This window comes from Episyrphus balteatus, chromosome 3 (genome assembly GCF_945859705.1).
Source record: "Episyrphus balteatus chromosome 3, idEpiBalt1.1, whole genome shotgun sequence".
Lineage (NCBI taxonomy): Eukaryota > Metazoa > Arthropoda > Insecta > Diptera > Syrphidae > Episyrphus > Episyrphus balteatus.
In genome coordinates, this window is record NC_079136.1 from 29,635,864 (window position 1) to 29,748,913 (window position 113,050).

Consider the following 113,050-nt stretch of genomic DNA (forward strand, 5'->3'; position numbering starts at 1 on the left):
TGTCGTGACTATCGTTTACTTCAGTATCGTTGACTTGCCGCTCGTTTCGTATTACGTAATAGACCCCCAGAGACAAATCTGTGATCAAGTAACGGCTAAATGTTTTTCTAGTTGCATTATTTCCCGATTATAAAATCGGGATTTTGAAAAATCAGGATTAAAAAAGCGGGATTTTAATGACAGTAATTTAAAAACAGGATTATAAAAATCGGCATATCGAACCCAATCCGAAGATTTTACATCGAAATTAGCTTTTCATGATCGTTTAATTTCCGCATTCTTCTTTGCGATGTATTTCCAGTCAACATTTGAAACGTCAACATACGTCACAACAAATTACATTAAACGAAATAACAATTTAAAAAATACGTATACGCCATAGTGACCCTCTAAGTAAAACCGAAAAAAATAAGCAAAAATAGATGTTACCCAAAAATAGGCAAATGCAACTCTTTTAATGACGGGATATAATTTACAAATAATTGCAAGACATTGCGGTTAACTGACATAATATTATACGTACCTATTTATTTTAGAGGTTTTACTTAGTTATTGGAAAATCTATTTTGAAATTCTATCGGGTTCTTACATAATTTTAAAGATTAAAGCCCAAAGTGTTTTTGCAAAATTTCAACGAAATTTGTACAGTGTTTTGAAAAAACATAATATAACTATATAATTATATTCTGATCAATTTAATTACAAAAAAATGTATATATCATTGCTTACAAAAAATTATTTTGTTATAAACAAATACAAATTTAAAAAAACTTTCTTATATTTAGGCAAACAATAGCTTAAATAGCTTTGTAGATTCTTTTTTTAAACTGTCAACAAACCATAAGATTGGTGCTTTTTTGTTACTTTTCACAGCCAAACTGAAGAAAAAAATATTTTCAATTCAAAAGGGAAATCTTTTTCTTATAAATCTTAATATGTACCGTGTTTCATGTAGAATCCAAACTAAAACATATTGTTCTTACATTTTTTAGATAAGAAAATTGAAAAAAATATAAAAGACTGAAAATCGTTATTTTAAAAACATCAATTTTTCCACTTTGTTTTTTTTTTTTCTCCGCGTGCTTAATAATTTTATCAAAATAAAGTAAATAAGGTACATATTTTCAATTATTTTTTATGAGAATTGTTATTTTTTTTGGTAATTTGTTTAAATAAACTTTTGTAAAAATTGCATCTGTGATAAAAACGGGTTCGCAATGTATTTTATAGAAGAGATTTTGAAAATTTTTTAGGACCAAAACTAACGGTGTAATATAACGGGAATAGAAAAGTTCCTTTTTTTTAAATGGCTATTATTTTATATCATATTATTATATTATATCATATTACACATAAGATCCAACTTTAAAAAAAATATTTTTTGTACCTTGGGTACTAACATTAACGTTTTTTTTTATTTATGAATTTCTCGTAAGCAATATAGTGCATTTCAATCAAAATTTAAGTTATACAGGGTGATTCAGGAGTAATGTGCCAAAAAGCTAGAGCGGGTAGGTTAGGTCGAGACAAGAAAAAAAATCGTATGGGAGGGGGGTCTATTCTCCTTCATTTAGCGGGGAGGTGCAATTTAAAAAAAATTGACTTAATTTGGAAAAAAAATTATTAAAAATCAACGGTTATACTTACGATAACGTGCTATACCTTTTTGTAAAGCCAAAACATTAGTCTTTTACAAAATTTCTAATAATTTGTTTTCCAAATTTTTTAATAATTTGTTTTCCAAATTAAGTCAATTTTTTTTCAAATTGCCCCTCCAACTAAATTTTGATTTTCAAAAAAACACATTTTTGGATTGAAAAAAAAGTTCATTTTTATTTTGAAAAATCAATGCGTTTGATGAATTTTATCCAAATTTTTTTTTTTTTTGTTGAATAAAATTTTCTTAAAAATGGCATACTAACTTTGTTTTTGGAAAATGGTAGAAAATTTTTGTATAATTTACAAAATTATTTAAAAAAAAAACTGCTTTAACGATTTTAAAATTTTTTTTTCTAAAAATTTCTTTTTTCTTGAATAGAAATGATTTTTTTACAAAATTTAAAACAGTTAATTTTTTTTCGCAAAAATATTATTTTAATTCTAATAAACAAGAATTTTAATGGATAACGAGAAAGGAGATAACGACCCTTGTACAATTAATCAATCCTCTTATAATTAGTTAGGGTAGGTACTTGCAGGTTGCAGTGGAAGATTAAAATTAAGATGCTGATGCTGCACACAAGAATCTTTACTTTTTCAAATTGAAAAAACGCCATCTACTAAATAAATATGAAAAAAATACCCTTTTTTGAAACGTATTAATTGAACAAACATTAGCAGTTATAAAAAAAAACTTGCAGATTCCTAGTGTCATTAATATACTTTGACCACTCAACGGAACGTATTTTTAATTAATTAGAATACTCTCTAAAAAGCTGTTACCTACATACCCTAAGTAAAGTTCGTTGACAATCCATTTATTTACATAAAGATAAAACGTTTATCTACCTCTATCCCATTCAGTACAAAAGTACGCTCATTTGTAGATTTTTTGAGTATGATGTTTCTTTTGGTTGGCATTGTTTATTTTAGTGCATCGCATATCGGATCGATTTGTAATGATGCACCATTTTACATCATTTGATGAATGTCTCGTTAAATTCATCTCAAAAGTATCATCATTGAATAATGTTTGCATTTTTTTAAACAAACATCATCTAGGCTAGGAGCAAACTCTTGGGATGTGTTGTGTACACAAGAGCCTATTGACGAAACAGAAGCCGACTACCTTAACTTTAAACTGAATGTATGGCACGAGTCCGGCTTAGGGCGTTCGAATTAACAATAGAACAATATCGAGTTTCACTTTTATCCGCCGACAAAAATGTTTGAAAGATAAGAAAAGGTACAATATAAAAAAAAAACAACCACAAAATAAACTCTGTATGAGTCGGAGTTGGACATCATTTTTGGACACACATAATAGTGTGTGGTACATATTTGTATTTGGTATGAACATTAACTGATAAAAAGGGATTTTTTGTATTGAAGGCTTTAAAATGTTTTTTTAAATGTTAAACATTTTAAAGTATTTAGCCTATTATGCAACTTAAGTTAAATTTTAGTTCCCATACAAAATTACCTCCAAAATTTAGCCGAGCTAAAATCTATTCAAGAATTTAAGCCGAGTTACGCTTGGAGAGAATTCTGTATGGCAGCTAAAATTTGGCAAGATCTATGTACTAGGCTCATGAGAAGAAAAAAAACTAAACGTGGTACAAACCAGGGCTACCTTTGTAGATTTTCAATAAGAGGCCAAGAAAGAGGATTTTGATACAAAAAGAGGCCCCAATAAAAAAATGTGAAAATAGAAATATATAATAATAGTCGACAGTCACGCGAAATACCTCATTTGGGCCTTTCCCGAACCATAACACAAACCTTTTAACACAATTTCTTAAAATTAAAATTGTATGAAAATAATAAGAATAATACAAAAACATTACCTGTGCATAGTTTCTTAAAAAAATGTATCAAAAATAACCTTATAAAAATCAAATCAAATCAATATAAACAACAGTAACGTATATTTTTTTTGAGTAGTTATTATTGAAAGTGGTAGGTATAACGTATAATTCACTTTTTCCTTAATTTTCCAAAAAAAATGTCAGTTTTTTTGATCAACGTTCATAATTTAAAAAAAGAGGAACCAAAATATCAAAAAGAGGGATTTTTTGACAATTTTTAAAAAGTGGAGAGAAAGTGGATTTGGTGAAAAAAGAGGAATACCGTATCTTTAGAGGTGCAAAGGTAGCCCTGGTACAATCTTCTGTAGGTTAGTTTATTTAAAGATCTTAAATTCACAAACAAAAATGTATTTTTCAATGCTGTATCGATATTCTCCGGTCTTTGTGGTAAAACACTGAACATTTACTGCTTAGTACTTAAAACTATTATTTTATTGAAAATTAGTTCGAAACAGCTTTAAGTACTAAGCAGTAGATAAATCTTAACAAAGGAACGCAGCTATTATGTTTCTTTATTTCGTATGGCATTTTAAAAAATAAAGACATATCAGGACTAATTTATTAGTAACGGTTTCTATAAGATATCTCGGGCAAGAACACAGTTGACAGTTCTTATTGAAACCGTTGTTACTAAATTTTTCAATTGTTCAAACAATTTTCCTTATATAAAAGAATAAGGTCTAATCAGTCAACAAAACGTGTTTTGTATTTTCTATCGCTAATATTTCAAAAACGGGAGCTGATTAATTTTTTTTTGACCTTGGGTTCGAGTTCAGCACATCGAAAACTTTCAGAAAAGTATTTTTTTGTTTCGGCAACAAAACCCTTGTAAACTGTCTTATTATTTATATAGTGCCTGCAATTCAGAGGTGGTTTAATCTTTTGACCAACACTGTATCGTGATTAAAATTCACATTATTTTTGTTTTACAATCAGAGGTTTAACGATCCTTATAGAAATATGAGAATTTAACTAAATTTCCATTTAACCAGAACTCCAAAGTCGTTTTAAAATAATTTGTCATACCTACATGCTGGAAGATCTTAAATTGAATGTGTGTACGTACAATATTCCAAAGAGAGTTCAGACCTCTTTGTTTGTATCCCCTGAATTACAAATACTCATTAATACATTATTAGAAAACACTTGCGTCTTGCTCGATAAGCTGAGATAAAAATGAAAACAAAATACAATTAAAATTAAAGTATTTAGATCGTACTCATTTTTTGATATCCAAAACCAAACGCAAACGCAGAGTAAACGAGGAAGGTATAAGCCTTTGAGATACTTTTGCTCTAGTATTGTGACCAATAGTACTGTTTACTCGCGCGAGAGAACAAATCAATCAAGAGGCCGCCCCACATGTCCCGATAATATCACCGTCGGTATCGGTATAAGTAAGTCAATAAAGACAGGTATGCTATGTCACTTCGATCGGACGGCTACGGCTGATGCTGTATTTGTTATAGAAGTTGTAGGTGTTGAATGAGACTAATGTTCTTTGCCGTCAGTAGATGAGATCTACGTGGACAGATCAGTAACACAAGTGTGATCGGCTATCGTATAAGACGTTAACTTTAAAAAATAATAGAATTAGTCCTTCAAGTATATTATTATGAATTCGGAAGTGCAACGTGTTGAAAAAAGTTTTAATTCAGATGGTCCTTCGGAGGACGAACGTGGTGAGGACAATCGGGTTATATTGGAAATCGGCGTCAATACTCCCTACTCGTCTGCATCGCTTGCAGCTATCGCACAGCCTATACCGGGACCATATCCACCGGATATTCACTATGCACCGAGTAGCGCTTATCATTCATCCTATCCATACCTGCAATCACATCCTTGTGCAATGAGCATTCCACAAACTGTGTGTAATTGGTCGATACCAGAAGTGGTGAGACCACCTCTTTATACACATTATCCAAGTTTGCGGGAGCACACAATTGTTAAGGAAGAGAATCCTTCATGGAGGGAGAGAGCTTTGCAATTGGAGAAAGGTGAGGAAGGTTGTAATTTTGTTTTATATAGAAGTTTTTGACACTTATTGAAATTGAAAGAAAATATCTATTTTATTTTAGAAGTCGGTACTGTGTATGTATGTATTTTGTTTAAACAGCTGAATTTTGAGTTTTTTCGATGTTGAAACCGGCTAAAACAAATTTCATTTAAGAAACTATTATATGGCTTGATTAAACATAATCTAGATTATCTACATTCAAATATATACATCAAAATGTTATGATGAAGTGTCTCTATTTGATTTTTTTTTTTTGAAAGTCATTGATAGATATTTGTTCGATAAAATTGGAACACTCGAACAGCGGTTTTTTCTATTATAAAAACACTTTGTAGCAATATGTTACTTTGAGTTGTGAATTAAAATGCTGCAAAGTTAACGAAGCTTTATTTTATTTATAATTTCAAAATATTTATTTTCTGAAAAGCTGTTGTGAAGATTCAAGGTCGAAATTTCAAATTAATTAATGAAGGATTTTTTTCTGGATATTTTTGATGATTTCTGTGTTTATTTTACCTCATAATTCCCATCATATATGAAACTTCGCTTTCAAAGTTAGTCTTAGATGTTTTGTTGTTTCTAATACCAGATGTAGGTTGTTTTTTGACGCTAGGATGGATTTAGGGGGTTTTAAGAATTGCCATTTTTCCAATAATTGTGTAAAGGATAACCGAAAATGTATATAATTTATTATATTTTAAATAAATGCAATGGTGGTCTATTATATTTCATGAGTTTGAAAATCAGTCTTGAAGTTTTTTTTGTATAGGTTTTCAAGCGAATGTTAATACCTGTACACAGTCAAAAAAAAATAATTTTTCTTTTGGTTTTGAGACTGGATTATACTTTTTTAAAGGTTTTTGCGTACTGAACTCTATCGTGTCACATTTTTGAAATATTATCTCTAAAATTTTGCAAATAACGGGACGGGATATAGAATATTTCTGACTGATACGAGTTCAACACACCAAACACCTTTGCAAAAGTAGGTATACTTTAGTCTCAGAAGCAAAAACCTTGTTGTTTGAAGTCGGATCCTCGAGATTGGATTCTTCGCCGCCGTGTCTTATATTTAAAAGTAAATTCAATTTAATTTGATATTTCCAAAAGTATTTTTTAAAAGGATGATGGACAATTTTGTGTGAAACCTGGGAGTAACAAAAACTAAAATTCGTGATCTCCTACCGAGGAAATGATTGAGCCGGGGAAGACATTTATTTAAAGTTAAAAAGTTGTAATGTTGTTCATTTAAATTAAAATTACTTCAACCTGATATTGTATTGCAGTAAAGAGTTTAACTTTTATTTTCTTGACTAGTCACAAAGTGTGATCTCCTTCAAAGCAGATTACAAATTATAGCAATCATGTATGATTCGTTACAAGGCAAGGGGGAGAATCGAATATTATAGTTTCTAAGTTTCCAAAATAATATACCTAAATCAATTTGAACCAAAATTTATTTATCTTAAAGTTGCTTAGTGTCATTAATATTGATTTTCATGCAGTTGAGATACGAATACCTGTACATTAAAGTTTATTGTGTCGATAAAAAGCTTCAAATAGAGCCCTTAACCATAACAAACATTCTATGTATAAGGAGGTAATCATAAGAGTTGACAAATCTTAGAAAAAACTTTAGTCAAATTTAAATAAGGAGTAGCTGGAAAACTAAACATTTAAGAGAAAATCAAGTGAAATTAGCTTGATTAGCATTTTGTATTGCCCCCTTACCATTATTACAGGCTCTAATGCCTTTTTCATGGATTACTTTCTTGCCTGTATCTTGTAGTCTCCCTTCCCATTAAGGAATTCGGATATAACTTGAATCAAAGAGAAGATATGATCTTTAAAATAAAAACCTTGTATTTTATGTGTATACAGGGTGTCCCAAAAGTAATGGATCAAACGAAATATGCTGATAGGTCAACTTTGGGACTCTCAGAATTTGGTAACTTGTTCATCCCAAATCCTTACGGTTTTCGATTTAATGCAGTTTTTGTGAAATTTCGAAAAATCCCGACTTTGCAACAGTATTTTGCTTCCTCCGCTCATAATTGATTTTTGTTTTTTACAATTTTTTCACTTAAACATTGCCTAATAATAAGAAATAATTAATTTATCAAAATATTTTTTATTTCATATGCCATTTTTCTGCAAATTAATTAACAGTTTCATGTTTTATAAAAACTCAATTTCTTTCTTTTATTTCAGAGCAACACCCTGAAAATAATTTGTATGATGTGGCACTGGTTTATTATTTTGAAAACTTTCTGTGTTATTGCAGTTTTCAAAAATGTATAAAAGTTTCCAAAGTTGAAGATAGAACTGAAGATATTACAATTTAAAAGCAACAAAACAGGGCTTTTCAGAGAAAAATAACAAACAAAAATCGAGGCTTTTGTTCAAAAAGAAATAAACAAACAACAGTCGAGAAAATGTGTTTATTTTTTTAAGTTTTCAAAATAATAAACCAGTGCCACATCATACAAATTATTTTCAGGGTGTTGCTCTGAAATAAAAGAAAGAAATTGAGTTTTTATAAAACATGAAACTGTTAATTAATTTGCAGAAAAATGGCATATGAAATAAAAAATATTTTGATAAATTAATTATTTCTTATTATTAGGCAATGTTTTAGTGAAAAAATTGTAAAAAACAAAAATCAATTATGAGCGGAGGAAGCAAAATACTGTTGCAAAGTCGGGATTTTTCGAAATTTCACAAAAACTGCATTAAATCGAAAACCGTAAGGATTTGGGATGAACAAGTTACCAAATTCTGAGAGTCCCAAAGTTGACCTATCAGCATATTTCGTTTGATCCATTACTTTTGGGACACCCTGTATAATGTTAATAACATTTTTAAAAAAATGGTTCAGTATAAACTAATTAAAATTGTTTTCCATTTTCCGATTTATCTAAAAAAAACGAAAGTTTAGACTACAAAAAAACAGCATGTGATCGTGAGCGCACCAGAATGCGGGATATGAATAGAGCTTTTGACTTATTGCGACTTAAACTACCTATATCAAAACCAAGTGGAAAGAAATATTCTAAAATAGAAACATTAAGGTAATTTAATAAAATATCAAAAACACTGCTATAATAACATTGAATTTATCACTATAGAATTGCTATAGGATACATTCGTCATCTTCAAGAATATTTGAAAAATCCACCTGAGAAAATATCATCATCACCTGGGAATTTAACAATAACTGGATTTAGATACACTGAACCCATTGCAACATGTTCGTATGAATCCCAAGAATCTGCAAGACCATGGCAAGGAAACTCTTCGGCATATGAAGTAGATAATTCACCAGGATATAATCTAGAAAAATCATGGGATTAGATCAAGATGCACACAAATATATTGCAAAACAGAAAAATCTGAAGAATAGATGTAAAAATAAAAAAAAAAATAAGAGTTACCACTCTTCGAAAAACCATTGTGTTCTTGAATGTTTATAATGATTTATCTTTATTTACATAATTCCTTAACATCAGTGATTATTAAAAATCAAAGATTACGAAATAAATTTTGTACCTATAGGTTAGTTATTATTAAAAACAAACTGTTATTTTTAAATTAAACTGTATTATTATATTGCAATGGCTTTAATATTTTTTAAGCTGTAAAAGAGCTTCATTTTTTCTGGGGAAGTTAAACATGTTAAGCTCTTTGGCAGTCAGTCAGAAGTAACTTACTAATTTATCTACATTTAGCCCAGTAAGCATCAAAAACTTTCATCTATAAAACCGGAAGATCAGACTCAGAGCTTAAGTTTTTGACCTCTAGTGTCGAAGATAATAGAAGATAACAAAAGATAATCTGGGGTCTAAAAATGACTGTAAAGATGCCCCAAGGTATTGATACCTATTTTAAACTCGATAAGTTTCTTGAATGTCAACCTTGTAGCCTGCTTTGACTACAGCCTATATGGAAGAGATACTTTCGAAAATTATGTGAAATCGAATAATTTCCTATACGATTTGACATACGAAATGAGATAATTTTCGAAATAATCTCATTTAAGCCATATAACTACAATGACCTAAAATCTAGTGAAAAAGTGGGAAATTTACAAATTTAGGTACAAAGTTGCTTTCAACTATTTTTGCTCTATTGAAAAACTAGTTCAAAACAGCTTTAAGTACTAAGTAGTAGATAAATGTTCCCAGAGAAAACGCAATTATTTAGAATTGACAAAGTTGAAATGCACTACTGCAGTGATCAAAATTTATACTGAGCTACTAAAGGTTGAATAAACAAGCACTGCAATGTTGTAAGAAATCTCAAGTCCAAAAGCAATTCGACAAATTTTTTGTTTTTACAGAACGCGAAGTTCAAAACGGATGCACATTGAAATTTGTTTCGAACAGCGACACTGACCTCATTTTCGGAAATACTAAAAGTAAACAAAACTATTTCCAAATTGTGAAGTCTCGGAGGCGCTATATTTTCCACCTTGGAAACTCAGTTCAATTGTTTACCACTACGGCGGCGCTACTAGTATAGCCTCCAATCGCTAATTGCAAACAACATAAAACTCAGCTTGGAACTCGATGAGGAAAGAATTATGTATGATGGGATCCTATATACTAGCTGGATGTTATAGACTGTTTCGACAAGTGCAAAACGCAAAAGAGATTATTTTGATCAGAGATATACCCAGAAGGAGATCGGAAGCATTCATATGTATTACTCCCCAAAACCCATTTGTTTATTTCGTGTTGTTGTAATTTTGTTTGTATCCTAGAATAAATGTGAAATACACACACAGTGTAACCACAGTGTTTTCACGCATACTTAGCCAAAAGCGTCAATCTTTTCATGCATTCTTAGCCAAAAGCATCAATCCGAGCTTGTAGGCAAACCAGTATGACGTCAGAAGCCTCCCATCTCTTTCTGGGTATCTCTGATTTCGACGAAATGAGATTCGAATCAGTGTTGCCAGTAGGGATGCAACATCGTTAAAAAAAACATAAACAAATATACATTGTGGAAAAGTGGAAATAAAATATGAGGCGTTCAGAACAATAATGGGTGAAGTCCATTTGAAATTTGTGCAATCTTCTGAAATTAAAGAAGCTTTTTCTCAGAAACTGAAGGAACTTTTGAAATAAATGTTTCACAGATCGATATCTCCAAAATTTCTTTCTTTTATTTTATTTGACATAAAACGAAACCCTTAATTTTTAAGACCTTAAAACATCCAACCTAAAGAAAAGTGGACTTCACCCATTATAATTCTGAACGCCTCATATATGAATGAAAATGGAAGTAGGTACATTCACAATTGCGCTTTTCAGCATCAAGACGTGTCAGTTGTCAGATTCTACTTCGAAGACTTTTAAGGCGTGATCATAATAATCAAGTACTTTTATTATAAAAGTTTTTAATTTTGAAGGAGCCAAAAATCGCCAAATTGAAAACTTAAGGAGCCAAATTTTGATAAATCGGAAATCAGAATTTGAAGGAGCCAGAGAAAACTTGAAGGAGCCGGTTTGGCTATAAATAGCCGGTCCTGGCAACACTAGCCGTTTTTTATTATCACTTGATCCATATAGATCATTAATTAAAATGTATTACAACAACTACATGAGATCTTGCTTTTCATCAGGATCACGAATCGTGATCTTGCTTTTCATCAGGATCACGAATCGTGATCTTGCAAGATCTCATGTAGTTGTTGTAATACATTTTAATTAATGATCTATATGGATCAAGTGATAATAAAAAACGGCTACTGATTCGAATTTAAAAAATTTCCCATTCAAATTCCAAATTTGAAATGAGATGATTTTCCACCTCATTATCGAGAAATGAGTTAGAAATATCTACGAACACATCGAATTCATGTTTTACTTTTCATGTGGATCTGGATCAGGAACAATTTTACACATAAACCAAATACAACGCACCTAGTCCTGTATTGGCATCATTTTTAATGAACCAAAAATTGGTTCTTATTTTGATAAACAGATGGCATTTGTACATTTGTAAAAATATTAAATAGAGCATAATTTGGCGAATAAACAAATATAAGCGAAAAAGGGATGAAAATAAAAATTCGTTTCTACAGTCTGAGAACAAAATAGTTAATATCGGAATAAATATTAAAATAGTTAAAAAAATTGTTATTTGTGACTATTTTAATAGTCAATCGAAGTACTCGTATTCTCCAAATTTACTATTAAGTAGTCAATTTTAATATTAAAATAGATATAAGTGACTATAGTCAATAATGACAATTTAAATAGTCAATAATAGCCCCGTTCCATATTGGAGGTGGTAGTTTACTCATGAGTAGATGATCTAGTACATTTACTACTACAACTACTCATGCTCTTGTTCCCGAGTAGATACGATTTGTATTGAATTCGTTGAAAGTGCGTTCCATTTAAAATCGCTAGTAAACTACTAGTAGTACTTTGCCACCTCCCAAAAGGAACAGGGCTAATGACTCTTTAAAATAGTTATCCCGGTTTACACTATTAAAATAGTTATTTTTTTTCTCTGTGTATTTTGATGCAGATGGATTATTGGTCAAGGTCATAACAAAACTCTGCAGCTATTTTTCCATTTAACCCTTTGATAAATTATGAATTGAGACACCGCAATGCCGCCAATAAAAATCCGTTTTTATTTAAATTTATTATTTCTTAAAGGTTTTTTCTTCTAGTAGTGCCATCTATCATTCATATACAGAAACTTAAAATATGGCAGCCATTTTTATATTACCCACTGAACTGATTTTCCAACTTAACGAAAATGTTTCGTTATTTTATCTGTCACGTCAAGTGTCAAATAAACATCAAGCCGAAAAAGCAACAAAAAAATTAAACTACTCTCATCAAATCAATCGAATCGAATTTGTTAACAACAGTTTATTCGGCGGTTTATTTTTTATTGGCGCAACAAAAATAAGAAATAATATTAGCCTATAAAATATTAAAACATAAAAAGTAAGTGATTAAATAACAATTAGTATAGTTTTTCAGCTTGTAAATATCTTGAATCCAATTAGAAAAGTTAAAATAAAATTGGCTAAGAAAAAAACAAAGAAAAGTTTAATTATGTGAAATGTTTTCTTTTTCATTAAATATTGGCTTCTTTTCATTAAGTAATAGAATATAAACAATATAAGTAAACTTTTAAAAGTAAATCAATGCAATTAAGTGGAAAAAAAACCTGGACAATTTTAAGGTGTTGCCTTTTGTCTGTGATTCTGTGGTAAACGTCGACGGTGAGTGGTGTTCTTGTGCATTTCTTATTGAGTTCTTTCTTGTTGGCTTAGGTTTCTACGTATTTGCACTTGCTGTTGAACTTTTAACATAAATTTATCTATGCAATGGCGATGTAATTTCTTTCAAGAACTCACAAGTTCGTATATTATGAAATATGTTTTGGTGTCAAAGGTATTGTTTTCTTAAAGATTATTTTATTTTGATTTATTTTTTCCCGCTCGAAGCGGCTATGTTAAACTAGAAAACAATGAATTCTATTTCCATTCATCCTCATCGATTGATTTCATGGCGACTTAGCAAAGATACTTTTCTCTTGTTCTTGTCACTTTTGTTATGTCTATCTGCTACATATATAGATCAACACGATATCACCTAGGAATAACTTGATAGACAATTATATTAATTCTTGATTCAGATTTAATTATCAAATTCGAAAAAAAAACAAACTGGAACGAAATCGGCTAACGCGATAGTTAATAGTCAAAAAACAATAACTTTGCTCCAAAAATCGTCGGTTTTAATTATCGATTTCGCCCCTGAATTAAAGTACCTACATAATTTTGAAAATTGTTCAAATATTATGAGAACTTTGTGGAAAATTTAGGTTGCCTGATGCCCGTTTTTCCATTGCCTGATACAATTGAACTTACGTAAGGAATAAAACTCGCGGGGAAGTTGCTATAGCTTGATTGTCTTCAGGCCTTAACAAAATTTTTAGAAGATAATATTCGTAATCTTTTCGTGTTTTATTAAAAAATGTGAGGGAGTACTTCCTGCTGTTCCTGATATCTTATTTTTCAAGTTAAGTTAACAAAACCAAAAGAGACCAATACAATTAATGAACAATTTTTGAAATTTTACCTACCATGCATGATGAATGGAAATAGTTTTAAATTCAAAAAATGTATCTAGATTGAAAAAAATAGATACTAGCTTAACACTACCAAGGGACTGTTTCTCGACAAGCTAAATCGACTACATCTGCTACATTTACTACATCGACGACCCTAAAAACCAATAGTAAAGCTCCATTTTTTGTGGTTGGAGTAATTAAAGTAAATATACTTAAAATTTTATCCGTGAGTTCTGGTGGGACGGAGATATTGAAGTTTAGAGTCGTTGATGTAGCTGATGTAGTTGATGTAGTTCGACGCTAAATAGAGGAAGAGATTATCAGAACAATGAATATGTTCTTACTAGAGAAGTGGAGAAAATTCTGTTCTAAATTGTTCCAAATAGCGTTTTTGATCAGCTATGAGATAAATAAGATAGTTTAGAACAGAACAAATTCGTACTATACTCTTCTGAACAGCTATAAAACGTCACGTAACACAACTACTATCTATAAAATTGAGGTAGCTGATCTCAATAAAAACACAAATCGTGGTATCGGTCGTTTCCTAATGTCTTCAAGTTTGAATAACAAAAAAAAAAATAATCAATCAAACAAATCGATTGCTTATATCTCTTTTTATTCTGAATTCTATTGTAATATTCATTAAGAAGAAAATGCTAAAATAAACAAAAAATAAAAGAAACAGCTTAGTTTATTTTGTTTCCAGTTTTTAAAAATTAAATGCGCAATTAATGACTAGAATTTTAGCATTTAACAGGGTTTTAAGCTCTAAAATAATGTTTTTGGGTTTCAAAAAAAAAAAAGCTTTTTAAATTAAAGATTACCCTTTTAATCTTAACACTAAGGGAACAAGAATGGCAACTAAGTAAAAAAAAAATAGAAAATTGTTTTTATGATCTTTGAAAATGCACTCCTGTTTATCTTTTAATTTTTCAACCAATAGGATTACGAAAAAAACGTCGCCTAGCCTCCACGTTTAGAATTATTGTTCTATATCTAAGGCCAACTAAATTTTGGAGTTGCATATTAAACTGGTTTCTCAATGCAACTGTCCTGCAGATGATAGTTCCAGCCGCGTCGATCAAGATTTTTTTTTTCACTCCAGTGTTTTGTTTTTCCAAATTTCCAAATCCCAGTTCCAACGAGCTTAAGAATTCTTCAGTAACACCAAAAATTAATTTTCACAAAATACACCGTGAAATGCGAGGTTCGTAGTGTTATCTCGTTGGAAAGTGAACATTCTTTCTTGGGGCAACATTTTGGTGTTGTCAAACCTAACAATGATTAGACAGATTTAGAACAAGAAAAGAATTTCAGAAGAAGGAAGCCTGACTCATTTTCCTGAATATGAGCATATCTGGGGAAAAGTCAGCTGACAGAATAAGTTAATAAGTTAACTTATTTTTCCAGTCGATTGCAAAACAATAACAAAATTAGATATTTTATTTTTTTCCTAAATTCTTTAATTAGATGTTCTTTTTTTTATCTTGAATGTATGTATGTATTGTATTGGTTATAAAATAATAAATTAGATGTTATTCCAAATATAGTTTTTAATAATCAAGTTTTATATCAAACTTAATTTAGGAAGAGATACAAATTTCAAATTTTTCTCAAATTGTTATTATTCACGAGAGGTTTGTTATTTTTCTTTCGAAATCTTACATAATAGTTTCGTAAATATTATCAATTTTAATTTAAAAAATAATTTTTAAATCTAGTCAATCGCTGTAAATTAAAGAATTTCGTAAACATTTTAAATGATCGAACAGAGTGTTCTGAATTTGGTGTCGTATATAAATAGGATTATAAAGTTAATCTTGTAAGATTAACCACACAATCCATTCCTTAAAAAAAACTGAGTAAAAAGTTAAATCCCATTTTTTTTGCATACCTACCGACCGACCTTTAAAAACAGCGAGAGAAGAAGTGGATCGATTTTTTTTATCCCAGGGACTATTCTTTGCAAAGACATTTTATGTAAGGCAAGTAGAATTTCAAACAGGAATTCAACTTTAATTTTTGTTTGGCGCGAATGTTTGTCAAAAAATGCTTCCAAATTTGTTTGTTCATTTAAAGCCTTCAATATAAATTGATTTCACAGGCAGCATCACTGCGCGTATGAAAAAGCCATACACAAACACCTTCCAAAATTAGTTTTTCAGTTTTCCACTACGTTCTCATACACCAAACTCACCGCTTTTAAACCGTTGAAATGAGAATCTCACCCCATTTCCCGCAAATGACTATTTTTTCGGCAGAAAGCTTAACATCTTTGCAAACAAAATAATATGATGCTGATTCCTAGTCACGTTGTTCTGTTACCAGATTTACAGACTCAACTTCTGGCGGATCACCTTTTATTAATTTTAAGTTTTTTTTTTATATTAAATTAAAAATTGTATATAAAATAAATTGTTATTATATGAGTATCTTTTAAAAAGCTCGACTTAATTTGCTATTTAATAAAAACAAATTTTGTTTCATCACACTGTTGTTAATAACATGAAACTATCCATCCAATTCGCAAAAGATTCTGAAATTATTGTTCTGCAATATAATTTTTCCATTTTATGGAATGAGAAATTACACATTAAACAAGAAACAACCTAATATCTTAAAATCAAAACAAGAGCTCTTAACAAATCTATAAAGAACAAATGATTAACTTAATTAATTAATTAATTAATAAATGTATGGTATCAATAAATTCTTAATTGAAAAACAAAAAAATAAATAAAAATTTAATAAATTATTTCTCTTTTGTTATTTTCTCCAGACATTCATATATCAACGGCAACACTTACTATGTGCGCACAACCCACGTAATAAATCTACCAATACAAAACCACACCAGCAGAGCCAGCAGAGCTCCAACGATTACTGCCGAGAGTGTCTCTATCCCCAAATTGCAGCAGCAGTAGCGCGCAGTCGAATTTTGTTGTCTGCCATGAAGAGTGCACAGCACATCACACGACGAGACGAATAAAAGAAAAACCCGTTTCCACCATCGCCATTTATCAATGAAATTTAATAAAATTAAGTTTATAAATTGAAATTGTTTATCACAAATCGAGTGAGCAAAGAATCAACCAATCAATCGTTCATTATTAAATAATTAATTGTGCATTGGAAGAAGAATTGTAATCAATCGGCGCTTGGGGCCTGTCATAAGTGAGATTTAATTTGTGTTTATCTATCTATATTTTTCCCTGTTATCCAAACCCAGGGCTCCGCTTTTCGTTTCGTTGTCCCTTTACGTTTTTCCATACGAAAAAGAAAAAGGGCGGTGTCGTCGTCATTGTGTTCAGTTGAGTTTTTATTCTTTCTTTGTTATTAAATTTTTCTTCGGTGTACACAACAACAATCTTTTGTGCGGATTTTGTTTAAACAAAAAGAGAAAGAATAAAAGAGTGTCGTTTTTTTTCAAAATTGAGATTTTCCAAAAATTGAAAAATGCAATTTTCTTTGAAGAAAAAATCTAAAATCTCACAAAATCCCTTCCTCATCCCAAACAACAAAATCGTCAACGTCGTCCTCGTCGCCGCGTTTGTGTTGGTCTCTACCACTGTCGAAGTTTTATGTATTCAGTGAAGAAAATTCACTCTTCTCCTGATTCACAAAAATACAAAAAATTTGTTTATATTTATTTTTTAAAATATACCTTTTATTCGATTGTCCAATTATTAAAAATTTGAAAAATTGTAAATTATATTAAAATCAATTTTAAATGCGCCTCTCAACTAACACCACACCATCGAGCATGGCTGAGAAATCCAGTAAATTGGAAAAGCTATCGTCTTCGGGAAATATGAATGTCGGTGGCAGCAACACTGGCGGTGGGGGAGGTGGAGGCAGTGGTAGCGGTGGAAAACCGGTGCCAATGAAGCTGTTTGCTGCCTGGGAAGTAGATCGTACACCGCCAAATTGCATACCAAGGTGAGTTTTTTTTTTCTCAACAATCTTTTTTAATATTATAACGACGAGGAAAAGAATTAAAACAAAAAAAAAATATTTTTAATTATTGCTCTCTCATGTCTCCACACAATCATCAAGTTTGTGCCAAAAGAAATATAATCATAATGTGAACTTGATTTTATTTCGCACAAATAATGTGTAAAATGGGACTAGGATAGGACTGCTACAGAGCAGAAGGAGAATTAGGAGAGGGAGAGACGTTGGTTTGGTTCACTTTATGTCTCTTCATCTTCACCACGAGCCGAACATTAGGGATTTATTTTTAGAATCTTTCTGCATAAATTATTAATTTTTATTTTCTTCTTCTGTTTGTTTGTTGATTATTTTTTTTTACTTGATGCGAAAAATAAAAACAAATCTTTTATGAAAGCAGAAGAAGATACACATAATCGCCTTTAAAATTTAATAATTCAATTTAATTTGAAGAACATTTTCTTCTTTTTATTTATTTTTTCCTTTTTTTTTGTGAAATTACATCCTTAGAAGGGAATCAAAATATATACATAATTTGCATCTGCGCTTGCACATTGTAATTTTGTGAAGCAGAAAAAAACATTTACTGCGATTTTTTTGTTTTTGTGATGATGATCAACGTTTTGTGCATTGATTTTGCCCTTAAATTCATTGCAAAATTTGTTACTAAAAAACCACCACACCCCAAAATGGATGTACTTATACAAAAAGGACTATACTGTTGAATTTCTATGTGTAGTAGTTGAAGGACTATTGAGAAAAATGGGGAATTTGGTTTGAGTTTCCGGGAAATCAATCCCAAAAGGGTGAGTTTTAATATTGGTCAGTATACAATTGCGCAATAGGGAATTCTATGTATAAATAGATGCATTTGTAACATTTTTTTTTATCTAATTGCCATCTTTTTTATACACATTAAGCATCGCTATAATGTAGATTATGGTTGTAATTGTATGATATACGATAAGAGGTTGTATAGTAGGTTTACATACTTATATACCATTAATGAGCTAATAGGGTTTTACAGATTTGTTTTTGTGTTATTTTTTTTTTGCTTTTTTTTACGATTTGATTTTTTTTTTCATGGAGAGAGATTTTTATTGACTCTTTAGTACTTTATAAGACTATTTACCAATTGGTTTTTTGGTAGCATTTGATGATTTGTTGTATATACAATATGTTATATGGGAAGAATTTTATTACCATCCCACAACCAGTCCCACATTCAGTCGTTATTGATTAGTTGTATACAAAAAAGTACGTTTTTTGCATTTTTGTGTACAGTCAGAATTGAGTGTTAAGGAATTTTTATATCTTTTCTTATTTAATTTGTAAATAAGGCAACATATGAGGATACAGGAGTTTTATATCTAGCAAGTAAGGGAATTTTTTGGAAAAACTATATCGTATAAGGTAGCTGTTATTTTGTTATTAAGAGCCTGGAGATTGTTAAAATATTTATTAAATCTGACGTATAGGGTCATCTTATTTGAAATTGACAGCTGTATTGTATATGACTTCTTACCAGATTCTAGAATAAACCATGTCTACCTTAACTCTGTGAAAAGTCAATTGATTAGCAAACTTAAAAGCACCTCTCATTCAACAATTTGTTACATAACTGCTCAAATGCTATGAGTGTGTTCAATTTTCTTTACTGGTTTTTCCATGGTATTTCACAAAGTTAATCATAGTTAGTATTTCCAAGTATAAGGTGCTAAACTATTTCTGCTTTAGAACGCTGAAATATAAACTTATAGGATATACAAAAAACAAATATTCTGGTGGTAGATGTTCAGCTGTTGAATCTGTTGTGCAAGAAGTTCTATATAACAACTTAAACAGATTAAGATACCTACTAAGATAAGCGTGAAACACTGACTCCTCCACGGTAATTTATCCCGATAAAAGTAAAAAAAAATGTGGAGCATCAATTTGACCATTGGCTTAATTCTAATTAAGACACTTTTGATATAAGAATATCACTTGACTGCATAAAAAATGTCAAATCATTGATGGCAAGATTGAATAAAAATCATCCATGCAGCTTCTGCAGAAATCATTGGAATATATTCCGAGTAGTGTTGCGTGCTTGCCTTTTATACATTGTCTTGTTATGACACCCATAACGGAGCTGATTTGTGATCTGCTAAGGGATATTAAACAATTAGAGTGCTTCAGATCCAGTATATGCCAAATTTGTTTAGTCGCTATACATGTGGTGATATTATTCCACCTAAGGTTTGTTTTATTTGAAGCATCTTGTTTGAGCATTAGTTTATACGTAGCGATGGGGATACCTAGATGTTGACCAATGTACCTCATTTCTTTTTTTTTTAAGCATTTCTAAATAATAACTTATTTCAAAGAAATATTAAAAACATTTTAAGGATCTAGTCTGAGCTTGCATATAAGCCACTTAACATTAAGCTGTCACACGAAGAAAAAATAAAGCAGGGATAACTTTACTTCTGGTATATTAAGCTTTATTTCTGGTATATTTATCTAATTTCTGGTACATTCAACTATAATATGATTAAATACCATAATAGTAAAGTTATGGCGTTATTTTTTCTTCGCTCACGTAAATAGTTATTATTGTAGGTTACACCACCTTAATACAAAAATTTTGTATTTAAAATTTTAAACTGCCGAATAATTCCTTAAAAAATCATCACAAGCTCGTCTTTGTGTTTTATTTTTGTGTATTATGTCCAAAGCAAAAAATGTTTGAACAAATAGGAAAAAATGCCAAAATTTGGACAAAAATGTCAAGTAAAATCAGAGTCATTAGTACAGTAATTGCAAATCAAAACTGGCCTAACGACATCGTAAAAACTACAACTTTTGTTTAACTTGAAGCTAGACAACTAGTTTCCAAAAATTATTATGTTTATAACGTTTTTAAAATTATTACAGAATGTTAATTAAAAATACTATTCTAGTGGATTTTATTTATATCACTATCTACATAATTATCGTCAACTTACTGCCTTATAGCTAATATCGATAAAAATTCCTCTGTTGTCATTTATGAAATTCCACTCCCGCAATATAACTTACACAAACAAGTCAACATTATTTTTGAACTTATAACTTGCAATTAAGTTTTGTGCTTCGTATACATGTAAAACCTCTAAATTCGCACAATTCTAAACACTTTAATTTGACAATTAGTGTCGTCCAGCAAAAATGTAGCAGCGCATAATTATTGCTGGCTACAACTATCAACACTATATCGTCGACAATTAGCTATCTTATTAGCAAAGGAAACAACAACAACAATAAAAAAGTGTACCCAGTTAAACTCGATATTCACCATCTGTTGCTGCTGCTGTTTTTGTCATCGTTATAGTCAGTTGTAGTGGCAGTCGCGGACGTTGACATAATTATTGGTGATAAAAAGCGCAGAGAATTGCGATGTAAATTTATAATTACTTAGCATCCATAATTTAACACAATCATTACGTAAAGTTAATTTGGGTGAACGTTAATTATTTTCAATGCAATTAAGATTGTGCTTTTCACTTTCTTCTTCTTTTTCGTTCTTTGTTCAGATTCATTTCATTTAACTATAAAAGATGATAGAACTTCACTAATGAATCATCTTTGCCTAATTAGAGTAAGTGGGGGAGATATTGATTGTGACAGGGCAAAGACACGACGACGATCTTAGGCAAATTAAATTGAAAGATCGAGTGGGAGCAATTGTAGAAATGGAATGATGAGGTGTTCCCAATGAATTGGTACACGTTTGTGTTATTTCATGTGAAGTATGAGTAAGAAATTATTTCATTTTAAATGTTAGTTGATTTAATATATCTTTAAGCCAAAATGTGACACATCAATATGGATAATTCTTTTGTTATTTTGTTGTAATGATTTTAATAATCGAAATATATTCGATTAACTGGTATGGGTTCAACCGTCATGTACAGACAAATCTGCCTTATTATTGTTAATTTTTTTTAGACTATCTTATTTGAAGAAATTCTTATAGATTAGATTGTATTAATCGATTACATATTTCATTTTTGACGGACACAAAAAACAAAACCAAAGGAACGTAACGTACAGACAAGTAAATTCAACAAAAAAGTTTTGTTTAGAAGACGAGGAATTATTGTTATAACTATTGTAATAACTATTATATATTGTAATAACTATAACTATTGTAAACCTAATCTTATGAAATAAAATGAATAAAATAAAATGAATTGAAATAAAAAAAAAATTCATAAAACACATATGTATTAACATGTTAAAAAAATGGATGTCACATACAGAAAAACTTTGTGGAATCCAGCCTCTGCATTTTTGATCAAATGCAAACATATTATGTATAAAATATCTCTTGAATTTGTATGAAAGTCTTTCTATATCAATTTCAAACTAATCAATTCACCTGCATTTTTAGCGATTTCATGCCAAAATATAAACTACATTGTAATAAAATGAAAACATAAATCTTGTTTTGCAGAAAGCCTTGCCAAGAACCCTTGCATCATCACCACAACACAAATGATCAAATTATTTATTTATAATCCTTAGAGACAAACATAGCAAAACAAAAAAATAATAAAAATTAAGAATTTAAAATACTAAATAACTGCCAAAAATTGCGACTGCGACTCATTTCTTGTTTTGTACTAGGTCTATATGGCATTTCACCATGAACTAGCTGCTTGAAATATCAAGCCAATTTTTTTCCCTGATATGAATGTAATCGAAACGGTTTATACCACCTGTTCAATGTAATAAAATAAATTATTATAAATAGGTATTGGTATTAAGTTCATATTTACCGAAAATGTTTCTATCGATAAGAATACTAAGTATTTTGATTAAATTCTAAGCACATTTTGTATCTTTATTTTCAATAGATACTCGTACACTATTTTTGTTTACATAAAAAATAAAACACATGGTGAAGTTATTGAATTTGTTTACTTTTGTGGTATCTTTTTTTTGTTATCGAAAAGGTCTTGACATTTATAAAACAAAATACGCTCATTATTAGATTAAAATTATATTGACTTCGCAAAAGTTTCATCACATTAATCTAGTAGTACAATCTTGAGTACGTAGTAGATTTTTCAATTTATAAGTTGTTGTCACAAATTACTGAATACAAATTTGAAGTGATGTAGTTACCTATCTTGTTGTTTAAATAAGTAGATATCTACCATTAGCAAGGCTTAATACTTGGTAGGTATATACATTATTTGTGACAACTGAACTTAAAATATCACAGACATTCAGCTGTCAAAATTTTGCTATCTGATTGGCTTTTTTTTAATTAAAAAGATCACAACACACCGAATATCGCAGTGTCTTGTACGTATTTTTTTTAGTTAATTATTAAGTTCTATGAAGTTACTACCATACAGTAATGTGAACAACATAAATGAAACGGTGTGACAAAAACAAATTAAATAAACGTTTCGTCAGGACCTAGTACGTTTTGTAGGGTTTTTGAATAGGCATATTTTAATTTTTTTCAACACACATCTGGACTATCTATCGATTAACGATTTTTTGAAATTTCAGCCAAAAGTTTTACAAAAATTCTAGCTTTGCAATATTTCAACCGGTTTAAGTTTTTTTTAATCTATTTTAGAGAAAAAAAACAAAAAAAAAAAACATTCCGATTTTTCCAACGATGTAAAAAATAAGTGGTTCTATAAGATACTGGTTAAGCATTTTTTTATTTTAAAAGTACCAAGAAATGTATGTCTTATGTGTGACAGTGGCTGCACAAATAATTTTTTCATCAAAATTAGAGCAGTTTTAGATAAAAAAGAGCTTTTTAAAATGATTACAAGCTGAGTTGACATGACGTTTAAAGCTAAATTGGCCGGCTTCAACGCATATCCTCTTAGCTTATAAAGGCCCAATTCCAACTCATAGATTCCATAAAATGCGTTGCGGCAATCAATCCGTCGATGTTAAATATATTGCATGATGGATTGATTTTTGATAGCTCAAATCAAATTCGTAATAATGTTCCTTGTATTAAATTTTTTTTTACTAATGAACAATGAAAGTTCAAAATTTATAAAATTAGAGAAGAAATGAAAGCACAGATTTGAGTTTTTGAGATTTTGAGTAGCACCCGAAACGGGCTCCTATCTTTCATGTTGACATGTTAAAGTCATTGTTTTGGCAATGATAAAATAAAATGAAAAGTGTTTAAAAAGTCATGGATAATCATAAATTACAAAAAATATTAATGTGTAACAATGTCACACCCGAAACGTTAGAATAGCCCTTAATAAAATAAGCTTTCAGGTTTATTGTAGCTAAGTTTCGGTGTTATTATAAAAGCACAATATTTTAACCCAAATATTGTAAAATACTAAAACATTTTGAAAAGTGCAATGTGATAGCTATAGCATTAGCATACGCTTTAAAATCATTTTTGTTCGTTTTCATTGTGACACTCTGCATTAAAGTATCAACTAACACACCTTCGGTATACATACGTATGTATGTTTGTATGAGTGACGTTTAACAACCACTTCATCTGAGTCATCTAATACTCTGCTTCTGTAAAACTGACTGTCTTGAAAAGTAGACTTAACTTTCCGTTGAAATGCTTTGAAATCGAAAGAAAAAAAGGAGTAAACTGGCAAATAATAATATAATCCATCCGTTTATACCGCATAGATAGTTATATAGGTATATCGTATATGCCAGAGGTTATGTTTAAAACTCACGAACACCATCATCGCCGCAGCCGCTACCATGCGTCGTCGTGTTATCGTTGCCGTTCATCGGTTTACGGAATAGAAATGGAAATGGAAGGTAAATATGAAGGAGAAACAGTAAGTGTTATGTGGAGTGAAATCGAGCCATTTAACACCCACTGGCCATTGGCCACGACAAAACCAGTGACAGTGACAGCGACAGCCTTCAGCTCAGCCACCGTCCGTCCATAACCATAGCAGTTTTTTTTTTTATTTATTTATTTTCTTTTTTTCATATTGCGCTTCGGGTGGCTTATTTGGTTCATAAATTTGATACAAATTGTAAGACAAGTCAACGAATGCCGGTCGAGTAAGTTTATTTAGTTTATTTATAGAATTATGTATTTTTTTTTTTTTGATTTTTTTTGTTCTTGTGAACAACACTCACTTGTGAGTGACTCATGTCTGTGCTGCGTTGTGTTACCATGTTTCACTGTATAAATGTGTGTGTTATTTGTTTCTTGTTTTTATTTTTTTTTAACAAGATTCAATTCATACCTGATAGATACTTGTGGCATTATTTTACTGACGCAATTGGATATCATTCTATCTTGAAAGACATTCTAGACTTATTTTAATAATTGTGAAAATGAGGAATCAGAAGATGAATGAACTGTAAAACATTCTTGAATCTAAAATTGTTTTATTTATGAGAAATTATATAAAACAAGATTATTAGAACAGATTGAAGAAAAGAACAGAAAAACCAGTAAAAATATGCTCTGACAGAGTACACGTATGTTTTTATTTTTTAATTTTTTATTTTAATTACGTGCATATGTATAATCGCATCAACGCGCTTCGTTAACTTACCACTCGGCACTCATGTCACTAAGAAATGGTTGATTAGCTAAACACGCACGCTCTTATTGGCACGCGTTGGTTGGTAGTGCTATGCAAGCTTAAACCCACTGGCAACTGTTAACTCTTGCTTTCGTACATTTTTAATAAAGAAGTATTGTAGTACCAACTTTTTGTAGAGCAATTTTGCACTTGCGATATACCTTGGTACGTAGGAACTACATACTACTCAGTTATGTTAAGTAATGCACTTGTAGACCAATATGAGCTCAACATTTTGGCCAAATATGGTAACACAATAAATCGAGATATTATTCGCAGAATTTGTCTTTATAGATTGAAGTTTTAGTGTAATATACGTTAACGTAGAAGATAGGTGTAGTTTTTTTTTGGAATAAGGCACAATATTGAACCATTTTTCTGTTTGTGTGCCGTAGTCGTGGTTTGAGCTAGAGGTTTTGCAAACATGATAAATTTTGTTAATTTATAAATAAATCTATAAAAAGCTGAAATGGAAAATGACATTTTTTGATTGTACTGAAAATTTCATTTGTATTGTACCTACTGAAATGGCTCCAATTGTATTGAAATATATTTTTTCACACGAGAAATTAATATAAAATTTACTCAAAATGCAAAAAGTCTTAAATTTTCCATATACCTTTTATTATTTTCGGCGTAAAAGAGTAATTTGTTTTTATTTTCGGTACCTATGAAATAAATATGAAAAAAAAAAATACATATTCACAGGAGAGTACAAGTATTAAAAAATTGAAAAAAAAAAAAAAAAATGCAAAAATCGTGGGGACCCTAAAATAAGAGTGCAATTTTAACAGGTTTTTAGAATTGATTGGTTAAAGCAATCAATTTGATTCCAAGGATTTTTTTATAGAACGTTTAAGCCTCTACAAGAATATATCTTGCTAATTTGAAAATAATGAATTTTCAGTGAATTAGAAAATTTTGAAAAGTAAAAAATGTTTTTATAATTTTTTTAACTTTGACCTCGAATATCTTTAGAATGGTTAGATTAATGAAAAAAGTTAACAAGACATTTTTTGTGGAACAATCTATTTCCTACAAGATTATTATAATTTTTCAATTTGTTACAAAATTAAGAACAAAAAACGAATTTTTAAAGATTTTCTCGATTTTTGGACCTCAAATATCTATTAAACGGTTAGATTAACAAAAAAAGTGTACAAGGCCTTTTTTGTAGAGCGTTCAATTTCCTACAAGAATATGTAAAGAAATTTGCTAAAAAATCGATTTAAAAATATGATTTTTTTTAGTGTAAAAATGGAAAATTGCGAAGCGGAGGACCTTCCCATTAATATTAAGAACTCATATTTGGTGTGTATATTCTAGAGGTGTCTAGCAATCGATTTTTCGGAGTACCAAATAAAAAAAAAGAATTTCAATTTTTTTTGACCCACCCTAATGTACATATGTATATTCTTTTTTGCCTTATTTCCTCGTATTTTTAAAACAACTTGTTTAAAAAACTTTTGCATATTCATTAAATCCATTTTACACTGTCAAATTAATTTCAAAGGGAATTGATTAGACATCGAATGCTTAAAAATAAATTAAATCAGTCAATCAATATTTCTTTTAGATCTTTGATTCTTTTTGACAGTTCATTTTAAAATCACCTACGAACATCGATATGTCATCATCTGTCAGAACGAAAGCCTCATCAAAAAAACAAAAAATACATACATACAACCGGCATACAAAATAGATATTAAAATCTAAATCAAAAACCAAAACAATTGAAAAAAAACTTTCTCAGTGATTTCCAAAAATAAGTATTCGTCAATTTTCCTTTGTATCGTCACATTCAAAAGTCATTGTCCGGGCAAAAGCTCTCATCATCATCATCATCAACGTTGGCTCATGGCCATTCTGTGCTTTCTGCAATATTGGAAAAACTGATTTGAAAAGCCTACACTAGTTACCTCTGCTTGTCCTTCTCTTGTTATTTGCATAACAACCTACTAATCATGATTCTGTTTTTTATTTATTTTTTGTTGTTACCTCAATACTACGATGCAAAAATGGAAATTTCAATATTTTGACGTTGGTTGGTAGGTTCAATCCCCTTTTTTCCTATTCAAGCGCGTGTACCATATAGCAACACTTTCTTCTTTTCCTTTCCTTTTATTTTATCAGATCTCATCAATTTTATAATTTGCATATGAATTGGAACATCTTCCGGATTTTTGGCATTCACTTTGAATACTTTGATGGATGTGTTACGTGAGCATGTCATTTTGACGTCTATCTGTGTGCTGCCAATCAAAAAACGACTTTAATCTATGTTGTTGGTAATCAAAGTTGATAGCTTATGTTTTTTTTCCTTTTTTTTTGGATAAAAAAGTACCTACTACATACCGGCAATGTTGAAAAGAGAAAGACAAGACAAACACAGCGGGAGAAATTTCCGTCACAAACTCACTCAAGTCCATTCTTATTCATTGCCGTCATTCGTGTTATAGTTTTGATGGTAAAGTTGCATTTTAACAAATAATTTCAGGAAATATAAACTGTTAGTACTAATGTAACAAAAATTGTAAACATCTATTTTACATAGAGATGGCGCTATAAACTGTGTTTCAGTTATGTTGGTAAATTGACTGCGGTCGCATAATTACTTTTCTCGATGAATTAATAAGAATGGAAGGAACGTTTCAGGTCATTTCGGGAACACCAAAAAGCTTAAAATTTAAATTTTTTTTGTTAATGTTTACATAAAATTTACAGCCATTACACCATAACATCAAAATTATTTTTTTTTTTACCTTATAAGGAATAAATAAGCCAGAATTATGTCATTTCTGGAACGCTTTTGACAAAATTAGACATTTTATTGAAAATTTTCATTAAACCAATTGAATAAGTATTTTAGAGAAAAAAGGATGATAAATATACTACACTAGTACATTTTTACAGAATCAAGTCAAAAACATTCGTCATAGCCGAAGAGCGTTCCAGAAATGACAATCTCAACGTAAAATATTTAAAATGTTCGTAATATTCGTAACACAACATTTTGGACTATGAATTTTAGTGAAGAAAGTGAAAGACCTTTTCGCGTAAACTTTTTTGTACTATAATTATTTTTTTTGTTATTTTTGTTGCTTATAGCAGACATTGCTGATTGAAGCACGTATTTTAATGCTCAATGGATTCGTTCGATGATATCGAGGGAGACTGTTGAAAATTCAGCGTGCTAGGTAATTACACGGTGCGGTGCATAAGATTGTTTATTACGTACATTAGTGTGGTCCACGTTATAAGGCAAAAAAATAAACCATATAATTCATTAGTTCCCCACGCATTATTTTGCTTCAGACATCAATACCAACACATGCTGAAAGTTTTAGCCCTCAAAAGTAAAAGGAAGAGGGCGCTCATCAGCCTTGGAATATTAGACTTTGTTACCCTTACCTTACCCCTAATATCTGATTATATTGTATTAGGACTTGGCTTGAGGTTGGAATTTGGCTTAAACATGATAAGCACGCATGTTAACGACAACCATGTAAATGATTTTCATGTTTCTTTGGTTTTGAGTCACTAGCTCGTATTTCACTAATTAATTCTGTTTTGTTAACTTTAAGCAAAAAATACTTACAGACAAATTTAAATGAACAAAAATTATTATCTGTGAAAATATCACTTAACTATTGGTTTTTTATGAAAAACTTTACCACATCATAACTTAATCCACTTGATAAATCAAAACAAGAGTTAATTACTAGGCATGAGGACCCAGCTATAACAGCATGTGAGCAAAAACTTTGAGCTTGTTGAGCGCCCACTTACACTTCACCTAAAAAGCTGAAATTTCACGTGTGTACCTAATACAAAACACATATGCAACCAATTTTTGAGTGGGTAACAACGGAAATGTAAAAACCAAAAAATTGGACCACCCTAACGTACATGTAGCTGCTGCTAGCTTTGGTGGGTCTAGTTCAATATAAAATAAATTTGAAAGAAGAAAAAACAAAAATTATCAAGAAATATTTTTTTCTACTATTATGCATTAAAATTTTTCGATTACGTCTGTGTGTTGAGCGAAAATCTGAATCCATATTTGTTGATGCTGAAAATAATTACTTATTATTTGTTTATTGCTATTTTGGGTGATTATTATAGATTATTTGGAAAGTAAAAAAAAGTAGAAATTGAAAAATTATTTAATAGGATAATAAGATTTAATTGTTACTGATCAAATTGCTGCAGTTTAATGAACTTGAAATTAAAAAAAAAAATTTTTTAATTTATGAAAAAGTGAAAGGTTTCAACTAGGATATTAAAATATAAAATAAAAACCATTTTTTTTGATTAATAAGGCAATTTTCTTCTTTTAAACTGATTTTAACACAATGTTTTCAAATGAGAGTTCTACTTTCTAATTTATTTAAATTAATTAATTAAAACTCCAAAGCTTTCAAAAATCTTTCAAAACATTAAAATACCGAACAACATAAGGTTGAGAATTATGTCGTAGTTTTCAAGACGACCTTGTAAGACCTTTTTCATTATAAAGAACAATTGTCCATTAATTTAAATTTTTTTTTCTAATTAAAAACCTTATTTTGAATAAAAAAAAAACATAAAAATGTAATCAAAAGTATTAAAATATAAAAAAAAAAATGTACCTACTTTAAACTTATTTAAAAGCTCCTTAATTACAATTTTATCTTGGTAAGAATTGAAATTAAATACTCGTCTTCTTTTTTTAAATACAAAAATATTATATTTTATAATTTAATTTAGTAACTCTTTTTCTGATAAAAAAATTTAAAAAAAATCTTAATGCTAGAAAATATTACGCTAGAATTTCTTTTTGCAAAATAGCTAGAAAAAATTTGTTTTAAAAAATAGGAAAAAAACAGAATATACATAATTTGACAAAATAAGTCAGACAGCTAATGAAAAAGATTCGGAAAACAAAATTATCACGGCTGTTCTAATTTCCGTTCGAATTCTATTTTCTCCTGTTTTCAAATTTTAGCTGCTCCGAATTCCGTATTCGAACACATTTTGCGGATTCATAGGTGTTTCGAAAAACGAACGGATCTACAATCCGATAAATTTTTGCCGGTTTCAATACGGATACCAATTTGCTACCGCGGAAAAAATATTCTCCAACAAAAAAGTCGAATGGAAATCAGAACAACAGTTTTCAATCCTTACGGATTCAATTTTCTTTTCCGTTTTCAAATTCGAACGAATATAAGAATAGCCGTGTATAATAAAAATGATAAATTAGGGCCTAGTTTCCAAACTTCATTTTGGAAAAAGGGTTCTGGCCCTTTTGTTTTAAGATTTTACTAAAATTATTCAATGTAACATTTTTTTTATTACATTTCGTTAATTTTTGTAGGAAAAAGACCAAGTAAATTTCAAATGGATCTTTTTTTTATTCATACATATTTTAACAACAATGAGCCAGTTTGCGAATTTCATTGAGAAATAGTGTTTAACTATTTTTATAAACAAACATAAATAAACTATAAAAGCTTAAAAAAACAACGAAGAAACAAGTTATTAAAATAATAAGAATAAAAAAATGGAATTTCAATTTTTCACATAAGTATGCAATTTTGTTTAAACTTTAAATAAGGTATATAACTTTGCAAGTTTGGAGTGCTGTAATTTCTAATCGGTGAGTGATTCAAGAAAACTTTCATGGACAACTCATTGTGGAGTTAGCTCAGCTACAAGTTTTTAGAACCTTTGTTTTTTTTTTTCAAATCCATCGTAAAACTTGCAGATTAAAAAAAATTCTATTATTATTATCTACGTTCTATTATGTATGTAGGTATGTGAAGTACAAAGCAACAAAAGAAAAACGAAATTCAATACTTTCAATTTTTTTTTGCAAAAGGTCCAGTAGTCGTATTGCGTGTAGACTTTATGAAGACAGCCCAATCATTTTAATATTCTTTAACTTGTGTTTTATTTCGAGCTATTACAAAAATACATTGCCCTTTAGAAAACAAAGCCCTGCACAGTGCATTCTACCTTTTTTATCAGTATTTAGACATAAGAACTATTGTTCTGACAAAATCGAATGAATATTTAATATTGATAAAATGATTTTGTCAATAAAAGTTGAGGAAATGCTTTGAAAAAAAAAATATTCAAGTCACTAAATTCTAATGTTTTCTATTCTAATATTTAAAACCATATTGATATGCCAAACTTTTGAAAGTCTGGCAAATTTAAATTTATGTTCCTTCATATAACCAAAACACAGATGACATGACAAGGCGAATAAGAAGTCAACTTGTTGACTAAATATTTTTTGTTTGTATTTGTTAAAAAGTTTTATTTGATTTGCTCGTTAGTTGACAGCAAAAAGATTTGTCTTGATTATTATTCAAAAGTATTTAAGTGGGCCACTCAGAATGAATGGTTTAAAGATAAATAAACTCAAAATGTCCAAGCCCATAGTCTCATATAGGATTAAAATTTATAATATTTGTTGCGGTTCGTGTTTATCACTTCAAGAAAAGCAAATATACGATAAATAAAAACACATGTGGGATTATTATATTTTCGAAGCAATAGTAAAATAAATCGCCCAAGTGAATGAATTCCATAGAAAAAAATTAAAAAAATAAGCGAAAGCTCTATGTCTAGCAATTTTTTGATAGTACATAGATAAAATGTGCGACGCTATTTTGTTTTTTTGTTCAAATATATGTATTTGACTAAACTTCGTTTATGCATTTGGTTTTCCTAAATTTTGACTAAACTTTTCATTTGTCTTAGGGAGTTTTTTGGCAAGAGTTCTTGCTAAAAAAATTTATAAAAAACACAGAACAGAAGGGAAGCTTTGCTGTACATCAATTTCAAAAAGCCGTTCTAATCGTAAATATATTATTAACAGAAAAAAGTAGTATTTTAGAACCTCGTAGCGAAATGGCTAGTGCGAAAGACAGTCAAGCCAAGGTTCTAAGCTCAAATACTACCTCCGACCTCTTGACATGTTTTGCAATTGACAAAACCACAAGAGTAAAATTCACATTGACATTCAGACCAGGCAGAACATTGTAGGCCTCTTCCAATTCTTTCAAATTATATAACTAGGCATACAGCAATGGTTGGGAGTTGGTAAGTCACTTAGCATTACTTCTTCATAGAGTCGTCGCGTTGTGCCCAAAATATAATAATTTTTACTAACCATATATTCGTGATTGCCCGAAACTGATTTTTTGTATGCATTAAGTGTTTTTCACATTTCGCAGCAAACTTCCTAGTAGCCGAAGAATGATTTTTCGTATAACTCGAAGCAATTTTTGGGGATGTCAGAGGACTCTGAAATTTTCAGTGCAATTTTTGATTTTAAAAATCTTCTAAACGTAGGGTGGACAGTTGACACACGATAATTTATGTTTTGTTTCGATTTCTCGAAGTGGACAAATGATAGCTGTTTCAAGTTAAAAAAAAAAAAAAAAAATGGGGATCTTAAAAACAAATGATAATATTTGATGTATATAGAACTCAAGATGGATAAAATTTGGTTTTATACGCCTATTTAAGCGTTTCAGACGAGTTTTCGTTTTGCAGACTTCCTATAAATAAAAAAGTAATTGGCTCTAATTTTTTTTTTGACGTGTGGACAAAAGAAACTTTTGGGTAGACAAACATGGAAAAACGAATTAGACAGGTTTCGTTAAAAAATTTTGAGGTCGCAGTTCTGGCTTCTCGAAGCTGATCTACTCGTATATCCAATTCGCCGTGGAGGGAAAAACGAAATTGTACAAAAACTTTTCAACAACCCGTACCTGGACGGCATCTCCGACAATCCTTAACAGAGAAGGAACCTTTTGTCACTCTTTCTCTTACCATTGAACTTGCAATTTTTTTGGAGGCTTTATCATTCTGTAACTTATTGCACTTAAAAGCCTTATATTCAACAATTTTGCCAACATATTTCAGGTATTTAATCCTTAAAATCCTAAATAATAATATAATATGCTTAGTCGGATCTTTATAGACCTTAGCGGTTTCTGCAATTTTAGCAATCTTGCTGATTGCATTTGTCTTTCTTTAAAAGGTCAGCTAAGTTCAATAGTACGGCGTTATCATTCCCAAAAAACATTTCAGCTTATATACCTAAAGTTTTACTTCTAGAAGCTATTGTAAAACTTTTAGAAACAATCTGTTATTGAAAATATGAAAATATCATTAATTGATGACGTGGCACGATTCCACCGATTAAAAAGTTTATTCTGATTTTTGAAGGGATCATGATCAATTTTTTCAAAAGGGAAGATGGATCAGGTGGAATTAAACCAACTATTTATTGAAAAAAAAAAAAAAAAAACATCCTGGTAAATAATCCAACCGAGATACAAAACAGAGCAAGTACAAATCTTTCTCTCAAATCTTTGACAAAAATGGTATGATAAAGGTGCATAAAGTTAAAAATTTGTAGACGAAAATCAAAGATACGAAAAGCAAATAGATCCACCCATATTTCAGCTTAAGTTAAAATACCTATAAATTCATACAATTTATCTTCTTGAACAATGTAAACCTGCAAGAAGATACATAATGACAACAGAAAAGACCTTAGTCATGTTTCTAATCTTCTAAATTTATAAATCCGACAACTTTCCTTCAGTCATTGCACACACACATACAAACATTTTGACATGCATCAAGTCTCCATACATATACACACAACAAAATAGAACGACGACAACGACGGACGTGCCCCCTTTGGATATATTGCTTGCAAATTGAAATGACTGAAAAACTATCTAGCACGGGCCACAAGCATTGGATATACAAAACACAATGCAATCAGCGCTGTTGGACACACACAATAAAAATTTTTTTTTTTTTTTGAAAAAAAAAAAAAATAAAAGTACAAACAGCTCTGAATACTTAAATATATATCTTTTGTCATCTGTATAAAGGTTATAAAATGAAAGAGGGAAAAATGTCATTTAATGGAATTACGTTCATTGTTGTCTGTATTTATACTTAGGAAGAGGTAAGGTATATCTGACTTCTGACTGAGTTGTAGTCTGTCCGTTCTCCATTTGTTGAAGGAATATTATTTGCTCAACGGACTGAAAATTTTAAATTCGTCGGGGTCATAATCAGTGTGGAGAGGGTGGTGCTATGGAGAACGAAAGATACATATAAAATAGTTGTAGTAATTTTATATTTGTTTATTTAATGAGATGCTAGAAGTGTGTATTTCTTGTTTTTTTTTGTTTTGTTTTGTTTTCAGTAATAAAGGAAGGGAGGAAAAAAAAGTTTTAAGTAATAAAATACATCGAATTTTCTACCCCTCCAGTAGTCTTGAAATAGTTTTTAAATGACTACTTATAGAAAATTTAAGATTGAAACGACAAACTTGACCCGTTTTTTTTCACTTAAAGTTTACAACTAAAAGTTTCATTTATTTTGTTTTGAATGAAGAAAAAAACTAAAACATATTCAACAAGAAAAAAGGACAAACATCTGCGTGGTTCTTTTGTGTCAAGTTGTTTTTTTTTTTTTTCTTTCACTTGTTCTAAATGATTTCTGTTTTTTAGTTTTATTTTCTTGTGATTTTCATCTCAAAACGTTTAATTTGTTTTTTGTGTTTTAAAACTCCAAACTTTCTGCAAATTTATATTTTCTGTTATTCCCAAATGTTGGTCTCATTTTAAGTTTAATTTTTTAAAAAGTATAAAATATAGGTCAGTAGTTTTTTTCTAATTTTCTTTTGTTAAATTAATTGTAGGTAACTGACACAGAGATGTATAATTATAGCTTTTTCAGTGGCTATGTGTATATTTAAATAATTTAACCACACGAATCCTCACTCATGCGTTCAAAAAAAAAAAAACTTAATATAATATGTCAAAACGAAATGCTGATTTTTTTCTATGCGACGCATTCATTTTTTTCTCCATAAATTAGTTTGGTCAAAAAAGACATTTAACCTAGAAAAAAACCACAGAGATATCGAGTAAAAAAGTCTTCAAAAATCTCACCTACTTATGCATGTTATTCAAGGTTAAATGTCGAAAATGTTAGTTTTTCATATATGTATAACTCTGAAACGGTAGGAAATTATTCAAATTATATCGACATTTGACTTAGCCAGGAAAAAAATTAAACCTTACATCTTTTAATAAATCACATCCAAGCATATGAAGTGAATTGATGTAATTGATTCCGATCTCATCAGCCAAGTAGGCAAGATGTTTCTTCTTTTAAGACAAAACAAATGCCGCAGCAGATATGAATTCGGACATTGTTCTGTTAAGTATAAGGCTTATTTTACAAGCAAGGAAAAGAATTGAAATGCTAAAAAAAAGTCATGCAAAAGTACTTTTGTTCAGCTTATCCACATCTTCCCTAAATTATCAACCAATTGTACTAACTCCATACTTTTCAAGGTCATGGAAATATTGGCTAATTGTCAGATTATGAAATATTTTGGAGAACTAAAAATTTTACACGACCGTTATGTCAGATGTCCACAAGGGATCTGATGTTTTCTCTTTTCGAAAAGTGAAACCAATCTTTGCACTGTTTCAGCGAAAAATTTTTGACCTTGATATTTTTAAGGCATTTAATAGAACTTCGCATTTTCAATTTTCAATAATGTCAAATATAAAAAATCAAATTATCTTTCGAACCGTTTACTACAAAGTTAAATGACGAAATTTATGCTGAAGTTTCACAAAGTTCCATCTTTCCTTTTTTCTTGTTTTCATCAATGATTTTTAAGGAATATCTTCTATCCATCTTCATTGTTTTATTGAAGACAGCACTCTTAGTTTCTTATACGCATTTCCTAGTTCTTCACTCGATTATAACGATCCATATGACCAACTTATTAGGTTTTCTTGACAGGATTGTTCAATTGGTCATTATTAACTGCGTGGAATTCCAAAACTCACTGCTGCTTCGTGTCACTTAAACGCAGCATACCCACAAAGCCCATATGAATGTGGGGAATTTCCATAAAAGAAAAGAAAAAGCTTTAAGTGCTCAATATGTGCTGCAAATGCTGCAAAGTGCTTAGGATTCTTCGTTCGTTGTAGGAATTTCTTACATCCGTTGATTTAACTACAAAGCTTATATTCCAAAGCTTCAAAATCTAAAACCTGGGTTGGAGCTACTGAAACACAATAATTGTATTTACTTAATCGGATCAAAAATAAGCGTTAAGATTAATAAAGAATTCTTCTATTTGTGACCCATTTCCCATTTCCTATTTTTCTTCACCATCATTGTTGGCTTTCTTTCGAAATTTTTCCTCCTGCTTTCATAATGTTAAAACATAAGGGTAGCAAAAATTCAAGTCCCTTGATTGCGCGTCCATTATGAAAAAAAAAAAAAACACAATATTGGACCTAGAACACTACCTTGCCTTACGCCACCTACTATTTCGGCCATTCCAAAGTAACTTAGAGAAAATTTTAACGCTTGTTATCCAGTTTATCACGTTGAAAAAGCAATCTTTTTTCTTGAAACTTGATGAATCTTAAGGGCTCATGATAAAGTTGATGTTCTAGCAGTTTCACGAAAAACTAACAGACAAAGACGGTAACGGAGAAGAGGAGTACGTGTTTTCTCCGTTACAATCGGAGAATAATTTGGCTATACGTTAAATTAGTTTTTCGTGAAACTTCAACAACATCGACTTTATGATGAGCCCTTTAGTCTCACCAAGTTTTAAGAAAATAGATCGATTCTCCAACGAGATAAACTGGAAACAAGCGTCCATATTTGCTTTCTTAATTTAATTTTAACTCGTTTATTTTGCACTCGCTAAAAACGTTTTGTGTAAAAAAAACAGAGATTTTTACATTATTTCAACATTTTCATAGAAGTTTGAATTTTCGGTACTGATTTTCGGTACTGATTGTCCTTCGGGAGATAACCAGCCTTATTTTGAGACTCGAACGAATAGCTAATTCGATAGAATGGATCTATTCATTCGAATGAAATTAGTATATTTGGACATTCGAACGAATAATGTTCATTTTCGAATGTTTCATAAAATGAACCTTAATGAATTTCATTTTCGAAATCAGCTGTTTTTGACATTTATATTAGGGTTAGTGTGACAAAACTAATTTTTTCAAAGGTGGGTTGGAAAATAAATACTTTATTAGAAAAAAAGATAATAATATAAATAATATAAATAATATTGTGTTAAAGTGCTTGTAAATTTAATTATTTGAAGACAAAAATAACTTAAATAATTAAAAAAAAAAATTAAATTTGTAAAACGGATGGACAAGTTTATTGACATGAAAAAGTAACAAAATGAATTCAAAAGTTTTGAATAGATGAGTACTAGTTTTTTTGAACATTCATGTCAATTTTAGTGTGATCAAAAAAAAAAAGAATGCAACTTCAAAGTTTCGCTTTACTTATTACACACCTGGTCACACTTTTCAGTTCTGAACAAAAAAAAAAAACAATTAAAATCAATTGCCGGTATTTTTTCTTTTGTTAGAGTTTTAAGTTTTAATTTTCAATAAATGGCAATTGTTTTTTTTTTATGGGAAGAGAAGAGTGCGGCGAAGAGCAGATATGAAGGAAAAGGATAATGGATGCATCAAATCAATTCGAGCTGGAAAGTTCAAAGTAAAAACTGATTCCTTCCAAGCGTATTTAAAAGACCTTAGGTCTTACACGTATATGTAAATTATTAAAAAAAAAATTATTAAAGCGCCTAACCCATATATATATCTTTTTTCTTTGAAGATAAAAGTGTCTTTATTAAGTACGTGTTGGACGAGCTAACCATTGAAGTTCAAAGACGCACATTTTTGTCTATTCCTCCCATCATAATTCTAGCGACAACTTTGCGGTTTGTTCCAGATGGTGGATATCAGTTTGGGGTAGGCAAAGATCGCAATTAAACTGTCCCAATCATCTGTGTCAAGCTGCATACAAAAAGTGACATCTGTTTTGGAAGCAAACCTTAAATTAATACGCCAACAAATAAAAGTAAATTTATTTTCGTTATTTTTCAACAAAAATATCTGAACTTACATGTGTTTTCGTTTTTATTCGACTCAAAAATTTTAACGCCAATAAATGACATTTGATTCGAATGATTAGAAAGTCAAAATTTGCTTGATTTTCAAAAGATAAATGAACTTTCGAATCGTTCGAAACTGAAAATGCGAATCTTTCGAAATCGAACAACTTTCGCACGAAAGCGAATGTCAAAATAAGGCTGAACAAGTAGTAGTTTTGTTTTAAAAAATAATCCTTTAAAACTTTCTTCATTTTGCTTTATTTTAAACTTTGATTTTATATACCAGAGTTTTTTTTGTTGATATCAAGATTAAAAAGAAAATACATACCTTCAAAAAGGATATTGTTTATCACTCTGATAAGCCATAAGGTTTTACCTTTCCTTTATCATTGTCTCTTTTGTTTTTGTCTTTCTACTTCCTTATTAGAGAGACTAAATTAAAAAAAAAAAATACACAACAAAACACCATCTGGTTCTTGAATATTACCCTGATCCTATGATAACAAAAAGAGTCTTTTTAATTTTCATAATTAACATCCATAAAAATAAAACTCCAAGCGCATATGCAACGACAAACGGACGACGACCGACGGATGTGCTTCAATTTTATACTGACACTTCCGCCAACGATAAACAAAATGACATAAAAAAAAGTTCATCAGAGTTTAAAACTCTTTATGATGATGTATTTTTTTCTTGTGTTATATAGTTTTCGTATTTGCCATCGAATATGTATATTTTTTGTTTCCTGATGATTTTCTCATAATAATTTTTTTTTTTCAAAGTTGCTTCTCTATTTCCTATATATTAAAGCTGCTCTATTGCAGTAGTATATTGTGTGTCAAACAATTTAATTTAAAATGCATGACTATTAAATTGGCACTATAGGTTTTTGAAAAATTCAATCATTAAATTAACTTGATGGCGTTGAATAGAAATTATAAACAAATCAAACAATTAATCAAGTTCTTAATTGTTAGGTGAATATAGTGTTTGTTTTTTTTTTTTTTTTTAATTTAATTAGTGTTGAATTAATTTTAATTGTAATTTATTTAAAGACAACGTGTCGTGAGGTGAATAGACATTTAATTTTTTCATCATTGTGTCAAATAACTTGACTTTTTGCAATTTTTAATGCAGATTGGAGGTTCAATGCGTTCTTGCGTTACTGTTTTGACATTTAAATTCACCTCTGAGTTGTCAAAAATGAAATTAGGTAAACCAAAATTTTGCTAAATTGCCATGAAATGTCTAAGTGTCATTGACTTGATTTTAAATGACACATAAGATGGAATTAACATACTTTTATTAATATCCATCATTTGTTTTATGGACTAATTAATATAATAAACGGTTTTTTAGAAAAGAATTTTTAAATTTCTGAATCCGTAGCAAAAGAAAGAAATAAATAATTTTCTATTCGCATTCTTTAACGAATTAATATCTTTATCAAATAAACCGCTAAAATTTTCTGACTTGTTTTTTATTATTGTATTTTTTTGTTCTGTTTCTTTCTTTAATTAATAAGCGCACAATATTTACTATCTTGGCAAATGAACAAACAATTTAATTAAAACACAAAAATCGAGTATTATTTATGATTGTTTGTTAGTGTCAGTCAGTCACAGTCATAGAGAGAGAGTTGAGTTGTTTTTGTTGTTCGTGTTGAACACAAAAAAAAAAAAAATGTGGTGACATACACAAAAATATTATTTGACTGATGGTGTTAAATGGTTGATTAGCGTGACGTGATGAAACGAAATTTTGAAAGATTGTTTGTTGTATGAATGTAGGTAATGTAGCTTTCATTTTTTTGAGAGTACTTTTTTAATTGTGATGTTATGGAAAATTTACAACACATGCAACATGTTGAAAATATCACTTACAAATGTTAACTACGGTTGAAGGACACAATAGTAATATAATAAGGGATTTTCGTTGAACTTACGTATTTTAAATTTTATGGAGCAAAACTTTTTAACAACACAAAGAAAAAATGTTGGTGCAATATAAAAGTATGGCAGTTACCCAAACAAAGTCAGTACCAAACAAACTATGACACAAATGGTACCCCAATCCACAATGCAATCTAGAAACCACTCTTAGCTGTATATTAAAAAGGTGTTTTTTTTTGCTTGAAATCTGAAAATCTGTGAATCCCAGTAATCAATGGTTTAAATAATACGCTACGAACTTTATTGAAAAGTATTGCCTTTGCAATGTTTTTTTTTTTTTTTTGTCGAAAGGGTGTTTTTGTTAGGCCGAAAAAATCTGTGATTATTGTAAAAACTCAGTTGGAATAAATGTAGCCGTTTGAAAATTAACATTTAGAATAAAAATCATGAAGCTAAAAAATTCATGAGAATATGTTTTTATACAAAACACTTTGAAAAATCATGTCTCCAAAAATCTATGAGCATTTTTTGATACAATTTTTGAGTTTTCTGGGTAAAATCTGTAGGAAAAGTTTAATGGTGTTAAAAAATTATTCATTTTTTGTAAACTAGTCTTCCTTTTGACTAATTTATCAATCTGATTTAATTAATAAATTATATTTATGTATTTTAACATAAAATTTATACATTAGGTATACATACAAAATTTTTAAAATTTCTCTTTCTTTCTGTTTCAGGTAAACATCATTTTATTTTTCTATTGTTAACTTTAAATTGAGTCCAAGAATCGTAACATTAAACAAAAGAAGTAAGAAACATTGCAATTAAATAATTATTCATTTAATTTTAAGAAATAATTCACGAAAGTTGTACAAAATCATTTTTTTTTATAAAATCTTATTAAATGTTAACCTTTCGTTCTATTTGATACAGTTTTTAATTCTCTTAATAATTTATTTTGTTTTTTTTTTCACGATTTTTGTTTAATCTGTTTAAAATAAAATACATTCTCAACAAAAAACCCATGCATTAATCAACACTCGGGGTTTTCCTGCTCTCTGCCAAAAATAAACATTTGAAAAACATAAAGAAAATATTCAAGAAATAATGAATGGTATTTAATTAATTAAATTATTTCATATTTTTTTTCAACACACATTTGTTTTTAATATCAATGCTTTGTGTTTCAAGTTTAAGGTTGTTCTAAAGGGCAAATAAAATCCCTGAAATGCGAAAATGATTTTGAAGATATTTAATAAAAATAATTACAATTTAAATGTTATTTTAATGCAAACTGTAGCCAATTAATTTATCTTGTTTACATTGCAGCCGTTTAAGATAATAATAATATTAATCTATCTGTTATTGTTATAATTTTGTACCTATTAAAGATAACAAAGATTCATTTTGAACTCCTAAACAAAAGTTTAAATAATGATAAGAAAACAAATCATTTTTTATTGCGATGTTTTTTTTTGTATATATATAAATAAAACAACATTTTTAAGATTTAAAGACATACAGAAAAAATTATGGCGTAGTAACATTAGACTGAAATAATTCTATGTAGGTAGTTGAATTTGTATTTTTTTATTTGAATTTAAACTAATAAAATTGAAAATACTTAAGATGCATTTTATGGCGACATACAAACTTAATATTTTGCAAATATTTTCAAACTGCCTCATTTTAAGTAGTTGCTAAAGATTGTATTTGTCAAAGAAGTCGTTCATATTCGACGAACACATAAAATTGAATTCTTACTGTTGTAAGTAGAAATTTAAATAAAAAAAGAACGTCACGTACCTACAAACAAAACTATTTTATAATTCCAAGGACTAAATATTATGGAAGGTTAAAGCGTCTTGAAAAGATACATGAACAAAATGTAGGCGCCTGTGTCTGTCAGTTTAAAGACATACACTATTTGATTTTTTATTCTAAACATTTAATGATATCGTCGGTGAAACCAGAAAAGTGTGTAACTCCAAATTTTCTGAAAATTAGATTTGAATGCCATCTATTAGCCAAACCTAATATCTACCGTTCCTTAAAGTCAGAATCCCCTTAAAGTTCATAGTTTTTATTTTATAAGCAAATTAGAAAATGAAAACTCATACAAATGCCTTCAAAACGATTTTGTTTTTTTGCTCTCCTATAAAATTTGCTTAAATGGAGTAACACACTTTTCTCGTTTCACCGACGATATAAGTTTACTGTACGTGACACGTTTTTTTTAAACAGTGAATTGGCTCTCAATTTTGAACTAATAAACGAGTTTATAAAATTTATTGAAAGGCTTGTTCTAAACATTAAAAAAAGTTAAATTAACTAAAGTATGTAAGCGCTTTGCGAAATCAGCTGGTGTGCTCAAAATCGTTTGTTTCTATTTTGCTTAATCCAATCTCCTTGTTTGTTGTCAGATTTAGGTGTATTTTTATCACGAGCTTACCGTTCCAATACAAGAATTTCCTATTAAGAATCAACTAAATTAGTTTTGATTGTTGTATTTTGTGTGGTTTGATTTTTTTCTTATAGGTTATTTCTCTAATAAATCGTAAAATTCGTGAATTGTTTTTGTGCTAGGCGTTTCCAATTCCAACCTAAGTAGGAAATACTGAGAACAAACAGGAACCGTTAAAACTTATTTAGCCATATAAACTTAAATAAAAAGATATATATTTCTCGAACTTCATGGCCCTCAAAGCCAGTACTTCTGAAGTCCTGAATTTTCCAAAAGATAAACCATCACAAAATGTTTAAAAAAAAAATGTTGCGCATACGCCACAGTGACCTTTTAAGTTAAAACTTTTAAAATTGATACAGTTGAGTGTTCTGTGCTCTTTTACAATGAAAGGTGTTTCCATGACAAAAATGTTAAACAAATTAATTAGAATTTAAAATTTGTATTTCTTTAAAACAAACCAAAAAGTGCGGAGCTGTCGAACTGATAGCTATGAAATGTTGAACTAATACCTTGCCAGAAAAAAAGCTACATATTTTCTGCTAATAAATAACTATAAAAGCATGTCTAGCACGTGGCGTTATTTGTCTGTAAGTGACAGAAAAATAAAAAAGACGCAACAAAATAATCATACATTTTTCCATATTTTTTTAATCAATTTTTTTTACAAATTTTATTTAAGTTTTCAAAAAAAAAAAAAAAACATCTACATTATAATAATTGCTTACAAAAAAATTCGTTGTTGACCTCTCGAAAATCCAAACCGAAATGTTAAATTCAAAATAAAAAAAAATAACCTCCTTCGTCAGAGTACAAATGTAATTGCCTGTTAAGTAATTAGCACCAACAGTTTTGCTATATTGTCGTGCTTTGTGCATCTAAATTAAATTAATGCAGCAGTCGACTAAATGCCTCCACTCTTAAATAGTCTAAAAAAGTTTTAATTTCACATCATAAGCACCGCAAGCAAATCTTTGTCATTGATTTTAGCAGGCTTTTGTCCAGGTCTTTTATCAATGGAAAAATCCATTAAAAAATTAGTAAAATTTTCGAACTTCAATATACTTTACTTACTTTTTTTTAAACATTCGTTATTCTTTTGATTGGAGATAACTGTGTTATTTAATTTTTTAATCTATGATTTTGCCATTTTAAAAATTAGCATGCATTAACGTTATTTATAACTACAACTTTCCAAATTAATATTAATCTTATTCGTAATTGTTTTGACATCTTCAATGGCATTCAAGGATAATGGTAATAAACGATTATAAAATATGATACTATAATTGAAATAAAACCATGAAAGTAATTATTTTGTCTCGTTTGTTTTTTTTTTTTTTAATTTATAATGGTAAATGTCTTTGAATTATTAACAGCTGCAAAAAAGTGTTAAAGGTGCGGTATATAAAGACTAGGGAACGGCCAATGTCGGCCATCGTCGAATGTACAAAAAGGGCCCGGCAAAGAAAATTACTATCAACACCCTTAAATTCATACAGAACAGTAATATTATCCAAGGTTATAACAAGCCTACAATCAAGTACTCATGTTTCTTCAAATCCCCATTTCCATTCCCACTTGGAAAAGAAAGCCTCCCCCTATGGCCTTCAATTCATGTAAAATAGCCAGAAAGAATTTTGTATATTCCTTTCGTTTGCTAACAAAAAAATTTGTGTTGCTTTTTTAAGTTAAGTCTCATTATTATGTACATCTTTTTTTCGCCTCTTAAAGTACCTACGTACGTATACTTCTTTTGATGAGAAAACTCTAAGTGAAAAATCAATTTTTTCCGCGTCTGTTTTCTTGCAATAGCTCTTCGTTTTTATTTATTTTTCCCACCAAACACCATCGCACCCCTACCGTGCTGCTGCCGGCTTGTTTCTGAAGAAGAGAGAAAAAAAAAAACAAATCTATAAAAGTGAAATTCTTTTGCCAACAACATGCATTGCATATCTATATCTTTAAACCTACATGTCTATATTAGTGTTCTTATAAAAAAAAACCTTACCCAAGAATGACAATAGCAAGTGGTTAATTACACTAAGCTTTTCTATATTTAGATTTTAATTTTAACTTTTTCGTATTCTCGTATAAAATAAATATAAAAAAAAAATTTAAATATCCAAGTTCAACCCTCGTGTCTGATGCGCTGCTTCTGGGCCAACATACTGCATGCATAAATGGTTGCTCGTTATTCTTCGTCTCGCTATGTTGCAGCGTCATTATTGAAATGCCTCATGCCTGGGAGAATTTCACCAGGGAAAATTTTTATCTTTGCAAAGTTACAAATAGAAAAAAAAAAAAAATAATAGAGAGGGTTCTTGCATGTTACATTGTACAGCAAGAGGTGATAATGTTATACTAAGAGCTGGGAAAGTTGAAGAAAATTATGTTTTGTTTCTTTTATTTCTTTTTTTTTTTACCGAAGATGGCCTTTTTGTCTACAAACTTATGACCATCTTAGCATATTACTTGAGTTTTGTCATGGCAACATCATCGTGACGTGAAAACTGAGAAGTTCTGTCTGTGAACTTCTCAAGGAAATATTTGAGACTGGCTCAGTGTTCATCAATCAGGATGATATGATTGATAACGGCCGGCAGTCAGAAAGAGAATATATCAAATCATGCAAACAACGAAAGAAAGCAAGATTTCAAAAGCCAGTAAAACAAATTGAACAGTTAATGATTGCAAACACTGTTAAGGTGCTCTTGTTTAGTAAGTCATGTGTCATGAAGTTAATTTGATAGGGAAAACACAGTACAAAATTGTCTTAATCCTGTGGATGGTGATCTCCTGGGGTCGACCCAGCCCATCATGGACCAAGTAATCATAAGACAACTCATCATGTCCAACTCATTATGACGGACCTATCACAACGAACAAGTCATCAAACAGAAATTCATCACGATCATACAATTTGATTTAAACAAATTCATTGTGACTCCTCCTCTTTAGCAAATATCTCTATTTGGTGGTTGTTTTTATTTTGTTTTATTGTTTTTAATTTTTTGAGATAAAAGATCTAAAACAAATCTATGTCCCAACTTACTTTTTATTCCCTTCATAAGAAAAAACTTGCAAAAACCAAACTTATATTCGCACATATTTTCCCAAGAATTTAAATAATCACACACGCCACCATCATTCAACACATAAATCCGTTTTAAAAAATCCTAAACCTCAAAATAAATTACCAAACAACAAAATACCACACCACAACAAAAGTACCTTCTTAAAAGTCATCTCCTCTTTTTTAGAATGAACTCAAAATGAATTTTTTGATGCAATCGAAGGCATTTTTTTTTCAATTTTGTATACTAACTTTTATTTTTTGTCAAAAAATTCAACTAACAAAAAAATGATTTATCGTAAATATAAAATGTCCGACTGGGTCGTACGTACTTGCTTCTATGGTAAAAGTTGCTTAAAATGTAAAACTTTGTAAAAATTTGAATTTAATTTCCTCATTTATTTTTAAAAATTGTTTTTAAAATAACGAAAACACCTTTTTAAAATATCTTAATCTCCAAATATTGTATGTCATCTAATTTCTTGTATTATAAAAATTTTTAGATTTTTTTTCAACTAATCTTTTTTTTTTTAATAAAAATTTTCAAAAATGTTTCAAACAAAATTTCAAAAAAATGTATCCACCCGTTTTCAAAGATTTGTTTGATATTTTTTTTTATACATTTTAATATTACGGCTACCCAGACGCTTTTGCATAAAAATTTTCGTCTAAATTGGTTCAAGCATTAAAGAGAAAGTCAGAAATTAAGAAAACGGTTTATGACAGGAACCATTAATAATAACTAGGTAATACTAATATTTTTTTATATTAAAAGTAAGACATATTTGCCACATCAAAAATCGAAATCGTTACAGTCGTTTTTGAGAAAAGAAACTTTTTTCATATTTGTTGAAATATCATTCAGGGCGAAGGTAAGATATTGAAAAGAAAAATACACTCCTCCATGCAACTTCGGTTCTGTAAGATCTTTACAAACTCTCATATTCTTAATGCAATTTATAAAATATGAGTCTTGTCAATAGAAACAGAGTCAATATTACTGCTGAAGAAATCTATATTTTTTATTTTGTTTACGGCTTGCTATTACGTTTCTGCAAAGACTTTGAAAATTTCTAATGTCATTGTGTCGGCATAATAAACTATGGTCACATGCATGAAAAATATTTGGTTTTTTTTTTTTTTTTTTGTGCAAAAAAATGTATGTAGTATTAGATAGATAGTAGATATTGTATACGACTATAATGCACATATAAAGAGCTTCGCATTTAAGCTATTTTTTTTTCTGTTTTCCTTGTACGAGTATCATGGGAACATTGCCAAAGTTTGCATTGGTAACATTTTTTTGTACATTTTATGGGTAGGTATAAAGAATATAAATAAGGATATCAATGTTGCAAATTGTTCTTCTATACAAATATGTCTACGTACAACAATATAGTTCATCCTATTTGAAATGAATTTATAAGTTACATTAAAAATCAGAAAAGTCAAGCCAAACACAGGTGATATGTTTTTGAAAATCAAGTTTAAAAGAATTTTATACTTGGCAACGAGTCATGTTCTGTCGCAATATATTGTTTTGATATAGAAAAATGTACGATGGAAATCATTGCTATGCGAAAACCCTTAAAACTTATTTTTGAAATTCATGAAAAAAACATTGTAGGTACAGCAAAAAAACATAAACATAGGTAGAAAAGGAAAAAATGACCTTGAATTTCTAATTGTTTGTTTAAATAAGTGTTTTGAATCATTGCATTCCTTCAATGCACAATTATATTTATATCCACTTGGTCTAATATACATTGTACTACTTGTTTAATTTCTCTTTCAATTTTTGTTTTGAAGTTGTAGGAACTTTTATATTTTAAAACTTTCTTAAAAAGAGAGAACATTTTTTGAAGGGTGGACAAACTAATATTTTCTGCTCACACTGGGCAATCTTGTATGTTCAGAAAAGTCTTTGAAACTTATAACACGTCCGTCCGTTTCAATTTTTTTTACACAAATTATAAAATATTTGGTGAGTTTATTCCAGAGTTGTCTAGCAATCGATTTTTCGGAAAATAAAATAAAAAAAAAAAAGATCGAGTTTTTTGACCCACCCTAATGTACATGTACATTTATACAGTGTAGATGCTCTTAGACGATATGATATTATTACTGATTTAAAAAATCGTAGTCCATAAATAAAAATTTCTTTCTTTTTTTCTTTTTTTCAATATAAACAAAATATTACGCATACGCCACAGTGACCGGTTAGTTTTAAACTGAAGAAGTAATTTTTGTTTTAATGCTGAACTATCTTTGTATAAACTTGACATGCAAATCTAATAAGCCCAAAGTTAACTTAGTAGTTAATGTTCCAAAGGATTAAATAAATTAGTTTTTGTGACGTCAAAATGCATTTAAAATTTTGAAGGTGAAAATGATTTGTTGATTCTAATTTTAAATGCGTTTCTTTCATTGTGTCATTCGCAACAACATATTCTATTGGAATTATATTGAATCGAATTCATCCACAATTTTAATGCATAGTATACCAAGTTCTACAAAAATTACGACCATTGAAGAAAGCATCCTTAAAGTTGTCACAACGACAAAAAAATATTGATATTGATTGTTAAAAGTTCTTTTGTGAAATTCTCCGCACTAAACTTGTAAACCGTTAACCAAGAATGACATTTTGACATTGACATAAGTTTGACGTAAGACTTCTTGACTACGCCCTTATTTCGAAGTAATTTTATTCAAAACAAGGCAACAAAATGCAAACACATTTTACACCTTTATGTAATTTAAATCGCCACAAATCCGCCACAAAATTATGTTATTTTCTTTTTTTTTGTGTTCCCTACTTTCTTATCGACATTTCTTACTAAACTCTTTTGTATGCGAGTTGCAATCATTGTGATGCAACCATTCCTTTCTGCTACAACTTATCTTACTAAAAATAAAATGCAATAGGATTGAAATTTGTTTTGAAAATGTCACAACAACGTTTTATCGTGTCCTTGAAATGAATTTTATTAAAAAGGGAATTCCATTGAAGGATAAACGTTAAAAAAAAGTGTCACACCATTTACTAAGTTGTGTCGGTTGTTTTTTGTCAACCAAGAATTTATGTCAATAGTGTACACAATTAAATCATGAAATAAAAAGTAAAATAGTATTACGTTAAATACAACACCGCACCTTAAGTTTTATTTTTTTTTATTTGTATTATTATTTTTTTTTTGTAACTAAACGCTTTTGCAGTAAACAAAACAAAACCACATAAACACTTCAGGGTGGTACTTCTTGCTATTTAACAGTTTATTTTTTTTAGGTCAGTACGTTTATGGCAAACAAAAGTGGCATTTTCTATAATACTTAAAAGCACCTAAACATAGGTATCTACCACTGAGAAAGCATTTATGAGGATAATGTATACGAGACCTTGTCGCCAACAATAAAACTTAATTTTTTTTTCTCTTGTTTTGTTGCAAAAGTGAGAACTATAAAATAATAACAGGGTGTCTCATAAATTCTCTATTGTTGTAAATTCATGACTAAAAATATACTTGCAACGCAGTAAATCCCTTTTTAAACAATAAATTAGAGACATTCAAGTAAAAATTATTTACATTTTTCCCTACTTAGACACGAGCTGGAGTTTCAGCTAGTATACCTAACCATGTTTCAAGGATACCCTGTTATTGTGTTGTATAATATATTTCGGATGTATTTTTATTTGTATTATATTCTTGAAGTAAATTGTGAATGCACGTTCTGCTGCTTGTTGGAATTTTGTTTATTTTGGCTTTCATTTCGAAGTACCCAGAATGGTTTTTGCAGCGCGCGTGGGATATAAAAATGTCTCTGCTCTGGGAGTGGAAACAAATTGCAAAGTAATCTGCTGCTGTTGATGGCATAAAGAAGGAAATCGCATTTTCAGTAAATATCATTTTTCTTTGGATGACTTTGTATACTTTTTAAAGGTTATGTATTGTATTGATTTTTTTTTGTGAATAAAATAATTTATTTTGAGAATAAATTGAAATTATTATTTGAACGAAAAACGGGTTTTCACAAGAATGTACATTAATAGAATAGGTATTTCTTTATCGAGAAGAGAGATTTTACCTAAAATACAGAACTTTATAAATTTTATAATCAACCATTCAAGCTTATCGAAAGATTGAAAAGTTGACTATTTGACTAAATCAATTAGTTCGATAAGATGCTTGAGCTCGAGGACTATCCTATCTCACGACTTTTTTGTTGCCAAAAAAAAAGAAGGTTTCATAATTCATACACAAATAACCTGATAGCTGTATCAACTAAATTAGTGACTTGAAAATTCAAATGAAATTGAAATTTTCTAAAATTAACGGTAGGTACTTGTCTCATAACTTAAATAAAAGAAATATATTATTCTTAAAAAAAGTGACGTACGTTATTCATAAACGTTTTAGTTTCCTTGAAGGAAAAATTTTCAACAAAAAAATTTTTGAATCTCTTAAGAATATTTAATTATTGTTTGAAAAAATCAATTTTTGAAAAACGAATCATTAAATTTTTTTGAAACATTTTGTTGTCATATGTCGGTTAATATTTACTTTTTGTTGGCAAGAGATGTTTTTGTTATTTAAATAATAATTTTAAATTATTAAATTTCTTATGAGTAAAATTAAATGGTTCGCACGAACTTGCTCTTTATATAAATTTGCTAACAATTTTAAAGTTTTTTATATAACAAAGTAATAATTTTTGTTTAATTTTATCATTTTTTTTTAAGAAATCTTAAAAAAGTAAGTTGTTTTTCAAAGTAAGAAAAGACGTTTTCAAATGGTCTAAATTTCCGAATAAAGTATTTCATTTGATTTCTTGTACATATAACAAAGAATTTTTGGAATTTTTTTTTGAAAATTGTAAATTTTTTTTTTTTTATATAATTTTTTAAAAATGTTCATACATTTTTCAAAAAAAAAATTGGTAGATATGCTATTCTAAAGAAATAATTAATCCACACACAAAAAAGAAAACTCGTTTTGTAAATATTTATTTTTCAAAAAATGAAAAAAAAAAAAAAATCAAAATCCAAATTTTTACTTGCGATATAGGTACTATAGGGCAAGTTTAGGATTCGTAAAAAAAATCGAACTCGAGATAACAATTTTACATGACATTACGATGATGGAGAATGCCAAAAAAGTGGGTCCGGCAATTCTGTCTGTCTGTCTGTCTGTCTGTCTGTCTGTCCGTCTGTCTCTATCTGGAGCTGCAGTCTAAACGAGTGAAGTGATTTTCTTCAAACTTGGTAGTTAGCAGTTTTTGGTGATTCCCTAGAGGGGAAATTGAAAATTTTTTTTTATGACCAAAACTAACGGTACCTGCCATATAACGGAAATAGAAAAGTTAATTTTTTTCAAAAACGGCTCTAACGATTTTGATTAAAATTTTTGTGTGTAATACTACACATAAGAGCCAACTTTTTAAATAAAAAAAATATTTTTTGTACCGTCATTAACGGTACCTGTCATAGAACGGTTTTTTTCGTTTCTGAATATCTCGTACAAAATTAACCCGATTTAAATGAAAATTTTTATACAAAAGTGTGTAAGTAAAGATAATATTAAAATTTTAGAAAATTTTCAAAAAACGCATTTTTGGTTTTTTAAAAAATATTTCAAAATTTTTTTTTGAAAAATCAATTTTTTGAAAACGGATCAATGAAAAATTTTGAAATTTAGTTTTTATGTGTAAATTAATTATTTCTTCAAAATGGCATACCAACTTTTTTTTTGAAAAATGTTAAAAAAATTTTATATATAAAAAATTATTTTTTTAAAAAACGGCTCCTACAATTTTCAAAATTTTTTTTCTAAAAATACCTTTTTATACGAGAAATAAAATGGCATATTTGTTTTTTTTTTTAAGATATTTTAAAACGGAGTTTTATTAATTATAAAAACAGATTTAATTTTTTATACTACTTATGAAATTTCTTCAAAATATCGAATTTTAAATTTCTTGAATAAAAAGCTTTAACATTATAGTTACTTTAAGCATAAGAGCAAGTACGTGCGACCCCAGTCGTGCAATTTATTTAAAATTATTTTGAAACTTAAAGTACCAAAACGCTTTATTATAAACATTTTCGTTGAATTTAGTTAAGTCAATTGAGAAAAAGTCAGTAATCAAGAAAACGGTTCTGTCGCACGAACCGTTATCTCGTTGTTATCTCCAGCTCGGTACAGTTTTTTACGAATCCTAAATTTTCCCTTTAGTACCTACATCGCAAGTCGACTATTGTCATAAAATTTGAGATTCCTGGATCAGAGGATTCTTGTAGGATGTTGGAAGCTGAAGTCTGCGAAATGCTGACTTTTTGTGCATGGCGTTTAAATTAACGGCCTATAATTATACTGCATACTTTCAACAGTAAAAAAGTGCATATTTTATATTTTTTTTTTTCGAAAAAAAAAACTTAGCACAAGCAGAACATTGACCTACGAATGCCTTGAAGCTTAATTCAAAAGTTATCAGCTTTGTAGATAAAGTCGAAAACGTTGACAAAATTGAATGGAATGAACTCTTTTATTTCATTACGAAATAAGAACACTGACTCATATATGCTCGGTACATTTTCTAGAGATCTATATCAAGAAAATGAAATAGATCTCAAGAAAATGTACTGAACAGTAAGATAGGAGCTTAAGCTCATTTTTATTGCATAGGACCCCATGTTTATACTCAAAAATAAAGTAAAAACTAAACTTGTATATTAAATGGTAATTGTTATAAGGTCATTCATAGCTATATATTAATTGAATTTACTTTCTTAGATAAAATAATTTAAAATTTATCTTTCTCTGTTGTAAATTGATCATAATACTCAGCTACAAGGTAAACAAAGCCAATGCAATGTGAGTATAACGAACTCCAATCCAATGGAATGCATTGCGACGATAAATTGTTTAGAATAAACAACAAAACACTTGCACACCGATAATCTTACAAATACCTATTTAAAAAGAATATATTTTAGTCTTGCTCCAAAAATGCTCCCACTATAAAACAATTCATCAAGCTAAATTTCAAACAAACAAAATCGAGTTGCAATGGAAATGGGTGTGGGGCAAAAAATAACCTGCCGCCGGTTTCTAATTTTCAAAAAAACAAACAAAAGTTTTAGAAAGATAAACACTTGTTACTAGCTGGTGACCGGGCATTCGAATTAATTGTTTGCCAAGAATTGTTTGTAAACAACCAACAAAATACCAGAAATAGGGGGTGTACTACGCAGTCACGAGTCACAGCAGTCTTACAGCTGTCTCGCGGACAAACTATACAAGAGAGGTAAACTTATAGTACCTATAAAGACTCTGTTTTCGGATCCTATTTTTAGACTAAAACTGAATAAACTGCCAGAAGCAGAAGTAGCAGCAGAAACAGCAGAGGCAAAAGCAAAAGCAGCAGCAATGAAGACAAAATATAACGAAGCACGAGATAATTATTTGGAATGTAAACAAAAGCCAGAGCAGAAGCGCACATTTTAATGATTATTTTCTGGGGTCGTGCTGGGGGCTTTTTTTGATGTATGTTGGTGTGAATGGAAGCACGACGTGCTTCCCAATGGATGTCTGCAAAGTGCGATTCCCACTAACTACTTTGATGGAGAACGCTTAAGGAAACATAAATCGGTGGAAAAGTATTAATTGCCAATGAATTATTGTCAGTTTTATTTTTAGATTGTTTTATTGGTCGCTGAGTAGGTATCATCTATTTATTTAAGGAAATATTGTCGGATGAAAATTTTTTTTTTGTTTTCTTTCTGTTATTGGTTTTTTGTAAGATATGCACTTAATAATTGAATAAATATTTCAGTCATAGTATGGATAGATATCGCTTCACAAGGTTTTAATTGTTTTTTTTTTTTTAAAGGGGATTTTTTAACAGGTGTTAAATGCCACATGATTCGTAGAAAGAGGAAAAGAGATTCGAACTGCTCGTAATATCAAAACTTGAGGGCCTCTTGGGTTTTACTTTGTTATCCGTGTAAGAAATTTGAACCCATTAGTTATGACAAACAAAACTAGCAGTGCCTTCTTTGACGAATTCAAAGTACGGTATTGGCGAGCTTGATGTTTACTTCTATAAAGTTGCTCTGGAAGAGTCTAGTTGTTGAAGATGATAGTGCCTTGGTATTCATGAATTTTTGTTCACGACTTGTTCCGAAACGTGCGAATTAGAGTTATCTAAAACGTCCAAGGCCTAAGAGACTTTTTTCGTTTATCTAACCGTTTAAAAGAAATTCGAGGTCCAAAGTTTGACAAAAGCATTACAAATTCGTTTTTTTTTCTTAATTTTGTAACAAATTGAAAAATCAAACTTGTAAAACATATTCTTGTAGAAAACAGATTGCTCCACGAATAAGGTCCCATATACGTTTTTAATAAATCTTGTCATTTGAAAGATATTCGAGATCAAAATTTAAAAAATTTTTAATTATGTATATACTTTCTTATTTTGTTTTGCTAAATTTTGATATTCATACTCTGTAATTGTATTGCTTCCTTAAAATTCAATTGCAAACGCCATTTTTTTTTTTACTATTTTGAGATTTGTGTACATATATCAACTCGAAATATATATTGGCAAAATAATAAAAAAAAAATTCAATTGAATTTTAAGGAAGCAATACAATTACAGAATTTAAAAATTTTTTACTTTTTCAAATTTTTTTAATTCACTGAAAAGTCTTAATTAGAAAAATTATAGAGGCTAAAACGTTCTACACAAAAAGTTCCTTGGTATTAAATCGATTGCTTTAAATGTTTAGTATCCAAATCCAATGCATACTGGTCATAAAAAATACTATTGAAATCAGTGGGCATTAGGGTTCGGATAAGAACGGTTAAAGCAATGAATTTAATTTCAAGGACCTTTTTTGTAAAACCTAGAAAAATACTTACCGTAAAACCGGGTGACTTTGGCACGTTTTCAAACTCAAATGTGAATAACTTCTGCAAAATATGGGTGGCCAAAGTCACCCTCCATTCCGGGTGACTTTGGCCGGTAGGACGTTTGCTATATTTCCAGTTCAACTACAAGTAGCACATCAGTCTAACCCAGCCCAAATAAAAGAGCAGATTTTTTTTAAACATGTGGGTATTGTTTTTATTTTCGTACACAGAATTGTCGGTTTTTATTTGATTAAAAAAACAAAAAACAAAACCTTAAAATTAGCATAAATTTTGATATCCTTCAAAGGATATGGAATTAAATATGGAAAAAAAATAGTCTCTCTCTGCAATCAACCGTTGGAAGAGGAAGTTTCTTCTCCAGATCACTTTTGGTGACTTGGGCAACGTCTTTTTTCTCTGGGTATATGAAGCTGTACCCAGCACCTCTTCGCAGGAATGACACTGTAACCTCATCGTTATCAACATTTAAGATGCAGCCGACGTAAAATGTTATTTTTTTCTTCACTGTCTTGGCTTCCGGCTGTGACTTATTTTTGAGGGGCCGGGCTGATCCGTGGACATTTCTTCAGTGGCATCATCGGGTGCATCTACATTGGGAGAATGTGTTAAAACGCTCGACGATAATGTGAAGTCCGCCATAGTGACACTAGCACCTGGTTCAGTGTTAACTTTTTTCTTTCTTGAGGTATCCGGGGTCCGAAGGCTCTTCATATAGTCCAATACTGAATCGCTAAGGTTCATCATGTTGCTGGAAGTATTATCTGTTCTTGATTCAGTTTTGTCGAGGTTTTTTTTTTTTTTTTTTTTTTTTTTATAATTAACGCGCACTAAAGGGAGTTAAATACCCTTAATATGTTAAACACAGTGCGAGCTTCAGGAAAATAGGGAGGGATTTAAAAGGAGAAACCGATGCACATTAGTTTTAAAGCTCTGGACATTAAAATGGCAGGGAAAAACAGAGGCGGGTAATATATTCCACATTCGTGTGGTGCGGCTAAAGAAAGAATCTCTGTATTTGACGGTACGTCCGAAGTTGGGCTCAAGGGTAAACTGATGAGCATTCCTAGAAGCGCGAGTATTACGGTTAAATTTTTTCAGGGGAGGAATGCAACTAGCTATTTCATCTGAACATTGTTTATAAAAATAGCGATAAAACAAAGAGAGACATGACACATTACGTCGGTGGTCTAGGGACGCAATTGTCTCAGTTATCGATCTATCATCTATCATTTTGAAAGCACGTTTTTGTATTCTGTCCAAGAAACTCAAATACGTTATCGGAGCACCTGCCCAGATGTGACAATTGTATTCAAGTTTTGGTCGAATGTAAGCTTTATAGATTACAGCTAGATCAGAAGATGAGAAGAATTTCTTGCATCTTCGGAGAAAACCTAAACATTTCGCAGCGTTTTTGGCGACATCGAATATGTGTTCGTTCCACAGAAGGTGGTTTGTTACACTCATACCGAGAATGGAAAGTTTCTCAGTTTCCTCGATGCAAGTGCCACTCATTGATAGTGGCATAGGTGGAAGGTTCCGTTTTAATGATAGTAAGCAGCATTGTGTTTTTGATGCATTAAATTCTACACGATTTCTTATTCCCCATTGAACAATGCTGTCAAGATCAGAATTTAATGAGCTTATCATATTTTGTCGTTGAAGTACCACATCCGAAGGACATGGGTGTGAATCTTCAAACGAATATGAAAAGCTGAGGGTACTATCATCTGCGAAACAATTTAATGGATTAGAAGTTTCAGAGAGCAAATCATTAATGAAAATGAGAAAGAGAGTCGGAGACAAAACGGAGCCCTGGGGCACACCAGCGTTTATTTTGTGGGTTTCAGACTTGAAACCATCCAATACGACTTGTATTGAACGGCCCGAAAGGTTATTTCTAATCCAATGAAGAAGAGAATCATCGATACCGAATGCATGCATTTTCGATTAGAGAGCTTGATGCCAAACTCTATCAAATGCCTTTGAAATATCAAGCGCAATAATCTTGCTTTCTCCAAAACGATGCAAAGAGGTTACTTAAAACTTGTTGCCTATCGCATGGATAAATTGCATTTTCCCTTGCCTTGTCGTTCTCATATAAGCTGTCCCAGACTTTTTTTAGAAGCCTACGAAACACATCTTTCGGCACTGTTTTGTTTTTCCAGTGTGCCATCTTATACGCTGTTAAGGTTTTCCTCCCTAATATTTTAAAAGGTCGAAAGAAGGCTACGTCTAGTGGTTGAGCTGCCAAATGTTGATATGTATGATCTGATAACATTTTAATTATATTGCCAAATATCAGTTTTGTCAATATATACCAATATATAAAAACAAAGTCTAGTGCAAAAATTAAGAGGGTGACTTTGGCCACCCGGCCAAAGTCACCCGATATACCGGTCAAAGTCACCCTACCATATGGCATTTTTTATAAAAAAATTAAAATTAATTTATATGAAATGGTTACAAGGGTAGAATGAAAGTAATTCAACTTGCAAAACAATACACATAACGGAGTTAAAGTCATTTTGCAATCCTATTTCTGCAACATGTTCAAACCATCCAACATTTTCAGGTAATTTTTTTTTTAGCATTTTTAAGAAAACTAAATTTTAGTATAAATGAATATCTAATTTTAATTAAATAAAGCTAGTATGATCACTTTTTAATTCATCAAATTATACGAATTTACAAAGAAACTTGGAAAAAATCAGATAAGTCCTTCATATATTAACAATTTTTTAAAAAAGTGTCCATGTCAAAGTCAAAGTCACCCGCCAGGCCAAAATCACCCGGTTCTACGGTACTGTACAGCAAAATGTAAACTCGATGAAAATATAATTCACATTTGGCTATGGCGAAAATACTTCTAATACATAGCTCGAAAAATTTCAATTTACAAATTTCCCAACATTTTCAACGGTTAAGAATAGTGGAATTCCAGTCTCGGAAATAATTAGTCAGTGTGCTATCTTAGACTCTGCTTTATCACCCTTATTGCGATTGTCAACTATCAATTGATGATTGATAAATACTGGAATTCGATGTCTTACAACTCAATTATTTAATATTTTGATCATTTCTATTAATGCTAACCATCAAGAATTGAAATAAAATTGATAAATCTTATTGATAAGTTGACTGATTTAGATACAAATTAGGTTTTAAAATACTAAATTTTAATATATTTATCAACTACCGATTGATAGTTGACAATCGCAATAGGGGTGTATATTAACTTTTGGTATCTAGGACTGTGGACAAAAGTGACGTCTGCTAAATCCGATTGTGTCTTATATAGACGTTTGCCATCCAAACTAACATTTCAGCTCCTATAAGTTCGTATAAAGCCTTTTGAAAGCTTACATTCGCTTTTTTTAAATACACAAAAATTGTTTTTTTTTTTTAAATATTGTTTTGAAAACTTTTGTATTAAAAAAAAACCCATTGAAATCGGACAAGCTGTACGAAGTATACCTAGCTCTATGTCCATGTCCATCTTTAATACCACAGGCTTGTCCGAAACCTATGACAAAAGCCTTCCTTCAGAATATACATATTTTTGTTCATAATTATTGCATTTTTTAATGCATTTTCGAATATCACTATTTGTTTTATTTTATGTTAACCCATTACCGGCTAACGTTGCGTTTTCGCAACGTCATGTTTGAAAGCTTCTGAAACCTAACTTATTATAATTAAAAATAAAATAAAAATAAGTGTTGAAAGATAGTTCAATTATCTAATCGACCTGTTTTTGGATTTTTTTGTGAAAAAATTTTTTCGTGCTTTTTTAGGACTTTTAAAATTCGAGCTCTTGAAAAATTTGAGGTAAAATTTTTGAACGCAATTTGTCATTTTGTTGTCAACAATTTTTTAATACTCAGTGTAGGTATTTATATCTAGTTCATTTCTTCATAAAAGTATTTAAATAAAACTGATTTATATTCTATGTAAGAAATTTTTTGAAAAATAATTTTGATAAGGTCCATTTTCGGCAAGCGTTCCGAAAACGCGACGTGAGTTTTCTGGAAAACCAGAAGCTTTACCAAATTTTTTTTTCACATTTCTTCTAATTAGATCAAAAACAATAAGTGTGTAAAATTTCAAGTTTCTAAGTCAACTGGAACTGGTAGCCGCCGGAAATGGGTTAAATTCCTTTTTTTTTAAGTTTTCCATTAAAACCCAGTTTCGCTGTGAAATTGTACAAGCAAAAGTTGTAAAAAAAATTCATATCGTTCTGTAACACCCTGTAAAATATTAGTTTATTGTTAAGAATCAGGATTGAAATTAATTAAAAAAATCTAATTCCTACACAAAATTTCATCCAATAACCAATAAAGATTTTAATCTTTATATGCCTCGTCTTCAAAATATGTACATAAAAAAACCTTAATCCGATACTTTTAATGCAAATTCTTCAAATCTTCTTAACAAATCTCAAGCCATTAAACTTCGTGTTTAATTTTTCAGAAAAAAAAACAACATCTATTATACCAACATTTATTGCCATTTATCTGAACCAGCAGCAGTCCTCTTTACGTTCTCTATAATAGACACCATTTCCAAGTTTTTATGTAACCATCTCATCCGTAGAATAGTTTGCTGATGGAAATCGTTAGTGTAATCAAATAAAATTCTTTGAAAAAGAGTTCCATTTCAGATCGAATTACCTCAGTAAGAGGTCCTTCCGATTATACGATGATGACTAAAACAAAAACGAATAATAAATGAAAGAACGTAGGTTGGTATATAGATAAATACTCATCACAACAAGAAGGAAAAGAAGGTGGCAAAAAAAATCCTTAACCATCTCACAGGGTTAGCTTAAGTACTTTAAGTATTCGTATCGTATCGTATCGATTCTATATAGACTTCCTTCTATAATGATGAGTTCCTGAGACAGAAAGTCTGAAGGCAAGTTGTTAACGTGTGGGTTCACAAGGGAGCGTTTATCACCGTTATTCGACTTAATGTCTTAAAGGTAAGGCAGCTTAAGTGACAAGCGAATAAGGTATAAAAGGTGATTCTCTACAACAAAGAGTATTAAGTAAAAAGAAGAACGGAAAATGACGAACTACATTTACTGCTGCTGCCCACCCATGAGTTTGAGTTTTGCTGACACAATAAATGAGAAGTGATGTGCTGTTTGTCTAAGGGTCGCAACCTTTATAAACACTGTGTAATGACGTTAGGATTTAAAGTACCTACTTTATAGGGGAAAGATTTTAAGTTTTTTATTTAAACACAAAATGAACTTTAAAATGATTTTTTGTCAGGGATAATAGTTTAAGTTGAGGTTTAACAAATCTACCATTAATAAGAAACTTATGTAAGCAAGCACAAAAAATGTAAGTTCATATAAATTATTCGTGTATTTATTTTCACTTGAATGGCTTCAGTAGAATTTAACACCCAAAGTTATTTTTCTTCGTTAAGTTTTAAGACAGAGAAATTTCGTTAAAAATAAAAACAAATATCCAAGTTAATTTGTTTTTTTATTTGTTTGTTTAAGAATTAGGGAAATAACTGAAACTTAATAAACTATGTTACTATTAATTATATATAAGTTTGTACATATGTACATTCACCATGGATTCTAATGGATTTGGTTTTTTCTTTCGTTACAGGTAATATGAGAATGATAATGAGTTCTTAGAAGAACGTGAGTATAAAGTGTTAATACTTTTTTTTATTGGAAAACTAATTAAGCTTAACTTTCCTACCATTGAGTTGGCGGATAATCAAGCATTGGTGCTCTTCGGAAACAGTGTTAACGTATGGGAAAACCATTCCATCATTCACGGCATAGCTTTTTCTGTTAAATTTTTGGAAAAATTTAGAGGATACTGTTTTTAAAGGAAGTTTATTGTATTCTAAATCTAAAAACGATAGTATTGCGCAATCTAATATGAAAGTAATCCAATATACGAGTTCAGAAGGTCAAGATCTACATACGTACCAACCCGAATATAAGCAAAACTCGCCCCTAGTGAGCAGAAGTCTCGCATCATTAAATTCATTTATTTTATATGTAAATTTAGTTTTATGATTTTATTTTTTTAACTTTTCCTGAACTGAAAAATCGTGTTTTGTGAGTTGTGAAACTATCCGTCTCAACGTGCAATATGATCTCTCAAAGTTGAAAGATTAATGCATACAAATATTCACCCCTATAACGATTTTCAATTGATAGTTGATAAAAAATAAATTTCAATCTCTTATTATCTAATTTGCAAAAAATTTGAAAACAAAGAATAATGCCAAACGTTTTTATTTAAAATGTAATTGAAAAATTCCATTAAACAAAATAACCAGTTTTCCCCCGAATGAGATTTAAAAACACCAAATTTAAGTATTTATCAACTATCAATTGATAGTTCACAATCGTAATAGGGGTGAATATTTGTATGCATTAATCTTTCAACATTATAAGATCGTTTCACATCAAAAATAATAAACTCATTCAACTCACGTAAGATAAAAAATCAATACAAAAAGATTCAAAATAAAAACAGAAGTGGCCGAGCTAGTTTTTTTTCCAATTTTAATTTTTATTTTTTGCATTTTTTTTTTCAACTAAACTCTTTCCAATCTCTCATCGCTATTCAATCTTCGTTATCTAAATTCCTAATATCGAATCTAAAAATCATTTTTAATTCCCATCGGTTGCGATATCAAAAAGAGCCGCATGCCTTACGTCTCATATTTTTCTATTTAATCTTTTAACGTTCAATCAATTTGTGATAAGTTTTCTCATACAAATCAAAGAAATAAAACTGCATTTAAACTGTGTGTAATTAACAAAAAACATAAATGTCGGCCCGGTCGGTTTTGATGTTACTTTTTATTTCAACAGAAATGCATTGAATTGCATCTGCCGACGACGGACGAACGACACGGTCAAGTATCGAATAACCTGCTTTTATATTTGATCAATGCTTCTGATAAGAACTCATTAAGTTGTCCGTTTAAATTCACTTCATTCCACAATAAAACGTCTGACTGCCAACTTTTAACTACTAGCTTTATGTACCGTTGTATTTGCTTAAAAGACACTGCGAAACAATTGGTTTGATCTAAAATGCATCTTAATTTCAATTTCTTGTTTTAAATTTTTGCAATACTTGAACTTCTCTCAATGAAATGTCACATCGTCAAGCAGGCCCCTATTTCGTTCAGTTCAAGGCCGGATCAACCTTATTTTACGCTATCACAAAGAAAGATAACCTTGCGTTGAGCTGTAACCTTGCATTGAAATTAAAGACTTGAATCTAGGTAGTCTAATTCTTAAAAACTGATTAAATTGTAATAACTTTCAGTCAAATCAACTAATAATTTATTTTATTTACAATTTTTTCTCTCTAATGTATCTAATCAATGAAACCGCACTGTATGTCTGGTATACAAACCAAAATTAGTGCATTTATGATTTATTTTTGAGCTGTTGCAGTTTTTATAGATTGCGCCCTGCCCCTGTTTAGAAGCAAATTAATGAAGCTTGACTTAGCAGTCACGTTTAGTTTTTTTTGTCTGTTTTGTTTATTTATCAGCTCGTTTGTTAAAGAAAATAAAAAAAAAAATAGAAACAGAAATAAAAAAACCTCCCATAATCGAATAGCATGACAGGGCATGTCCACTACAACTACAGTGTCCAGCAGCAATGTGGTGTAATTGAGTTGATAATTCGTTATAATTAAGCGATGCATTTCGAATTTTATTACGCTCAACAATTATCGGCGCTAAGTGCTTGAATGTCAATTGAATGATTAAGCACAATCTTTTGAGGTGCGTTGACATTTTTGTTTGGTAAATTATTGCGTAGTTTTTGATGCTCCAAAATGACGATTGGAAAACATAGTTTTTCACAAAAATAACCTTCGTCAAAAAAATTTATATAAATTCTAGCTTATCAATGGCATTAATTTTATAGTAGCGAATGTTTGATTTATATCTTTTTTGTGTTTCCTTCGAAGCAATGAGGTTTTTAGAATGAATTTTTATTTTTATAGCTTTAGGATTGGTTTGACTTTTATGTTTCATTTTTCATTTTTATTAACTTTTTATAGGTTTATTTATACTTTTTGTTATGGTTCATAGCTTAATCAAGTTTATTAGTTAAGGAAAAAATATGATGTGGGAAAACAATGCCATTTACATTGAGGATTGGTTTTTGTATTTTTGGTTTTATTTTTATGATAAAGATGGTATCATTTACTACCAGCAAGTATACATGAGGTGTGTAATTAGCTTACAAATATTTAAACGAGGCAAGACCTCTTGGACTAAGTTTTTGGCTGTTTTCTAATAAAGGTTGAATAAAGAAATACTCAAGCATATACTTCAGGAATCTGTGTGTTTTTCTGTTTCTATCTCGAGGTATAGCCCAAACCACTGAAGCCATAGTCTTAAAAGAATTCGAATAAACGTTGTCATGAGCTTAAAACAAAAATTCCTCTTTTTAGGGACACTTTTTTTTGGTAGTAAAGTGGAATGCCAAAAAAAAACCAGTATCGATACGAATGAGACCTATATGGCTTGAAAGGGCATCAATAGTAGATAACAAATATGAATTTTTTTTTTCAAAAAACCATCTCCGGAACTTGCTATGACAATTTCTTATTTTCAAGCTATAAAGTGTTTTTTTTTTGCCAAAATTTTTTTCAGGGAAGTCCGATTATCTTTGTTTTAGTTCCATGCGATTCAGCATCGAAAAATACTCCAAGATCATGTGCCATAAGCTAAGGTTGATTTTCAAATGGCGCTGTTAGCTTTTTTTTGTTGGTTAAAATGCACATGTTACAGTTTACAGTTTTATGACTGGTCTACAGAAGATGCCGTTTTAAAACTCTGTAAACAATTTTATAACAACTTGAACATTTCTGAGGTACCTTAATCTCTGTTCATTGATAAAACTAAAGCGTGATACGCTGGATCATGTTTTGTTGCTAGATAAATTGTATAGCCGTCTTCAGATATAGCATTTATGATTGGTTAGAATCTTATTCAATGAGAAAAAATCAAAGGGTAAACTATTAACCTTCTAGGCTCAGAGAAGGTTATTAATACGGTTGTTCCGCAAGGATCGGTTTTTGGCCCTATTCTTTAACTTTTATGATCTTTAACATAAAAGGTAATTATGTGCGAAGATTCACCTTTCGGTCTTCAATATTGGGTAAATAATGATTACTTGCATGAGTCCACTACTTAATATAATAGAATTCTGTAGTGCTCTGATGATTGTTTTAAATTTGAACGCGTTGAGATTTTCATATAGCTACGTATACTGATCGATTTTCGGATGAGTTGGATAACCACACATCTAAATTGAAAGTTTTTATTTAAACAAAGTTGTTAGGCTAATCTACCAAATCAGCCTGTCAATTCTGGTATTGTTTATTTAAATCTAAGCTTTAATATGTTAATTCTTATAGAGGCGGAACTCGTAGTAACAAAATTGAACCTACACTTATTTTTTAAGCAAAAACATACTATAAGAATTCTTTGAATGTTAAATTCTTGAATGTTATAAAACCATTAAAAAAGGTGTACTCCTAACTTTAAAAAAAAACTTTTAATAAATTAATAAATTAAATATTTTTTTACATTGTGCGCTAATTCATTACTTGAAAGCGATATTTAAGTGCGAATTTTAAAACTGATACAAATTTGTATAGCATCCCTACAAAAAGTATTTAAGGATATCGTTGTAAGATAGGTTGCTGTATTCACTTAATATAAAAGAGACGGCACGTGAGACCCAGTTATTTTTAAAACTCATCTTTGTTATTAGTTTCTTCAATTACTGGTGGTTTGCATCAATTTATCGTAATATTTGTATTAGTATTGTTGCCAAGAGAAAATTAATTATTGTATTTATAATAAATGTTATGTAAATACACTGAGGGAAAAGCCACCATAAAACACCTTAAAATCAATGAAAACCACATTGATTTAACTATTATTCGGAATGATTTTGCGTTGAAGATGAACATTTTAAAACCCACGTGGAAAAAAGGTTAATTTTTGATGGTTTGTATCTTAAAGTCACATAAATCAAAGTAGTTCATCTTTGAAACAACGGCGTTTCAACTTTAATTTATTTTTTTCATCAGTGTACACCGAAAAAAAAATTTGATAATAACAGCTATCAAATTAACATTTTTCAGTGACAAAAGTCGTCCAACAATTAAAATATCAATTTTGATATTTTATCATATCATTTTGACATTTTTTAATTTCAGGTGGGATAGTGAAAATTTCACTTTGACAATTAAAATATCATTTTAACATTTTTTTAAGTTAAAGTGGATAGTGAAAATTTCACTTTTACAATTAAAATATCAATGTTGACTCGATTTTACGTTTTAGTTTATTATAATGAAACCTATTTCTTTCCTTTTCATTTTAATGAAACCTATTTCTTTCCTTTTCATTTTTATTATTTTTATTATTTTAAGAATTTTCTTTCTTTTTTCAAAACAATTCTGAAAGGGAATATTCTTTACAAATAATGGTGATATTATTTTTCCTATTATAGGTGATATAATTGTTTTGTTACTTTCTCCCAAACTATGTGAAGTAAAATTTTAGTGCCGATCAAATTTTCTCAGTAAATCATATATTTTACTTCGAAAAAACACAAAGCGCCTTTAAATTAGTACACATTAAAAATTTTTTATTTAATTTTTTTCAATAATTTGGAATGAGAAATTGATATGAAAAAATGATAATAAAATATCAAAAAAAATTTCCAAAATGTGACATTTAAATATCATCCTGATAATAAAAATGTTGTTTTAACATTTTAAATATCATAAAACACATTTTATAGAGCATTTTTGGCTGATATTTAAAAAATGGTAATTTGATATTTAAAAAATGTTAAATTGATATTGGTTTTTTTTTTCGGTGTACACTCTCAGGAAATCCTCAAAGCTTTCAACTTTATGTAAAATTGATCAATCGTAATTGGTAAAACCATTGCATGTACATTTTCCGGATACAGATGTCACATAACATATAATTCGTAAATCGAGTAACATTACTGAAAAGTCCTGTTAATATTTCTTTAGAATCTTCATTTAATTTCCGCTTTTTTTATACTCGAAGGCAGATTTAATTTTGCTCATATACATTACCTATGTATTAATATTGATATATTTGTAACCACTAGATGAAAACACGTGCTTTCTATTTTTGTCGTGCATATTTTTCTAATAAACCCGCAAAAAAAGAATTTTCCCAAGAAATGCTAAAATGTCATCTCATATTAATTCTCTCGTCATAAAAATCTGTATAGTTATATAAAAACAACAATAACAAAATATCTACATCCCAACCAAAGGAGTATTGTTTACACGAGCAGTGTGTGTTGTGTGGTTTACCTGTTTGCGGATGACAGGTGACATTGCCGGTATTTCATTAAGTTATAGAGTAGAGGTTCCTTCCCCCTCTAATTCCCTTCGTTTTGTGTGGTTTTTTATGACAATCTATAGTCATTCACGTCATATTCGCGTGTTAATGGGTTTCATTTTGCTGATTTACGAAATCAGAAATTGATATCAAAAACACACACGTGGCATAGCAGGAGTATTAGATATGGGTTTGTCCGAAAAGTCGTTCAAAGATTAATATTGAATTAGCTGTTTGCCAATCCTTAAGACTCTTTTCTATATAAACAATACATACATCCCACCATGAAGAAGCTTATTAAGGTGTTTCAAAACCTCTACTCTTTCGTGAATACTTTGTATCTAAAATTCAATTTTATTTCGTTGTCTTCTTGTTTTCTTGAGGGAGCTGAACAAAAATTCCTTTTAAAATTTATTTATTTTAATTTTCAAATTGCAAAACTTCTTAGAACTCTTCTAAAAGAAGATAAAAATAACAATCGTTGTCGGCGTCGTTGGCCATTTGTTATCCTGAAAAGTCGTTTTCTTGTTTATTGATGTTACATTTTCAACACTAAAATGTCTTTTCATATACATAGCTTCAGCCTGGCTGGAAAGGATATTACCTGAAAAAAAAAAAACAATAATCAAATAAGCACTTTCGTAATTAGTTTTCAAGAAAAAAGATGAAACATTTTAAAATGAAAGGGTAAAAGATAAAAGGTTTCCAATGTAATTTAACCTCTCGTTCTACGGAGTCCGAAGAAGCAGTTTTTAAGTTGTTAAACTTTTGAGAGTGGGTGCTTGATGTTTGGAAACGCTAAGGAGTTCAAAAGAGTTAAAGAAAAGAAATTAAATATTAAAATTGCAAATTATACTTAAAATCAAGGTGTGGAGGAGGTAAATGTAGGTACTTCATATTTTCCCATTAGTAAAAGGCTAAATTTCTTTTTGACAAAAGGGTAAGAAAAAAAATTTATTGACACAAATATTGGTGTTATATTAACAACTTTCCCACTCCACTGATGGTTAACCTAAGATATGAAGTTCGACGTGTTGAACTAAGAAAACGTACGAAAAAGTTCCGGGTTTTGAATTATTGTTCTATGCCTGCATGACGCAAACTGAATACAGATATCGTTGTATTTGTTTATTACAGGAGTTATAAAGCCAGCTTCTACCTGGCTTCTTCTTCGCGAGTTTTGAAACGAAGGATGCCATTGGATTCATTGTACTAGACGGTATTTTTGACAAAATGCTTTCTGACCTTTTCTTGCTGCAAAACTACGTAAAGATCATAAAAAACGGTTTCGGTTATGTCCCGTCAAAGATGACAAGTCGGCAATCTCCAAAACGAAAAAGTTTCATTGAAGTGAGAACTTTGATTTAAAATACGACAGGTTTTTTAAGAAATTTCTGTTATATAAGATTCAAATCTGCACGAAGAAAAAGATATGCTAAAAACTAAGAGAATATGTATTAAATTAAAAAGATTCCTGCAAGATTTTTTGATAAGAAGTCTTCTATTTAGCGGACAAATCTTCTTAATTTCTTGAATGTTTTCATTTAAAAAAAATCTATTTAATTTAATAAATGTTTTTATTTTTAAGGGAAGACATTTTAATTTAAAGTGGATTTCCATTAAAAATAATGTGTAAGACACTTTAATTTAATACGTTTTCCTATTGAATTTACTTAAATCGTTCCTGTTAAACCCTTTCGAACCCAAGCTATGAAAATCAATATTAAAAAATGTTTTTTCAGTATTATCGTAGGGAAAACATCACAACTAAGAAATATGAATAGCAAAAAGTTATTTTCCAAAATAAAAAATAGCAAAACTAATGTGTTACTCTGATTTTACATGTAAGTAACATGCACTGCCTATGACCAACAAAATAATCGGAGAACTGAGAAAATAACTTTTTATGAAACTATAATGTATGCTTCTTCTTCTAAGCCAAAAAAACTAAACATTTTCTGCATTAACATTTTTTAAATCTTTTTTTCAAAATTATGACTATATATAAAAAAATTAAAAAAAAAAAAAAAAATTTAAGGTATGATATTTGACTAACTTTTTGTAATAATCCAGTAACTAGGCATTATTATCTTTCATATCAGCCATCGAAACCTAAAAAATTATTTAATTTAATATTTTTTACGAATTTTTAAAAATATGTTACATGAGAGTAACGCTGGGTCCGAAAGGGTTAAGGATCCTATGAATCCTAAAAGGTTAATTAAATATTAGTTACTTCCAAAATAACGAAACTGGGGATACCATGTACCTAATGATGGAAAAAATCTAGAAAAAAAACAATAACAAGCAATAGAATTAATGTTTTAAGCAAAATTGCATATTATTTAAAAATGATTCCCTTTTTTTAAAGAAAATCTTTTAATATCAATTGTATACACACAGAATTGATATGAAATCTTTTCATTTTTAGAAGACTTTTTCATTTTTTTTTTTTCAAAGTACTCATTAAAATGAAAAGAAGTTCATTATTATAATTAAAAATCTTACTGTTTTAAGCAGATAGGATTTAAAGTAGGCATCATCTTATTTTAAAGTGCCTTTTTTTTCTCCGTGTACAGAAGAGTTTAAAAAAGTAAAGCTACCGATTCGACATTATTTTACTTTGCTATGGTGAAATAAAGCAGAACGTCAAAATTTGGGCCTAGTTTCTCTTTCGTAAATTGAAATAAGGCCGAATTTCGAGATTTAACATCTACCTGTAAACTACATAGATTAAAACTATATTTTTGCTTTTAATGAAATTTTGACCTATCTTTTACTCCAAAACCAATTACATCAAACCTTTAACTTGCGATAGTGACCCAAATAAAAAGTGTTTTTTGTGCGCTCAACAAATCCAATATCGGTTATAAAATAAACTTAATTTCACTTTCTAGAACAATTGTCACTTCATGTGTGATGTCACAAATTGTAATGACTATTTGAATTCGTTCAATAAATTATACTAAACTCCCTTTGTGTCACCGAATATATCATCATCACCATAAATTTATATAAAGACAATTAATACAAGTTCATTGATCTTTTGTCAAATATATTTGATATTCAATTTGAATAAAAAGGAATTACAAGAAAAATGACCATTTTCTCATTTCACCACATTTGGTCATTGACAGCAACGTTCACAATGCCATCATCAGGGGCAAAAGAAAATAAAGCTGAGAAAACTCATTTCGTTTAATTCCTTGATGTTCCACAACAAGCAAAATGACACATAATATAAATATGGGGTCTCAAGACTTCAAATCCTCCTACCGACCCCCGCAAACCTAATGAAAGAAAGGCAGAAAAAAAAACATCTTCCATAAAGAGAAGAAAAATCAATTGAAATCGTGAATATTTTATTTTATAAAAAAAAGATTCTCCCTCCGCTATAGAAAGAGCTTCACGTTTCTAGAAAAAAGGAGAACTGACATTAATTGAGTTGACTTGGCCAAAGTGAATGAACCGCTACTGCTGGCTTCGCTGCCGCCACAACAGTATACAATCGACAGTAATTGGCATTCGACTTTAATCAAAAATTACTTAGCTCTCCAACAACCATTTAGTTGATCCAATAATAGCTTATGTCCTCAGTTATTGTTTGAATTATATATATGTATGTATTTAGAAGAAGAAGAAAAAAATAATATTATATTCTGGTGCAGTTAATACCAGTCATGTCAGGAAAGGATTGGTTTCTGCCTTTCAGTATGGATAAGCTGGAGTTTGAGAAGTTAATTTTTTTGATCAATTATTTAGTAATACCAAACATGTGTCCTTAAGGGCATTAAATTTGACATTAATGTATTTTTTTTTTTAGGGGGAGGGTGGGGGTTGGATTAAAAAATAATTACGCATTTGAAATATTTTGGTGAACAAAAAAATGTTTTGTACTAAAAAGTTGTGTCTTATACATCGAAGTCGATAGTTTTGAATGTTTTTATTCAATTTTTGAGGAAATTTTCGTGACAAGCCATTTAAGTAATTTCAATTTCTAATTCCCAACATTATGGTTATAAGTTATTTATGTGAAGACATGAACTGAATATGGGTAATGGGAACTTTTGGGTTTATTTTTTTTTCCGTTTCGATATTTTATTTATCTTGTTCATAGAAATTTAAAAAAAATGTATTTTTGCTGCATTATTAGGAATTAACTTCACTATATTCGAATCCGAAATCAAAATAAAATGCACGTACTTGCTCTTATGGTAAAAGTAACTCTTATAATAAAGCTTTTTACTGAACAAAATTAGGCAAAATTTAAAATTTGTTATTTTTAAGAAATTTCATAAGTAGTATAAAAAATAAAATCTGTTTTTATAATTAATTAAACACCGTTTTAAATGATCTTTTACAAGAAACCAAGTATGCTTTTTGATTTCTTGCATAAAAAGGAATTTTTCAAAAAAAAAAATCGAAAATCGTCAGAGCCGTTTTTATAAAAAATAATTTTTTATAATTTTAAAGTTCAAGTGACCTCAACTCCAAATTTATAAAGCGTTTTCACTTAAAATAAAAATAATTTTAATAATTTTTTATTATTTTTGTTATTTTTTCTTCGTTATAATTTTTTATATGTATATAAAAATTTTCTACCATAAAAACGAAATTTCGATAAAATTCATCCACCCTTTTTCAAAAAATCGATTTTTCAAAAAAAAAGTTTTTAAATATTTTTTAAAATTCTAAAAATGTTTTTTTTTTTAAATTTAATAAAAATTTATATAATGATTGTTCAAAGTTTCTCTATAAAAATTTTGGTCGAAATTTGCTTTTTCGTTTTCGAGAGACTCGTAAATAAAAAAAAAACATTCTATGGCAGGTACCGTTAATAACGGTACAATTCCAAAGGAAGCTTTTATGTCTAACACTACACACAAAAATTTATATCAAAATTGTTAGAGCCGTTTTTGAAAAAAAATTTGGAATTTTATAATGGTAGGTAATATTTCGAAAACGGAGGTCAATCAAATTTTTCTGATTTCGGATTCGAACCCCAGAACCCCAAAAACCTTCAGAAAGTATATTTTGGTTTTGTGGCAAAAAAGTTCAACTTTGTTGACTAGTGATTATTAGATAAATCTTTAAATACAGCGCTGATTTCGGATTGTGTAGGTACTTTTTTGGTAAGCTATTAAACCGTGTTGTCTATAAAGAACTTTGTAAAGAAGTTTTTTTTTTTTTTTTTAAAGAAAAACATGTACAATCTCAAGTACAATGAACTTTTCCAAACCATTTAACTCTAGGTTTTCATGAAACAAAACATTTTCCCCACTGAATTACAAAACAAAAAAATAACTCAAATAATTTAATATGCATCGCAGCAATTGTAAAATGAACAATAACTATGGCTTTTCCGGTGTTAATATGCATTCCATATGCATGTCATAGCTTGTGCTCCATATCAAATTATTTATACTCTTGTGGGGCAGTAAGTAAGCGCATTTAGACCCTCATTACCCATATTGCTCTATACTTGGTAAATCGTGATACATACTCCACATACTCGTACTTGACATACGACAAATAAAAACATTCCAATCTTCTTGAATTTCAATTTAATCCACAGTTAAAAGTCGCACATTATCCGTATATGAATAAAATTATTATGGTTTTGCGTTTATTTGTATATGCAAAGTGTTAAAACCAAAATGAATCTACATAACGCTTTGGGTGGTTTCCTGGCTAAGCACTTGTTATTGTGTTGCACCGATCTCCATTTAAATACGAGCATGTTGCATTGCAATCAATCGGTTGTCAAAATACATTTCATAAAAATAAAAAGAACTACCATGGTCACATGATATTTTTGCATGAGTACATGTTTGACAGAATGTTTGTAACGCAGAAAAAGTAACATGCCATTTCATTGCATTAAATAAAATTGTGCAATAGCTTTTTAGATTAACGGTATGGGCTCAGAATAGAAAAAAGAGAAACATAATAGAAAAGCATTTAAATCAGTGTCCTTGACCAAGTAATATAGAAAAAGTAATATTAAATGTTGATTAAAAGGTTGTATTGATTTTTTGTGAGTTCAATGCAAAAATTCGAAGAAACTCTTTCATTCATTCATTATTATTTTTAATTCTATCTAAAAGTAAAAAAAAAAACTTTTTTGAATTTTTAAACAGCAATATCTCAAAAAAGAGACCTGAAAGAATATCTGCTTTCAGATTCGAATTCACCAAAATCTTTGAAAAAGTATTGTTTGGTTAATTCATCCAAAACAGTGTTCTACAGTGCTATAGAAGAATAACACTATGCCCAGTGCCAAAAGGTCCATGTGATTTAAATTCTTACTCCGATTGAACTACGAAAACATTTAACCAAAATGTTAACCTCTCCTTTAAAAAGAATCCGTGTCATCAATTTTTGACAAATTCGACAAGTTATCCAAGAATTTTCAATCGAAAAATTTGCCTCATTTTTTAAATTCTGCGTAGGGTCTTGCCCCTGCGGAGGTGCGTAAACAGTACCATTATCAAAAAAGAATTTTTTTGTTTTCGATCAATTTTTATTCGAAAAATTGTTATTCGAAGAAATGTTTTTGACAAATTTCTAACAGAAAATTGTTAGCGTCGGTAACTTTTACATCATTATTACCTTATTACCTTCTGAAGTAAATGCCTAAAATTGATGTTTTTGATACCAAATTAAAAAAGTTCTTACTCAATGAACCAAAACCCGAAAATGCAATTTTTTTTTAAATTTTGAAATGGCAAAGAATTGTCATTTGAAGAATTGTTGTTCGATGAAGTGTTGTTCAATGAATTGTTTTTTGGATACATTTTCCGGCAACGAACTTTTTCATCTTTTTCCTTGGAAATGTCCCCTCCTTAAGCCAAAGATCATTATAAATAATGATCTTTGGCGAACAAATCTTTTGAGCATTTTTCTATAAGCGGCTATTTTTAAGATAGCTTCTTCCTTCCAATTTCTCTAGGGAAACCGACGAAGTTACGAATACCAGAGTTACGGGCGAGTAACTCTGAGTAACTACGAGCGTCAAAGTTACGCGAAACCGAAGTTACGAAAAACTAAAGTTACGAATTCTAAAGTTATGTTAAGCTATGACATGTGATTTTTGGGTTGGCAACAATTGCGAGGAACGATATGGAATTATGGAAATACAAACAAGAGATTAACAATTTTCTCATTGGTCAGAACTAAATGAGTAAAGCGAAAATGGGTGTTATTTAATCTTGTAAAATTTTGATTGGATAGGTATAGATATACATATATGGTTTTGTTTTTGTGAGAAGATCGCAAAAACGTTGAAATAGAAAAAAAAAACATAAGTATACTTATTAGGGTGCTTCTTAAAAATCAATTTTCGAAATTTTAATGGGACACCCTTTCATTTTGTTCTTCCTGCCTTAAATATAAATTGGGTAAAATTTGGTCCAGTTTAAACACGTTCTAGGGGTCGCTACCACAACTAAAAGTTTTGAAAAATACACCAAATTTTGTTTTTTTTTTTTTTTTCAGAAAATTTAAAAATTTGTAATTAGTATTAAGTACTTTATATTAAATCTTTAACTGTTTTGAAAGAAGTTTTGATAAAAATACAGCGGAATAAAAATGAAGTTTAATTTTGAATATTTTTGAATTTGACTTTTTTTTGTGTTATTCTGTAGAATAGCTTAGTTGAAAAATTCAATGATTTTATCTGATTGTTTATGAGCCTAATATCTTTATTCGACAGACAGTTAACTGACTGTTTATTAGAAGATTGAGAAATCGGGTCTTAAACGTACTTTGTATTGTAACAAAAAAAATTTTGTTGAAATTGATCTTATTTTTTTACTTAAATCTTTAGTGAATAGTAGCGACCCCTAAATTTTAATATTAAAATCGGAAAAAAATACCATACACTATGCTTATATGGTAGAACATAATGCAGGGGTGTCCCATTAAAAAATCGAAAAAAAAAGATTTTTTTCGACCATATAAGAGCACCCTAATACTTATGTAAGTTTGGGGGACATAATTGAAATTAACTTCTTATTTGTCCAACTAATATTGCACTTACGTATCGATATTCTCTTATTTATGTTTCCATAATTCCATATCGTTCCTCGCAATTGTTGCCAACCCAAAAATCGCATGTCATAGCTTTACATAACTTTAGAATTCGTAACTTTAGTTTTTCGTAACTTCGGTTTCGCGTAACTTTGACGGTCGTAACTCTGTCGCGCGTAACTCTGTTATTCGTAACTCCGTTACCATTTCATTTCTCTATTCCACTTCGAGGCGTAATTTTTCATTTTTTTTGTTTGTTTTTGAGAGTTGCAGTTCGACCTAGCTTTAAAATTAAACTTTTATGAGAAAATCAGAATTCTTTAAATACCTACATGGGTCTTTTTTTTATTTTAAATGCACAAAATTACTGAATATTATGTATATTCTGTTTAAAGATAAAAATAATTGATGTCCTTTAAATAATACCTACGACCTTAATTTTGTTCGTAATGTATTGATTTTTCTCCAAACCTAAATCAAAATGTAATTAAAGGATATACGACTTCAAGGCTTTGTATTATACATATATACAGATGATAAAAATGTACACATTGTACATTATAAAGGCTTCTTATAGATTGTCCACCCCATTTCTATATATTGTTTTGTTCTTGAAACGACGTAATAAAACACACAATGTGTGTATGTTTCTTAGAAGGGTTACCATGTTACCTCGATCGTCTTATAAAGTAACGTTTATTATAAAAAATAACTTTTGGTCATAGTCAAATGCAGTTTTGTGGCCTTATTTGAGTTCGTAGAAAGCACTTTCCATCTTTGTATCATCAGAATTAAAGATTGTTATTGATTGACTGTAATTGATTTAAAAATGCTCTACTGAGGTTCGGAAAACGATGTTTAAACCATTTTCATCCGGTTAAAGACCTTATCATTAAAATTCTCTGTATGTTAATCATATTCGTGTTTTTAATTGCTCTAAAAAGCTGCATATTTAAATTACATTATCAGATCATTATCAGTTTTTTAATGATATCATTTAATGTCATGCTTATGACATTTTCTCCAATTAAAATTGCACAAAAAAAAAAAATGAGAAAAAAAATTAAATCAATAACCCACACAAATCACAATCTCTTGGCAATCTGCTTGTTACTGGTGCTGCTGCTGTTAATATCATTGATGCTGCTGCTGATGCCTGAAACGTGTGCTATAAGCTCCTTTTTCTATTTGTAATCCTCCTCTTATCTTCTTCATCAATTCTTCTGCGTTAGTTGTCAATATAGCACCACATCCGTTTTTTTTTTTTCTTCCTTATAAAACAGCCAAAGCATCAGCCTCACAATCGTTGTTTGACTTAATGCCATTGTTAGCACGACCTACATATTCCTATCTCGTGTAATCCCTTAGCTTTCTCTAGCATGTCCTTATTATATTTATATACCCTACTCGACTCGTACAACAGTTTTGTTCTGGTATTTTAATGCTCCCTCTATATGATTTAACCCACACACACACTAAACTATATAAAGACTCTACGAGAGTAGTAAAATAATGAAAATAATTTTTATTCCTTGTTTCTTTATTTTATATTTGCAGACTCTGCTCGCTGACAATAACGAGATTATCAATATTGACACCTTTGCCTGGGGACATGACATCCTTGTCGTTGGCTGTCAAAATGCAAAGCTCCAAACGTACTCTACGCTCTCATGAAATTCCAATAACGCAAAACCTCAGTGGATCTCAATTGGGTAATAATGTGACTAGCTCAGGTGGGGGTGGTGGGGGAGGTGGTAGTGGAAGTGGTGCAGTGCAACAACAGCAACAACAACAAGGAAATAATCAAATGAACTCGATGGGAGGTGGCTCGAGTGGTGCCATTGGTAGTGGCAGTGGCCCTGGAGGTGGCGGTGGTCAGATCAATTCATCACATCACAGCAATAATGGTGGATTGGGAATTGGAATAGGTGGTGGCAACTCGAATTCGAGCTCCGGTTGTAACCTTGGCAACATGAACAATATCATGGGTGGAATGAATAGTATTCCACTGGCTGAGACCGAACTTGATTTGCACTTTAGTCTTCAGTACCCGCATTTTATTAAAAGAGATGGAAATAGGTAAGATTGCAAATCATGATACCATGTGTGAGATTTATCTAATGTGATGGGATTATCTTTTTTTTTTTTGTGTCTTAGGTTGGTGATATTGCTGCAACGTCGTAAGAAATATAAATCACGCACAATACTTGGTTATAAGACACTAGCAGAAGGTATAATTCGCATGGATGCTGTGCTACAAAAGTCCATGGATATGACAGTTGAATTGATTGCGTCAGGAAAGAACGGTAGACCGGGCACAAGTGTAGCCAGTTTGAGAGCCGAACGTGTTTCATCCATTCCAGTTGATCATGACAATAAAAATAACAATAGTGTGATGTTAGCAGGTAAGTTCTTAAAATAAGTTGAAAACAGATATTAAATACTTTTTGTTATCAATTGAATGTGGATATGTAGGACTTTTGTGTTTGAATTTTTGATTAAATTAACTACTTTGATAATTTAAAGGGAATCAATTCAACTTGAAAGATACTCAGAGAAAGAGAAAGATATCATCTTGTACATACACATGTAAATGCTTCTTTTTTTTAAGAAAGTAGAAATCTTCGAAAAAACACCAAGAAATGTGAAATTTTACCTAAATAAAACCACTTCGGAATAAGGACAAATCCATGAAAGATCAATTACTGATTTTCTTGGAAAATTTGAATATTTTCTACTTTCTTCGTATTATGTTTGATACTCTATCGATTAAGTTTTGGAATTTTTTTGCAAGTTATAACCTACACATTTTTTCCGTTATAAATATTGCAGTTAGCAAATCGGCTTGATTTTTTTTAGAATCAAAGTATCCCTGATCGTTTAACACCTTCTCAATTCTAATGTAGGTACGATGTCCCAGTTCTATTCAACCAAATTGAATATAAACATGCTTTTATCGGTTTAATAAATACTTAAGCTCATAAAACCTAGTTTAAACTTTATAATGAGGACTAAAAACGGTATAATATTAAAGAGTTATTTAATAAAATACTGTACAAGAAGTTAAACTGAAACTACAGAGCCCAAACTAGATTTTGGACTTTTGACCCAATTAACCATTTTTACAATTATATCTTTAGGAAAAAATGTATTTTGTTTGATTTTTCCCGTTGAACTAACGGTTTGGAGAATATATAAGCACTTATTAATTTTTCAAAACCTTTTATCTATTCTTATGTTTCCATTGGCCTAAAAAGTTAAAATGTACAAAAGTAAACATTTTCAAACTTATATTCTGATGGTTTTCTCAAAGATTTTTGTTTAAATAAAAAATGTACGCTCTTTTTTAAGAGAAGACAAAATATGTTTACTTTTGTACTTTTGCAAAAATTTAATTTAATCGCTCAAAATATTCAAAAAGTCATTTTTAAACTTTTCTTCATTTGTGCAACGAATTGGAAGTGCCTTAAATTGAAATAAAACTAACCAATTGGAGCTACAAAATTAATTCTTGGGCAACAGATTAAAAGTTAATGGGCTTCAATTTTGGATGTACAAAATAATACTTTTGTTATTTTCGACGTCCGTTTTATTAAAGCGGAATTTTGAATATAAAAAAACATTTGTAGACGTTGAAGTTTAGGGTAAGTCGGGCGAATATGCCACACTTAAAAGTAAAGCAATCATATTAAAAAAAAAGCAAGTTTAATTATTAAAAGCAAGTTTAGTTCAAGATTTTTTTTTATTTATTAGATTGTCATTTTATTTAATAGAAAAACCAATAAAAACATAACTTTAATTCGTTTAATTCATTTTAAATAAAGTTTAAAAAAAAAACCTTAAAAAGTGGCATTTTTCCCACACGTGAGGGGAATATGCCACTTCTGAGGGTTCGATATGCTGATATCAATCTCTGACATATAGAGTATTAAATACAGTCACATCTTGCTCCAAATTTGTTAATTCTGTTTTGTTTTGTTGGTGTGCAACACATGTGGCATTTTATCCCAACACGTCCAAAAATATGAAAACATCCCTGAACAAAAATTAACGCCAAATATCATGTCTAGACAGGAACACACGTTATAGGTTTACATATCGAATCTTACCTTTTTTGAATTAACTTTCATATATTTAATTGAAAAATAAAAAATATAACGTTTTTAGCTAACTAAGTTTAATAAAAAGACAATTGGATTATTATTTTCTCAAATATTTTCAAAAATAAATAAACAAATGACTTGATCTTTCGTGTGTCAGGTGAACTAAGCATTACTGCATTGTCAGAGTTGCCAATATGAGCTTTGTAGTGTAAAATATTGAAATGTGGCATATAACCCAAACTGGCATATTCAAATTGCAAAAATTCTCCCAAAAAATGTGGCAATGATTAAAAAAATACTCATAGTATGTTTATGCATGTATGAAAATTCTTGAAGTCAAAAACTAAATAAATACTATTTCAAAAAGTGTAAAAGTATTATGGTCTTATAAAAATATTCAAATTTATCACTTCTTCTTTTATCTCTGATTTCTGGATTTTCTGATTTCATGGACGTACTTCTTTGTATGCATAATTTTTGCACCCACCTATCCCTTCCATTCTCCTCTTATATTGCTCTAACGAACCTCTAAACAAAACAAAAGAAATTGAAAACGAAAGTATTCTGCATCATAACAACAACAAAAACCAACAAAAAAAAAATTCAATAAGCTACAAGTTTTTGGAAAAGCATTCATCGGAAGAGCAAATTCATCAAACCACTAGTAGAGCACGCTATTAAAAGCCATAAGTACTTGCTGCTACAAGCTAACCTTGAAGCTATACAAGCACACAAACACACACATAAACACTAGTTCTTGTATTATGAACTAAGACTGGAATAAGAATCCATTAATAGATCGTTTCACTTAAATCAAAGACAAGCACATAACCAGCCCATGAATACTTAATATGGAAGCAGAAAAAAAAAACATAAAGAAAGAAAAAAATAAAAAAAAAAAACAAGTCATGGATGAATGCAATTTTAATTATGGAACACCCTAACGTTTATGGTGGATACAAAAATAAACCGGAAAAATATGATTATGTCTGTCAGTGAAACTGTTTAGAAAATGGAAAGTGTCAAATCTCTGTCTCGCTTATTTAGACTATTTTAGTGAGCTGTGGTGTGCTTTGTGGAGTGTACATAATTGAATAATTGATGATATTTTGACAACTAACACTTTTGTTTTGTTTATTTTATTTTTTGTTTCTGTTTGTTTGTGGGTGGTGGTTAGTTTCTGCTTGTATGATTTAGAGAGGAAAGTAGGTCGAACTAATATTTGAAAAAAAAAAAAAAAATGATTTTATAATTTTCACCCACTTGGCTTGGAAAAATTCAAGGTAATTTGTGACTAAATATCTAGTTTTGGGCATAATACTGATTTGAAATTAGTGGCAATGTCAATTTTAGGATATGAATAAGTTGAGTAGCATCGTAGGTAGTCTTAAGTGATTCACTTCCAGCGCATAAGAATTCATTAATTGAGTTCAAATAGGTTATATTATTCGATAAAAACAACATTTTCCGGCGAAAAAAAACGACAAATTAAGATATTGGCTACTAAATTTTTGAATACTTCTTAAATTTTGTAAACGATCTCTGCTCGCATTTTTTTTTTTATTATACTGCAATTTGCATTGAGAAAACCATACCTTGAAGTTGTGGGAAAAAATGTTCCGTATCAAAATGCGATTTAAGTTTTTATATTAGCAAAAATTTTAATAATCACCGGCACACAAAAAAAAAAAGTGTCATGAACCAAAAACCAGACCTATCTTTCTATATGTTTTTGGGCACGCTGAATCCGAATTTGAAGTCCGTTTGGCCCCATCACCCTCCAGTTTTGAGCTGTGAGTGCATTTTGTTTGAATTTTTATGACTTTCTTGGAGTTTTTTGCATTTTTCTCAAAACTGAAGGGTGACCGGGCAAAACGGACTTGAAAATCGGATTCAGCGGTCCCAAAAACATATAGAAAGATAGGTCTGCTTCCTGGTACATGAAACTTTTTTTTTTGTGTGCCGGGTATTACAGCGACATGTCGCGACAGTGCTAGCACACAAAAAAAAAGTTGTATGAACCAGAAACCAGACCTATCTTTCTATATGTTTTTGGGACCGCTGAATCCGAATTTCAAGTCCGTTTTGCCCGGTCACCCTCCAGTTTTGAAAAAAGTGTAAAAAAGACCCCAAAAACTACCTTTTTTTGAGTTTTTTGCATATTACTCAAAACTGGAGGGTGACAGGGCCAAACGGACTTGAAATTCGGATTCAGCGGTCCCAAAAACATATAGAAAGATAGGTCTGGTTTCTGGTTCATGACACTTTTTTTTTTTGTGTGCCGGTGTAATTTTTCTATTAATTTATTAAAATATTGACTATTTTATCGTCATATTGTTGCCAATTATGGTTTAACATAGAAGATTAGAAAACATGAAATAATACAAAATTACAATGCTCAAAATAGGTGACGACTTAATTTTTCGTAATCCGTGAGCAGAAAAATGTATAAAATCATAGCTTTGAGATAAAACAACTTTAAAATGCGTTTTTATTTTCGAAACGTGAAAACATACCTAAATTTTGTTTTCCTTTGGATTCGTAGAATATCATGAAATTAGAATTTTTGTATTGCTGAATTTGAAGATTTTTCTAAGTGCCCTCCCGTGACAAAAAGTTGTCTTAAAATTTAAAACACTATGTTTTCCGGTAACTTAGACTCCGCAAAACGCTCAAAAATCGTTTGTGTAGTATGTAATTAGAAGAAGTGATTCCACCCGTGACGTCAATAAAATGTATTGCCAGAACCAGATTTATAATGCGAAGCATGCTTTAGAAACATTTCAATTTTCGATTTGTCTTCAAAAATTAAAAAAAGTGATTTTGAGGCTCTTTAGGTAATGCTATTAAAAAAAAATCCACCGAGGGATATGTGCAAAAAAAACAATTTTGTTAAACTTTTTGTTCTTTATTCTTCTAATTTTATTTCATTTCCCTTAATTAGCATGAAAGTATGAATAAAATGAAAATGAAAAAAATTATACCCGAAGTCTGATGCCCAACCTATCTCAAAAATTAAAAAAATGTCCCACCCGTGACGAAAAAAAGACCTAGTTCATTTTCTAAAGTAATTAAATTTACTTTTTTTTTACAGTTTAATTAATTAAACTACTTCTAGTTTATGTAAGTTGTGTCTAATTACACTGGTCAACAAAATTGAACTATTTTTTTTGCCACAAGAACGAAGATATACTTTTCTAGAGGTTTTTGATGTGTTGAAATCGAATCTGAAGTCGGAAAAATTTGACTGGCCTTTGTTTTTGAGATATTACCGTTAGAAAATGCTAAAAAACGTCACTTTGGCTGTTTTCGAGCTTCTGTTTTTATGTGGTTTTTTTCATTTTAAACATATTTGTAGAGGTGATTATGAGAACAGATACTCTTCTTTCAAAATCTTTTTTATTGCTCGAGATATCTTAAGTTTCAGTTAATAAGCCAAAGAGAAACAAAATTTAATCTTAAGTTTAAGTCACTGGTCAAAAAATGTGTGCCATTGGAACCAAAATATACTTTTCTAAAGGTTTTTATGTTGCTAAACTCGAATCGGCAATCAAAAAATTTCTTTTGGCCTCCGTTCTTGAAATATAACCGTTATAAAAAAAACCTTTTTTTTTGCATTTTATAATTTTGGTTTTTGTGGCAAAAACCTTGTGACCAGTGTTATGGATAGAATGTGAAAAATTAAACAGTAAATTAATTAAACAAGCATCCCACATGTGACGTTAGAACCTAAGTTTCTTATAACTAGGTTTTCTCTACGTTTTATTATTGAAGTATACATATACACATAGAAAAAAGACCACTTAAAATTTAGCAGATCCCACATTAAATTAAACGGATTTCTGCATGGTTTTTTGCTAAGATGACTTCCGTCTTAAATTAAGGTGACAAAACACATCATCTTTTATTTTATGTGGAAACCTTTTAATAAAGGGGATCGAACCTACGAGTGCCTTTACACTGTGTTATCTGATTGTTGGAAATAAGTAAACCTAAAGTGTGACAATAATTTTAAAATTTTTATTTTTTGTCGGTTTTTTTAAGATGAAAATTCAATTTAATATAAGATAAAGTTCACCATAAATTTAATTGAGTTTAGGTGGAATCGCCTTATTTTAAGCGGATATCTTTTTATTTTAAGGTGGTGAAATTTAAATTGCGCATCATCATATTATTTTAAGGTGCCCTTTTTTTCTCCGTGTACATATTTACAAAGTAGACAGCGAAGATATGAAGCTACACATTCTTTGTTCATAAAACATGATGTTCGCGGATGAGTCATAAAATCCAATCTACGAATGTAGGTAGTAGATTAGTACGATGCAGTGGTTTCCCGTACCTACCTGCTTTTTGTTGACGGTTTTAATTCAAAACATTAGATAGTGATTAGTGGATTTATTAATTTTTTGTTTTTGTTCCAAATTATTAAACACTTAAGTTGGAATCGTTTCCCTTTCCTGTCAATAACTAACGACATATCCCTATAAATTTTATTTTACCTTTTAAATTGAAAATACACCTCAGGTAACATTTCATTATTCATTTTTGAGTCGATTGTAGTTTTCCAATCTCATAAATTCAAGCCTCGGGGGAAGCATCAGTGTCCCACATTGACTTCACACAATAACACGTGTCAAGGACAGAACAAATATGGGGACCCAAATAAGATCTCACCATCATCATCATAAACTCTTACAAAATATTCTCTTTACAACACTCAAGACGACCCAGTTACATTTATTGACACAATAATAGCTCCACTCCTCCATGTTATACACTTGACCCTCAAAAGTGATTATGAAGTTCAAGGGAAATATGTAATATGTGTAGTTTGTAGCTTTACAAAAAAAAAATAGTACGAAGAAGCCCTTGGCACATTGCCAAATAAAAGGGAACCTATAAAAAGAACAAGACTCACTATTTTCTATATAAGGGTGGGGTGGCGGTATAGTTTTGTGTTGATGGGCTTTATAGGTAGGCCATGGCATGATATCGTTTGAAGTAACATGCTCCTCATGCAATTAATGTTGACATTTCCAAAAATCGATTAACATTCTCTCGTTATAAAATGCTGCTGGCAGACCCTACACTATACAATACAACATAGATATCCACCATCAGGGGCAGTGTCAAGCCTTCATGTTTCTTGTGAAGTGCATCAAACCCAGAGGCGTACGTAGAGTTGCCGGGGCTCCGGGGCAAGACTAAATTTTGGGGATTCTTTGATACTTGGGGCCCCTTTAATATAGAAAATAAGAACAAATAAAAAAGAACGTATACGCCCCACTTCGTTTTTGGGACGCCTGATGTATCATTTATTGGTCGCTTAGATTTTTCAAGTAACAATTTTTGGGACCCTAAAATAATATACATATAATTTTTCTTTCAAAAAATCGATTTATTTTTTTGGGGCCCCTGAGGTAGGTACTATTTTTTTTAGATGAAATAGTATGTGGCTAGCTACCAATTCATTATGCATTACACTTAAGATTATAATTTGTCTCTCTTGTGTCCCAACTAATTCATGTCAAATATCTTATCTTTTTGCTTCGTTACTTTTATAATATGTTGCCTTCTTTGCATTATCTCTAGACGCGGCCCTGGAGTGTTTGGGGGCCCCGGGGCATCGCCCCGCTTGCCCCAATGGTGTGTACGCCCCTGATCAAACCGCATGCATAACTAACAGCATCTGTGTATGTTGTTTGGCTTTGAGTCGGGTTTGGGGTGTAGAATATCTGTAACCAAAAGCTTAAAAAACACAGAGAAAAAAAAAAAAACTAGCGCAGGTGGATAATAATGTGTCACTTGATTCTGTTGATGCAACAACAATGATGACGACAACTGCTGCGGTTTTCATGCTCTCCTAGACAGTCGTAGTTTTTCTTGTTGTTGCTATAATCTAGATGCTGAATGGGCGCTTATAAACGTGATATGAATGTGAAAAACCTCACCCTTAAAAAATAAAACAAATAAAATAACGAAACAGCAAAGAATTAAATATGTGCCTGTGCATATCATGTGGCTAGATGGGGTTTTGAGGCACAGAAAATGCGAATTCATATGATGTAAAGAGCTTCCAGTTTCAATGACATTTACAAATATACTATAAGAGCGCCACAACGTCGCATAAAAGTTTTTGTTTTTTATTTTTAATTCCATATAAGGTACTTTGTTGTTGTTGATTGTAGATTTCAGACTTTTTTTTATTATTAGAATTTTTCTTAAACACCTTAAAATGGTTTCGTTTTGTAATCTTTGTGCATTAAAAACCATATTTGTTAGAAACACACTTTATTTTGGTTTGTTGGGGGGGAAATATGCCAAAATAGAAAAAAAAAATCTATTACATTTAAATGTCAAAAATAAGCTTTGTTGTGAATTAAATTATTTGTTAAGGATTGTAACAAAAATAATGAAAGTTTAATAAAAAAAAGTTATCCGTAGGTTAATCTTTTAATTATTCAAATTAACTGAACGTTTAGAGCGTTTTTATCTTTCAGTTTTGACAGTAAATGTAATAGATTTTCTTTGTGGGTACAAAGTGTAACCGTACCTCTTCAAGTCAAAACCTTCTTTTTTTTTTTTTAATTTTCAGAATTTATCAAAAAAAACCTGGTTGCCATTTATTCCAACAAGAATCTAGAGTTGCCAGGTGTTACAAGTAAAGACTTGTACTAAAAATCAAGGAAATCTCTTATAATATCATACTAAATATATTTTTTGTTCTTTTAATCAATAAAAGATAGTTGATGTTATTAAAATTGTAGCCAGAGTGTACCTGTACATTGTACAAACATGTAAAGGAAATCCAAAATTGTCAATAGATACGATAGCCAAAACTTATAAATAACCTTTTTCATACCATTTACTTCTGTTGGTCCACCTTTCACATTCCATATTTTTGTTGCATTTTATGTAAATCACTTTGATATTAAAAACAGCTTCATTAAAAAAAAATTCCAACAAAATCGACTGAACAAATAAAAAAATGTGGAATAACACTGAAGGTCGTTTATTTTGCTGAATGTTTTTTTTTTTTATAATATTATTCATAATTGTTGACAAAAGAGCGTACGTATGTACAAATTAAGGAACACAGGGTAATACCAAGGTTGCCAATGATGGTAATTGAAAATTAAACAAAACCTCAACCTTTGTAAAAATTAAATCTTTCACAAATACTTAACATTAATCCATCATTGAAAACAAATCGACCATTAAACCCGAGTATAAGAATAAAAGTAATAAAATATTGAACAAATTTTTAAATTGCTTTGTAATTAATTTCTTTTACGATGTGCAAAATTGAATGTGCGGACTACAAATTTTTAAAGAAACAATTATGTTGTCAAAAAAGTATAGACAATTGTTATGTTATGTTTTTTTTTTTTTGTAATTGGTCAACCATAAAAAAAATATTTGTCAACCCTTAGTTTTATTTTATAAAACAAAAAAAAAAAACAAACAAATATTGCACATACGCCGTAGTGACCACATTTTTAAATTCTGATAATTCGTAAACAAATTTGTATTGTAATTGTTTTGTTGACTTTTTTACGTAATGCGCTATAGGTACTATAATTTCGAAGTCTTATTCACCATATAGACATTTTATTGCAATTTTGTGAATATGAGGAGAAGGGATTAAATTAATAAGCATTTGTAATGGACTAAAGAAGCGTCTTAAATGTTAACTTGCAATACATAATTGCTTTAGAGTTTAGAGGAAGCTTAGGAGGATGAAAAAGCAACAAAAATGAAGTCCTTGAACGTGATTTTCACGAACTTGGTCTTAGAGTTCAAGTTGCTTAAAATGTTAAGACTTTTTATTTACAAATTTGATAAATGTAGATAATATATAGTAAGAAATAAAAGTTTAGAAACATAAAATTAATTTTTCAAATAAAAAAAAAAAAGAAAAAAACCTCTTAAATGAATTTGAGCACCAAAAAAATATACAATTTGATTTCTATTTTTTTAGGAGGCGAGTTTTTGAAAAAAAATTTCAAAATCGTTATAGCCATTTTGTTTTCAAATAATGTTGATATGCCATTTTGTAGCAATTATTAATCAATACCTTAAACCAAAATTTCAACTAAATTGTAATAATAAAGGTGATTTTTCTTCTTGGTTGACTTTTTTTTTGCATTTTTTTTTTTCAAATTATTATTAAATTCCAACAATTACTTATCTTTCGCTCCAAATTCTTATAAAATGAGTCATCTAGATTTTTTTTTGCAACTGACTACCCAGAATCTAACAGACTATAACACTTTTTCGATGTTTTTGGCATCATTTAAAAATATGTAGTCAGCATTTAAGAATTTCAAATTAAACATTCCGATGAAAATTTTCTCTCGATTAATTTTAAGAAGAAATAAATTGACAAAACAAAAAAATCTACAACAATTTCATCATACGAAAACCCCAACCTTATCAGAAAAATTAATCATATTCTATTTCTTTTTGATTTCGAAATTTTCACATTAATTTCACATGATGCTGCTAAGCATCAAAAAACTATCTCACTTAAGATGTGAATCACTCAAATCTGTTTTTTTTTTTTCGATACTCTACCAAGATGTAGCGTATCTTAACCAAAATCTTAATAATCCCCCACTTAGTTAAGGGATGCTATAAAATGCATCTCTCTTTCTCTACCATGCCTCGCACCCCCTGCATCAAGAAATATTTTTACTATAAATTTGTACTATTCTACTCGAACATCATAAACATTTTCTAGCAGGAGGACAACTAAATCCAACCATGCGTGTTAAGCTATTTTAGAGGTAAGACTCATTCAAAAATACAAAAAAAAAAAAAAAATAACAACAACAACAAATCGGGCCAAATACTACGTACACATGAAAAAACCTCCTACTCCCCCAACCCCTAACTAATGCCTTGACCAAGTGTAACAAACATAGTAGTGAATATGTATTCTCTTTTTTGTGTCTCTCTTTTTTGGGGTGTCTTTAGAATCTTAATTTTAATTTGCTTATAGCTAGCGACGCGGTGGCGGTTGCGGTGTCGTCGGTGTAGAGCTATGGCATTCGGTATTTATTGATTTCCACTTGTATATTCCGTATACAGTACAGAACGAGACACTTGCACGATATTTTCACTTCACTTTCAACCTAGAGAAAATAAAAAAAATATCATCTTTGTTGGGGTTGTATTCATCCCTCTGCGGTTTAGTTGCAGTCAGTTGAAATTCGGTCGTGCTGCGGATCGCTTCTAAGAAATAAACATTTTTAAGATAAAAAAAAAAAAAAAAATTATTAATTCCGTGACAATCCACATTAAATTGAGAATAAAAAAAACCAACAACGAAATAAAATAAAAATTTTGTTCATATGTCATTTCCGTATAAATTGAAACTTTCAGATCGTGTGGCAGAATACTCAGACGAGGACGAAGAAGGCGAATTCAGTTCGGGTGAATTTAATGATGATGGCACAGATTTGGGTATAACCGGGTACGATCCGAAACGTGATTATGCCCAATCGAAGCATGATATGCGCAAATATCGTAAATTACAGAGATCAGAAGTTGAGGATGTTGCATTAGGTACAAATCCAGTTGATAGTGATAGTGAATTCGAAATGAAGGATAAAAGTTCATCAAGGGCGAAAATCAGCCGGGTAAGTGTATCTTTAAATTAATGGAATTTTTTTGGAAATGTTTTTTTTTTTTAATTTTTTTTGTATTCTATTTGTTTTCATTTTTTATTTTCATTTGAATTTGCCAACCAGACACGGTGGTGAATAAATATTTTTACTACAATGACAGATAGATCTTTATTGACTTTTGTTAGCTTTGGTGCTAAAATTCAGTTGCTAATGCAATATAATTACAGTTTTCCCCAGTTAATTGCAACAATTTTAGTCTGTTTATGAGTTCCGCTAAAATTTAATGTCAATGAAGTCGTGAACTTTGAAATGTTTATAGTTGAAGTAAGATGCAACAAGCGTTAAAATTATTTATTTTTTATTTATTTTTCTATAAATTGGATTAACATTATATTTATAATGTTAATCCAATTTATAGATAAATAAATCTAATCTAATTTTTTTTTTTACAGCAGATTTTATATACATTTTGTTGCTTCTAATAAAGTGTAGGACTATATATATCTGGAAACAAAGTCTTCTGAGAGACCATTTTAGTAAAGCGGTTTTCGGAGGTTGCAACAAAGTTCATATATTTTGAGAACTAACTAGAAATTTTATGAAAACTTAGTGGAAAGTAAGAAAATAAGAAAGGAAACTAACAATAGTCAATGGAAAAGAGCGAATTTGCCAAGTCGTAAATTTTTTCAGCTGCTGTGCATTTCATCTTTGAAAGACAGTTTCAAGAAACAGCTAGGGTTACCTTAACAACACTTTTTGAGTAGATTTTATTTCAATCTATGTTGAATAAACTCAGCAGTCTTAAACGTTCCTTTAGAACGTAGCTGGACGGAATTTAACGTACTTTGATAAATATCATTTCATCCCTCTGTACGCATTGTTTGTTTTCCAATAAGTAACATTTTGACAATGTAATTTATTTTAGTTGTAAAGATGATTTTTCGATAAAATTTTGGATATATTGAAAACTTTTTTAAAATCTAATCGGAGATTTTCTGTAATTTTAAACGACAAAGCGTTTTCATTTCTGGAATTTAAATCGATTATGTAATACAGCCCACCAAGGTTAGCCACAATTCAAACTTATGAATTCTCAATTCAAGACATTTGCTTTATTGGATCAAAGCTACATTATGTTGCTCTTGTTTATGTTTGCTTTGTTACCTCAGTTCAATTCCGTTTATTGAAGCAACTTTGTGATTATAAGACAGACCTTTAAACTTGCATTTGATTGGTTCAGATTTCAAAGTATGCTGATTACCGAGCCAAATTTCTGTTGTAAATTGTGCAGTCACAAAAATGGCAAATGCAATGAGTTTAAAAGTTCAATTGATTGCCTACTCTTCGTTTATTACACACTCAATAACAAGTATTGTTATTGACTGTGATTGTAATTGTGATTTTTGGTGGTGAGAACGTCCTTTGTTTAGACTTATACAAGCAAGTAGGTATTTGTTTTGTTTTTAATTTGCAAATAAAATAAAAAAATGAGAAACGCTATATGTAGGCAACAAAGTATATTCAAATCCCGACTCCTTTGAGTAGGATCTAGAAATAGGTAATTCCATGGAAGGATTTTGGCAGATTTTTGTATGTCTCTTATTTATTTAACTATTCACTAAGTTAAACATTTTTATACATTAACAAATATTAATTTCTTTCATTGTTATTACTTATTAATATAGTAAGAATAACTTACAAACAATGAAACAAATTAATTTAATAGAAGGGATATTTTTATAAGATTTTTGTCTACTTAAACACTGCTTAGCTTTTTTCAAATTATGTGAAATATGCTTTATTTAATCAAAATAAATAACACACTATTCAAAGTTAAGACAATCTATACCTACTTAAACAAAAGTTTGAAACCTATAAGACAACTTCAAACATGGTTTTTGAACACATTTTCAAATTTTAAACAGTTGTTTAAAGTTAAACAACGTTTATAAATAATAGCCGAATTGTTACTGTAATAAAATGCTTAACTTGGTGAATAGTTAAATAAATAAGAGCGAAAAACATACAAAAACATGCCAAAACACCTCTGTGGAATTACCCAAAAGAATATCATTTTACTTGCAAATTTTTGACAAACATTTACGTATAAGAATTGTGGATTTAAGAAGATATATTTACAGGTGATTTGAGCTTTTCTAACAGGCAAATACCTTATCAGTATAATAATAAAGCCTAGAAATACAAAAATAAACATCCATAGTAATAAATTCCGTTAAAAAAGACAGAATTACAGGCTTCTCTTATGTATATAGGTACCTAATTTGCGCATTTGTTAAAAAATATATATCTATATAAAAAAAAAAACAAAAGATCTAGTCATGTTGATGGTTTATTTTTATATGTGCATTTTAGGGTGTGACACCCGAAAAACAATTGCTGATTGGTTGGTGTAAAAGATTTTTGGCATGATTTTCAAAAACAACTTATCGCGGTGGTTAATACTATAGAACTTAATTTTATTTACATTTGATTTATTTCTGTCGCTAGCACATAACAATTTGTTTATATTATTCACATATCTAGGATTTAGGTGTTGAAATAAAATAATTTAACCAAAACGATATCATTTTGTTTCATGTTTTTATAAAAATATTTTAGGAAAACCCTGCAAATATTTATTTTTTTTTTGAAACGAAATAGGTAACATTCAGATAATATACCTACAAATAAAATTGGACTAGCTCGAAAAGACTGAAACTAAGGCCAAGGGTACTGCCATTCCCACTGTCAATCATTGTTGCAATATTTGTTTTGTTTTTGTTTTTGCTTTTATTTTATTTTTTTTTTTTTTTAGAATTCGTAGCAGATGCACCACGTGCAAGTGATTTTAATTAAAACTATTCGTAAAAATAAGATAATAATGTACCTCTATGCAACATAATGTGCCATATAAACAAGTTTCTCGTGCCAAAATATAATCCGGTAAATAGATAGTATAGTAATATAGTCTCCAGTGCAGATAACCAAATACTATTCCTTTCTTAAGAACCTTCTTTCCGATAGAAGCTTATTTACTCTGACGAATGTGCATTTCGAAGACTTCCCTGGTCAATTGATCGATTTTATGTTGAATAGCAGGATGATTACTTTAAAACTGGGCGTATTTTCTCCATATGCGGACCAAATCGAACGTCTTCTTTATCATAAAAAAATGAAAGTTTTTTAATACCCGATTTGTTTATAGTCAGTCCAGTGCTTTTATAATTCGACGCAGCAGTTTGTATCATCCCCAAATTTTTTTTTTCTCATTCGAAATAGAATTGGGTGAATATCATGACCCTGATTTTTCGCACTCATGAAATTCACCTTTTGGCCGCCATCTTGGATTTTAGTTTTTATTAAATATTTGACTTTTGTTCATCCTAGCTGAACGTTCGTTGGTTATACAAAAGACGTAGACAATTAAATTTCGCAACCCAAAAAAGCAAAAAAAAAAAAAACAATTTTTTAAGTTTTGAGCACTTTTTATCAAAATTATGAAAAAATCTTCGGAGAAAAGATTTTTCACGTTAATTTTCTACAACTCTGCTATACAACTTTTTTTTGCATCGCTATAAATACAAAAGTTATTTTTATATTTTTGTTAAAAAATACCCCAAATGAAGAGACTTAAAAATACAATAATTGCACGTCTTAAATTTTCTCTTGTAAGACATGGCTATAAAATACTTACTAATCATTTAAAATTCAAGATTTGGTTGAAAAAAAATTAAAAAAAAAAAAGTAAAGATAAAAAACACAGACAAAAAAGGGCATTATTTTAAACAAAAAAGTAAAAATAACTTTTGTATTAATAGCGATACAAAAAAAAAGCTGTATAGCAGAGTTGTAGAAAATTTTAAGTTGAACAATATTTTTTGGAAGATTTTTTCATAATTTTGATAAAAAGTGCTCAAAACTTAAAAAATTGTCATTTATTCGTTGTTTTTTTACTTTTTTAAGCTTGTAACGCGAAAAAAAATTGTCTACGTTTTTTGTATAACCAACTTTTACTTAGGATGAACAGAAGTCGAGATATTTAATAAAAACTAAAATCCAAGATGGCTGCCAAAAAGTGAATTTCACGAGTGCTAAAAATCAGGGTTATGATATTCACCTATGCACTGGACTATTAAGGTAAAATAACATCTGCCATTCAAAATACAACGACGAACACTACGAGGTTTTCATCGATGTGTCATCAATCAAGAAGTTACTTGCGAGTATTTAACCTTTGGACTATCAGATGCAATGATCATTGAGGTAAAAATACTTGTACATGAACATGTTTTATGGTACCAAAAAACAAAGAACATTGTGGTCTTTTTTTGATATGATTAGGTTGAAAGTTAGGTTAGGATAATAAATGGAAAATTCAGCAGAATCATGAAACCTTCTAGGTAAATAAACTTGGATTATTATGACGAGTAACGATATCTAAAAATTACATTGTACAACTTTAACAACCAAGGCAAACAATGCAGTTGCTGAATAAGAAAAGTCCATTCATCCCCCAAAGAAATGGTCGGTGGAAAAAAAAAATTTCAACTCAGGTGGAACAAACCAATTGGAAAAGAACTAAATTTTTACGAGTTTATTCCTTTTCAAAATATTATCTTCCGCTCGAGTAGTAAGGTGAATCCCCTTTACAATAAACTAAACCGAATCAGCTTTGTAAACATATAGGTACCGATACCCAGAAGACATATCTTTCTGTATTCTTAATTAAATTTACCCAGCAAAGACTATGAGACATAAAAGTAAACAATTTCAGAAAGTAGCTAGCTATAAAGTTTGTTTTTCATTTGCTGTGATGGTGCATCAATACGTTCGTTGATGCCTCCAAAGCAAACATCGAACATTGACATACTATTGTCGTATATATATAATAATTGTATAAAAAGACCATTAGCCTTCTAGCCTGTCTGTTTGTACTTTTACTTAATTTACATGCACATTAGCCTTTGTAAATTATACTAAAGTAGATAGATATAGTTGACAGGTTTCACATTTGTTCTGAGTTCTGTTTTTTTTTTTTTTGTATTTAACATTTCTATGTGATGCATACTATATGAAGGCATTGCAATAATTTGTTGCTTCTTCGAAAAATTTAAATTCAAAACCATGATTCATTATTTTTGCCGGGCGCCATTTATTCCAAGGCACCACGACATTATTTTTTTTTACCTATTTTGTTGTTTGTTTTTGTTTTGTTTGCCTATTTTTTTTCCTTTTGTTTGTAATTTTGTATTTAATTAAGAATTTTATTTGTAGCATTTTATTAACTAATGCGAAATAATGCAACGCAATAAGAGTATTAATGAGTTTTGCCTTGAATTTTGTGGTAATCTTTCTATTTAAAAATGAAAAATATTAGAGTGTTATTTTTTTGAAAACAATCTTCTGATGAATTTTTTAAAAGCACATAGATAATTCCAAACATTAAGCCTTTTGCTCTTTATACATACTTGAAGACGTACAAATTGCCAGTTAAGAGAAGCTTAGGCGAAAAAGTGAAAAGATATATAATCTCAAATGACAGATTCATAGTTCCGGAATCCGGTAAAATAACTTTTACCTTGATTACCTTCTCGAATTCTTCAGTTAAACCTTTATATTACACAAAATTTTGAAAAACGAAAAGAAAATAAATTAATCTAGACACAAGTTGTACGTTTAGAACTAAAATGTTCATTCATGAATTAAGTGTTTTTTTTTTTCCTATTGTGTATTTTTTTATACTTTCTCATTCTCAATGAAACTTTCATTGGGACTAAAGATAATTGAATAAAATTCAATAACATTTAGAATGGAAAAAAAGAGGAAAACATGTGTAACAAACGATACACATGCGACTTTATCAATATACTCAAGGGGCAATGTGTTATTGAACGCATGAAATTGTATTATGTGTATATTTATTATAGTTGACAAGGATACATTAGTTTATTAGCGGAAAGGATAGTTTGACGTCAGAAAAAAAATAAAAAATTAATAAACATAATTAAAAAAATAAAATCTAATTATCAAGTAGAATACACGTGGAATTTAGTAAATTCAAAATTATGTCTCTATGGTATCGTATGAGGGATTGGTTACTAAAATGGTTAAATTAGAAAATCGTTAAACTAAGGATAGGAGATTAAATTTTTTAGTTAGTCATTTGGTTTCTTCGGAGCTTTTATGTCTGCACAAAACGTAATGTAGAAAATTCCTCGGAAATAACAGAATGTTATTTACAATTAAAAAAGTTATTAAAGCAACTCTGCACGAACGTTTTATTTTCCAAGGAAACAAAGATTCAAAAGAGCCCATAAAAATATCTTGAATGAAAGTACCTACGTATGTTTTTTTTTAAGTAACTAAAACTAAAAATAAAGTTCTGGTGTAATCCTGCTTTATAGAATCTGTTTTATTTTTATTATGAATTAAACAAAATCAAAAATGAAATGAAACCTATGTTCTTTATACTACATTAACACACACAAAGCACGTGGGTTATAGTGACGAAAATATTTTACTTATCTTGGAAGAATAATTTTTCAAATCGACAATATTTTACAAAATGTGTATGGTTAATGAATATAATATTTATTCTCAATCAAATAATTTCATATTATAATTCATATTTTTATAATTTTACATTAGTTTCATACAAAACGTCATTTTTAACGTTTCTAAAAAATCAAAATTTTTTGAAACAGCGATTAAAAATTTAACTATTCTGATATTTTTCATTACTTAATGATTTATTCAAAAAAGTTTTGAAATTTTGGAAATGAAATCGATTTTTTAATAAAAGTTTCGCAAAAAAGTCTATTTATTTTAGTGATAGTTTTTTTTATGGAATTGTGAATACAATATTCTACGTTAAATATTCAAAAAGTGCTTGAATTATGCTACGAGTTGGTTTTATGCAAAGCATGCTCAGAAATTTTAAAGGCCCCATTTTGTATTACTTTAAGAACATTTTTGTAGTTACACTTGAATATTTGCCTATTAACATTTCTTTAAAGTTTTTTGTTACTACTTTCTTTCGATTAAAAGAAAATTCTTAATCCTAAATTTCGGAACCTAGAGTTTCTAGCCTAACGCCTTAAACCATCAACTAAACAATAAACTAAAAAGTAGTACGCCTAAAGCCCTTTAAAGCGAATAATAAATTTCGGTTCAAATAGTTCAGTAAAAATGTTCCACATACGCCACAGTGACCGATTTTAGTATAAACTTAAACAAAAAATGAAATCATAATCAAAATATAATGTCGTTTTCCATTTGCTTATCAAATTTTTCCGTAAAATTTTCAGTTTTTTTTTGTAAATGGAAGATGAAATCGGTATTTGTAAATAAATATGTACATCATCTGTTCATATAAAGAAAACCTTGTCAAAAAAACAACAAAAGTTCGGCTTTGAAAAAAAAATATACTTTTTGCATATGTGTGGATTCGCGATCCGACTACTATACAATTTCAACACGCCATATTTTATGGTCTTTTTTACGATATATTTTAGTTTCTCAGATGAAAAAAAAAATTAATCATTGCTCTATGCACCGAGCTTAACAAAAACTTGTGAAATGAATTTTATGATACTGCTATCTTTGATTTTATTTCAATATGTTTTTATTAGGAATATATGAAAACTAACATTTTATTTTTTTTTTTACAGACAATTTCGTTGCAACAACGTAATTTCAAGCAAAAAATTGTTGCTCTGCTAAAGCGTTTCAAAGTTTCTGAAGAATTAGATGGTGGTGTTACACGTGGACCATCATCGTTGCGTGGCGAACGTGATTTGGATGCCCTATTTCAGGAATTGGAATCTCTATCGTGTTGTGAAGGCGATGATTCTGGACCAGATATGGACAGTTTGTCAATTGGTTCCACACCAAAGCCATCATTGAGGCCATTTTTTACGAATTCCCGAATAATGTTACACGATTCTGGCACAGGTAAATAAAAAAATATTCAAGTTTTTAATTCTATGTTATTTTTTTTTTTTTTTGGTTTGAGTTTTGTTTTTTTTTTTTAAGAAAATAAAAATATGGTAAAATATTAAATTTCTTTATAAAATTTTTTAAAACTTAACTTTTAAAAATATTTCTTCAGAACTTGCATAAGTTAAACTATATTAAACTGTAGTTATTGTTACTTTGTTCTTGAGGTGGTGAGCGCATGCGTTTTCATTTTGTTTTTGTCTTCTTTGCATCTACATAAACCTTGGCAAATTTATTGAAATTGTACAATTGGGTGAGTAATATTTCAAAAAATTTCCAATCAACTGTCAGCTTAAAACAGCTTATCGGAAAGTCTTTGAACATGATTCTGATTTTACAGTCAACAGTATTGACTTCTGGATATTGTATTTTATTTACTTCCTTACTTAGTACTACTTTTCCTTATTTTATGTAATTGATGATTTGTTCATGGATTTTATCATTATAAGAATCCTCCGTATCAATGCTTAAAGTACCATCTCCGATGTTTAAATTTCCAACTTAATCGATTATTATGTTATTGACTCAAGACAGTATTAAAGCTGATTTAAAATTTGAGATTAATATTGAATACAAGAAAAAAGTCAGTTTTTTTTTAAATTATGTAGTGGTTTTTTTTTCAAAAAGTCGTCGCTTGTTCAAAAATACTCAAAAATGATAGCAAAAAGCGACTTAAGACTGTTACTTTCACTTTCTTCCTCCTGCACACCTAGTTCTACGTTTAGTCGTTTAATTTAACCTCTTAAGTTAGTTTTTCTGCAATTCTGTCCCTTATGTGTGTGTCTCAATTTCCTGGCACCTTTCGAAAATAATTATAAACTATTGACCAAATATTGATAATGTGACAAATCCTGAAGAAAAACGAAGAATCAAACATCTTTGTAACGATTTTTCAAAATGTATTTTAGTCGAAAATTTTAGTAGAAACATTTTTGTATTGGTTGCTGAATTTGGGTTTAATTGAATTTATATTAACATTATTTGTAAAAAATTGCTATCAATAAATAAGCGCAAGTGTTCACCACATCTCAAAATTAACAAAGTTAAATTGCAAAGTTTTCGCGCAACCACCAAAGTATTTGATGATCGCTTAAGCAATGCAAAATATTTTTTTTTCTAGAATCAACCAAAACTTGACTTGCACGAATGAATAGCTTTTTATTTAATTTTAATGATTTTGTTTTGTTAATGCAACTTTTCAATTAGGCCTTGTAGTTGTTTTGGTGTGTTGAAAAATATTTACTTTCTTCAAAAGTTCAAAACACCAAAGAAACATTTTAGAAAACAATGTTTTGAAAATTTTTCTGAAATATTTCCCATCTGTTGAAACAATATTTTCAAAATATTTTTCTGATAACGTTTTTTCTATGCGAAACATTTTTGTGAAATGTTTTTTTTTTTTGTTTTCATTTTTTCTGGTTTGGACTTAAGAACAATAAATACTCACTCTAACAGTGTAACTTTTTGCTAAAATAAGAAAAAAATATTTTCAGGAATGGGAAACGGAAAAACATGTCATAGAATTTTTTCTTGTTTTTCTAAAATTTTTGAAAATGATCATCACATTTTTTTCCAAAAAAAAAACATTTTTCGATAAGTTAAAAAACATTTTAAAAACACTTCTTAAATTATTTTTATCATACCTATCTGAAACCTTTCCCTTTTGCGAAGGTATAAATTCTTCAATTCTCAAGAAGTCTTAACGCTGAGAACGTGTATAATGCTAGAAAGTAAAAAAATATAAAAACAAAGAAAAAAAAAGTTGAGAAATATTTTAATAAATTTATGGTATATATGTAAAATATGTTCAGAAAACATTTTAAACATTGTTTTCTACCTTGTTTGTTATGGAACTTTAAGAAACGTTTATAAAATATTTCAGAAATGTTTTTAAATGATTTTTTTCCCTAACCACACACTTATGAATGGTTAAAATAAAAATAAATGTAATCGTTATTTTGTTTACAGTAAAAAGAAAACACGTTTGGCTTTAATTGTTGTTAGTTCAAAATTTTGTATTTATCTAGATGAAAATAAAAATACAAACAATTAAATTTAAATATAACAACATAATACATGAACATTATACGAATACAAATTACAAATATGTTTTATTTTTTGGTTTTTCTATTTTTCATTTTGGTTCTTTCTTTTTTTTTTTTTTTGATTTGTTATTGTTTTTGGTTTCTTTTGTGCATGGCTTGATGATTTCTTTTGCAGGCAACTTGGAGAGAAGGTCCTCTGACAAAAGTGATCCAACATCGATTAATAATGATAATAAGAAAAACCATACCTTTAATAATAACAATTTAGCCTCGACACCAGGTGATCAAATTTTTTTTGAACAAAATTTTTAATCTTATTTTTTTTGTTATTTAGAATAAAAAAAAAAAACTAATTTCATAAAAAAAAACCAAATTATTTCTTTTTCTCAACTTCGATTTGTCATTTCAAAAATTTGTTTCTTTTTTTGTTTATGCAGCTACTATTTTTATTTCCTTTTTAATTTTTTTCTTACATACATTATATCTACTTGGAAAAATATTTTGTTATAATGATGTGTCTTTATCACTGCTCTTATGCCATTTATTGTTCTTTAATTCTTCATTTTCTCCCTTTTTGTATTGTATTGTTTTATTCTTTTATTTCTTCTTTCTTTGAGCCTAGAAAATCTTTTTTTTTGCATTGCATTTATAAAAAAAAACATCCATTACACTTACAAAACCATACACATTATTGATCTTGTTTGGACTTAATCTTAAATATATTTTCTAAGCAATGAACATCAGATTTCATTTGCTGCCACAGAATGATGCTTTCAAATGCATCGCCAAAATCTAGGAAAATCTTATGGCTTCACAAATTACACTGGTCAACAAGGTTTTTGCCACAAGAACCAAAATATACTTTCCTAGTAGTTTTTGGGGTGCTGAATCCGAATCTGAAGTCAGAAAAATTTGATTGGCCTTCGTTTTTGAAATATTACAGTTAGAAAATGTCAAAAAACGTAATTTTGGCTGTTTTCGAGGTTATGTTTTTATGTGGTTACTCCACATTAATTGTGAATAAATTTGTAACGGTGCCAATAAGAGCTAGTTTTATTCATTCAAAAAATGTTTAAATCTTTCCGATATCTCTTTTATTGCCCGAGATATTTAAAATTTAAGTAGCGGTCTTTGAATCAGAAACAACACTGGCCAACCAAATTACACTTTTTTTTGCCACAAGAATCAAAATATACTTTTCTGAAGGTTTTTGGGTTGCTGAACTCGAATCCACAATCAGAAAAATTTTATTAGCCTTCGTTCTTAAAATATTACCGTTATAAAATGCAAAAAACTGTTTTTTTATAACGGTTATATTTCAAGAACGGAGGCTAATAGAATTTTTCCGATTGCGGATTTGAGTTCAGCAACTCAAAAACCTTCAGAAAAGTATATTTTGGTTCTTGTGGCAAAAATTCTGTGGCCAGTGACTTAAACTTTAGATTAAATTTAGTTTCTCTTTGACTTATTAAATGAAACTAAAGATATCTCGAGCAATAAAAGAGATATCGGGAAAATTTAAACAGTTTTTGAAAGAAGAATATCTGTTCTTATAATAACCTTTACAAATTTGTTTATAATGAACTACCCCACATAAAAACAGAACCTCGAAAACAGCCAAAATTACGTTTTTTGACATTTTCTAACGGTAATATTTCAAAAACGAAGGCCAATCAAATTTTTCTGACTTCAGATTCGGATTCAGCACCCCAAAAACTACTAGAAAAGTATATTTGGGTTCTTGTGGCAAAAAAAAAGTTAAATTTTGTTGACCAGTGTTATTTGATATATTGATTTTAATTCAATACTCACTGTGTAAAAACAGCACGACCGTGTTACATTCTCCATTTTGTTTTAATTTAATACTCAATCCCAAAATTCTTAGCTTAAATCAGCTTGGACAGACAACAACCAACAAGCATTCTTATTCAACCCAAAACTTAGCTATCTGTTTCCATACTGCAGTTAGTATGCCACCTGGCCAATTAGCCACCTATCCACTAAAGTTTGTACTCGGAGTCGAAGGATCTTCCGGGCTGATGAGTTAGGTCTATGTTGTCAATCCAGACGCTATATTTTCAGCATTTTCTAATTCCACATCGCTGTAAGGCTTAAAGTAATTGCCGTTGAATCTTGTCCTATCTGAAAAAGACGTCTCACAGCAATCTAGAAAGTTTAAATCCGATACTGAGATATAAAGCACAGACACAGGGATTTTTAAGATCTTATGTATCTTGTCCTAGTTTGGATATCGCTGTTCCATCTTGTTAAAGGTCGGTTGAATATAAAATATTTTTGACCATTTTCTCCCAATCACTTTTCTCTTTCTAAAACTTACTACCACAGTATTCTTACCCAATTAGTTTTAATGCAACTGCTAGTTTCATTTGAGTAAATCCTTTTTCAAGCGTTAGTCCACTACCACTAACCTAATTGAATCCATCTCGTTTAACCTTTCAGGGTTAGAAGTCGATGTTGTCTCCACTGATTTTAGCAAGGCCTTTGAAAAAATTTCCCAAATCTGTATTTTTCTACTTTAAAAATTGTTATGTGTTCGATTCAAAAACTTATAGAGTGTAATTCAGAAATGCTCATCATCTTTACCATTATTGACCTTAACTTGGTTATAAAGCACTCCCATATCTCATTGTATGCTGACGATAATACATTTTTTTTTTTTTAATAATACCTATAACATCGGTAAATGATTCCAGACCTATTCAATCAGACCTTGACAGTTTTTCAGTATGTTTTCCTAAAAATTTCTAAAATTAAACGTTACATTTTGTAACACTAACCCCTCGCAATCTGAAAAATCCTGTCTTTTTTTATCTGACTCCCAACGTTCCATGACTGCAATGAACCCTTTTAATCGAATGTTGTGAACTATAAACTCGAACTTAGACTATTTTGAATCCAACATCAGCACGTCCATTCTTAAATATCCCATCCGAAATTGTCCTGATTTCCCCAAATAAGTTATCGTAGATTTAATTAAGCCAAATAAGTGGTGCTGGACTTTTAAAAATTACCCTACAATATGAAACCCTTTTCTTCTATCTGAAAAGTGATTTTCTAATTGTTTTTGCACTTGTAGCCCTCTATCAGGAGTTTTCGTCTCGCTTCCCTATCTGTTTCAGAAAAAATCCGGCAAAAACCGTTCATTATTTATATAAACTTCCAGATGGTGTTCGCATATTTTATTTTCTTGGCACGCTAAACTAAAAAAGCCTTCGGAGTATTTTTTTTTTTTTTTTGTATGATCAAGCCACTTACGTTATCTTCTTAAATTCGGGATGGTGTTACAAAGGTATTGAATTGTATTATAAATAAATTATTCTTATACACATCCATTGAGATCTAGGTGGAAGGATTCTGTGTTTTTATTATTACCCTTTCTAATCCACCCTCTTCCAATCAATTAATTCGACATTTGTGTTGTGTTGTCGTACAAATTGTGTCTTCTTTACATCATTACGGAACCTTCTAATAAAGTCCTTAAAAGTCGTTAAATGGTTTCTTGGGTGAATCATTTTTTCTAATTCGCCAGCGTTGGCACAATATTTTCAAATTTGACACTGATTTCAAACAGCTGCTAATCCTACCCCTATCAGATCTCGCTGAAAATCTGTCCTTCCGATATCTTTTTTTTTTTCTGATTTAGCTATTATCTCCCAATTTCTTCACAAAAGTACCAGTTCAGTTCGTGCTCCGATCTAAAAAATCGATAAAAATGAATATGGTTATTATATGACCAAAAATTGAAATGATCATCGGAAGAATTGAAAAAAAAATTAAGCTTAGACAGTAAGGAAGAACCTGTTCAATAACAATGACAGAGAACTTTCACTTGCCCGAGGTACCTTTTTTTTAAACTATTATATTACTGCCCTATTTTGTTCCCCATCATTGCTGGGTATCTAGTTCTCTCCATTAAAAACATGCTCTGCATTTTATTAGGGCTTTTCTCAACTGTAGATCCAAAAACCAAAAATATACCTACAAAAAAACACAATTTTATCCAAAGTTGAATGTTGTTTCACACACTCTGTGTAGTGTTTTATTTTTATTGTTTCAAGTATTTTGTAGTAGAAATTGACTTTCATTCGAATAGACAACAAACTGGTCATAAGGAGAAAATGCCACTCCCACCAATTTCATGTGTATTTCATGTCATGAATCTCACCGTAAGTTTTTATGCACACATCTTTTTCTGTATCTTCTTTAATTTATCTATTTTGTTTGATTTTTTTATTTTTCGTATTCTATTGTGGCATCCAACTCGCTAGATTTTATTTTATTTTTTTTTTGTTTCTTAATTCTCAAATTATTATTTGAATTAAAATATTTAATTTAATGCCATGAAATTTCCTTCTTTCAGATCGATGTCCTGAATTCCGTAATGATAGCTCTGGCAATGAAGCTAATGCTGGCAACACAGATGGCCAAACATCAGATCCACAAAATAGTCCACCACGTGAAAAAGACTTTTTGCAAAATGCTTTCAATATGACACCGGTGACGCCAGGTCCTCCAGTTACTGTGTTATCTCAACCGCCGCCGCCCAGTGAAAAACGTAGTCGTCTTTTTCGGACTTCTAGCAGTACTCCGGGCGGCGGCAAGCAAAAAAAGCAATCCTTGAGTCTGACAGCTGAACCGCGATCAGTATTAGAGACATGTTTGTCTCCAACAAATGTTGAGCCGAGGAAAATGCTCCTCGATCAATTGAGTAAAGTATTTGCAACCGATGAATCCGTTATTCCGGATGTGGTGACAATAATAAGCCCCCCGGAGGCTCTGGTCAGTATAAGTTGGGCCAGTAAGCTAACACAGCTATTTGCAAATACATTCAAGCCCGCATTTTTGCCCCAAAATACAGCAGAAGTGAAGGCTGTGCTTCAAGCGCTCATGGGGAAAATACAAAAATAGTAAATCTTGATTTTATTTATATTGATATATAAGAAATTAAAACAATTGAATTATTTTCCAGTTGCAACTCGAATGCCAAACCTCCGACAACGGTGAAAATTCTTCTTTTAGGAGGAGATTGGTTGCAAGGAGCTGCATTACGACACTATGTAGAATTGCTGGGCGTGAGGCCACCCGACTGGGTAAATCATCTACGATTTTACATTGTTCCTATCGGCAGTAGTACCATATCACGTCATCTAAGCTCAGTCGATCAGTCATATTGCGCAATGTTCGGCACAGAACATTGGTATCAATTGTGCGAACGTGCCGCAGCAACTGCGGCAGCTGTAACTGCCGTTGCGACAGTAAATGCGCAATCAATTTCTTCATCACTAAACGATCCGATGGCAATGAATAAATCGGATATTGTTGAACTGATTAATCGAGTACAAAGGTACTTACATGCTGCTGGTCCTTGCACACAGATTCCTATCGCCGAAGCAATGGTTAATTACAAAGATGAAGACTCTTGTCAGATCTTTGTTCCATTTGTTAGTGTAAGTAACAACTGAAAGAAATCAAAATCAATCATTGAATTAATTTTGTTTGTTATTATTACAGGATGTCCGAATTGGTTATGCCGATGGACCACAAGTTTCATTAGATCTCGAAGAATCATTACAATTGGCACAGCAACAAGCTGCTGGTAATGCTGGTGGCAATAGTGGAACTGGCATTCTATCAAGTTCTCCTCCATTGAGTGGAAGAGTATCGCCGCCATTGCAAACGCCACCATCAAATCAAACTACAGCTGCTGCATCTGCACATGAATCAGTTGAATTGCAAGTTGATTATTGGCCAATAATGCGGCCATTAGATGCAAAAGAAAAGAGCATATCAAAAGGTGGGGATCAGGGGAAAAATAGTATCAAGAGTTCGTTTAGAAATTTACAAGTGTGGCGGTTACCGCAAAATGCTCAAATTGGTGAGATTTCAAATGGACTGACTGTTAGTTTTGCAACGAAAGAGAAAAAACAAAAAAGTAAGTAAATTAAATCAAATATATGTCTATAAGGGCCGGTTTGTTCACACTCGATTATCTTTTAATCAAGGAATTTTGTATGGAATAATCCTTGATTAAAAGATAATCGACTGTGAACAAACTAGGGCTAAGTATGTTCATTTAGCCAGGTTTATTTTAAGTTTTTTTAAAGCAGGAATAAGAGAATATCCGCCCAATGCAAAGTGTATGCAAAATTATTTTAGATTATCCAAAAATCTAAAGATCTTCTTTCTTTAACATCTACACATTAGTTCTGTTCTATTGTCAAAACTTGTAGGCATTAGTTTTGATTTTTGTTGGCATGTCCTAAGCTAGTTTACTTCCAAAGGTGAACCAAGGAATCTTAAAAAAATGGTTCTTGAGGATAACAATCCAAGGTGAATTAAGGTCTTTTGAAGCAAGGATCTCTAAGATCTTCCTTTGCTTTGTGCGATTTTATGACGCGAGTAGATAGTTAGTCGATGCCAGAGATCCTTGTATCTGGATTTATAATGCAAGTCAATGTTACGTCCTCGCATCTTCGACATCCAGTCTATTAGAACAACACCGTCAAAAGGGTTATGATCAATTTGGTTGCAGTTTTTTTTTTTATCTTAAGACCATATGAATAGTCTTCTTGTGCTTAATATGTATGTGTGTTAAAATTTCATCCTCCTGAAGTTGATTAGCCTGAGTCGATTCCCTTCACGTTAAATTCAAGGGGAGCGAAAAGGTTCAACTGAAGTATTGATTTGCCAAGAATATCCCTGTCTTGATGAAATTATAAGACTTTTCGCCATTTGTGATCTTGCTGTATAAAGATGTGAAACAACAGAATTAAGACTTGCTTGCTCGTCACTCGCTTTCCTTACTCCTCTCAGCCAAATCTCATAAGCGATGTTGATAATGTGGTTTTGTACAAATATAGTTACCCAAGACCGGTTAAAATAAGAGGATAGATAGCTACGCTTAATAACTTTGTCATTTCCTCACAACTCTTGGAGCACGGGTCGTTTGAACGCGACACTACTCGAAGTGTCTTGCACTCCAAATTTTTTGATGCAGAAATGTTCCTTGGGGTCTAAAGTAAAAAAAAAAGCTTTTTTAAACTTTTCTATCGAGCTATTCGTTTTTTGCGAGCTTAATTAGTTATGAAAAAACGTACTTTTACGTACTTTCACTCACGTTTTTGTCAATAACTCTGTTAATAACAATGGTAGAAACTCAAAAAATGGCTCTATTTTTAGAAAAAATATAATAAATTGGTATCAGTTTTAGATCTTTAGATATTCGATTCTAAGTCCGTTCATTTTTTCTGCCCTATTCGATTTCTCTAATCAAAAAGTTTTTTTTATAGAAATCAAGGTATACTTTTCTAATGGTTTTTCGTATTTCGTATCAAAAATACCCTTTTTTAACAATTTTTGAGGTTATGTCCTTTTGCGTGATAATTTTTTTATAATTACATTTGTAGCGGTTTTTTAAAGGAGTAAATTTCTTCTTTTAAAATCCGTTTAAATCTTTTTAATATTGTTGAATTCAACATGTTTGGTGCATATTCTCTATGCAAAAAATCTTATGTTCGTTTGGCGTTTCATGGCAAATCTCAAAAAGTTCTTCGCTTTCAAATTTTGACATAATATCCTATCTGCATTCCTTTAAGTTTTTTGTAAAGTTTATAGGTAAGAACATTTTTGAGATTTGCCATGAAACGCCAAACGAACATAAGATTTTCCGCATAGAGAATATGCACCAACAGAGTTATTAACAAAAACGTGAGTGAAAGTACCTAAAAGTACGTTTTTTCATAACAAATTAAGCTCGCAAAAAACGAATAGCTCGATAGAAAATTTTAAAAAAGCTTTTTTCTTACTATTTAGACCCCATCAAAAAATTTGGAGTGCAAGACACTTCGAGTAGTGTCGCGTTCAAACGACCCGTGGGAGTCAATTCATTTTAATATTTAGAAAACAAAAAATTTTTTATTTCAAACCTCGAATTCAATATTTTGTTTATTTTGTTAATTTCTTAATATATATTATTCGAAAATTTTAAATTCCTTAGCTACTGTGAGGGAGATTTTGAACCAATCATATATGACGAATCCGAAATCAAACCTGTACTATATTATATCTTTCAGATTTAGCAATCAAAAGAATACATTCGCTTCGTTACTATGAAAACCCACTTAAAGAATTAAGTAATACTTCACTTATAAGAAATTTGTATTCCGAAAATATTAATTTCAATTTAGAAGAGAGATACTACGATTTTCCAATTAGTTTAGCCAATCCCAACTCTTTAGAACTTCTACAACTCAATAATAACGAATCCTTTTCTGATTTTTCAGGAAAAGCAGCCATGCCATAGATAGAGGATAACATTTCATAAAATTTTCTAAATCTTTTTTATCCTCAACCTTATTTTTAAATCAACTTATAATTTGTTCTTAAAATGCTTTTTGTTTATAGATAACCTTTTATTTCTGTGGTAATAAGTTAAAAGAGCTTATGTCGACATAAGTGAAAAACGATTTTATTTGCTTAACATGTTCACCTTTTGTTCAGCTTTGTTTTAGTCTGGGTCTCATTTCTCTACGCAAAATATAAACCGTTAAATTAAAAAAAAATCATAATAGCTTAAGTCTTTTTGGACAAAAACTGCATTTGCAAAATAGCTTATGTATAAAATCGTCAAAATCTTAAAAATAATACACTTTTTTAAATAAGCTTAAGTCATGACATAAGCTACTATGACAATTTGAATTCAAATATATTCATCGCTTAGGTCAACATAAGCTATTTTAAACTTGTGGTCGAGTGAACCATTTGTGTTCTTATGTCTACTCAAGTCATTTTAAAAAAATGCATTTTGAACCAAACCCAATTTTGCAAAACAGCTTAAGTAAACATAAGCTGTTTTGTTCCTTGAAATGTCTGCAAAATTGTATACTTAAGTCAAAGTAAGTTATTTTTTCAAATGTAACGGCCGTCCCGAACGTTTTCAAGGAAAAATATACATATGAAAATTAAGGGTATAACAAGCCTGCACCCAGAAAAAAAATTGTTAGTTTAGCGGCAACAGTTTAAAAGTAATCACAAAAAAAGTAAAAAAAAATCTGGTCCACAAACTTCATTTGCTTATACTGAAAAATGATAAAAATTGACTTAAGCTCTTTTAACTTATTGACACAGATTTAATCCCAACTATTTAATAATTTTTTTTTTCAATCAATTTTAAAAATTTTTACTAAATTTGCTATAAAAAAATTAAAATATTAAAACTATAGCTGATATTTATACAATTTATGATAAATTACCATATATGTATGTTCCTTTTTTCAACCTTAGTCATTTCACTTAATGAATTGACAAAAACACAATCACTTTTTTTATTTTTATTTATTTTTGTTTTAGTTTTTTTTTTATTGTTTGTTAGTTTTTAGTAGTATATACTTTTGTTTTTATCTTTATATCTAGTTTTCAGAAAACCTTCACAATTTCTAAATTTTGCAAGTGCCTTTGAGCAGAACTAAAAATTGTTCTACTTACAATATAAATTTCTTACCATAACGTATTATAGAATTAACAAGTCTATTAAATTAAATATCCAAATGTTAAAGTTAGACCAATTCTAAGTTAGTTTAAAAAAAAAAATACAAATCTATTTCAAACATAAGTACTTCAATATATTAGTAATACAATATTATTTCAATCAAAAATAAGTCTGAAAAACCCTAAATTTGAATTTTAATTAATTTTTTTTTCTACTTTCAGTAATGCGTTTAGGTAAGAAGAAGGAGAAGGATCGCGATCTCGAAAAAGAACAATGCGTTGAAGGTGTTGCACGATTAATTTGTTCACCAAAACAGTCACATCCAGTTCCATTAAGAGGTAACTAAATACATATTGTTTAAAAATATATCATATTTAATATAAATATAATTATTTTCAGTTTATATCGATGGAACAGAATGGACTGGCGTTAAGTTCTTCCAATTATCATCACAATGGCAAACACATGTTAAAAATTTTCCAGTTGCTCTAATTGGTTATACGCCAATGTCCTGTTCAGAGCTATCCTAGTCATTTTAAATAAAAATAAAATATACATATTATATATAATAACTACATTACGTCATATAAACCGAAAATGTTTTAAAAATTATAAATCAATATAAACAATAACATACACAATAAAAAATTAAAATTTAATCATAATATGTATTTAAACAAAAAACAAAAAAAAATATAAAATCAACAACAACAATACGAACACACAAAAACAAAAATAAAATTTAAAACGACCTACCAGTGAAAAACAAAAACAACAAAAATAATTTACAATAGCAATTACAATTTAAGCCACAATAATTTTGCAAAGCTTGACTATCTTAAACAAAAAAAAAAAAAAAAATCATCCATATAAATAAAAATATTCAAAGTTATCCCACAGATACCATATGTATTAAAAAATAAATTTATAAATTGATGGCAAATAACGAATAAAATTAAAATACATGGAAACTTACATGAACAGGAAAAAAACAAAAATTTGCAAAACATAACAACATACATAAAAAAGCTGATAAATACACTAAATTTCTTACTCTTATTGTTGTGATTAAATTAAAAGTATATAATATATATTGTAGAAATATAAAACAAAAATAAAAAAAAAATATAATGCAATAAGAATTTAAATTTAATAATGTTTAAAACAAGAAATAGTTACTCATTGTTAACGTAACTTAAAGAAATACATTTCAAAAGAAAACAAAACTTAGATAAAAAGTACATATTCCCCAAAAGTTGACTTTATTTATTCTTTCACTTTTATTTGGTTCTATCTTAAAAGTAAACAGTAAGTATATTATCAGAAGAACGATCGACGCACTAAAGAGGAAGAGCATTTGACGTCAAAAACCGGATGAAATTATTTCAGACCTTTTTTTGCTTGAAAACTAATAAAAACACGAAAAAGTATATGGAAGGGTCCATGGGAAAAACAGCACAAGTCCATTCCAACTCATTTCGAGAAAAATGAATTTTAAAATTTTATTCTCCATACAACTTAACCCTAGTTTACATCCCCAAAAAAATTACTACTTTTCTTGCCTGGGGTGTGTTACACCCCAACAGTTTTAAGCGCATATATTTGTTTAAATTAATGTTCTGGTGCATTGTTTATGTTTTTTTTTCAATCGAGTTGACATTAAAATTGTTTTTATTTATGAAAACGTGTATTGTTCAGCAAAATTTAAAGCGATTTTGTAGATAAGTGCTAAAAGCTTTGCAATTTATCAAAAATTAAGTATGAAAATATTGTTTTCCAACATAATTGTTAATATTAAAAGCACACAATTTGTTTATTTTTTCAGCAAGGATTAAATTTGTTTTATAAAAGTTAGGATGCCATCAGAAAGTGCTCAGTAAATACTACAAGACCTCATCATTAGTTTATTTTTGACAAAAAGTGGACATGTGCCGTTTTTTCCCTTCATATTTTTGGAAAAAAAAATTCCATAAAAGTCAAATAAAAAGTCAGGGGGGTCATTCCGTAGTTTTGAAAACGATAATTGAATCGATGATAATCGTTTTACAGTTTGAGAATCTTTAAACCTATTTTAAGTCATTTCTGATTCAATATTTCCTAAATAGTTTATATAACTAAAAGTTTTCGTATCCTTAGAAGTCGTATTAGTCTAGGTGATTTAATAGTTGCCTCTTACTGCTTACTCGGGTGTCCGAGGTTCGATTCCCAAAATTGAAATTGTTTTTTTTTTTTTATTATCTCAATAATCGTCAATAAATAAACGATAGCTAAATAGGTCTCGTTTTTGGAGAATTTATTCGTTTTTGGATGCAGCATTTGTTTTTTTTAAAGTGTATTAATTTATTCCAATCATCGATTAATTTGCAAACTCCACTAACAAAAAAAATATTAATGATTAATTGCTACGAATAACCATAATGTTAGAGTAAATTATTTTAATATGTGTAACAAAACACTATACGCATTTTCCAAAATTTTATTTAATGTATGTAAGTTTTGACTTTTGGGTCGTTAAAAAAATTCATATCGATCCAGCTATACCAACATTTTTCGACGGTTAAACGCATTAATTTTGGAAAATGAAAATTTTCAAAAATTATAAGGTACGATACGATTAAGAAGGCAACTTAGAGACAAATCAAATCCTTTGTCTCTTCTAACGCATATGTAAGTGTACATGACCATTTTGATAATAATTCTCACAGATTTTTTCAAAACATTCGCCTATCCAAAGAAGCGTTCGTTTTAGTATTAGAAACTATTAATTTAAACAACGGCCGCCGTTCAATATACATTCCGCCTATATCTTGTATTAAAAACGAATAGTTTTTCGATACACATGTTAAAATAATTTACTCTAACATTATGGTTATTTGTAGAAATTAATCATTAATATTTTTTTTGTTTGTGGAGTTTGCAAATTAATCGGTGATTGGAATAAATTAATAAACACTTTAAAAAAATCAAATGCTGCATCCAAAAACGAATAAATTCTCCAAAAACGAGACCTATTTAGCTATCGTTTATTTATTGACGATTATTGAGAAAATAAAAAAAAAAAAAACAATTTCAATTTTGGGAATCGAACCTCGGACACCCGAGTAAGAGGCAACTATTAAATCGCCTAGACTAACACGACTTCTAAGGATACGAAAACTTTTATTTATATAAACTATTTAGAAAATATTGAATCAGAATTGACTTAAAATAGCTTTAAAGATTCTCAAACTGTAAAACGATTATATTATCGTTTTCAAAATTACGGAATGACCCTCCTGGTTTATTTAATTTATTGAGCTTCCATTAAATTCTGAAATTTATCGTTTAATTGAACAGCGTTGTTAAACTTTTAACGCCTTTAAGTATACATCATTTTTTTGTCAAATCAAACAATATAAAGAAAACATAAACACTGGCATAAAAAAAATATGACGTTCAGAGCTGCTCAGGATGCATATTGAGTGCCTATATAAAGAATCAAAGGAAGAAAACAAAAACTTTTATTGGAATTTGAAAAAAGTTTTTGTCAAATACCTTCTTAAATGTTTTTCAAGTCGTTATCCATATGATAAAGAGGAAAATCTAAATTTTAAACCACTGTTTACATTTACCCCGAATTTGTAAAAAAAACACAAACATGGTGGGGTATTTGTAAACATGCTATACCTATTTGACAGTAATTTAAACAATATGGGAAATATTTGTTTATATTTATAAAAAAGAATTGTCATCATTTCATATTTGCATTTGAAGATACCTGTCAAGTTGTTCCGTGGAAACATTGAAATATAAATTCAATTTGTTTTATAAAAGTAAGGATGCCATCAGATAGTGCTCAGTAATTAGGTACTACAAGACCTCATTATTAGTTTATTTTTGACAAAAAGTGGAGATGTGCCGTTTTTCCCCTGGACCCTTCAATTGCAATATGAATTGCATCTGAACCCTAATTAGATTGCATCTGAACCCTAATTAGATCTAGTACTATGTGCTGCGATTTGGTTTTTAATTTTGAAAATTTCTTTTTTAATGACGATCAGATCAGATCAGAGAGTCAATAAATTGGGTCTTAGTTTGATTCTTCTTAACGACTTTGTCCTCTTACAAAAGATCTTTATATAAACATTAATTTAATTAATTAGCTAAAATAAAGAAAATAAGTGAACACTCTAAATCATGTTTTTTTTTTATAATTTATAGAAAGATGTAGAAAATATTTTTAATTCCTCAATACATATTTTTATAAACCCTAAAATTAACTAACACATAAAATATTTAACCCAAACTTGCCCGGAACTAAAAAAAAATAGGTACACCAATTTATAAAAACCACTAAATACACCCAAAATTATATTTTTTTTTAATACCACTTTAGGCATGATAAATCATAAAATTATCGAGGAATTCAAACTAAGGCCGTGTGTAAACTTTATTTAATATTTAGCCGAATATAAATTTTTGATAAATTTTTGACACTTGAGGGAAAACAAAAATTTAACCTGCTTTTTAGCTGTGTGCATTGGGATAAATTTTTGATCAGGCTTGAATAATTTACTTCTCAATAGGGTCACAAATTTAACCTCTGCTAAATATTTAACCCAATTCACAAAAGGCCCAAGTTATTTTACCGTTTTTATTTTTTATAAAAATGTTCGTTGAAATCGATTGAGTCTTTTGCTAGAAAATCGGAGATCAAGAACGCTGTTCTATGGCAGGTACAATTGTGCCCTTAATTATGAAAGTGGACTAAGTCACTCCTAAAAATGCCATCAAATCTAGTGTAAAAATAAATATTATTTAAAGGGTAAAGTTTATTTGAAAGCGAAATTGCAGTAAATACACTTATTTATTGCTCCTCTAGTGATTTCATAAAAGAAATATATTTATGTAAATCGTTATTAGAAAATTATTATGTAAGTTTTTCTTTAACATTCAACAAATATTTTTTTTATTTCACACACAACTTATGTAAAAAAACAAAAATCGTTAGAGCGGTTTTTGAAAAAAAGGATCTTTTGTTTTCTGGCTACTTGAACCTACAAAAAATTCAATTTCCCCTCTAAGGAATCACGGAAAACTTTTAATTAGGTACCAAGAGTTTGGAGATGTTTACAGACAGACATAAGGAATTTGACTTTTCTATCATCTTTCATTAGTGGAGTAACTAAAGCAAATTATTAGGAAACCCGGCCGAACAGCTCCGATTTTGATTTTTTCAAACGTCGTCGGTAATTAAAAATACTTTAACCTCTATAGGTTAAAAATTGCCCATGTTGGCGAATTGTTTTTTTTTTAATTAAAATTTAATTTTTTTGTTTAAATTTCTGAATAAAATGACACTTAATCGAAAGATGCAATTTTCTCACAAACTGACTTCAAACAAAAAAAAAATATTTTGAACACAACGGCAACACCTACAAAATTTAAAAATACATTGGGCCCTATCGTGAATCTCCCGGGGAATTTTGTTTCCCACGGAATATTTTATTCCCAAGGAATTTTTTTTCCTATCGCGATCTTCCCTAGGAAAAAAAATCTCCCGAGAAAAAAATTACCAACATTAAAAAAAAAAAAATTAAAAAGCCAGAAGCTCATTCATATCTGTAAAATTTAAATCAACTAAATTTAATAAAGAGTTTTTGAAAAAATTGTCCTCAAACTCAGAATTTTGAAAAAAAAAAAAATGTTATGAACAAAATTTAAAATGACTTTTTTTTCAAACTTTTTCAATTAAAAAGATACAAAATTCTAAACACAAAT

The 113,050-nt window shown here is 29.7% G+C and overlaps 2 protein-coding genes across 4 annotated transcripts; both read left to right on the forward strand.

The window, feature by feature from the left end:
* The first annotated feature begins 4,787 nt into the window (after positions 1-4,787).
* LOC129915588 (basic helix-loop-helix neural transcription factor TAP) lies at positions 4,788-8,995 on the forward strand. 2 transcript variants are annotated; one of them, XM_055995201.1, is made up of 3 exons: positions 4,788-5,536; positions 8,486-8,618; positions 8,676-8,995. In XM_055995201.1, exons 1-3 carry the CDS (start codon positions 5,143-5,145, stop codon positions 8,899-8,901), a joined length of 753 nt encoding a protein of 250 aa, XP_055851176.1. In that variant the 5' UTR covers positions 4,788-5,142; the 3' UTR covers positions 8,902-8,995. The 2 variants fall into 2 exon arrangements, with proteins under 2 accessions (XP_055851176.1, XP_055851177.1); XM_055995202.1 differs by having other exon boundaries at positions 4,792-5,527.
* Positions 8,996-12,367: 3,372 nt separating this feature from the next.
* Positions 12,368-108,196, forward strand: LOC129916979 (phosphofurin acidic cluster sorting protein 2). 2 transcript variants are annotated; one of them, XM_055997273.1, is made up of 12 exons: positions 12,368-12,518; positions 16,436-17,595; positions 75,562-76,083; positions 76,162-76,409; positions 87,495-87,751; positions 95,410-95,692; positions 97,958-98,062; positions 102,164-102,710; positions 102,773-103,250; positions 103,315-103,735; positions 107,512-107,628; positions 107,690-108,196. In XM_055997273.1, the coding sequence occupies exons 2-12, from the start codon at positions 17,387-17,389 to the stop codon at positions 107,818-107,820; spliced, it is 3,318 nt and encodes a 1,105-aa protein (XP_055853248.1). In that variant the 5' UTR covers positions 12,368-12,518; positions 16,436-17,386; the 3' UTR covers positions 107,821-108,196. The 2 variants fall into 2 exon arrangements, with proteins under 2 accessions (XP_055853248.1, XP_055853249.1); XM_055997274.1 differs by lacking the exon at positions 97,958-98,062 and having other exon boundaries at positions 12,369-12,518.
* Positions 108,197-113,050: the final 4,854 nt, after the last annotated feature.

What these genes read in the sequence shown, in the direction of transcription:
- LOC129915588 (XM_055995201.1), top strand. Translation starts at nt 5,143, where the DNA reads ATGAATTCGGAAGTGCAACGTGTTGAAAAAAGTTTTAATTCAGATGGT. An exon ending in ATTGGAGAAAGGTGAGGAAG is followed by an intron (nt 5,537 to 8,485) that starts GTTGTAATTTTG and finishes ACGAAAGTTTAG; the next exon opens with ACTACAAAAAAACAGCATGT. An exon ending in TCTAAAATAGAAACATTAAG is followed by an intron (nt 8,619 to 8,675) that starts GTAATTTAATAA and finishes TTATCACTATAG; the next exon opens with AATTGCTATAGGATACATTC.
- LOC129916979 (XM_055997273.1), top strand. Translation starts at nt 17,387, where the DNA reads ATGCGCCTCTCAACTAACACCACACCATCGAGCATGGCTGAGAAATCC. An exon ending in CAATTTAGCCTCGACACCAG is followed by an intron (nt 98,063 to 102,163) that starts GTGATCAAATTT and finishes TCCTTCTTTCAG; the next exon opens with ATCGATGTCCTGAATTCCGT. An exon ending in ATGGGGAAAATACAAAAATA is followed by an intron (nt 102,711 to 102,772) that starts GTAAATCTTGAT and finishes ATTATTTTCCAG; the next exon opens with TTGCAACTCGAATGCCAAAC.